We start from the raw sequence: 144,179 nt of genomic DNA on the forward strand, positions 1-144,179 counted from the left end.
GGTGATGGACAGGGAAGCCTGGCGTGCTACAGTCCATGGGGTCACAGAGAGCTGGATAGGACTGAGCAACTGAACTGAAGGCAGTGCAACTAAAATACTGAACCTGTCAGTTTAAGCTAAGCAGGAACAGACTGGGTCAGTATTTGGTGATGTCTCTGAGGAACACATTCTATAGAATAGCTGTTTTAAGAAATAATTCAACAACAAGACTACCTTTGAGTCAATTCTGAATCAGCCTTCTGGCCAGATGTTCAGGGAGTGCTCTACCAGTGGAAATGCTGGCTTAGTGATGGTTCTTACTTTTGCTCAGTTATATTTGAAACCATCATTTATCATGGGAGACTTGGCTTTCCTGTGCAGGGTGATCATCACCTGCAGTCCTGGAATGAGTAATGTTCAAACTGAAACCTGTTGGGAGAATGCTGTTTACTATTCAGTTAGTAAGGCAGCATTTACACTTCATCCTCTTCCTCTGATCTTCCAGTGTGCAAGATGTTCTGAAAAAAGAAGGAAAGAAAGAATAGGCCACTTGCCTCATGCCAGAAGGGTAGGGATATCATATAAAAAACATAAACAAATGTGAAGCAAATGATGACAGGGAAAAAAAATTCCACTAAACTGAAATTTGATATCTCAAGGGAAAAAAAATAAAGTGAAAGAAAGCTTCATTATGAAAAGGGTGAATGGAACCATTTTCAAAGAGCCACACATTTAATAATACACTGTTAATGATCTTATACAAGTTGTATGAACTACTGTGAAAATATAAATAACTATTAGATTGAAGTGAAGGTGGCAAAATATATTAATAATATGTAAGTATTTAAAACTTTCATCCTCCTCACTCAGGAAGATTCTTCTGTATTTGCCAGTTTAGATAATAGCTAAGAGGAGATAACATTATATGTGGATCAGTACTGATGAGCAAATAAGGCAGGTGACCAAGTGATCCTTTCAAGGCGATGGGGGAGGGGGAAAGGCGAGGGGGTGGAGAAATGTTGACAAAAATTCCAAGCTGCAAAAGACTCCACTGATGGATACTAAGGAGAGATTCTCTGCAAGTTGATGCAGTGGACAGGAGTGGGGTGAGAATACATGCATGGATAGGGAAGAGTGAGAATACATGCATGGCCAGAAAGTTAGGGAGAGAGCAACATAAAGAAGTGGGAGCAGCTTGTCTTATGAGTAAATACTTTGAGAAATAGATGACTAGTAGCTCTGCTGTAGATTGAAGTTAAGATAACTTAAAAAAATTTCATTGGAGTATAGTTGCTTTGAGCTTCCCTGGTTGGTTAGATGGTAAAGAATCCACCTGCAATGCAGGCACCCGGTTTGATCCCTGGGTCAGGAAGATCCCCTGGAGAAGAAAATGGCTATCCACCCTAGTATTCTTACCTGGTGAATTCCATGGGATTGCAAAGAGACAGATTTCGACTGAGCTACTAACACACATAGTTGCTTTAGAGTGTTGTGTTAGTTTGCACTGTACAGCAAAGTAATTCAGCCATATGTATACATATATCCCCTCTTTTTTGAATTTCCTTCCCATTAGGTCACCACAGAACATTGTGTAGAGTTCCCTGTGCTGTACAGTAGGTTCTCATTAATTATCTATGAATTTTTAATGCATTTTGGTTGTCAGGCTGATGGTTTAAGCTTGTTTGTCTTTCTGTGTGTCTTTCTAAACCAACACTGTGCCCAGTTTAGCTTAGAGGAAGGACAGGTATATTCAGCAGTGATATTCAAAATAATGCACATTGGGCATAGGCCAATAATATGTTAACTGACCTGTAAGAATTGAGGCCGGCCATTATGCTGAACTGGTGTGTACCCTACAAGTCACCACCAGTCTTAGATTTTAAGTTACCATTAAGAACTATTAAGGTATCAGTATTTTGTTATTTGTTGCTTTAAACAGAGTCAAATAGAATAGTGAATATTTTAATTTTATAAATCACATCATAATATTATCATTTTTCATAATCATTAGGTATTTGAGGCTACAGAATTAAATGAAATGATAGTAAGCCTCAAGTGCTATAATGCTGCATTGTGCTCTTCATATAATTGAGAAAAAAGCTTGAAGAATCTGAGAACACAGATAATCAGGCTTGGATTTTTATAACCCTGATTATTTTTCCAAACATCAATGATGTAAAATATTGAAAAGGGAGTAATGTAACTAGAGACCGTTCAACAGCAAATGTAGATTTACTAACTTTTCTTTGCCATTTTAAATAAATTCTGGTAGTCTCTAAATAAGGAAAAAGTGTTTTTACTGGGCTTGATATAAAAGTTTATGAGAAAAGAATTTTCTGATTATCAATTAATAAATCAATCTAATAATTTTTAAAGCATGAATTATTCTGAATGAAAACTTCATGTGTGGTATTGCAATCGTTTTTCTTAATACTTAAAAATGCAGCATTAATAAAAGCATTTTTGAGAGGTAATGAGTAGCATTTTTCCTGGATGAGATCTGTGAAATTAATAGAATTGGAGTGACTAATAACTTAGTAAAAAACATTTAAAAATACACGATCATTCAGAACAAAAGTTTGTGTCTTTCTTAAAGACACTTAGTTTCCTGGATTTAAGTAAAGAACGTTTGGACTCAGCCTGCATGCCTGAGCAGCTGGTTGGCCGGCCTAAGCAGGTGGGAGGTGGATGTGAGTGGGGCTGGGCCAAAATGGCAGTGCCGGTGGTGCAGGCGGTGAGAGCAGGTCATCTGGAGGCTTTCGCAGTATGTCTCAATCACACTGTCAGCACAGAGAAGGAGGAGGTGATGGGGTTGTGCGTAGGGGCGTTGACTGGTGATTTAAATAGTGACTCCAAATTTACACATACTGGAACCGAAATCTGCACTGTTGCTGAAACCGTTGACATCAACATAAGTGATCGTGTTCATTTTGTCATCATCTAGCGATGTTCTGATAAGAAGAAGGATAGAGTGGAAACCTCCAAATAGGTGTCTGTGGCCTCAACAGAGGCAGAGAGGTTGGCTGAACTAACAGGTCATCCCATGAGAGTTGCAGGCTGGTATAATTCCCATCCCCATATAACTGTTTGGCCTTCACTTGTTGATTTTCACACCAAGCCATGTACCAGATGATGGATCAAGGCGTTGTCAGGCTTATATTTTCCTGTTTCACGGAAGATAAATGTACAAAGACTGGACGGGTAATCTATACTTGCTTTCAATCCATACAGGCCTAAAAGAGCTCAGAATATGAGAGAATTGGAATCCCAATTTATATTGTACCTCATGTGACTACTGGAAAAAGGTCCATATGGACCTTTGTCAGCAAAGTAATGTCTCTATTTTTTAATATGCTAAGTTGGTCATAGCTTTTCTTCTAAGGAGCAAGCATCTTTTAATTTCATGGCTACAGTTACCATCTAAAGTGATTTTCTCAGCCAAGAAAATAAAATCTCTCACTGTTTCCATTGTTTTCCCATCTATTTGCCATGAAGTGATGGGACTGGATACCAAGATTTTCATGTTTTAAATGTTGAGTTTTAAGCCAGCGTTTTTTTTACTGTCCTCTTTCATCTAGAGGATCTTTAATTCCTCTTCACTTTCTTCCATAAGGGTGGTGTCATCTGCATATCTGAGGTTGTTGATATTTCTCCCAACAAACTTGACTCCAGCTTGTGCTTCATCTAGCCCAGCATTTTGCATGATGTACTCTGCATATAAGTTAAATAAGCAGGGTGGCAATATACAGCCTTGGTGTACTCCTTTCCCAATTTGGAACCACTCGATTTTCCCATGTTCAGTTCTAACTGTTGCTTCTTGACCTGCATACAGATATCTCAGGAGGCAGGTAAGGTGGTCTGCTATCCCCATCCCTTTAAGAATTTTCCACAGTTTGTTGTGATCCACAGAGTCAAAGGCTTTATCATAATCAATGAAGCAGAAGTAGATGTTTTTCTGGAACTCTCTTGCTTTTTTGATGATCAATGGATGTTGGAAATTTGATATCTGGTTCATCTGCCTTTTCTAAATCTAGCTTGAACATCTGAAATTTCTCAGTTCACATACTGCTGAAGCCTCACTTGGAGAATTTTGAGCATTACTTTGCTTGAGATGAGTACAACTGTGTGTTAGTTTGAACATTCTTTGGTATTGCCTTTCCTTTGGATTGGAATGAAAACTGACCTTTTCCAGTCCTGTGGCTACCGCTGAGTTTTTAAAATAGCTTGTATACTGAGAGAAGTTCTTTCACATCATCGTCTTTTTTAGAATTTGAAATATCTCAGCTGGAATTCCGTCAGCTCCACTAGCTTTGTTTAAAGTAATGTTTCTTATGGCCCACTTGACCTCCCACTCCAGGATGTCTAGCTTTAGGTGAGTGACCACACCATTGCGGTTATCTGGATCATTAAGACCTTTTTTGTATCGTTCTTGTATAGTTCTTCTGTGTATTCTTGCCACCTCTTCTTTATCTTCTGCTTCTGTTAGATCCATACCATTTCTGTGTGCCCATCTTTGCATGACATGTTCCCTTGGTGTCTCTAATATTCTTGAAGAGATCTCTAGTCTTTCCCATTCTATTGTTTTCCTCTATTTCTTTGCATTGATCACTTAGAAAGGTGTTCTTATTTCTCCTTGCTCTTCTTTGGAACTCTGCATTCAGATTGATTTATCTTTCCTTTTCTCCTTTGCTGTTTGCTTCTCTTCTTGTCTCAGCTACTTTTAAGGCCTCCTCAGACAAACATTTTGCCTTTCTGCATTTCCTTTTCTTGGGGGTGGTTTTGACTAGTGCCTCCTGTACAATTCTGTCTGTCAGATCTCATCCCTTGAATCTAGTTGTCACTTCTACTGTGTAATCAAACAGGATTTTATTTAGGTCATACCAGAATGGTCTAGTGGTTTTCCCTACTTTCTTCATTTTAAGTCTGAATCTTGCAATAAGGAGTTAATGATCTCAACTGCAGTCAGCTCCCAGTCTTGTTTGTGCTAACTGTATAGAGCTTCTCCATCTTTGGCTGCAAAGAATATAATCAATCTGATTTTGGTGTTGACCATCTGGTGATGTCCATGTGTAGAGTCTTCTTTTGTTTGTGGTAGAGGGAGTTTGCTATGACCAGTGCATTCTCTTGGCAAAACTCTGTTAGTCTTTGCCTTGCTTTATTTTGTGCTCCAAGGCCAAACTTGCCTGTTACTCCAGGTATCTCTTGACTTCCTACTTTTGCATTACAGTCCCTATGATGAAAAGGACATATTTTTTTTGGTGTTGTATATAGAAGGTCTTATAGGTCTTCATAGAACCATTCAACTTCAGCTTCTTCAGCATTAGTGTTTGGGGCATAGACTTGGATTACTGGGATATTGAGTGTGCTTTGGAAATAAACAGAGATTATTCTGTCCTTTTTGAGATTGCACACAAGTACTGCATTTTGGACTTTTGTTGACTATGAGGGCTACTTCATTTCTTCTAAGAGATTCTTGCCCAATGTAGTAGATGTAATGGGCATCTGAATTAAATTCTCCCATTCTGGTCCATTTTAGTTCCCTGATTCCTAAACTGTTGATGTTCACTCTTGCCATCTCCTGTTTGACCACTTCCAATTTACCTTAATTCAAGGATGTAACATTCCAGGTTCCTATGCAATATTATTCTTTACAGCATCTGACTTTGCTTCCATCACCAGTCATATCCACACTGGGTTTTGTTTTTGCTTTGACTCAGCCTCTTCATTCTTTCTCCACTCTTCTCCAGTAGCATACTGGGCATCTACTGACCTGGGGAGTTCATCTTTCATTGTCATATCTTTTTGTCTTTTCATACTGTTCATGGAGTTCTCAAAGCAAGAATACTGAAGTGGTTTGCCATCCACTTCTGCAGTGGGCTATGTTTTCTCAGAACTCTCCACCATGATCCGTCTGTCTTGGGTGGCCCTACATGGCATGATTCATTGTTTCACTGAGTTAGACAAGGCTCTGAGCCAAGTGATCAGTTTGGTTAGTTTTCTGTAATTGTGGTTTCCATTCTTTCTGAATGGAATGTAAAATGGTAAGCCACTCTAAAAAAAAGAGTTTAGAGAATTCTACCAAAGTTAAATATACACATAATTTATTACCCAGCAGTTATTTTCCTGTACATTTATCTCAAAGAAATGAAAACCTATTTTGGCACAAACATTTCTGTACAGAAGTTCTTAGCACTTTCACTTGTAATAGCCCCAAATGAAACAACCCAGGTCCTGCAGCTGAGTGTGTGGTTAAAGCAACTATGCACATGTGATACCAGCCTGCAGTGTAAGGGAACAGCCTATTGATACGCACAACTTGGATGGACTTCAAGCATATTAGGATGAGTGAAAAAGCCAGTCTTGAAAGGTCACCTATTGAAGAACAAGATGGTAGAGGAGTAGGTGGATGTGGAGTACATCTCCCTCTATGGATACATCAGAAATACACTTTCAGACACCGAAGTGCATGCACAACACCAGCTGAGAGCGGACAGGAGGACTTGACCAGTGGAAAAGAATATATAGAACCATGCAAAACTTGGTACGATGAAGGAACTAGGGGAAAAAATGAGTATTAATAGCACTGGACCCTCAGCGGGTGGGGGAAGTGAAACAGGGTTCCGATCCCCATAGCGGGGCAATTGTCTGAGTCAGAGGAGAAACATTTACGGCTGAGGGTGAAACAGCTGATCTGTGGCAGCCTAAATGGAATGAGAATCAGGCAGTCCTTCCCCCAACCTTACATATGCCAGGCAGAAATGCGGGTCTCTTGGAAGGTGCAATGACTGGGAGCTGGAGATTAGGGATTGTGGAGCAATCCCAATGTGAGGGCTGCTATTGATTGTGGAGAGATAGATAGAGGGGACGTGAGGGAGAAGATTGTGGTGGGAAATGCCTGTGGAGGAAAGTCAAGCAGCCATGGAAGCAAGGTGATACTGCTGGGTCATGCATAGAGGGTAGAGCCATCACCATAGCCTCTCTCTCTCCACATGCCAGCATCAGCAGCTGAACAGTAGAGAGGCTGGCCCATCAAAAGCCTGACTCACTGAACTACAGTGTAGGAGCCCACCTAGGGTGCCCCTTTAAGTGCCTGATGCACAGATCTACAGAGTAGGACCCCAGTCAGGGGGGCCGTCTATGTGCCTGATGCACCAAACAGCAGAGAAGGACCCCAGGCAAGGGATCCCTCTAAGTGCCTGAATGGGTGGAGCTACGGAGAAAGACTGGCCAAAGAGGCCTTCTGATCACCAACTACAAGAGGCTTGAAGAAAGACTGATAGGGCCGTAACTCTTGCCATAGAGGCAGTTTGTGTCCCTGAACACTTGGCGCTTCCAGGGTCCCTACAAGCCGAGCAGCTGCTCCACCTTCACACTAAACTCTCACTGGGGCAGAGCTGCCACAGGCAAAAAAAAAAAAAGAAAAAAAAAAAAGGTCTTGTGTTTATGGGCACAGTGTCACTTTGGTCCTCTCCGACTGTTTGCGACCCTGTAGACTGTGGCCTGCCAGGCTTCTCTGTCAGAGAGTGGGTTCTCCAGGCAAGAATATTGGAGCACATTGGATAATACTAGTTGTCATACCCTTCTGACAGTGAAGTTGCTCACTTGTGTCCGACTCTTCACAACCCCATGGACTATAGACTACCAGGTTCCTCCATCCATGGGATTTTCCAGGCAAGCATACTGGAGTGGGTTGCCATTCCCTTCTCCAGGGGATCTTCCCAACCCAGGGATTGAACCCAGGTCTCCCACATTGCAGGCAGACGCTTTAACCTCTGAGCCACCAGAAGCCCATAAATCTTCTTTATCTACCTCTATTTATCTTTGCACATCAATTCTTTCTTTCTTTTCTTTCTCTCCTTTCCTCTCAACATATTTGTTAGTTTTATTTTCATTGTTTTATTCCCCAGTTGGAGCCTTGCTTTAGTTTTGTTTTCCAGTTTGCGCTTTAATTAGTTTTGTCCTGGTAAGTATAATTATTATCTGGTAGATATAATTATTGGTTTCCTTTGTTCACTGTGTCAATCTTTTGTACTGAGTTTTTGTTGGACTGTTTTGATTTTGCTTATGGGCGTATATGTATATGTATATATTCAGTCATACTTTCTATTGTTGTTATAAACCTCTGCCTCTACATTGGGCTTTTGCAGTTCTGTGGAGTTTTCCCTTTTTTGCCCCGTTTTTTCTTTCTGTGTCTCTCTTTTTTTTCTCTTTTCTCTTTTTTTTAATAGTTTTAATTTTTACTTTTTAAAAACCTATTATTTTTTTTACATTTAATCCTTCGTTTGCCTTTCCTGCCCTTCTTTTCCCCTTGCAGTTAATCTTTAATGTATATAAATCTTCTTCATCTACCTCTCTTTAGCTTTGCGTATCTATTCTTTCTTTCCTTTCCTCTCAACATATTTGTTACTTTTGTTTTCAATGCTTTATTCCCCACTAGGCACCTTGCTTTAGTTTTGTTTTCCAGTTTGTGCTTAAGTTAGTTTTCTTCTTAACTGGTAAGTATAATTTTTGATTTCCTTTGTTTGCCAGATCAATCTACTGTACTATATTTTGGTTGAACTGTATTCAGTTTGCTCAGGGTATATGTATATATGTGTGTACACTTCATTAATTATTATTTGCCTAATTTTGTAACTGAACTTTATCTGGGGTTCATCTTTGGTTTCTCGTTTTTGGATATTTGTTTTACTCTCCCTTAATACCATAACAAACTGTTTGTGAAATCCTCATTACTGACCAGATATCAAACCCTGAGCCTTTGGAGTGGAAGCAGACTGCAAGACCCTAGACTACTGGAGAACTAACCCTCAGTTCAGTTCAGTTCATTCGCTCAGTTGTGTCTGACTCTTTGCTACCCCATGATTCATAGCACGCCAGGCCTCCCTGTCCATTACCAACTCCCAGAGTTTATTCAAACTCATGTCCATTGAGTCAGTGATGCCATCCACCCATCGCATCCTATGTTATCCCCTTCTCCTCCTGCCCCCAATCCCTCCCAGCTTCAGGGTCTTTTCCAACGAGTCAACTCTTCTCATCAGGTGGCCAAAGTATTGGAGTTTCAGCTTCAGCATCAGTCCTTCCAATGAACAACCAGGACTGAGCTCCTTTAGGATGGACTGGTTGGGTCTCCTTGCAGTCTAAGAGACTCTCAAGAGTCTTCTCCAACACCACAGTACAAAAGCATCAATTCTTTGGCGCTCAGCTTTCTTCACAGTCCAACTCTCACATCCATACATGACCACTGGAAAAACCATAGCCTTGACTAGACTGACATTTGTTGGCAAAGTAATGTCTCTGCTTTTTAATATGCTATCTAGGTTGGTCATAATTTTCCTTCCAAGGAGTAAGCATCTTTTAATTTCATGGCTGCAATCACCATCTGCAGTGATTTTGGAACCCAAAAAAATAAAGTCAGCTACTGTTTCAACTGTTTCCCCATCTATTACCCATAATGTGATGGGGCTAGATGCCATGATCTTAGTTTTCTGAATGTTGAGCTTTAAGCCAACTTTTTCACTCTCCTCTTTCACTTTCATCAAGAGGCTCTTTAGTTCCTCTTCACTTTCTGCAGTAAGGGTGGTGTCATCTGCATATCTGAGGTTATTGGTACTTCTCCTGGCAATCATGATTCCAGCTTATGCTTCTTCCAGCCCAGTGTTTCTCATGATGTACTCTGCATATAAGTTAAATAAGCAGGGTGACAATATACAGCCTTGAAGTACTCCTTTTCCTATTTGGAACCAGTCTATTGTTCCATGTCCAGTTCTAACTGTTGCTTCCTGACCTGTATGCAGGTTTCTCAAGGGACAGGTCAGGTGATCTGGCATTCCCATCTCTTTAAGAATTTCCACAGTTTATTGTGATCCACACAGTCAAAGGCTTTGGCATAGTCAATAAAGCAGAAATAGATGTTTTTCTGGAACTCTCTTGCTTTTACAATGATCCAGCAGATGTTGGCAATTTGATCTCTGGTTCCTCTGCCTTTTCTAAAACAAGCTTGAATGTCTGGAAGTTCACCATTCACGTATAGCTGAAGTCTGGCTTGGAGAATTTTGGGCATTACTTTTCTGGTGTGTGAGATGAGTCCAATTGTGCGGTAGTTTAAGCATTCCAAGATGTCTGGCTCTAGGTGAGTGATCACACCATCGTGATCACCTGGGTCGTGAAGATCTTTTTTGTACAGTTCTTCTGTGTATTCTTGCCACCTCTTCTTAACATCTTCTGCTTCTGTTAGGTCCATACCATTTCTGTTCTTTATCGAACTCATCTTTGCATAAAATGTTCCCTTGGTATCTCTAATTTTCTTGAAGAGATCTCTAGTTTTTCCCATTCTCTTGTTTTCCTCTATTTCTTTGCATTGACCTCTGAGGAAGGTTTTCTTATCTCTCCTTGCTATTCTTTGGAACTCTGCATTCAAACGGGAATATCTTTCCTTTCCTCCTTTGCTTTTCGCTTCTCTTCTTTTCACAGCTATTTGTAAGGCCTCCTCAGACAGCCATTTTGCTTTTCTGCATTTCTTTTCCATGGGAATGGTCTTAATCCCTGTCTCCTATACAATGTCAGGAACCTCCGTCCATAGTTCATCAGGCTCTCTGGCTATCAGATCTAGTCCCTTAAATCTATTTCTCACTTCCACTGTATAATCATAAGGGATTTGATTTAGGTCATACCTGAATTATCTAGTGGTTTTCCCTAGTTTCTTCAATTTAAGTCTGAATTTGGCAATAAGGAGTTCATGATCTGAGCCACAGTCAGCTCCCGATCTTGTTTTTGCTGACTGTATAGAGCTTCTCCATCTTTGGCTGCAAAGAATATAATCAATCTGATTTTGGCGTTGACCATCTGGTGATGTCCATGTGTAGAGTCTTCTCTTGTGTTGTTCGAAGAGGGTGTTTGCTATGACCAGTGCATTCTCTTGGCAAAACTCTATTAGCCTTTGCCCTGCTTCATTCCATTCTCCAAGGCCAAATTTGCCTGTTACTCCACGTGTTTCTTGACTTCCTACTTTTGCATTCCAGTCCCCTATAATGAGAAGGGCATCCTTTTTGGGTGTTAATTCTAAAAGGTCTTGTAGGTCTTCATAAAACCATTCAACTTCAACTTCTTCAGCATTACTGGTAGGGGCATAGGCTTGAATTAGCATGATATTGAATGGTTTGCCTTGGAAATGAACAGAGATCATTCTGTCATTTTTGAGATTGCATCCAAGTACAGCATTTTGGACTCTTTTGTTGACCATGATGGCTACTCCATTTCTTCTAAGGGATTCCTGCCCACAGTAGTAGATATAATAGTCATCTGAGTTAAATTCACCCATTCCAGTCCATCTTAGTTCGCTGATTCCTAGAATGTTGACGTTCACTCTTGCCATCTGCTGTTTGACCACCTCCAATGTGCCTTGATTCATGGACCTGACATTCCAGGTTCCTATGCAATATTGCTCTTTACAGCATCGGACCTTGCTTCTATCACCAGTCACATCCACAACCGGGCATTGTTTTTGCTTTGGCTCCATCCCTTCATTCTTTCTGGAGTTATTTCTCCACTCATCTCCAGTAGCATATTGGACACCTACCAACCTGGGGACTTCCTCTTTCAGCATCCTATCATTTTGTCTTTTGGCATTGTTTTTGCTTTGGCTCCATCCCTTCATTCTTTCTGGAGTTATTTCTCCACTCATCTCCAGTAGCATATTGGACACCTACCAACCTGGGGAGTTCCTCTTTCAGCATCCTATCATTTTGTCTTTTCATACTGTTCATGGGGTTCTCAAGGCAAGAATACTGAAGTGGTTTGCTATTCCCTTCTCCAGTGTACCACAGTCTGTCAGACCTTCCACCATGACCCATCTGTCTTGGGTGGCCCCACACGGCATGCCTTAATTTCATTGAGTTAGACAAGGCTGTGGTCTGTGTGATCAGACTGGCTAGTTTCTGTGATTATGGTTTCAGTGTGCCTGCCCTTTGATGCCCTCTCGCAACACCTACAGTCTTACTTGGGTTTCTCTTACCTTGGACGTGAGGTATCTCTTCACAGCTGCTGCTGCAAAATGCAGCCACTGCTCCTTACCTTGGATGTGGGGTATCTGCTCATGGCCGCCCCTCCTAACTAACCCTCAGTTAGTTCAGTTCAGTTCATTCGCTCAGTCTAGGGAGTAACAAATAGTAAGAACTCATAGAAATGAAACCACTTGAATACAAGCCCGCGCATCACCCAACCACCAATAGCACCCTGTGCAGGATGCCATATCAAAACAACAAACACAACAAAAATACCAACCCATCATCAGCAGATAGGAGTATCACCTCACTCATCCTTGCCCATCAGAGGAAAAACAAACAAAACTCAGCACAAATCTCACCCTATACAAAGATCACACAAACCACTGGACCAACCTTAGGAGGGCAGAAACCAAAAGGAAGAAAGAATTCAACCTTTTTCAAGGAAAGAATTCAACTTTCCTTGAAGCCTGGGAAAAGGAGACCTCAAACACAATAACTTTAAAAAATAAAGAAAAAGCAGAGAAATACTGCACAAATGAAGGAACAAACTAGAAACACAGAAGTCCAAATAAATGAAGAGGAAACAGGAAAGTTACCTGAAAGACAATTCAGGATAGTGATAGTAAAGATGATAAAAACCTTAAAAACAAAATGGAGAAAATGCAAGAATCAACTAACAGAGACCTAGAAGAATTAAAGAATAAGCATACAGAGACAAACAACACAATTACTGAAATTAAAAATACTTTAGAAGGACTCAATAGCAGAATATCTGAAACAGAAGAATGAATCAGTGAGCTGGAAGATAAAATGATGGAAATAACTTCTGAAGAGCAGAATAAAGTAAAAAGAATTAAAAGAGCTAAGGACAGTCTCAGAGACCTTTGGGATCATGTCAAGTGCACCAACATTTGAATTATAGGGGTCCCAGAAGAAGAAGAGAAAAAGAAATGGTATGATAAATTTTTTGAAGGATTATAGTTGAAAATTTCCCCAATGTGGTGAAGGAAATAGCCAATCAAGTCCAAGAGGCACAGAGAGTTCCATACAAGATAAACCCAAGCAGAAACATGCCAAAACACATACTAATCAAACTAACAAAGACCAACACAAAGAAAGAATATTAAAAGCAGCCAGGGAGGAGCAACAAGTAACATACAAGGGAAACCCCATATGCTTAACAGTTGATCTTTCAGCAGAGGCTCTGCAGACCAGAAGAGAATGACAGGATATATTTAAAGTACTGAAAGGGAATAATCTACAAGCAAGATGACTGTACTCAGCAAGGATCTCATTCAAAATTGATGAAGAAATAAAAAACTTTTCAGACAAGCAAAAGTTAAGCAAATTCAGTACCACCAAACCAGCTTTAAAACAAATGTTAAACAGACTTATATAGTTAAGAAATACAACCGAAGATAAAAGATCTACAAAATCAACCCCAAACAATTAGAAAATGACAATAGGAACAAATATATCAATAATTGTTTTAAGTGTAAATGGATTAAATGCTCCAAACAAAATACACAGACTGAATGGATACAAAAACAAGACCCATATATATATACTGTCTACAAGAAACCCACTTCAGACCTCAAGACACATACAGACTGCAAATGGGAGGATGGAAAAATATATTCCATGCAAATGAGAAGCAAAAGAGCTGGAGTAGCAACCCTTATAGCAGACAAAATAGACCTTAAAATAAAGAAGATTACAAGAGGTAAGGAAGGACAGTACGTAACGATCAAGGGATCAGTCCAAGAGGAAGACAAAACAATTGTAAATATCTACGCACCCAACATGGGGAGCGCCTCAATACATAAGACAAACACTAGCAGACATAAAAGAAGAAATTGACAGTAACACAATAATAGTAGGAGACTTTAACACTCCACTCACACCAATGGACAGATAATCAAAACAGAAAATTAAGAAGGAAACACAAGTCTTAAATGATATATTAGATGAGATGGATCTCATTGATATCTTCAGGACATTCCTTCCAAATGCAAAAGAATATACTTTCTCAAGTGCACATGGAACATTCTCCAGGATAGACCACATCTTGGGTTACAAATCAAACCTCAGTAAATTTAAGAAAATTGAAACTATATCAAGCATCTTCTTCATAACAATGCTATGAGACTAGATATCAATTACAAGAAAAAAACTGTAAGAAAAGCAAACACATAGAGATCAAAACACGTTTCTAAATAACCAGCAGGTTACTGAAGAAATCAAAAGGGAAATCAAAAAATTTCTAAAAACAAATAACAAAGTAAACATGACAACTCAAAACCTATGGGATGCTGCAAAAGCAGTTCTAAGAGTGAAGTTTATAGCAATACAATCCTGCCTCAAGAAACAAGAAAAACATGAAATAGACAACCTAACCTTACACCTAACGCAACTGGAAAAAGAAGAAGAAAAAAACCCCCAAAATTTGTAGAAGGAAAGTAATCATAAAGATCCAAGCAGAAGTAAATGAAAAAGAAATGAAAGACATAATAGTAAAGATTAATAAAACTGAAAGCTGGTTCTTTGAGAAGATAAAATTGACAAGCCCTTAGCCAGACTGATCAAGAAAAGAGAGAAAAATCAAATCAACAAAATTAGAAATGAAAAAGCAGAGTTTACAACAGACAATGCAGAAATACAAAGGATTATACGACACTATTATGAACAACTGTATGGCAATAAAATAGATAACCTGGAAGAAACGGACAGATTCTTAGAAAAGTTCAGTCTTCCAAGACTGAACCAGGAAGAAATAGAAATTATGAACAACCCAATTACAAGCACTGAAATTGAAGCTGTGATAAAATCTGCCCCCCACCCCCACCCCCACCCCCTCCCACAGAAAAAACCCAGGACCAGATGGCTCCAGATGGCTTCACAGTAGAATTGTATCAAAAATTTAGAGAAGAGCTAATGCCTATCCTTCCAAAACACTTTCAAAACATTGCAGAGGAAGGGACACTTCCAAACTCATTCTACGAGGCCTGATACCAAAACCAGAAAGACAACACAAAAAAAGAAAACTAGAGTCCAATATCACTGATGAACCTAGATGCAAAAATCCTCAACAAAATTTTAGCAAGCAGATTTCAGCAACACATCAAAAAGGTCACACACCATGATATAGTTGGGTTTATTACAGGGATGCAAAGATTCTTCGATATATGGAAATCAATCAATGTGATACACCATATTAACAAACTGAAACATAAAAATGACATGGTCATCTAATAGAAGAAGAAAAGTCTTTGACAAAATTCAGCACCTATTAAAACTCTTCAAAAAATGGGCATAGAAGGAACCTGAAGAGGCCAAATATGATAAGCCTACAGCAAACATTATTCTCAATGGAGAAAAACTGAAAGCATTCCCCCTAAGATCAGGAACAAGACAAGGGTGTCCACTTTCACCACTATTATTCAACAAGTTCTAGAAGTCCTAGCTACAGCACTCAGAGAAGGAAAAGAAATAAAAGGAATCCATATCAGAAAAGAAGCAAAGCTCTCACTGTTTGCAGATGACATGATACTGTACATAGAAAACCCCAAAGATAGTATGTGAAAATTACTAGAGCTAATCAGTGAATTTAGCAAAGTTGCAGGATACAAAATCAATACACAAAAGTTGCTTGCATTTCTATATACTAAAAATGAAAAATCAGAAAAAGCAATCAAGGAATCAATCCCATTCACCATTGCAACAAAAAGAATTAAATATCTAGGAATAAACTTACATAACGAGACAAAACAACTGTACACAGAAAATTATAAGACACTAATGAAAGAAATCAAAGAAGACATAAACAGATGGTGAGATATTCCATGTTCCTGGGTAGGAAGAATCAGTATTGTGAAAATGACTATACTACCAAATGCAATCTACAGATTTAATGCAATCCCTATAAAATTATCAATGGCATTTTTCACAGAACTAGAACAAAAAATTAATTTCACAATTCATATGGAAACACAAAAGACCTTGAATAGCCAAAGCAGTCTTGAGAAAGAAGAATGGAGCTGGAGGAGTCACCCTTCCTGACTTCAGATTATCCTACAAAGCTACAGTCATCAAGACAGTATGGTACTGGCACAAAAACAGAAATACAGACCAATGGAACAGATAGAAAGCCCAGAAATAAACCCATGCACCTGTGGATACCTTATTTTTGACAAAGGAGGCAAGAATATACAATGGGGCAAAGACAACCTCTTTAATAAATGGTTCTGGGAAAACTGGACAGCTACATGTAAAAGAATGAAATTCCTAATACCATACACAAAGATAAATCAAAATGGATTAACAACCTAAATGTAAGACCATAAACTATTAAACTCTTAGAGGAACACATAGGCAGAACACTCAATGATATAAATCAAAGCCAGATACTCTATGACCCACCTTCTAGAGTAACTGAAATAAAAACAAAAGTAAACAAGTGGGACCTGATTAAAGTTAAAAGCTTTTGCACAGCAAAGGAAACTATAAGCAAAGTGAAAAAACAACCCTCAGATTGGGAGAAAATAATAGCAAATGAAACAAATGACAAAGGATTAATTTCTAAAATATACAAGCAGCTCATACAACTCAATGCGAGAAAAACAAACAACCCAATCAAAAAGTGGAAAAAATCCCTAAAGAGACATTTCTCCAAAGATGGCTAACAAATACATGAAAAGATGCTCAACATGGCTCATTATTAGAGAAATGCAAATCAAAACTGCAATGAGATATCACCTCACACTGGTCAGAATGGCCCTCATGAAAAAATATACAAACAATAAATGCTGGAAAGGGTGTGGAGAAAAGGGAGCGATCTTGCACTGTTGGTGGGAATGTAGATTGATACAGCCACTATGGAGATTCCTTAAAAAACCAAGAATAAAACCACCATATGACCCAGCAATCCCACTCCTAGTCATATACCCTGAGGAAATCAAAATTGAAAGAGACACATGTATCCCATTGTTTATTGCTGCCCTATTTACAATAGCTAGAACATGGAAGTAACCTAGATGTCCATCAACAGATGAATGGATAAAGAAGCTGTGGTATATATGTATAATGGAATATTACTCAGCCATAAAAAGGAACACATTTGAGTCACTTCTAATGAGTTGGATGAACCTAGAATGTATTATACAGAGTGAAGTGAGTCAGAAAGAGAAAGATAAATACCATATTCCAACACATATATATGGAATCTAGAAAAATGGTAGTGAAGAATTTACTTACAGGGCAGCAGTGGAGAAACAGACATAGAGAATACACTTATGGACATGGGGAGAGGGGAGGAGAGGGTGAGATGTATGGAAAGAGTAACATGGAAACTTACATTACCATATGTAAAATAGGTAGCCAGTGGGAATTTGCTGTCTGGCTCAGGAAACTCAAACAGGGGCTGTGTATCAACCTAGAGGGGTAGGTGGGGAGGGAGACGGGAGGGAGCTTCAAAAGGGAGGGGATATGTGTATACCTGTGGCTGATTCATGTTGAGGCTTGACAGAAAACAGCAAAATTCTGTAAAGCAATTATCCTTCAATAAAAAATAAATTAGTTTTTAAAAAAGGTCGCCTACTGTATGTTATTTCTCAGTTCTTGAAATGACAAAATTATAGAGGTGAAGAAGATTAATGGTTGCCAAGGGTAGGGACTGGAGTGTTGGTCCTTCAGTTGTTTCCTGCTTTTTGCAACCCTGTGAACTGTAGCTCACCACTCTCCTCTGGTCATGACTTCTCCAGGGAAGAATGCTGGAGTGGGTTACCATTTCCTGCTCCAGGGGATCTTCCCTACCTGGATATCGAACCTTGATCACCTGCATTGCAGGCAATTCTGTACAGTCTTAGTCACGAGGGTATGAGTTTATGAAGGGTAGCACAAGGAGTTCCTTTGGGCTGATGGAACACTTCTGTATCTTGATTGTTTTGTTGATTACATGACTGTATATCTGCACTAAAACTATATGGAGCTACACACACAAATAAATGCAAGTAAAATCTGATGAAACCAAATAAGGTCTATAATCTATTTAGCATTTTTGTACCATTGTTAATATGTTGGTTTTGAAGTTGGACTAGAGTTACGTGCAAGATCTTACCACTGGGAAAAACTGAAACTCCTTGTACTATTTTTGCAACTTCATGTTAATCTGTAATTATTGCAAAATAAAAAGTTGTAAGTATTAAATAAAAATAAAAAGAACATTTGAGACTGTATATTTTACCTTAAATCTTGCTAAAGTTTAATTTAGTTAGTATAAAACAATAATGTTAAAATTTAAAACTTTTTATAGGATGGTGGAAAACATTGCTAAGGAATGTTTCATTACAAGTTACAAATGGGAATGGGGCAGTTTTTAAAAAGGAGAAATGGAATTTTGAGGTAAGTTACTTAGTATCTTGGGATCTCTACTTCACTGTCTGGGTTCTAAAATTCTGTGGATATACATAATAGTCCTAAGTGCTAATTGATTACTGTAAACAGTTGGTAAACCAGGATAGGAAAACAATTTTTGTCATTTGCTGACATTTACTTAATTTTAATTATTTCACCAAATTTCACAATTTGTCTAATTTCAAGGATTATTTAACTGGAGGTTTGAACAAGTCACCACAGGATGTGTGTACAGAGTAGTGAAGTGTTAGATACTGTAGAGAGAACAGTGTTTCCACCAGGTCTCTTTATTAGGTTAAGATAAATTCATTTGTTAAATTCATTTGTTAAACTCTGAAATTTACAAATGAAGTGGTTCTAAAAGCAGATTTCCTATAGCAAAAGAATAAAAGTCAACACAATTTGTTCATTTGATGTTTGAATTTACCTTCTCTTATTTCTATGTATATAAACAATAATGAAAGCCAGTACAAAATTCTGATTAAATTCTAGATTTTTCTAAGCCATAGTGAATTTATTACTCTGTTAAATACTCATAGTAACTCACTGACTGTAAGCTTTAGGCAATAAGTTAAAGCTCAGTGGTATTGTGCCCTTACATTTAATTGCTAATTGTTCATTTTTAAGATCAAGACCAGAAATTAGGGGTACCATAATGAAAATAAAAGATCATGAAGTCACATTTCCATGGAAGATGGGCAATTTTTAAGAATTACATTAATCTGGGCTGTAATCAAGATATTAATAAAATAGATGTCAGAAATTTCTAATGGGTGTGACTTGCTCCATAAAGTCAGATTTCCAGGAATAATAATAATAGATCTAAATTTTTAAACTCATTTCTCTTCCATCTCAAATTAAATCCTAATTTTAAACCAAACCCTATTCTTATGATTTTATGAAATGACCAAAGTAACAAGGAGATCCCTTGATCATTAGTTCAAACTTAGCTTTGTGGGGGTGTGACTTGGAGACTTTTAATGAGACAGGAGTTTGGTAAAATAGGGACAGGGTCTGGTCATCCTAGGTGGGTCATGCAGAGAGCTCTGCCTACCCTTCCTAGGATATTCTTCCAACCTGTTAAAAATTTTCTTCACTCCCTTGTTCCTCATTACATTCCATGGGAAAACTTGGTTTCACTTATCTTTGGTTATAAGCTGCATGGTTTTTGATCCCTAAATGAGACGACATGGGTCTTGTCACTCTGACTCTTTCCTGCCTCTTTCAGTAAGAAATAATCATTAGAGACAAGGGCTCTGTTCTTTCCACTACCTTTCACACCATTTCCATCTTCTGAATACAACCTATATTAGAGAAATCCATTCTCACCTAATTCTTACATGTGACTAGAAGCAATAGAAGATTATTGCAGGAGTTAATCACTGGCCTTTCTTTTATAATATAGCTTGCAGATAAAGTTTTCTTACCAGAAAATGAACTAAGCTCACTTCTTACTGAGAAAACATTTTCAGTTCTTTCTTATAACTGATACAAATATGAAAAAAAAAAATCCCTACTCTACAGTAAGCTGTAATCTTGTATAGATGATTAGTAATATTGTCACTAAACATACAAACAATATGGGAGACATGTGCATACATCCAGTAGTTTCTAAAAATGTGAAGGAATAGTGGTTTCCATTGAAAATAGAAGGGAGATTGGGATTGACGCATACACACTATTGATACTTTGTATAAAATAGATAACTAATGAGAAGATTCTGTATAGCACAGAGAACTCTACTTCATCCTCAGTGGTGTCCTGATGGGAAGGAAATACAAAAGAGAGAGGATATATGTATGTGTACGGCTGATTCGTTTTGCTGTACAGTAGAAACTAACACATTGTAAAGCAACTATACTCCAATAAAATCAAATTTAAAAAAAAAAAGGAAAATAGAACTTAGTGCACTAGAATAATGCCAGCTATATCATAAGCTGTACATCAAGCATCTAGGGAACTTGGTTAGGACAAAACATTGTTGAATATGGTGGTGGCAGTAGGGGTAGTTAGGAGAAGAGTCCAGGTCAAAAGTGAAAGAGAACAGCATGCGTGAGGATTGTACGGAGGGTAAGTGTGAAAAGAGAATCTACTGAGACTTCTGGAGCTGGAGCAAAGTATACTGTGGGCCTTCAAATATGTGAAGATGCTGTTTCTGGAAATCCTTGGATCAGTCTTTAAGTAGTTGCCATTGGAAAGAAGTGTTTTTCATATAAATGTTTTTGCCAGGGTTAGCCCTCATTATTAACATTTTCATTTAAATACACTCATTCAATATTCAAATATATTCACTTAAAATATGTAGAGAAGATAATTTCACCTTGACCAAAAGTATGTATGCAATCATTAACATCATCATTGAAACATTACTCACACCAAGCTCTTTTACTTAGTTATACAGAACTTAACCTATTATATGCATGGCTAAATTAACTTTAGAGGTTACTACTTTGGATATGTCTTAGGCGAATTTTTATTGACTAAATGGACAGTATTTCTTGAAGAACATAATATTTTAGACAACAACAATAAAAAAAGAGTATTTCTTTTTCAAAGTCCCTAAGACAACATTGGGGTTCCCTGGTGGCTCAGATGGTAAAGAATCTGCATTCAGTATGGGAGACCTAGGTTCAATCCCTGGGTTGGGACGATCCCCTGGAGAAGGGAATGGCTACCCACTCCAGTATTCTTGCCTGGAGAATTCCATGGACAGAGGAGCTGGTGGGCTACAGTCCATAGAGTTGCAAAGAGTCGGACACTACTGAGTGACTAACACACACACACACACACATACACGGCAACATTAAGAGTGAAGTGTAAGAAATAGCATGAATAAAATTGGGTATTTGGAGAAGCTGGAAGCCAGAAGTGGCCTATATGACCCTCTTAGCAGTGGTGAAACATGTAAAATTCCATAATGTTGCCTGTGAGATCCTGCAGCTTTGAGCAGGAGAGCCAGAATACGTTTGGGTAGGACTAAGGAAAAATTAAAGGTAAAAGGACAAATGAAATGACCAGGGCAGGGAATGAGGGGAAGTAGCTACACTCTGTATCTATACTGGCTAAGTAAGAATTCTGCGTGAATACTTGTCAGTTAACCCCTTTTTTCTTCCTTATTCATTGCTTACTTCGTAGTTACAGCCATAGTAACCTTGGTGATGAATAGCAATTGACACCTACTCAATACTTAGTAATGACTTATATGAGAATAGAATCTAAAAAAGAATGGATATAGGTCTGTGTATGACTGATTCACTTTGCTGTGCATCAGAAGCTAACAGAGCATTGTAAATCAACTATAGCCCAATAAAATTAATTTTATAATATTTTCTATAATATGCACCAAAGTTATTTCAGTATTATTGACTATACCCCTGTGTTATACATTGCATCCCTGTGACTTATTTATTTTATAATTGGTATTAAATAGTTTTCTTTCTTAATCTCTTTTACTTGTTTTATCCATCTTTCATCCCGCTCCCCTTTGGAAACCACTACTTTTTTTCTTGTATCTGTGAATCTGTTTTCTATTTTGTTATACTTATTCTTTTGTTGTTGTTAGATTCCACACACAGGTGAAAACATACTTTATTTATCTTTCTTTGTCTGACTTATTTCACTTAGCTCAATACCCTCTAAGTTCATTTATGTTACAAATGGCAAGATTTCATTCTTTTTATGTCTGAGTGATATTCTGTTGTATTTGTATATCACATCCTCTTCATCTATTCATCAATGGACACTTAGATTGCTTTCATATCTTGGCTATTATAAGTAATGCTGAAATGAGCATGGGGTGTAGTATCTTGTTGAATTACTGTTTTTATTGCCTTTGGATGAATATCCAGGAGTGAAATTGCTGGATTGTATAGTAGCTCTATTTTTAATTTTTTGAGAAGCCTCCATACTATTTTCCATAGTGGCTGATCCAGTTTACATTCCAGTAACAGTGCCTGAGAGTTACCTTTCCTCTACATTCTCACTGATACTTTTTGTTTGTTGTCTCTTTGGGGATAGTCATTCTCACAGGTGTAAGGTGAGATCTCATTGTTACTTATATTTGCATTTTCCCAATGATTAGTGACGTTGAGCATCTTTCCATATTCCTGTTGAATATCTGTATTTATTCTTTGGAAAACAGCCTATTCAAGTCCTCTCCCTATTTTTTAATTGGATTTTTTGTTGTTGTTGAATTGCATGAGTTGTCTGTATATTTTGGATATTAATGGTTTACCAGATGTTATCATCTGCAGATATTTTCTCCCAGTAGGTTGCTTTTTCATTTCGTTTGATGGTGTCCTTCATTGTGTGAAAGCTTTTCAGTTTGAATTTGAATATTAGTTATTGAATTTGAGCCAACTCCAGGACATAGTGGAGGACAGAGGAGCTTGGCATGCTGCAGTCCATGGGGTTGCAAAGATTTAGACATGACTTAGTGACTCAATAACAACAACTGGTCATGTATGCATGGGCTTATTTCTGGGCTGTCTATTCTGTACCACTAATCTATATGTTTTTTTGTGCCAGTACCATACTGGTGATATCCAATGTGTTGTAATTTGCCAATAGAAGCACTCTCACAAAATTTGGAAATTGGAAGAGAAGGAGCATAAATAGGGGAAAACGTACCAACATCCTGGTTTGTCCCTGTTATTTATTTTCCCTTTATTTTCAGAAGCGTGCTGGCTGCGATGGACTGTGCAGAAATGTGGCTGTGAGGAGCTACACTTCGCCCAAGGTCAGGGGCAGAGACCGAGAGCGCCAAGCTGCGAAGTTGCAGGAGCAGGTGAGAGGAGCTACCCCACACCCGAGGAGCGGTGGCTGGGCCCCACAGGAGGGCCGAGAGGAGCCTCCACGTTCAAGGTCAGGAGGGGCGGCCGTGAGGAGATACTCCTTGTCCAAGGTAAGGAGCAGTGGCTGCGTTTTGCTACAGCAGCTGTGAAGAGATACCTCATGTCCAAGGTAAGAGAAACCCAAGTAAGACTGTAGGTGTTGCGAGAGGGCATCAAAGGGCAGGCACACTGAAACCATAATCACAGAAAACTAGACAATCTGATCATAGGACCACAGCCTTGTCTAACTCAGTGAAACAAAGCCATGCCATGTGGGGCCACCCAAGATGGTAGGGTCATGGTGGAGAGGTCTGACAGAATGTGGTCCACTGGAGAAGGGAATAGCAAACCACTTCAGTATTCTTGCCTTGAGAACCCCATGAACAGTATGAAAAGGCAAAATGAAAGGATACCGAAAAAGGAACTTCCCAGGTCGGTAGGTGCCCAATATGCTACTGGAGATGAGTGGAGAAATAACTCCAGAAAGAATGAAGGGATGGAGATAAAGCAAAAACAATACCCATTTGTGGATGGGACTGGTGATAGAAGCAAGGTCTGATGCTGGAAAGAGCAATATTGCATAGGAACGTGGAATGTTAGGTCCATGAATCAAGGCAAATTGGAAGTGGTCAAACAGGAGATGGCAAGAATGAATGTTGACATTCTAGGAATCAGTTAACAAAAATGGACTGAAATGTGTGAATTTAACTCAGATGACCATTCTAATGTGGGCAGGAATCATTTAGAAGAAATGCAGTAGCCATCATGGTCAACAAAACAGTCCGAAATGCAATACTTGGATGCAATCTCAAAAATGACAGAATGATCTCTGTTCATTTCCAAGGCAAACCATTCAATATCACGGTAATTCAAGCCTATGCCCCAACCAGTAATGCTGAAGAAGCTGAAGTTGAATGGTTTTATGAAGACCTACAAGACCTTTTAGAACTAACACCCAAAAAGGATGCCCTTCTCATTATAGGGGACTGGAATGCAAAAGTAGGAAGTCAAGAAACACGTGGAGTAACAGGCAAATGTGGCCTTGGAGTACAGAATGAAGCAGGGCAAAGGCTAACAGAGTTTTGCCAAGAGAACGCACTGGTCATAGCAAACACCCTCTTCGAACAACACAAGAGAAGATTCTACACATGGACATCACCAGATGGTCAACACCGAAATTAGACTGATTATATTCTTTGCAGCCAAAGATGGAGAAGCTCTATACAGTCAGCAAAAACAAGATCGGGAGCTGACTGTGGCTCAGATCATGAACTCCTTATTGCCAAATTCAGACTTAAATTGAAGAAACTAGGGAAAACAACTAGACCATTCAGATATTACCTAAATCAAATCCCTTATGACTATACAATGGACGTGAGAAATAATAAGGACTAGATCTGATAGCCAGAGAGCCTGATGAACTACGGACGGAGGTTCGTGACATTGTACAGGAGACAGGGATTAAGACCATTCCCATGGAAAAGAAATGCAAAAAGGCAAAATCACTGTCTGAGGAGGCCTTAGAAATAGCTGTGAACAGAAGAGAAGCGAAAAGCAAAGGAGAAAAGGAAAGGTATTCCCATTGGAATGCAGAGCTCCAAACAATAGCAAGGAGAGATAAGAAAGCCTTCCTCAGTGATCAGTGCAAAGAAATAGAGGAAAACAACAGAATGGGAAAGACTAGAGATCTCTTCAAGAAAATTAGAGATACCAAGGGAACATTTCATGAAAAGATGAGTTCGATAAAGGACAGAAATGGTATGGACCTAACAGAAGCAGAAGATATTAAGAAGAGGTGGCAAGAATACACAGAAGCACTGCACAAACAGGATCTTCACAACCCAGATGATCACGATGGTGTGATCACTCACCTAGAGCCAGACATCCTGGAATGTGAAGTCAGGTGGGACCTGAAGAGCATCACTGTGAACAAAGCTAGTGGAGGTGACAGAATTCCAGTTGAACTATTTCAAATCCTGAAAGATGATGCTGTTAAAGTGCTGAACTCAATATGCCAACAAATTTGGAAAACTCAGCAGTGGCCACAGGACTGGAAAAGTTGTTTTCATTCCAATCCCAAAGAAAGGCAATGCCAAAGAATGCTCAAACTACCGCACAATTGCACTCGTCTCACATGCCAGTAAAGTAATGCTCAAAATTCTCCAAGCCAGGCTTCAGGAATACGTGAACCGCGAACTTCCAGATGTTCAAGGTGATTTTAGAAAAGGCAGAGGAACCAGAGATCAAATTGCCATTTGGATCATCGAAAAAGCAAGAGAGTTCCAGAAAAACATCTATTTCTGCTTCATTGATTATGCCAAAGCCTTCGATTGTGTGGATCACAATAAACTGCGGAAAATTCTGAAAGAGATGGGCATACCAGACCACCAGACCTGCCTCTTGAGAAATCTGTATTTAGATCAGGAAGCAACAGTTAGAACTGGACATGGAACAACAGGCTGGTTCCAAATACGAAAAGGAATACGTCAAGGCTGTATATTGTCACCCTGCTTATATCAGAGTACATCATGAGAAACACTGGGCTGGAAGAAGCACAAGCTGAAATCAAGACTGCGAGGAGAAATATCAATAATCTCAGATATGCAGATGACACCACCCTTATGGCAGAAAGTGAAGAAGAACTAAAAAGCCTCTTGATGAAAGTGAAAGAGGAGAGTGAAAAAGTTGGCTTAAAGCTCAACATTCAGAAAACTAAGATCATGGCCATCTGGTCCTGTCACTTCATGGCAAATAGATGGGGAAACAGTGGAAACAGTGTCAGACTTTATTTTTTTGGGCTCCAAAATCACTGCAGATGGTGATCGCAGCCATGAAATTAAAAGACGCTTACTCCTTGGAAGGAAAGTTATGACCAACCTAGGTAGCATATTAAAAAGCAGAGACATTACTTTGCCAACAATGGTCTGTCTAGTCAAGGCTATGGTTTTTCCAGTGGTCATGTATGGATGTGAGAGTGGACTGTGAAGAAAGCTGAGTGCAGAAGAATTGATGCTTTTGAACTGTGGTGTTGGAGAAGACTCTTGAGAGTCCCTTGGACTTCAAGGAGATCCAACCAGTCCATTCTAAAGGAGATCAGTCCTGGTTGTTCATTGGAAGGACTGATGCTGAAGCTTAAACTCCAATACTTTGGCTACCTCATGCGAATAATTGACTCATTGGAGAAGACCCTGATCATGGGGGGTATTGGGGGCAGGAGGAGAAGGGGACGACAGAGGATGAGATGGCTGGATGGCATCACTGACTCGATGGACATGAGTTTGAGTAAACTCCAGGAGTTGGTGATGGAAAGGGAGGTCTGGCGTGCTGCGATTCATGGCATCGCAAAGAGTCAGACACGACTGAGCAACTGAACTGAACTTATTTTCACAGTCCAAATTTGAACTCCTTAGTCAGTAACAGTGAATCCATGTTGGGAAATTCTCTGAAATATATAGTGTAAATGACTGTTGTTGTTGTTCAGTTGCTAAGTCATGTCCAACCCCTTGTGATCCTGTGGACTGTAGCCCACCAGGCTCCTATGTCTATGGTATTTCCCAGGCTAGAACCCTGGCATGGTTTGCCATTTCCTTCTTTAGAGGATCTTCCTGATCTAGGGAACAGATTTCATCTTCTGCATGAGCAGGTGGGTTCTTTACCATATGAAAATATCATAAAGGAAAAAAAAAAAAGTCTTGCTCACTGTATTTGTTGCATTTAAAAACCTAAAAGGAAAGGTGAATATGTTTGAATACATAGGACATTCTTATGTTCAATGGGAAATATATGGTTTTACATGAGTGTTTGAAACAAGTTCAATTTTTATTAAATGAATATTGTGCTTCAACAACTAAAAGTAATGTTAATAAGGTGGGGAATGTTAACTGTTCATGAGGATACGGATTTTAATTAGGGAGAAAGTCCCAAGTAAGAATTTTCTGCAGACCATTTTTTTGTTGTTTTTATTCCATGACGTTCAGTCATCTCTTGGATCACCTGTAGATAAGGAATTGTGGAGAAAGTCAGTGACTGTGACTAAAAAGTAAGGACCCTATTTTCAGGAAGCAACATCAAAGACAACTTTGAAAGTGTTGTCTTTTTATTTTGTTCCTTGGTCTAAGATTTTGGAGTGACCATTGGATATTTACATCCAAAAATTATTCTTAAACACTCTTAGGAGACAACTCTGCCGTATACTGTCCTCTGTAGTTTATTTAATCTTTCCCCTCTCAACATCACAGGATGCAATTAAAAACAACAACAACAACAACAACAGAACTCCAGACATATATGAGAGGTGAAAGTGTGAGAGTGTTAGTTGCTCAATGGTGTGTCCAACTCTTTGACACGCCATGGACTGTAGCCCATCGGCTCCTCTGTCCATGGGATTTCCCAGGCAAGCACACTGGAGTGGGTAGCACTCCCTTCTCCAGGAGATCTTCCCGACCCAGGGGTCGTCTCCTGCATTGTAGGCAGATTCTGAGCCACCGCGGGAGCCCACATCTCATTATCTGTTGCTGTTCAGAGCCGCAAGATTTAGAAGGATTTTGAAAAGAATGGATTAGTACATAGGATTAGCCTATATAGTTTACTACCTACCACCCAAAAGTACATTGAAGTGTTCAGGAAAGAGTTGTTTTATTTAACTTCTTGTTAAGGATCGTTTCCCCAAATCAAAGATTGTTTTAACTTGTAAGATGATGATAAATTTTATCTTCTGGGCAACTTTATTTTTTTTTAATTTAAATTTACTTATTTATTTTAATTGGAGGTTAACTACTTTACAATATTATAGTGGTTTTTGCCAGACATTGACATGAATCAGCCATGGGTGTACATGTGACCCCCATCCTGAACCCCCCTCCCACCCCCCTCCCCATCCCATCCCTCAGGGTTGTCCCAGGGAATCGGCTTTGAGTGCCCTGTTTCATGCATCGAACTTGGACTGGTGATCTGTTTCACATATAGTAATATACATGTCTCAATGCTATTCTCTGAGATCATCCCACCCTCGCCTTCTCCTACAGAGTCCAAAAGTCTGTTCTTTACTTCTGTGTCTCTTTTGCTATCTCACATATAGGGTCACTGTTACCATCTTTCTAAATTCCATATATATGTGTTAATATACTGTATTGGTGTTTTTCTTTCTGACTTACTTCACTCTATATGATGGGCAACTTTGTTTATAAAGTAGATAAATAACAAGTTTAAGAATTTGTAAATATAGATTCTCTTCAAATGTGATGAAGTTAACACTGAACTGTGATTAAACGGTTATCACAGTACAGGTATGCTACTTTTTAGATATCTAGGCATAATATTTATTTTAAACATTTGACGATTAGTAATTTTTAGCCATAAAATACTTTATTTCAGAATAATTAGCATCCTAAGCATGCATGTATCATTTTTCTTTTTTTCTGCTGTTTCTTTTTTCCTGTCCCCTATGGACAGAAACACAAGACATGAGTTGATCTATGTTTAAAAGCTTAAAGTAATACCTAAATAGGTGCTAATAAGTAGATCTTGCTTTATAAACAAGAAAGTATTTGTTTTAACTCAACCTGAATATTTTCAGACTGTTGAGTTGTTCACTAGGCTAGATCTTCATGCTCTAGTTGATCTGACATTTCAGGTGAGCCCCTCAAGGGAAGCATGCTCTCCAGAAGAGCTAGATTTATATAAGTGCACTGCAATATGAGATGTATAAATGCAGCTTAGAAGCCCACGTGTGAATGCCATTCATTTGAGTTAAATAGTTTTATGCCATAAAAATGTTTACTGTCTTTTGAATGCAAAACCAGACACGTTTGAGTCAAGTGGAATGTCATCCTTCTGCACACCATAAGCACAGTTTGAAGCCACATGGTATAACAAGTCTAAGTAAAACTGAATGGAGTTTCAGGGTGAAAGAAAGAAAGTGAAGTCGCTTAGTCTTGTACAACTCCTTGAGACCCAGTGGATTGTATAGTCCATGTAATTCTCTACACAGTCCATGGAATTCTCCAGGCCAGAATACTGGAGTGGGTAGCCTTTCCCTTCTCCAGGGGATCTTCCCAACACAGGGATCAAATCCAGGCCTCCCGCACTGCAGGCGAATTCTTTACCAGCTGAGCCACAAGGAAAGCCCAAGCATACTGGAGTGGGTAGCCTATCCCTTCTCCAGTGGATCTTCCCGACCCAGGAATCAAACTGGGGTCTCCTGCATTGCAGGCGGATTCTTTACCAACTAGAGGAGTCTAATTAACAAAACTGTTTATTTTTTAGTAAGCAATGAATATATTATTTAAAGGTAGCATTTAAGTTTATTCCATTGTTTGCTTAATAAAGTTTTAAATATTTTTACAATATAGTCTACCTCTTTCAAAGTAGTCAACTAAATTAATGCAACTGCTTCTGCTGCTAAGTCACTTCAATCATTTCTGCTTCTTTGCGACCCTGTGGACTGTAGCCCATCAGGCTCCCCAGTCCATGGGATTCTCCAGGCAAGAAAACCGGAGTGGGTTGCCATGACCTCTCCCAAGGGATCTTTCCAAACCAGGAATTGAACCCACGTCTCCTGCATTGGCAGGCTTCTCTTATGTTTCTTACATTGGCAGTTGGGTTCTTTACCACTAATGCCACCTGGGAAGAAATATATTGCAGACATTGATTTAAATAAATTTTAAAACTTAAGAATGATTTATATGTATCAATATATGCTCAAACTTGGCAGTTTAATATATTCAAATAATTAGCTAATTCAGTTATCAATCAGTCAAAGAGACTAATTAATGCCAGACACAAACTTACTCATAAGTATACTTTTAAACATGTATAAAGTTGAAATTCATCAATGAATTATGTGACACTAAATTTTCCCAGAGTTCCCATATGAATTTCTAAACCCTAAACTGATGGGTAAGAGTGTTATACCATGTTTGGGATAATTAGCAATATAAAACAGAATAGATGTTATAGTTTGATTAAAAGAGCTTAGCTATAAAGGTTATGGAAACAAGAAATGTGTGACTGCTTTTTAGTATACACGTGTCTGAGGATTCTCAGCAGGGTTTATGCCTTGGTAAAACACCATTTAAAAGTATGTCAGCAGAATAACAGAAGAGTGAATGGAATCATAATCTATATTTTAGGAATAAAGTAGCTACACCATTTCATTGCATTGTTTTACTGTGCTGCTTATCATAGAAAAAAATTTGAATTTTGACTGGTTTCATGTCCATTCTTCCCTGAAACAAAGACTCTGTATTATTTAATGGATTCTTATTACACTGGACAAACAAGCACAGGATAATCTAGAATGGTATAAACTCTGGTCACATATCAAGTCCTCAGAAGACGGTAGCCATGAGTAATATCACTAAACAATGCAGTTTTCTTTAGCATAAGTGATCATGGAACAGCTTAGGAACAGAATGAAAGGATAAAAATTAAGAACTAGAAAAATGTATGTGTGCTGCTCTGAGATACAGAGTACAGGAAAGAGCTGAATTTATTTTCCAATATCTCAGCTTCTCCTGACAAAACCATCTAACCTGGGAAGGAGAAATAGAGGGAGGAAAGGATGATTCATTGTATTATTCTCTTCACCCAGGAGCAGTCAAAGTGAATATAGCGAATTTAGCCTCATAAGTTTGAATAGTGTACTGGTAGACTTTCTTTTCCTCTGTGTGATAAATATTCTCTGCGTGTACTAGAATTTGAATAGTTTCATTAGAAAAAACATTGAAGATAGACCATATAAATTACATACTGTTATTATTCCGTATTTATGCTAATAGTGTTGTCATTTATTGTGTTTTTTTCCTTTTTTGGCCCTTGACTGTATTCGTAGATGATTTCTTTCTTTTTGACAGGAGGCCAAGGACAATTCGATGCCACCATTTCTTTTGGATCAGTTACCATTAGTGACCTATAAATATCATGAAATAAGTTACTATTACCCTGAGGCAGGAAAGATTTTATGACTCAGACTCCTTCTTTCTGCCCTTCGTCCTATCTCACCTGAGTGGAACGGAATGCCTCAGTACATTTTGTGACAACTTATATAGCTTGATGGGTTAGTTTTCTCACTGAGTACTACAGTTGCAATAACTCATACTTCATATTGTCCTACAAACGTCCTGGCCCTGGGCTCCACTACACATATACTTTTTCACATGAACTTCCAAAAGCCAAATCTATCTTCAGGTATTCAAAAGCAATCCTGACCAAAAATGATTAAACAAATATACATTTGGGATAAGAGGGTACTCAGGAATCTACCTTTTCAGAGAAAAACATTGTCTTAACTGTGATTACAGTCAAGTTGCTACCCAGTCAGTGCCAGCTGTCACAATGAAAAGATTTTGTTTTGGACCTGGATCATTTCCATTCAAATAAATAAATCAGCAAACACATTTTGGTGATTCCATTTTTTTTTTTAACTGATCATGCCATAATAGTACCAAGGTTGCTTAGCAACCATAGAATAGTGAGATAGCAGGATTGAAAAGCCCAATAGAATAAGCAGCTATATTTACAGTCTTAACAGTGAGAAGAATCGTGCTGGTTTGGACAGCCTATAGACCTATGAAATTTATAGCATTCATTGTTAAAATTGTGGACAAGTTTTACAACAGTATCCTTAGTCATCATGTCCAGTTGTATTACAGCTCTGAGGAATACCATCTGCTGACTTCCTCCATAGTCATTCATTATATTACCTCTCAGGTTTTTTAAAGATTTCAATGAGCAGTTTAATGTTAAATAGATAGCACATAAGAAAGATTCAAGTAGATTTCCCATATCCTTTTCAGACAGTTACCATTCTATGACCAGAATTTGGTTTGTAATTTTATTTTTGGTTTTTGTTTGTTTCATGAATTCTTTCTCAGTGGATTTAAGTGGAAAACAATGCATATGTTTTAACAGATACAGTTGAAGTTTGTGTTTATGTAAAATCAAGAAATAAAATATCCAAGCTCAGTTGAAGTAACAACTGTTAAACTAAGTATTAAAATAATTTAATAGATAATATGTTTAATTATTTTTGATCAGAAAATGATCCCTTATTTACATTTAGGAATACACATTTGGGGCTTTATAAGAACAGAATCTAAATGCTCTATGTGGGTTTGCATTGTGGTTAGCTAATAAATTCACTAATTTGTTCATTCATTAAATAATTATTGTATGCTATTATATACTGAACTGGATACTAGTGGAAGAAAAATAAATTAGACCTTTGCCATCCAGAAACTCACAACATATTTAGAGTTCTAATTTTAATATATTAAAGGGATACTAATGTAGAGATATACCCAAGAGTTTGAAAATACAGAGAAAGTAATAGCCTTTGGAGACATCTGGATACACCTCTTGGAGAAGCTGTCATTTGTTCTGGATGTTAGACAGAAACCAGATTTCACAGGAAGAGAAAGAAGAAAGAATCTGTCACTGAGTGTGTTTGGATAGACAGTGTGGAGGTGTACACAGAAACAGGCATTTTTAGGGATAGCCAGTGTGACCTGTAAAGAGTAAATCCATTCCAGCTGGTCTTGTAAAGAAATTTATTCTGAAAAAAATTAAATAAAATGAAATAATCAATGTCAATAATAGGTCTAAAGGGTTTGACTTTTCCCAAAGCTTTTATACAACTGGTAGGCATTCCTGACAAACCTTATTTGTCCCTCACTAACTTCACCAAATACTCGAAACACACAAAATGATTCATACAATATGCAGTTTCTGAAATTTCATTAGCAAAATTGCAGCTCTCCAATAAGGAATATTCCTAAAATCTGTCAATATCCGCATCCCACATTTCTATCTTTATGCTTATTGTGAGTAGTTCAAGAAGTATATAGTAAACAGCATGGTAGAATATGGGAAGATTTGGAAATCTTATTAATGTCATCCATATTCTATGAAGTGATGCCAGAAAACAATGTGTTTAGTTTTTTTGGATGTCAGTTATGTCTCAGCAGGAAATGATAGCACAATCAAATTGGAGAAAGCTGAAGTGAATATTATAAAGGGCTATTACAAAATTGAACATTTTGTAGGGAAATACATGTCTGAAGAAACCTTACAAATAGCTGTGAAAAGAAGAGAAGTGAAAAGCAAAGGAGAAAAGGAAAGGTATTCCCATTTGAATGCAGAGTTCCAAAGAATAGCAAGGAGAGATAAGAAAGCCTTCCTCAGCAATCAATGCAAAGAAATAGAGGAAAACAACAGAATGGGAAAGACTAGAGATCTCTTCAAGAAAATTAGAGATACCAAGGGAATATTTCATGAAAAGATGGGTTTGATAAAGGACAGAAATGGTATGGACCTAACAGAAGCAGAAGATGTTAGGAAGAGGTGGCAAGAATACACAGAAGAACTGTACAAAAAAGATCTTCATGACCCAGATAATCACAATGGTGTGATCACTCACCTAGAGCCAGACATCCTGGAATGTGAAGCAAGTGGGCCTTAGAAAGCATCACTAAGAACAAAGCTAGTGGAGGTGATGGAATTCCAGTTGAACTATTTCAAACCCTGAAAGATGATGCTGTGAAAGTGCTGAACTCAATATGCCAGCAAATTTGGAAAACTCAGCAGTGGCCACAGGACTGGAAAAAGTCAGTTTTCATTCCAATACCAAAGAAAGGCAATGCCAAAGAATGCTCAAACTACCGCACAATTACACTCATCTCACATGCTAGTAAAATAATGCTCAAAATTCTCCAAGCCAGGCTTCAGCAATACATGAACCATGAACTTCCAGATGTTCAAGCTGGTTTTAGAAAAGGCAGAGGAACCAGAGATCAAATTGCCAACATCTGCTGGATCATTGTAAAAGCAAGAGAGTTCCAGAAAAACATCTATTTCTGCTTCATTGATTATGCCAAAGCCTTCGATTGTGTGGATCACAATAAACTGTGGAAGATTCTGAAAGAGATGGGAACACCAGACCACCTGACCTGCCTCTTGAGAACCTATATGCAGGTCAGGAAACAACAGTTAGAACTGGGCATGGAACAACAGACTGGTTCTAAATAGGGAAAGGAGTACTTCAAGGCTGTATATTGTCACCCTGCTTATTTAACTTATATGCAGAGTACATCATGAGAAACGCTGGGCTGGAAGAAACACAAGCTGAAATCAAGATTGGCGGGAGAAATATCAATGACCTCAGATATGCAGATGACACCACCCTTATGGCAGAAAGTGAAGAGGAACTAAAAAGCCTCTTGATGAAAGTGAAAGAGGAGAGTGAAAAAGTTGGCTTAAAGCTCAACATTCAGAAAAATAAGATCATGGCATCTGGTCCTGTCACTTCATGGCAAATAGATGGGGAAACAGTGGAAACAGTGTCAGACTTTATTTGGGCTCCAAAATCACTGCAGATGGTGATTGCAGCCATGAAATTAAAAGACGGTTACTCCTTGGAAGGAAAGTTATGACCAACCTAGACAGCATATTAAAAAGCAGAGACATTACTTTGCCGACAAAGGTCCATCTAGTCAAGGCTATGGTTTTTCCAGTGGTCATGTATGGATGTGAGAGTTGGACTTGAAGAAAGTTGAGCACTGAAGAATTGATGCTTTTGAACTGTGGTGTTGGAGAAGACTCTCAAGAGTCCCTTGGACTGTGAGCAGATCCAACCAGTCCATCCTAAAGGAGATCAGTCCTGGATGTTCATTGGAAGGACTGATGTTGAAACTGAAACTCATACTTAGGCCACCTCATGTGAATAATTGACTCATTGGAAAATACCCTGATCCTGGGAGGGATTGGGGACAGGAGGAGAAGGAGACAACAGAGGATGAGATGGCTAGATGGAATCACCGACTCGATGGACATGAGTTTGAGTAAACTCCAGGAGTTAGTGATGGACAGGGAGGCCTGGCATGCTGCAATTTATGGGGTCTCAAAGAGTCAGACACGACTGAGTGATGGAACTGACTGACATGAATAGTTTGGTTCTCTGGAATTGGAATAGAATGTCTGCCAACCCCTCTCTGAAGTGGAGAGGTGAGAGGAACTAATAAGAAGAGAAGTCCAGGTTGGATGCATGAGACAAGTGTTCAGGGCTGGTACGCTGGGATGACCCAGAGGGATGGGATGGGGAGGGAGGTGGGAGGGGCGTTCAGGATTGGGAACACATGTAAATCCATGGCTGATTCATGTCAGTGTATGGCAAAAACTACTACAATATTGTAAAGCAATTAGCCTCCAACTAATAAAAATGAATGAAAAAAAAAAAAAGTTCCTGTCAGAAGAAGGAACACTGTTACCACTGGCCTACAGTGACCACAGTGAGGGGACTCAGGAAGTAAACTCCAGCTATATTTCCTCCTTTCTTCCCTTCTTCTGCCAACAAAAGACTAGCGTGCAAAGGAGTCAGGAATGTGGACCAGGGACAGCAGCCATCCAGGGCACAGAACGATGAAGGGAGAGTTGTTTATTTTCCCAGGAACAGATGGGAGATGTTCAGTAGAGTTTGTTTGTTTAATTAGTTTAGCTTCTATTAATTCAAATTATCATTGCAACACTAAAACGGCAATCGAAGACCATTGGAGGGGATGGGAGACGTAACTAATGACATGCTCCTCTACTGACTTCTGGAGAGCTGGACCTGAAATACTGCACAATTAAAAAAACCAAACAAACAAACAAAAAAAAAACCCACAAAAACTAAAGGTGTGTGAAGTAGGAAACAAGTTAAGACAGAAGTGGTGATTAACTGCCCTAATGGTTTTGGATTTGGAGTTTTATGTGATGAGATCCTAGCCTGCCATCAGTTCAGTTCACCTCAGTCACTCAGACTCTTTGCGACCCCATGAACTGAAGCACACCAGGTCTCCCTGTCCATCACCGACTCCCGGGGCTTGCTCAAACTCATGTCCATTGAGTCAGTGATGACATCCAACCATCTCATCCTCTGTTGTCCCCTTCTCCTCCTGCCTTCAATCTTTCCCAGCATCAGGGTGTTTCTCAATGAGTCAGTTCTTTGCATCAGGTGGCCAAAGTATTGGAGTTTCAGCTTCAGCATCAATCCTTCCAATGAATATTCAGGACTGATTCCCTTAGGATGGACTGGTTTGATCTCCTTGCAGTCCAAGGACTCTCAAGAGTCTCCTCCAACACCACAGTTCAAAATAGACCTCAAAATTTTACATTTCTGTAGTTATAGGCTTTAATCAAAATAGAAATCATAGAACTCTAGTCACTAAAGGAATTACCATTCTTACATAAATAGAGATTTAAAAAATTGCTTGTATTTTTTTTAAATTTTGTTTTTCACTAAGTCATATATAGTGATTTTATCACTCTTCATTCATACTTACTAGAATTATCTAATATCTATTATCTAGCCTCTTTTCCAGTCTGTTTAATTTTTCCTGTATAAGTGTCCAAACCTCTTTCATACTGACATTGCCAGGATTATTGTATGCATTAATTTCTTAAAACTTGTTCTGTTATAAAATGGCAACCCACTCCAGTATTCTTGCTTGGAAATCTCATGGAGAGAGGAGCCTGGCAGACTACAGTTCATAGAGTGGCCATGAGTCAGATGGAACTGAGCACTAAATGTTTGTGATGATTGTAAATATAATATAGCACATCTTGCACTGTGTACATCATTGTCACTTTGTATTGAACTCTGATACTTGTTATTCCATTAGCATGACTTACAATCACTTCCCTCCAAGATCTTTTTGCAATCCTAAATTAAACTCTAAATTTCACTATTTTTAGTGAGAATTTCATTCAGTATAATCCACCCTCATGAAACCCTTGTGTCCATTCTTTAGAAGAATAGATGGTCATTTCAAAAAAACAAAATAGTGAATAAATATGTCATTTTGACAGTGTGGGGAAACAGATCTGATTCAGTGGTTTAAATGGTCAATTATTTACAGTCATTGATGTATAGAACCTGATACCAAAATAATAGAAACTTGGAAGGCACACCGGGGTAGGGAACACACTTGAGGAGAATCCTGCCTGCAGATAATATAGTCGGGTGGGTACTATACAGTGTCAGTTGACAGATTCTATCCAGGCAAGAGATTCCTTTCAGCAAGTACCCAGGAAAGGGAGGTGGAGATCTCCCCTGGACGTTAGGTAAGCAGCCAAGCCTGAGAATGTTTAAGCATGGATAAAAAAGAGCAAGGGACTGAAGTTGTAGGGTAAGACTTTGCTTGGGGGAAATGGATGAAGACTTAACAGGAAGAAAGGAAGGTCCTGAGCTCAGAATGCTGTTCGCTGAGAAGATGCCTAAGGAAAGGGATCTAAGCTGTGGAAATATGGTTGGAAAAATAGAATCTTTGGAATTTAAACTTTCTTGGGACTATCTGCCAATTCCGTCAATACTCCAGTATTTTTTTTTTCCCAGTGGGTTTTGTCATACATTGATATGAATCAGCCATAGATTTACACGTATTCCCCATCCCGATCCCCCCTCCCACCTCCCTCTCCACCCGATTCCTCTGGGTCTCCCCAGTGCACCAGGCCCGAGCACTCGTCTCATGCATCCCACCTGGGCTGGTGATCTGTTTCACCATAGATAGTATACATGCTGTTCTTTTGAAATATCCCACCCTCACATTCTCCCACAGAGTTCAAAAGTCTGTTTTGTATTTCTGTGTCTCTTTTTCTGTTTTGCATATAGGGTTATCGTTACCATCTTTCTAAATTCCATATATATGTGTTAGTATGCTGTAATGTTCTTTATCTTTCTGGCTTACTTCACTCTGTATAAGGGGCTCCAGTTTCATCCATCTCATTAGGACTGGTTCAAATGAATTCTTTTTAGCGGCTGAGTAATATTCCATGGTGTATATGTACCACAGCTTCCTTATCCATTCATCTGCTGATGGGCATCTAGGTTGCTTCCATGTCCTGGCTATTATAAACAGTGCTGCGATGAACATTGGGTCCAGTATTTATTTATAAGTCCCATCTCTAGTCACACTCCTTCTTTAAAAATGTCTCTACTACATTTTGATATTTTTGGTTGCTGTTGTCTCAAGAGTGCTTTTCTTATTAAATATATTTTTATTTTCTCTTACATTGTTATGTGTGACTTACACATTTTCCCATGATGAGATGCATTTTTTCCAACCAAAACGCGAGCTGTTTAAAGTCAAGGGTCCCTGTCTTTGGTATTTCCAGTATCATACACATTCTGATGTTTAGAATAGCATTAGACTCATACAGTAAAGATTCCATGAAAATTTTAAAAATTATGTAAGTATGGTAATATTTGACATTTATCATTGAAAAGCTAGTTATTGATAAAATGTTTTCTAAAATTGTTAGATTAGAGATCATATTATGTATTTCTTTAATGCTAATTGATTTCCTACTTCTTGATGTCATGTGTCTCTGTCCCAATCAAGCTGGTGTCTTCCTACCAGAAGTTGCTTTGGGATTCTTTACAATGACATACATCGATGGGTACATATATAGCACTCTACAAATATTTGTTTGATTTTTATTTTTTAAAATGTGTTTGAGTGCCTTGAAAGAGCCACCATTTGGGGAGCCATTTCACCTATATATACAGTCCAGCTTGGAAAGTTATATTTAGTTATTTGAGTTTCTTGCTTGAGTATTTCACATGATCCAATAAAGTTTTGAAGCAGGATCACTGGGCACTGAAGCTGTATTCTGAGTGACTTAGCTCTACCAAGCTGAACATATGAAAAATCAAAGAGAAAAGATTCCTGTAAGATAGAAGGGTTGTCTAAAAGCTACTGACATGGCAAAGTAAAGAAAGGCAACTGTAAGTAATTGAGCAGAATAAAATCATGAAATACGTCACTACCTGTTTCTGGGTGACATTGTGATCTATTTCTTGGAAGTGACAAAAACAGTAGATCATGCGGTCCTCCAAACAAATACATTATGAAGTCAAAGAGTCAGAAAAAGAGTCCTAAACAGTAGAAGAGCAGGCCACACATGGGGTATTTTCACTTCACTCCTGTATCATGAAAGCTCTTTACCATCAGCAGTAATTCTGTAAATTTGAAAGCAAAGATCAGAAATATGAAATGGGAAGCTCCTGATGAGTTATTCTAAAAGAAGAAGTTTAGGAAGAAATCATGGATTCCCAGGTGGCTCAGTTCAGTTCAGTTCAGTCACTCAGTCATGTTTGACTCTTTGTGACCCCATGGACTGAAGCATGCCAGGCCACCCTGTCTATCACCAATTCCCAGAGTCTACTCAAACACATGTGCATTGAGTCAGTGATGCCATCCAACCATCTCATCCTCTGTCATCCCCTTCTCCTCCTGCCTTCAATCTTTCCCAGCATCAGGGTGTTTTCAAATGAGTCAGTTCTTGACATCAGGTGGCCAAAGTATTGGAGTTTCAGCTTCAGCATCAGTCCTTCCAGGTGGCTCAGTGGTAAAGAATTTGCCTGCCAGTGCAGCAGATGTGGGTTTGATCCCTGCCTCAGGAAGATCCCCTAGAGAAGAAAATGGCAACCCACTCTAGTATTCTTGCCTGGATAATCCCATAGACAGAGGAGCCTGGCGAGCTGCAGTCATGAAGTCACAAAGAGTCGGGACACAGCTGAGAGACTGAGCATGCATGCATAGGAAGAAATCAGCTGGCTCTGTAAATGAGTCTGAGTATTCATATTTCTTAGTTTGACTCAAACTAAGGTGTCTATTCCCTCATATGTTTACTTTTTTATTAAACTCTTTTATTTGAAATAATCACTAATTAACATGCAGCAGTTAGAAATAATGAAAAGGTCCCCTTACTCTTTACCCTGTTTCCCCCAGTGGTATCCTCTTGCAGAGCTGTAGTACAGTATCACAGTCAGGACATTGACATCGATAAAGTCAAGACAGAGAACACTCTGTCACCACAGGAGTCCTTCAGTTGTCTTTTTATAGCCAGATCCATTTCCCTGCTGCTCCTCTCATCACCTTAACCCTTGATAACCACTACTCTGTTTTCTATTTTCATAATTTTACCATTTCATTAATGTTATATAATTAAAAGCATGGAGTATATGTGTAATTTCCACTCAGCATAATCATCTAGAGATTCATTTAGAGGTGGTTGCACATCTAAATTGTTTTGTGATATCAGTGTGCCATAATTTGTTTAAACATTCACTTATTGAAATACATCTGGGTTGTTTCAGGTTTTGAACCACTATGAATACAGTATAAACATTCATGTACAGTTTGGTGTCTTCATTTTAAGCCTCATTTCTCTGGGATAAATCCTCAGGAGTGAAATTGCTGGGTCAGATGGTAGTTGAATGTTTAGTTTTATTAAGAAACTACCAAACGATTTTCCAGAGTGGCTGTACCATTTTACATTTTCAGCAGAAAAGTATTTGTAATGCATTTCCTCCACATTCTTATCAGCGTTTAGAGTTATCTTTATTTTTTTACTTCAGCCATTCTGACTGGTGTATAGTGATATTTTAGGAAAAGATTTTGAACATTTTTTTCATATATTTATTTGCACTTGTATATCTATCTTCTTTGGTGAAGTGTCTGTCTGTATCTTTGTGTCTATTCTCTAATGGATTATTGTTTTCTTTTTTATTTTCTTTCTTAATACTGAGTTTTGAGAGTTCTTTATCTTTCTAGATGCTAGTTGTAATTTGATGTTTTCTCTCACTGTAGCTTGTGTCTTTATCCTCTTAACATGGTCTTTCACAGAGTAAAATCTTATTTATTTTGGTGAAGTATAGTCTATCAATATCTCCTTTTATGGGTTGTAGTTTTGACGTCAAGTTTAAGAACTGTTTGCCTCATAGTTCTTGAAGATAATATGTTTTTCTATAAGGTTTTTGCTTGTTTGTTTTGTCTATGAGTGTCCAAAACCCCAATTGCTCTAGCAGCCTTATTTATAAGACTCCACTGAATTTTATATGAACTTTGTCCAAAATCACTTGGGCCTGTTTCTATGGGTTGATTCATGGGTTGTGAGTCTGATATCCATTGATCCATGTGTCTTATCTATCAATGAATTTCTTTTCTTTCATTTTATTAGAAGTTTGTCAATTTTATTTGCATTTTTGAAAAATCAGCACTTTGTCCCTGTGATTTTTATCTACTCTTCTGTTTTCAATTTCATTCATTTCTATTCTATATTATTTCCTTCCTTTCATTTGCTTGGGGTTATTTTGCTCTTCTTTTTCTAGATTCTTGAAGCAGGAAGTGAGATAACTCAGTTCAGACTTTATTTTTTCCCAATAAGTGCATTTAATGCTGTGAATTTCCTCTTGAATATGTAGTGTTAATCACTCAGTCATGTCTGACTCTGCGACCCCATGGACTGTAGCTTGCCAGCCTCCCCTATCCGTGGGAATCTCCAGGCAAGAATATTGGACTGGGTTGCCATTCCCTTCTCCAGGGGATCTTCTAACCCAGGGATTGAACCCGGGTTTCCTGAGTTGCAGGCAGATTCTTTTCTGTCTGAGCCATCAGGGAAAAATTTCCTCTTAGAACTGCTTTAATTGTATCACACACATTATGATATGTTGTATTTTTATTTTAATTCAGTTTAGTGTATAGGTCTGTGTTTAGATTATTATTAACATTATTTTTTGGCATGTGGATGTCCACTTGTTCCTGCACCATTTGTTGCAAAAAAATATGCTCCACTGTATTGCCTTTGCTCATTTGTTGAAGATCAGTTGTTTATATTTGTGTGGGTCTATTTCTGACTCTCTGTTCTGTTCCTTTGATCTCTTCGTCTATTCTTTCACCAGTTCCACACTGTCACCAATACTATATTGTACATTTATAGTAAATCTTGTTAGTCTGTTTTCATTGTTTTTTTTTTTTAATTATTTAACATTGTGTTGGCTGTTTTAGATGTTTTCCCTTTTAATACTTTAGAATTAGTTAGTCAATATCCACAAAGTTGCTAAACCTTCTTTTTTAGACTACTTTTTTCTGAACATAATTCTCTATCTTATTACATTCTGGTGGGTGTAGAAGTCCAGGCTTGTCATTAGGATTTTAACACCTGCAGTTTGTCCTCCTCGTTATTGCTATTTGTGGGTGAGAGTTTTGCTCCCCAGTTGGTCTTACCAGCATCATTATGGTATGAGGCTTTGTTATTGCTGGGTGGTGCTGAACATCCTGCCTTTCAACTTGGCCTCCTCTTAACATCATTCTGGCAAGAATGCTGAGGTGCCTTATTATAGCTTCAAATTTTGCAGTCTAATTTCTTCATTCAGCCTTTGCTGGCATGGGGGCAAAGTGGGGTCACAATTTCCCTCTGACATTTGGTGGGGGTAGTGCAGTTATTATCTAAACATTTTCTGCTTTCGTAGATTGATCTTTTGAATAAGGCTTTTCTTGGAGATATTTTTTGCTTATGATTGTAGGTGCTTTCAGGTTTCTGGGTTCTTCAGTTCTAAATCTGGTTTACATGAGGCCAAAAGAAACCCAGAGGTCTCACCACCACATTGTTCCTGAGTCCTGAGGTTGCTAGCTATTCTACTTTCTTCTTTCAATCTTTAACAGTCTTATTATATTTGTTTTATACATCATTTCCAGAGCTTTTAGTCATACTTAAAGGGAAGAATAAGGAAGTGTATATTGATTCAATGATCTCCTGTGTTTAAAACCCTACCTGTTCATTGGTTGGGAGACAAAGATGACCTAGATTAGGAAGACTTTGTATGTCAATAACTTTCATCTAAATTAATAATCAATATAATTCCATTGTAGAATTGGGAAGGGAGAACTGATGTGATCAAGTAGTATTTTATAAGTTTTTTTGCTTGATTACAGTATACAGTGAATTCTTAGTTGCTCAGTCAGGTCCAGCTCTTTGCAACTCCATGGCCTATAACCCACCAAGCTCCACTGTTCATGGGATTCTCCAGGCAAGAATACTGGAGTGGGTAGCCATTCCCTTCTCCAGGGGGTCTATATGATACTTACAAGGAGACCTACTGGGAGCTAGGAAGTCAGTGACGGAGCTGTCATAGTAACTAGCTTATGAGACCTTAGATTTAGGTAGTAAATGTAGTAAAAATAGAAGAGTGAATTAAAGTTATATTTTATCATTAAAGGCATCAACAAACATGTATTGTGCACCTGTTATAAATAAGGTAATGGCAGAGATAATGGACATAAAAAGATGGAGAAGATACGGAGTCTTTTCTTCAAAGAGTTTTTTTAAACTAGCAGAGAAAATACATACATAAGAATAATGGATAACTTGGTGATAGATCAATAGACTGACTGAATTGTGAGGTGACAGGAGAAGTGATGCCATGGTAAAATGAGAATCTTGGGGAGAGAGTAGCTTTTAAAAGGGAAATCAAGTTTGGGGGGGGTGTTGGGTTTGATGTCATGTGAAATATCAAAATGGAAGTATTCTAAAAGCAGCTCCTTGATAGAAGACTGAAATTTAAGTTAGAAGTAATTATTAGAATTAAAGTATAGTTTTAATAGAAGATTTTTTTTCTCAAAGGCCATTTTGTAGAAACTCTCGATCTTAGAATTTTAAAATAGAATAGATATGCACCCTGATTTATTGAACTTTGAACAGAAATCATCAAGGGTTAGAAAAAACATGGACTTTGGAATCAACTGATTTTAGACCCCAGCTATCTTGCTTACTAAAATTTCATCTTACAGCCTAAATTTCACGTTTCAAATAAGATCCTAATACTAATTAATGTTACTATGTGGTTTATATAACAATGTATTAATATGCCTAACACATAAAAAAAAAAACTTATAAATACTGATTCTCTCTCCATTATTCACTTTAGGTTCATAATGGAAGTAAGTACCTAACTCAAAATTTGTCATGTACTTTTGTTTTTTTTAGAACTTACCTGGCGGCTCAGATGGTAGAGCGTCTGCCTACAATGTGGGAGATCCTGGTTCAATCCCTGGGTCGGGAAGATCCTCTGGAGAAGGAAATGGCAACCACTCCAGTACTCTTGCCTGGAATATCCCATGGACAGAGGAGCGTGGTAGCCTACAGTCCATGGGGTCTCAAAGAGTTGGACACAACTGAGCAACTTCACTTTACTTCACTTCAGTTTGTTTTCTTTGATGCAGTTCCTATTTGTGTGTGTGTGTGTGTGGGGGGGGGTCCATTAATCATAAAAAGTTAGAAGGAAAAAAAAATTACTGTCCTTGTCCTATGAATGCTCATTATGTAACAGTTCCAAACTATATAATTGTATCAGGTATTTTTTGCCAGTTATTTTCAAAAATTTTATCATTGGCTCATGACAGAGCAAAAGTTTTATTAAGACTATTATTCAGATGTTGGTTGGTAATTCAAAGTGTTAAGTACAAACGAGAGCAGAGAAATGGACTGGTAGCTTGAGGAGGAGGTAGCGTCAAGGAAGGCTTTTATGAGATGGAGAGTATTTGTATTGTCCTTATTCTTTCTTTCTAATTTGTCATCTCTCATCCTGTCTTCAGTGCAGTAATTTAGGTTACTATCCCAAGTAGACACTGTGCTCACCAGATACTCATGTTCTCTTCTATATTTCCCAGTTTTCTTTGCCATGTAACTGGATTTTGGATAATGTGAATGGAAGTTATGTAAACATTTTTCAGGCCAGATTTTAAAAAAATATACCATGCTGTCTTTCTTCTGCTGCTGTGACAAACGTAAAAGCCATTTGTTTAAAGTGGCATTATACAAGATGAATGAAGACCACGAACTGGAAAGGAGGTCAGTGATTGACCTCAGGACATCGCCTGTTTGGCAAGGAATACTTTATTGAGTTTAACCACTGATATTTGAGGGTTTGTTTGTTATAAAAAATATTCTAACCTTCTTTCATTAATATTAATACATATCCTCACAAATCCACCAGTGCAGCTCTTGTCAAAATCATTGCTGCTCTGTCCTTGTCTTTCTTGATTTCTCAGTATTCAGCACAGCTATCTACTCCCTTTTTCTTGAATCATTTCCTCTTGACTCTGATAACACCATCCTTCTCCAGTGTTTCTCCTATTTCACTGGTATTCCTTCTCAGCTTGCTTTTCTCTGTCTTTTTTGTGTGTGCGTGATAGACTTGGGGATGTTGGAATATCCCTAGTCTGGTACAGCCAACTTCTTACATGTAATCTCTACTTAAATGTCTAAGAGACATCTTAATATTGACAAAGGAAATCTCTGACTTCTATTTCCAACACATTTTTTTTTTCTTCTTAGTGTTTTCCATGCCAGGCAATGGCTCACAGCCCATCCATTTACTCAGGCAAAAAACTTAGATATGGTTTATTGATTGATTTCTTTACTTCCCCACATGTCCATGTGCAGGTCTCTGTGAATTTCCATGCTTCTGACCATGTCTACTGCTATTACTCTATTATAGCAACTATCATTTCTACCTGTTTCTGTTGCTTGTCTATAATCCATTTTCCATTCTCTTGTCAAATATTCTTTTTTAAGTATAAATCAAATCAAGCCAATCCCCTGCTTTTGATTCTACAATTATGTCCCACTGGATTTAATATCTGGATTCCTTATGATCTTCAAGTCTCTGACCATTTTTATCCTACTTACCTCTCTAACCTTATCTCCTGTTTAATCTCTTTACCTTCTGAACTCCAATCATACAGAATCTGTTTTTCTCAAATACACTGACTACAGTTTCCTCTACTTGAATTTATTTCATTCACCATCTTCTTGTATCATGCTGCTTGTGAGTACTCATATTTCAGGCTCAGATATCACCTTCTCAGAAACTGCTCCTAGACTCTTCCATTCTCTCTCTCCCTCTTATTATTTTTTATAGTCGTCATAAGACTTACAACTATGTGAAATTCTCTTGCCCATTTAGTTATCAATACTTTTGTATTATCTATTTCATTATCCTTATACTCCAAGAATACAGAAGCTACTTTGGGGGTCGGAAGTTTTTTTCACTGATATATTCCAGTCCCTGGAATAATGCTGACTGCAGATAAACTACTCAGTAAATTGATGAACTAATGAATAAATTAATGAAAGTTTGAATGAATGAATGAATGTCATTGTTCTTTGCTGAAAGGGGTTAGCATATTAGCCTTTATGGTTCTGTGGGCTATATTTGGAGACTTCAGTTTTTTGAAATGTCTCAAAAGTAATTGTTTCTCATTGATGCATGGAATATTAATTGTTGTGGCAGGAACACTATATCAGGTTCCAAATAACCTGCTATCCTATGGACAAAAATAAGTACTTTGCTTCTTTATGCTTTCTTTAATTTTAGGACTGTGATATCACAAGTTTTCTGATATTAAAATCTCAGAAAATCTTTTCTCTTAGCTCCTTACCTAGCAGGAACTATCTGTCAATGTACCCCAAAGGCTGATGCTCTGTAAGAGCCATAAGAACTTAGCGTTCTCATCAGGAGACCAATTCCTGAATTAGGCATAAGAGAGTGTTAAATCATCCTAAAGTAGCATGGTTTACCTAGGAATATGTGTGCCCACAGTTACTGAAGCTTCTCTTTTAAAGGCTTCTCTATCTATGTGATTTTTATTCAGTGTTTACATATACTAAAATGAAAATCAAATGAAAACAAAAACAACTGTGCTTGGAAAGTGAAAACAAGAAATCTGAATGGTTTTCCCTTTTTCATTAAAAAAAAAAAAAAAAGGTCTTTATCATTTTGCCATGTCTTCACTGGGAACTTTTTTGCTTTGAAAATGAAATACTCAGTAAGAGATGAAAAAGCTTAATAAAAGTTGAAAAATGGAAGTAAAACACTTTCTGGGATTAGTGACTTTATTGCTTTAATGCATAACAATTTTTAGAAGAATTTATATATTCTACTTCTCTGGATGGAGAGTGCAAAAGTGTGACTCATCTTTTTTCTCTAACAAAATCTCTGTCTCTAACAAATGGCTTTGTTTGTTTGTTTGATGACCTTTGCTGAGAGCCTTTGATAATAAGGTTGCAAATTAAGACATCACCAGACACTGGTACACAGATGGGCTTCAGCTGATACTTTAGAAAAATAATATCTTCATCCTCCAGCGATTTCCCCGTAAATCCAGCCACCTTACCATTTCAGTGAAAAAGCTACTTTTAAAAACTACTATGTTTTGCCATGATTAAAAATTCCCTACCATTTCTTTCCTCCAAGTAATTGTATAAATAAAAAGCATAAAGTAGAAGTAACTGAAATCTCATAAAAAGGGCAGTACTTTTCCCACATCAAACATGCTGACTTTTTCAAGGGTCATGGTAAGTTTCTGGATGGCTTCTTTACACTCTACTGTTATAGGTCTGAAATGAATGAGTGCCTGCAGGAAATTAAGTTTCTGTGTTTATGCAATCTTTGGGATTTGAGCAATAGGTTTCATTTTAGTTAGAAGGAAACTATACTACCAAAAATGAGGTTCTCCCTCTCGTTTTTTTCCCAGAGGTATTTCAGGTGATAAAACATAAGTAATAAACCAGGAAAGAAAATACAACTACTTCAATTGCTCAAAGCTTAAAGAAATTAGAGGAATCTCAGAAAACTGGTCAGTGGGACTGAAAACAAATGTTTGAATCCTGTCCACTCCCAATTTTGTCTGTGTATGGACGTGTGTGTGTGTGTGTGTGTGTGTGGTTGTATGCATGCGTGTGCCAATCAGGGAAGCACTATGAATAACCTGTATCATATACATAAATATGGTTTCCTGAAATGGCAGAATAAACGATGATCTTTATGATTGAATTTAGAAGTCCTAGGTAAGACACTCCTAAGGCCCTTTTCCAAATTTCCTCCACCTGCTTACATTCTGAGTTCTGACACATTTTTCACATGTGGCAAGGCTTTTAATTTTACCCTTAAATTTCAAGATTAAAATGTAAAATCATATTGACTTAGGTTCAGTAAAGGGGATAAAATAGCCAATATTCAAAGAGCACCAAAAGATAATGGATTTCACATATGTTTAATGATGATTTTATAACAGACATGTTCCCATTCATTATCTCCCTTAATATGTAAAATGATTGTAAATTATATATTTTTATCTTGTTTTGTTCTGTTGATATTATGATGAGAAGATAGGTAACTTTTCTAAGATCATAGAGAGTCAGAACTAGTAGAACAGGCACTCGAAGCTGGGTCTACCTGACTACAGTGGCCTGGACACTGGACCTATTGCACTGTTGAGCATGGTTAGAAAATGTGGACCAGCTACTGGAGGGGAAAGAAAAACGATTTCTGAATTAAAAGTAAGCTTGGTATGCTTCATAATGTTAAATAAATTTTATAGTGAGTGAAGTTGTAGGCAATGTGGGGCTATTTTAAAATCTCAAAAACTGTGGGTATGTGTCATATTGAGAGATAAAGTTTATAAATTGTAATTCAACCCTCAGAATTATTGAAAAATTTTACACAAGTTGTTTGCAAACATATTTGAGTATTTATTTCTCTAAGGGTCTTTGTTGTTCAGTCACTCAATCAAGCCTGACATTTTGCAACCCCATGGACTGTAGCATGACAGACTTCCCTGTCCTCCACCATCTCCCGGAGTTTGCTTAAACTCATGTCCATATACTCCATGACACCATCCGACTATATCATCCTCTGTTACCCCTTCTTCTCTTGCCCTCAATTTTTAGTAGCATCAGGGTCTTTTCCAATGAGTTGGCTCTTTGTACCAGGAGCTTCAGCTTTAGCATTAGTCATTCCAATGAATTTTCAGGGTTGATTTCCTTTAGAACTGACTGATTTGATCTCCTTGCAATGCAAAGGGCTCTCAACAGTCTTCTCCAACATCATAATTCAAAAGCATCAATTCTTCAATGCTCAGCCTTCTTTATGGTCCAGCTCTCACAACCATACATGACTACTGCAAAAACCATAACTTTGACTATACAGACCTTTGTCAGCAAAGTAATGTCTCTCCTTTTAAATATGCTGTCTAGGTTTGGTATAACTTTTCTTCCAAGGAGCAAGCATCTGTAATTTCAGGACTGGAGTCACCTTAGAAGCCCAAGAAAATAAAATCTGTCACTGTTCCCATTCTTTCCTCATCAATTTGCCATGAAGTGATGGGACTGAATGCCATGATCTTAGCTTTTTGAATGTTGAGTTTTAAGCCAGCTTTTTCACTCTCCTCTCTCACTTTCATCAAGAGGCTCCTCAGTTCCTCTTCACTTTCTGGCAGAAGGGTGGTGTTATCTACATATCTGAGGTTATGGATATTTCTCCTAGCAGTCTCAATTCCAGCTTGTGGTTTGTCCAGCCTGGCATTTCACATGATGACCTCTGCATATATGTAAAATAAGCAGGATGACAGTGTACAGTCTTGACGTACTCCTTTCCCAATTTCGAACCAGTCCATTGTCCCATGTCTGGTTCTAACTGTTGCTTCTTGACCTGCATACAGTTTTTCAGGAGTCAGGTCACATGGTCTGGTATTCTCATCCCTTTTAGAATTTTCCACAGCTTGTTGTGATCCACACAGTCAAAGGTTTAGCATAGTCAATGAAAAAGAAGTAGATGTTTTTCTGGAACTCTCTTACTTTTTCTATGATCCAAAGTTGGCAATTTGATCTCTGGTTCCTCTGCCTTTTCTAAATCCAACTTGAACATCTGGAAGTTCTTGGTTCATGTGCTGGTGAAGCCTACCTTGGAGAATTTTGAGTGTTACTTTGCTAACGTGGGAAATGAGTGCAATTATGTGTTAGTTTGATCATTCTTTGGCATTGCCTTTCTTTGGGATTAGAATGAAAACTCACCTTTTCCAGTCCTGTGACCACTACTGAGTTTTTCAATTTTGCTGGCATATTAAGTGCAGCACTTTCACGGCATCATCTTTTAGGATTTGAAATAACTCAGCTGGAATTCCATCACCTCCACTAGTTCATAGTAATGCTTCCTAAGGCCCACTTGATATCACACTCCAGGATGTCTGGCTCCAGGTGAGTGATCATACCATTGTGGTTATCTGGGTCATTGAGATTTTTAATTTTTTTTTGTACAGTTCTGTGTTTTCTTGCCACCTCTTCTTAATATCTTCTGCTTCTGTTAGGTCTGTACCATTTCTGTCCTTAATTGTGTCCATCTTTGCATGAAATGTTCTATTGTTATCTCTAATTTTGCTGAAGAGATCTCTAGTTTATCCCATTCTATTGTTTGCCTCTGTTTCTCTGCATTGATCACTTAGGAAGGCTTTCTTATCTCTCCATGCTATTCTTTGGAACTTTGCATTCAGATGGATATAGATATATCTTTCCTTTTCTCCTTTGCCTTTAGCTTTTCTTCTTTTCTCATTTATTATTAAGGCCTCCTCAGACCAACATTTTGCCTTTTTGCATTTCATTTTCTTGGGGATAGTTTTGATCACCACCTCCTGTACAATGTTACCAAGCTCTGTCCATAGTTATACATATGCTCTATTAGATCTAATCTCTTGACTCTATTTGTCATTTCCACTGTATAGTCATAAGGGATTTGATTTAGGTCATACCTGAATGGTCTAGTGGTTTTCCCTACTTTCTTCAATTTAAGTCTGAATTTTGAAATACAGAATTTGTGATCTTAGCCACAGTCAGACTTTGGTCTTGGTTTTTCTGACTGTATAGAGCTTCTCCATCTTTGGCTGCAAAGAATATAATCAGTCTGATTTCAGTATTGACCATCTGGTGATGTCCATGTGTAGAGTCATCTCTTATGTTGTTAGAATAGGGTGTTTGATATGACCAGTATGTTCTCTTGGCAAAACTCTGTTAGCCTTTGCCTGGCTTCATTTTGTACTCCAAGGCCAAACTCGCCTATTACTCCAGGTATCTCTTGACTTCCTACTTCATACAGTCCTCTATGATGAAAAAGACATCTTTTTTTTTTTTTTTTGGTGTTAGTTCTAGATCTTGTAGGTCTTCATAGAACCATTCAACTTCAGCTTCTGTGGCATTAGTGGTTGGGGCAGAGACCTGGATTACTGTGGTATTGAATGGTTTGCCTTGGAAATGAACAGAGATCATTCTGTTGTTTTTGATATTGCACCCAAGTACTACATTTCAGACTCTTCTGTTGACTCTGAGGACTACTCCATTTCTTCTAAGGGATTCTTGCCCACAGTAGTAGATGTAATGGTCATCTGAATTAAATTCACCCATTCTGGTCCATTTTAGTTCACTGATTCCAAAAATGTCGATGTTCACTCTTGCCATCTCCTGTTTGACCACTTCCAATTTACTTTGATTCACGGACATAACATCCCAGGTTCCTATGCAATATTTTTCTTTACAGCATGGGACTTTACTTCCATCACCAGTCACATCCACAGCTTGGCATTGTTTTCACTTTGACTCAGCCTCTTCCTTCTTTATGGAGCTATTTCTCCACTCTTCTCCAGTAATACATTGGGCATGACTACTGGAAAAACCATAGCTTTGACTATCCAGATCTTTGTTAACAAAGCAATTTCTCTGCTTCTTAGTACTCTGTTTAGGTTTGTCATAGCTTTTCTTCCAAGGAGCAAGCATCTTTTAATTTCATGGCTGCAGTCACTGTCTTCAGTGATTTTGCAGCCCAGGAAAATAAATTCTGTCACTGTTTCCAATTTTTACCCATCTAGTTCCCATGAAGTTGAGAGAGTCATTTCCTAGGCAGGTTGATAAGAAGTCTAGGGGTCCCCAAGGAGAGAGAGGTCTGGGATATTCAAGGAGGAAGAAAGGACAAACTTTTTTATTTTCTTTCCTCTACATTCCTTAGGATTATAACAATAATGTATCCTGCCTGAGGACAGTCTTTGGATTAAACCCTCTGGCTAATTCTGTTGTCTTAAAACATAAATTATGGGAGTAGGTCTGGTCTTTACAAGGATGTATCCTGCCTGAGGACAATCTTTGGATTAAACCTTTTGGCCAACTCTGTTATCTTAAAATGTAAATTATGGGAGTGGGTCTGGTGAGGTCTTTGCAGCCTCCAGACATTCTTTGGATTCATTGGAGAGTATATAACTCCATTGCTAATACTAGCAAAGGGGTACTCTTTTGCCCGCTTCTGATGCCTATGTCAGAAGCTTTCTCTATCTCCTCTATACTTTAATAAAACTTTATTACACAAAAGCTCTGAGTGATCCAGCCTCGTCTCTGGCCCCGGATTGAATTCATCTCCTCTGGAGGCCTAGAATCCCGCGTCTTATTTTTCAGCAACAACCTTTCAAAGTGATGGGACCAGTTGCCTTGATCTTCATTTTTTGAATGTTGAGTTTTAATCCAGCTTTTTCACTCTTCTCTTTCACCTTCCTCTTTGCTTTGTGCCATTAGGGTGGTGTCCTCTGCATATCTGAGGTTATTGGTATTTCTCCCAGCAATCTTGATTCTAGCTTGTGCTTCATCCAGTCTGGCATTTTGCATGACGTACTCTGCATATAAATTAAATAAGCAGGGTTACAGCATATTGCCTTTCCCAATTTGGAACCAGCTCATTGTTCCATGTCCGGTTCTAACTGTTGCTTCTTGACCTTCTTACAGGTTTCTCAGGAGGCAGGTAAGATGGTCTGGTATTCCCATCTCTCTGAGAATTCTCCACAGTTTGCCATGATCCACACAATCAAAGGCTTTAGTATAGTCAATAAAGCAGAAGTAGATGTTTTTCTTGAATTCTCTTGTTTTTTCTGTGATCTAACAGATGTTGGCAATATGATCTCTGGTTCCCCTGCCTTTTCTAAGTCCAGCTTGTACAGATGGAAGTTCTCAGTTCACTTACAGTTGAAGCCTAGATTGAAGGATTTTCAGTATTGCCTTGCTAGCATGTGAAATGATTGCAATTGTGTGTTAGTTCACGGTTTTGAACATTTTAAGTGCTCAATAGTTCACTTAAGTTTTGGAGGTATGAACCACCACCCTCACACACATACATTTGCATATATTATTTTCATAATTTATTTAAATATATATATGTATATTTCTATTCTTCGAGCAGTCAAATACAACTCTGCCGTTTCTCCACTGGCATGTCCATCTCTGGTCTCAGTGGCTGGGTTACACCCCTGCGCTCTGGGCCTCGATATTCACTTACATGTGCCCTTTGTGACCATTATCACACTTGTTATTACTGATTTAAATCCTCCCTCTCTGTAAAAATGCAATTTCCATGAAAGCAAGTCCATGACTATCTTCACTGACATATCATCAACCCCTAACAAAATGTGTAGTATATAGGAATAGCTTAAGAAGCCTTCAATGAATTTAATCAAAATTGAAATTCAGTATTCTCTTTGCAAAAGGCAACTGTCCCTGAGATGAACAGCCCACTAAGCCATGTTAAATTAGACCTGTGTATTTCCAGATAGGAAATATCTTAGAAGCCATTGTTGATCAATAAATTTATATATAAATTGTATATGCTGCTGCTGCTGCTGCTGCTAAGTCACTTAGGTCGTGTCTGACTCTGTGTGATCCCATAGACCGCAGCCCACCAGGCTTCCCTGACCCCGGGATTCTCCAGGCAAGAACACTGGAGTGGGTTGCCATTTCCTTCTCCAATGTGTGAAAATGAAAAGTGAAAGTGAAGTCGCTCAGTCGTGTCTGACTCTTAGTGACCCCATGGACCGCAGCCTACCAGGCTTCTTCTCCATGCATGGGATTTTCCAGGCAAGAGAACTGGAGTGGGGTGCCACTGCCTTTTCTGATAAATTGTATATATATGCTTCAAAAAAGTAATGTGCTAAAATCTCAATTTTGCTTAGGAGTATCTCATATTTGTTATATTATTCCTTCTATTGGAAATGTTTTGGTAGACATTCTATTGGATGTTAAGGATTAAAAGATCAATAAAGTAGATTAGTTAAGTAAATTGCATCTTCAGAAAATCAGAAGGCCTTTATGAAATGCATATGCTTAGACTAGGGGTCTTCAAATTTTTGTTTATGTACTCCTAAGGATTATTTTGAAATTAAATATAGACTCCTTTGTACATTTGAAAATGAAAAAATTCATTATTTTTTTTGATTGAGGTATAGTTGATTTACAATATTATATTTGGCATACATAAAGTGATTCAGCTATATATACATATTCTTTTAAAATATTATTTTTCTTAAAAAATTCATGTGATTTTATTCATAAAATTATATAAATCTTACATAAAGTTTCCATAGAATTTAAGTACCATAACAGTTTAATGAGTTGGCTCTTTGCATCAAGTGGCCAAAGTACTGAAGCTTCAGCCTCAGCATCAATCCTTCCAGTGAATATTCAGGGTTGATTTCCTTTAGGATTGACTTTAATATCCACAACCAGCTATTTAATAATTACATTAGAAAACTTTTCTTAATTATTAAAATTTTTATCATGTTTTTTAATCTTCGACCTGATTTACATTTTATTTGCTCTGGAGAATTTTATACTAAATTAATATATTTATAGACTCATGTCTCTTATTAGTTAAATATTAAATAAGGTACTCATACTTCTCTGTGAGCAAACTGTATTTATAAATTAAACATTTTTATTTTCCATTAATTTAAGATTCTAAATATTAAAAATTTTCTCCTGGACTAGATTATGATGTAATTAGTACAGGGTTGATCAAAGCAACATATGTATATAAGATATTTGACAAGTGATTGCTAAACATAAAGAAAAGATTTTATTGTAAATGTCCCTATTAATGAAAAAAGAGACTATTTTTCACATAGTTCACATGTCCAAAATTGCTGGGAGAAATAGAAATAAACTCAGATATGCAGGTGACACCACACTTATGGCAGAAAGCAAAGAACTAAAAAGCTTCTCGATGAAAGTCAAAGAGGAGAGTGAAAAAGTTGGCTTAAAACTCAACATTCAGAAAACTAAGATCATGACATCTGGTCCCTTCACTTCATGGCAAAGAGATGGGGAAACAATGGAAAGAGTTGAGAGACTTTATTTTTTTTTGGGGGGGGGGTTCTAAAATCACTGCAAAAATGGCAACCCACTCCAGTGTTCTGGCCTGGAGAATCCCAGAGACGGGGGAGCCTGGTGGGCTGCCGTCTATGGGGGTCACACAGAGTTGGACAAGACTGAAGTGACTTAGCAGCAGCAGCAGCAGCAGCAAAATCACTGCAGATGGTGACTGCAGCCATGAAATTAAAAGACACTTGCTCCTTGGAAGAAAAGTTATGACCATCCTAGATAGCATATTACAAAGCAGAGACATTACTTTGCCAACAAAGGTCCATGTAGTCAAAGCTGTGGTTTTTACAGAAGTTATGTATGGGTGTGAGAGTTGGCCTATAAAGAAATCTAGGCACTGAAGAATTGATGCTTTTGAACTGTGGTGTTGGAGAAGACTCTTGAGAGTCCCTTGGACTGCAAGGAGATCCAACCAGTTCATCCTAAAGGAGATCAGTCCTGGGTGTTTATTGGAAGGACTGATGCTGAAGCTGAAACTCCAATACTTTGGCCACCTGATGTGAAGAGCTGACTCATTTGAAAAATTCCTGATGCTGGGAAAGATTGAAGGCGGGCGGAGAAGGGGACGACAGAGGATGAGATGGTTGGATGGCATCACCGGCTCAATGGACATGAGTTTGGGTAAACTCTGGGAGTTGGTGATGGACAGGGAGGCCTGATGTGCTTTAGTCCATGCAGTTGCAAAGAGTCAGACATGACTGAGCAACTGAACTGAACTGATATGTCCAAAAATGATTCTCTTATTGTAACACAGGGTTTAAGATCACTTCTACTATTTCTTTTGATGATAATAGTGAAAATATTTTCTAATAATACATATTGGGAATTTTATTAATGTCATGTCACACATTTTCTTAAACTTTTAAATTTAAAGCTGAGGATTATTGTACTTTATCATTACTTTTGATGCTCTATCAGTTTCTGATTCATTTATATCTTATATATTTGAAGAAAACAAAGACTAGAAGACCATCTGACTTCCAAATGACAGTCTATTAAATAAAATCATCTATTCAGTTTCTGGAGAGTATCTCAAAATAATTCACTAACATGCATCAGTCCCTTAATTAAATTATTAATATTTTAAAAATTGAAGTATATTCAACTTACAACATTGTGTTAGTTTCTGGTATACAACAAAGTAATTCAGTTATATATATATACACACACACACATATATATATACACATATTCTTTTTCATATTATTTTCAATTATGGTTTACTATAAGATATTAAATATATTTCCCTGTGCTGTACAGCAGCACCTTGTTGTTTATCTGTTTCACACGTAGTATTTTGTATTTGCTGATCCCAAACTCCTAATTTATGCCACCCCATGCGTTTTTTCCTTTGATAACTGTAAGTTCGTTGTCTGTGTCTTGTGAGTCTGTTTCTGTTTTGTCAATAAGCTTCTTTGTGTCACATGTTAGATTTCACAGACAAATGATGCCATATTGTATTTGTCTTTTTTTTCTGACTTACTTCATTTAGTATGATAATCTCTAGGTGCATCCATGTTGCTGCAAACACCATTATTACATTATCTTTTGTGGCTGAACAGTATTGCTTTGTGTTTAAGTACCACATCTTCTTTATCCATGCATCTGTCAGTGGACATCTAGATCACTTTCTCATCTTGACTATTGCAAACAGTACTGCTGTAACCATCTTAATTTAAGTTTTACTCAGAGGCACCCTATTTAACCAGATATACTCAGAAAAGTTGCACTTGCTGATTTAACTCATTCAATTTATGGGAAATATCCATAATAAAGGGGAAAACAATCCTCATTGTCAAAATAATCAAACAAATTGTAATAGAATTATTTGTTACAGGAAAACATCTGACTTCACTTTTTAATAACTTTTAAATTCTTATTCTAAGACGAATGAATAGAAAAGACCCCAAATTTGTCTTGGGTAGAAGATAAAAGCCTCTGTTGCTGTTAACATTTCCTACCAACACTCCACTTATTTCTCATACACAGGGTTGTCCCTCCGGAGAAATGCATGTGAAAGGTTGTTGGTGGTGGTTTCATCGCTAAGTCAAGTCTGACTCTTGAGACCCCATGGACTGTATCCTGCTAGGCTCCTCTGTCCATGGGATTCTCCAGGCAAGAATACTGGAGTGGGTTGCCAATTCCTTCTCCAATGTAAAAGGTTAGATAGGAGAAATTGCATGATGTCCTATTTTCTCAGGCAGATCAGTTTTAGAAAAGAAAGCATGAACTGGGCAATCTGAAGATTAATTATCCTAAACCTATTATAACCTTTTACTCCTTGGAGATATTTCTCCTTATCAACAGACAAGTGTGATATTATTTGCACACTTCTATGTTGTGTGGCTTACATGCATGTTTGTGTGTTCAGTTGTTCTGTCATGTCCATTGTTTTTTACCCAATGGACTGCAACCCACCAGGCTCCTCTGTCCATGAGATTTCCCAGGCAAGAATTTTGGAGTTGGTTGCCATTTCCTTCTCCAGGGGATCTTCCGACCCAGGGATCAAACCCACGTCTTCTGCATCTCCTGCATTGGCAGGTAGATTCTTTACCATTGAACCGCCTGGGAAGCTGTGTGACTTACATAAAGTCACCCAATTTATAAGTGAATAAGATTAGAATCTAGGTCTAACACAAAAGTTCAAGTACTTAACTGTTCTGGTATGTGTTATGTTTTGTGATATCATGGAAAGAAATGAATGGATATTTGTAGAAAAAGTTTGGATATAAGATTAGATGATACTCTCTCTCTCTCCCTGTGCTCTTTCTACCATTAGAAATGGAGGAAGGACCATTTAAAAGAGGAGTTAAAAAGTAGAAATGGCAGAAAGTCTAATTTCAGGGTTTTCTTTAGATATATTAATTTTAGGAAATATTTCTGTATTTTAATCACTTAAAATTTTTCATGGCTGTGTATAAGTCTTCATGCATTTCCAGGACTTTGCACAACTTAGACTAACTATCACTGACCTAAGACAAGAAATCATGCCTCAGACAAAGTAAGATGTCAGCCAAAGTCTTTCCTCTTTGGTTTAAGACATAATTATTTCTCAGAGAGTCCTGTTATCACTTTGGAGAGACTAATTCTGGGGCATAGTGGGGTAAATTTTGATAGAAGGAGAAGAAATAGTCATTGAGATGATGATGATTCAGTCACCTTGATGGTTGAAAGTATCAGGGGCACAGTCTGAAAAAGAAGGGATTAAATGGAATCCATAGAGGGTTTTGGAAACCAATACAGCTTTACTGAGCTAGGAAAATCTGTGCTACATCCTGCTAGGCAGTATGTGTGTAACACCAACCTCCAAATTGTCCAGCCTGTACAATACCCAGTGAAGTCTTCCTTAGTTACATTTTAATTGTAACTTTCTTGAAAATAACAAAAAGATGAAAAAAATGCAACTAAGGAAAAATGGAAATACAAGCATTATTAGTTTTACATCCGTTTTCTGCTCTTTGATCAATTTTCCACTCTTAATGCGGGCTGATTTCACCTCCCTGATTCTTGCTCATAGATTTATTCCAGGGCTCAACAGTCTGCTATAGTTACAAAGTATGTACCCTGTGTTATGTGCAGGCTACTATGCTTACTGCTGTTTGTCCTCTAAAGTGTTGAAAAAAGAAAGAACGCCCTCTTATTTCTCAGCATGTGAGTGGACCAAGATGATCATCTTGCCTTCTTATTACATAAAACCTTAACTTCACCAGAAGCAATGAATTGAGACACTATACATATGCAACTTCTCAGACATATCACATAACCTATTATTTCAGGTCTTTGCCCAGAGTTGACCCTTTTCTGAATCACCTGTGAATGAAAATAACAATTGGTAACAAAAATTCTGTTACTTTCATTTATATGCTTTAACATTCTTAGGAAGTGAAAGTGTTAGTCGCTCAGTCACGTCTGGCTCTTTGCAACCCTATGAACGATAGCCCATCAGGTTCCTCTGCCCATGGACTTCTCCAGGCAAGAATACTGGAGTAGATCGCCATTTCCTTCTCCAGGGGATCTTCCCCACCCAGGGACTGAACCTCTGACCTGTGGCTTCTGGATTCCAGGGGGATTCTTTACCATCTGAGCCACCAGGGAAGCCCTTAACATTGGTGGAGTTTTGATAAATATCTAAATGAAAAGATAGAGGCAGTGAAATTCACTCTGGTCAATATTCTGTAACAGTCTAACGGGAAATAATTTGAAAAAGTACAGATTCATGTACTAACTAACATGAAACTAACACAACATTGTTTATCAATTGTATGGTAATATATAATACAAATTTTTTAAAAAAGAAAATCTCATGCCCTTGGAACATGTGTCTTGGCCTGGCACTCTTATTTTACTTACAGATTTCTGAGCAAGGTGCAAGAATATCTTCTATTTCAGGTCTTCCTATTTGGGCAACTGGAAAAGAAGTTAACAAAAGAATCTGTCAGGACATGATTCTCAGTTTCACTTATTTAGAATTAAAGGTAAGTTGGCAGTGGATTAGGAAAACAGCCTGTAATCAGATCAGTGACCCTGTGAGACCCTGTCATTAAAACTTTAGTGTTGAGCCTGCAAACCTCTGTTCCTCTGATTAGGCAATTTACTCTATTTCCACTCTTCTGTCTGCCAAAACATTCAGTTGCAGAATGCTTTCTAATTCTCTAGACTCATAAAATGTTGTTCTGAGGAAAAGGAAAGGAGAATGAATTACCTCATTTAGTGATCCATCATGATTCAATCAGAAAACAAGGAATTCATGGGTAATATTAAAAAGAGAAAAAGACAGCATAGTTTATCCAGATGAGCAGAAGGGCATGACCCCTACTGAGTCCGAAAAGCCCAGGTTACATGCCTTTTTTCCTCAGTGTGTGGATCCCAGTGATAAAGTATGTCAGTTAGCAACATGGTGGAGGGGACAGACTGGGGCTGAGTTTTCACTAAACTGAGTATTTTGAAGGTCACAAAATGACTCTGCAGTTCCTCAGTTTCCAGATCTGTGTGGTATGAATAATTACTCTGTCCACCTTGCAAGTGTGTTTTGATGCAGTAATTAATTGGTAGGTGTTTTGAAAATTCCTACATAAAATCAAAGGATGTTATTTAACTGATAAACTCTGACTTTGAATTTAATTCAAATCTAGCCATTTTAGTGTGTTATTATTAAATATGGACATCATGTTTTTTACTGTTCTTCTTGTTTAAGGCTGATACCCATTAAGGAATTGCAGTACAACACTTCAGAGGACCATTGAGGTATTTATATTAAGATATTTTATGAAGATTCCTAGATTATTTATCCTGTTCCCATTAGAAATGATGGGAAACATCCAGTCATTGTATTTTCTAAACCAATATGGGAAATCACAAATAGAAACATCAAACTAGTATGTGCTACAGAATCTCAGATGTGTTTTCTTCTCATCTGATCTAGATGATCTAGAGGACTGACCAGAAGCTTGCTCATAGTTTGACCCCTAAGTGCAATAGATTTCCCATTCATTTGTCTTAATAATATGAGTGAAGCCCTCTAATATTGTGGTTATTAATCTGATTAGATGACAAGCCTTAGCTCCGCAGCGATGCCCCCTTGCCTGTGGAGCATGAGTAAAAGTAAAGGAGATGAGGTCAGCTTGTAGAACATACAAAACATAAGTAATGAGCAGGGGAGAAACACAGCTGAGAGATGACAAAGGTATTGTGTGAAACACAGCTTCCTTTCCTCACACTAAGGGCATTGTGAACTGTTTTATACAGGCCTTAACCTTTCCTGCAAGGGTGTCTGTAAAAATAAGTGTTTTGTGACCCTCATTCATGACAGTTCTATAAATCAAGAAAACACTTTCTGCAATAGAAATGTCACATCTGCTTATGAACCATGTTTAATGGAGTTTGTTTCCTGTGCTTTTTAAATCAAAGAATTTGTTCCTTCCTCACGTGGCTTTGGACACTATGAATATAACATTGCATTGTGAAATGTTAGGGAGATTATTAGGAGCAATTGTGTTATTTTTAGTAATATAATGAAATATTTAATGTTTCATGGCTGTCTCCTTCAGGTGAAATTTTAGCACAAAATAAAATGTAAACATATACTGTATTTTAAAACATATACTGTATTAGAACCGGCCCTTTAAAAGTGAAGTTTGTTTTAATAAAGTCATAAATTGTCCTGTCTGCCAACTGATTCACAAAAGCAATAAGGGTCAGTGGGGGTCAGAAGACACAAATGTATCCTTAACAGTTCACCTCGGGTGCTCTTGAATGCTGAGTAAGAAGAGCAGTTCCACCAGTGTCATTTTTTCTGTCTTTAAGGAGGAAACTACTTTATCTTTTGATGCATTATTTATACTATGGAAAAAGTGGTTAAGATGTGAATATAGATACCAAAATGATGACTTCCCTCTTTTATTTCCGTTTACCTTTCTCAAATACTAATTAGCCTCTGCATTAACATGAGCTCAAATGTAGGTGAGAAGAAAATTATGAAAGATATTAAAGAAGAGTAAAAATGTGTCAGGAAGCATTTAACAAGAGGCATCCTGTGTGCTGTTTTGGATCTGTCAGGAACCCTCTGGCCCTTATTGATTCCTGAATATTCAGGAATTAAGAGGAGAGGCACGCCTTTCCCAGGGCTGAGGAATCCAGGCATTTCTCATTACGGTGATAAGCACCCTCTTCCTTTTTATGAGCCATATGGTAAAAGGTGATTGTTTGCAACTCTCTCTTTGATAGCGATCATCTTATGTTTTGTAAGTCTGGAATTTTAATCTTTATCTTTGCTGAGAATAACTACAGTATGTATGCCCACACCATGTTGATTAAAACACCTTTGCTCCATCAGAGCTTTGGTCCCTGTGTCTTTCTTTCTTTCCTTCTTTCTTTCTATTCCTTCTGTCTTTCTCTCTCTCTATTTCTGGCTTATTCCTTGGAGCACGGAGTCCCGCTGAGCTCACTATCTTGCCCGGGCTTCTAAGACCCTCTCCAGAAGGCGCACTGCGCCTTCACCCACTCGAGAGGGCGCCTGGTGCCTACGTGCAGCAGATTGAGCCCTAAGAACAGGACTCTGTTGGCTTTCCGCATAAACCAGGGGATATCAGCCTCTTTCTCTCTCTTACTCTCCGGACCACCAGGTTCCGGTCCATTAAAGGACCAACAAAAATGAGATAGGGGTATGTTGATGTGGCAGCATTAAAATATATCCAGATAGATGAAGAAAAAACCAAGAGCTTTCTGAGTGAGATATATTAGCACTGGTATACATTTGACACACCCACGCCCAGTTAAGAAAAAAAAAAGCACAGGACTAGCCAAACAAAATTTTACAAACACATATTCAGTGTTCATGAAAATTATTTTATAATCCCAAGAGGCCTAAAAATTACCTGTCAGCCAACACCAAGTGCATTAAGTCACGTTTGGTGTTAATAACTGTGTGAGAGGAAGCAGTGGAAATGAAAGTAACTTTTGATGAACTTTATAACAGGAAGACCTATGCATCTAACCAATAGCATGATATGCAGTCCAGAATCCCAGTTAGCATGGGAAGTTCAGTGGGCCAAATTCAGGAAGATAGACTGAGAGGGGAGTTCCAAGGTTACCATTCAGGAACAAACATAGAAGGACTACTAAAAAGTTTGTTATTATGGGTCACACTGGACAAGTGAATTCTCAGGCTGACCAGCTGATGCTCTTTCCCAGTACCAAGGCCTACAATGTGAAAATATTGCTGAGACTGGAAACTGACCTGAGAAGGAAGAGGAGAAAAGGAAGGGAAAAGTCAGGACCAGGTAACAAAGGAGTCAGATCCCCAAAATACTCAAAGACTATATTTTCTAATCTCCTACTGTGCCATTAGGAGAGTCCAAAATCACAAATATTAGAAAGCTATTCTGTCCCACTTATCTCTACTATTAATATAGAAAATCTATCTTGATAAAATATAAGTAATGTAAAGGGATTACAGAAAAATTGCAACAATAATTTTAAGAGATAACAACCATCAGAATAAAGATTTGTACAAATAATGACATGAATAATCTTTTAATATGAATGAAATATTTTCAGAAAATGAAATCTATAAAAGAATGAATCAATCAGATTTAGATAAACACAGATGAGATAAAAGTGTTTAAAGAAAAGGAAGATTTCTAAAGTAACTTGAAATAAATCATAAAATACTTTAAAATAACATATAAAATCATTTGGGAAATAAGGTTGAAGTATAATTCAAAAAGTAGTATGTAAATACCTTGGATGATGTCTTAAGACAGATAACAATATGCAAACATTTAAAAATAACTGGGCATCTTTTCATGTGTTTATTAGCCATCTCTATGTCTTCTTTGAAGAAAGGTCTGTTTAGTTCTTTGGCCCATTCTTCGATTGGGTCATTTATTTTTCTGAAATTGAGCTGCAGGAGTTGCTTATATATTTTTGAGATTAATCCTTTGTCTGTTGCTTCATTTGCTATTATTTTCTCCCAATCTGAGGCCTGTCTTTTCACTTTGCTTATAGTTTCCTTTGTGGTGCAAAAGCTTTTAAGTTTAATTAGGTCCCATTTATTTATTTTTGCTTTTATTTCCAATATTCTGGGAGGTGGGTCATAGAGGATCCTGCTGTGATTTATGTCGGAGAGTGTTTTGCCTATGTTCTCCTCTAGGAGTTTTATAGTTTCTGGTCTTACATTTAGATCTTTAATCCATTTTGAGTTTATTTTTGTGTATGGTGTTAGAAAGTGTTCTAGTTTCATTTTTTTACAAGTGGTTGGCCAGTTTTCCCAGCACCACTTGTTAAAGATGCTCAACATCACTCATTATCAGAGAAATGCAAATCAAAACCACAATGAGGTACCATTTCATGCCAGTCAGAATGACTGCTATCCAAAAGTCTACAAGCAATAAATGCTGGAGAGGGTGTGGAGAAAAGGGAACCCTCTTACACTGTTGGTGGGAATGCAAACTAGTACAGCCACAATGGAGAACAGTGTGGAGATTCCTTAAAAAACTGGAAATAGAACTGCCATATGACCCAGCAATCCCACTTCTGGGCATACACACCAAGGAAACCAGATCTGAAAGAGACACGTGCACCCCAATGTTCATCGCAGCACTGTTTATAATAGCCAGGATATGGAAGCAACCTAGATGCCCATCAGCAGAAGAATGGATAAGGAAGCTGTGGTACATATACACCATGGAATATTACTCAGCCGCTAAAAAGAATTCATTTGAATCAGTTCTGATGAGATGGATGAAACTGGAGCCCATTATACAGAGTAAAGTAAGCCAGAAAGATAAAGACCATTACAGTATACTAACACATATATATGGAATTTAGAAAGATGGTAACGATAACCCTATATGCAAAACAGAAAAGAGACACAGATGTACAGAACAGACTTTTGGACTCTGTGGGAGAAGGTGAGGGTGGGATGTTTCGAGAGAACAGCATCAAAATGTGTATATTATCTATGGTGAAACAGATCACCAGCCCAGGTGGGATGCATGAGACAAGTGCTCGGACCTGGTGCACTGGGAAGACCCAGAGGGATTGGGTAGAGAGGGAGGTGGGAAGGGGGATCGGGATGGGGAATACATGTAAATCCATGGCTGATTCATGTCAATGTATGACAAAAACCACTACAATATTGTAAAGTAATTAGCCTCCAACTAATAAAAATAAATGGAAAAAATAAAAATAAAATAAACATAACTGGGCAAAAGATATTAATGAGTAAAAGCTATGGATAAAGAATAGAAGAACATAAGGCATATGTATAAAATGATTCCTACTATATGAACCCAAGCAATAGGACAATACTAATCCTAAAACTTAAAATTCAATAAAAAATATTGGACTATCTTCAATTTCTTTCATCAGTGTTTTATATTTTTCAGAGTATAGGTCTTTCACCTCCTTGTAAGTTTATTCATAGGTATTTTGTTCTTTTTTGATGTGATTTTAAACAAGATTGGTTTTTTGCTTTCTCTTTCTGTTAGTTCATTATTAGTGCATAGAAAAACAACAGATTTTCATGTATTAATCTTGTATCCTGCAGCTTCATTGAATTCATTTATTAATTCTAATAATTTTTTTAGTGGATCCTTTTTGGTTTTATGCATATTGTATCATGTTATCTGCAAATAGTGACAGTTTTATTTCTTCCCATCCAATTTGGATGCCTCTCTATTTTGTTATCTGGTTGTTGTTACTAGGACTTCCAGTTCAGTTCAGCTCAGTTGCTCAGTCGTGCCTGACTCTTTGCAACCTCATGAACCACAGCACGCCAGGCCTCCCTGTCCATCACCAACTCCTGGAGTTTATCCAAACTCATGTCCATTGACTCAGTGATGGCATCCAACCATCTCATCCTCTGTCGTCCCCTTCTCCTCCTGCCCTCAATCTTTCCCAGCATCAGGGTCTTTTCAAATGAGTCACTTCTTCGCATCAGGTGGCCAAAGTATTGGAGTTTCAGCTTCAATATCAGCCCTTCCAATGAACACCCAGGACTGATCTCCTTTAGAATGGACTGGTTGGATCTCCTTGCTGTTCAAGGGACTCTCAAAAGTCTTCTCCAATAACCAGGACTTCAAGTACTACCTAAATAGCAGTGGTGAAAGTGAGCATCATTGTCTTTTCCTGATTTTTAAAGGAAAAACTTTCAGCATTCACCATTGAGTATGATGTTAGCTATGGGTCTTTCATAAATGAACTTTATTGTTTGGGATGGCAGTGTACCCAGTAAATAACAACTGTAACTCACAGTTTCTCTTTCATAAATAGGGTCTGATGAGATGTAAGTAAAAGACCAATGACTTCCAGTTATAAGATAAACAAGTTTTAGTAATGTACTGTGAAGCTTGGTGACTAGTTAACAATACTGTATTGTATATTTCAAAATTGCTAAGGAGAGTAAATATTAAAAGGTTTTAACACAGGAAGAATGAACTTGTAACTATGTGAGGTGGTGGATATGGTAACTAAACATTGTGCTAGTCATTTCCCAATGTATATACATGTATCAAATCATCATGCTGTATACCTAAACTTAACTCATCGCTATACGTTTATTATATCTGAAGAAAGCTGGGAAAAAAGCCTCATGGGTCATCTCAGAAATCTCCCTTTGTTTTTCTTCCTGCTTGGGCTGTGGATGTAATGGTTGAAGTTCCAAAACCATCTTGTTGCTATGAGGTAAACTTGAGGGTAGACACCAATGACAAAGAATGGAGACTTATTTTTTGCAAAAGAAAACTAGATACTATCATGTTTATGCCATTATATTGAGAGGCATATTTTACTGTCAGTTTATTATAGTTTTTGGCAAATACACACATCATATATTTAAAGATGTAACTCAGTAGTATATTTCTTTTCTTTCTTTTTTTTTTTTTGCATGTGCCCATGATCAGCAATAGTATATTTCTAAGAATCACTACTTTTAGTTCTTTAAATCTTAACTTTATCATAAATTTAATGACAGGCAGCATTACTAGGACTGTTCTCAGAACCTAGGCAAATTTCTTTTTTGAGAACTGCTATTTGTGGCATCTAGTCAAATCACTTTGTGGCAAATAGAGAGGAAAAAGTTGAAGCAGTGACAGATTTTAATTTCTTGGGCTCCAAAATCACTGCAGATGGTGACTGCAGCCGTGAAATAAAAAGATGCTTGCTCCTTGGAAGAAAAGCTATGACAAACCTAGACAGCATATTAAAAAGCAGAGACATCACTTTTCTAGCAAAGGTCCATATAGTCAAACCTATGGTTTTTTCAGTAGTCATGTGAGAGTTGGATGTGAGAGTTAGACCATAAAGAAGGCTGTGTGCCAAAGAATTGATGTTTTCAAATTGTGGTTCTGGAGAAGGCTCTTGAGAGTCCCTTGGATTGCAAGGAGATCAAACTAGTGAATCCTGAAGGAAATCAGCCCTGAATATTCATTGGAAGGACTGATGCTGAAGCTGAAGCTCCAATATTTTGGCTACCTGATGCAAAGAGCTGACTCACTGGAAAAGACCCTGATGCTGGGAAAGATTGAAGGCAAAAGGAGAAAGGGGCAGCAGAGTTTAAAATGGTTAGATAGCATGACTTGATTCAATGGACGTGAATTTAAGCAAACTGGGAGATAGTGAAGGACAGGAAGTCTGGCATGCTGCAGTTCATGGGGTCGCAAAGAGTCAGACACGGCTTAGCAACTAGACAAAAACAACACTGTGTAGAAACATAAAAATACCAATAGTATATAGTATAGGAAGAAATAAGTAAAACTGTGTGATGAGAATTTCTTTAATTATAATGATTGGAATAGAGATGTTATTTGCAATCCAGAAATATAAGAACATTGTGTAACCCTTAAAGACTGGGAGAAAAACTAATATATTTTTAAGGTGGTGACATCAAAATTTCAGCAAACATATATTGAGTTTTGAGGACTGAATGGAAGCAGCATGAATTTGGCTAATGGTTATAAATATCTTTTTATTTCCTTTTAGTCTAAGAGATCAGAATTGTAGCCAAATGTTCCTTAATACCCCTTCTCACAGAGCATATAGAAAGATTTTTGCATGTGTAGATTTTATTATTGTTGTTGTAGTTTGAAATTAAACTAGTATAGATTTTTCTATACTGAAAAATGATAAAAGTGCACTCTGAAATTATATAATTTTGTTTTTCATTAAATGAGACTGACCAGCTCAGGGATTAGTTGGCATTTAAGAAATTTTATGAAATAATCTATTAGACTTTACACACAATATGAGAGAGAATATAAAACATAGAGAAGGGATATAGGGAAAGAAAAAATTTTCTGTGCACTTGAGATAATAAATATACTTTCAGAAAAGAATAAAGTTTATCGGAGTAATACCTGTTCAAAATTAGATTTGGTTCTTTAGGTTCAAACTATTTTCATAGGGTCATTAAGGAGTCAATGAAATCTGCTAATTATTTTCATGTTTTTAGCAAGGATGACATGATTCTATTTCTATTAGTGGTCATGCCTTTGGATTTGTATGTTAAACATATTTTAATATCCCATTCGATGTAGGTCACTTTGGCTTCATTCTTTGAATTTGCAAGGCAGTTCTCAGAATAATCCTACTACACCTGCCCCAGCAAGTAGTTTTCTGAGAACTTTTGTTCTCCGATGGGCAATATTGATGACTTCAGCATTCCAATGAATGGAAATGTCTTTTATTTATCTGGAACTGTAGGTTTAAAATCTTTGGAAGGAAATAAAAAGAGTATAAAAATGAGATTTGAGGTCGACAAGTCGGCAGGGTTCAAGACTGCCTGCAAGCTACAAGGAGAGGGGTCTTCCTAAAGAACTCATATATATAGACTTGTTTGTTTTTTTGTTTTTTGTTTTTTTTTTTTTTGCAACTTTTGTTCCGTTTGCAACTGGAAATTTTTTGTTTTTTTTCAGTTGCAAAGAACTGTCGTATAAAGTCAAAGAATTATAGGTTGAAGTACACAGTTATAGTATTCAGTATTATTTTGAATGGTTTACATTTTGTAACACAGTTTATTTACTCCAAACTTGTTTACTTAAGTTTCCTTAAGTATTGTGTCATGAATGTTTACCACACGGAAGGGCATGGAGCAGAAGCTAACTTTCCTCAGATTTTTTGCACTCATTTTTCAATAGCTGTTATCAGCAATGCAGCTTCTCAAATGCACATGAGTTTACAATTTGGGGTGAAAACAGGAAGAATTCTAAGATGTTTATCCTTAACATGATGGGTTAGTCATCCTTTGTATTCATGCTTAGTTGCTTAGTCTTGTCTGACTCTTTGTGAATGCTCCTCTGTCCATGGGATTTTTTCCAGACAAGAATACTGGAGTGGGTTGCCATTTCCTCCTCCAGGAGATCTTCCCAATGGAGGGATCAAACCCACGTCTTCTGCGTCTCCTGTACTGCAGGCAGATTCTTTACCACTGAGCCATCGGAGAAGACCTAGTTATGCTTACATAGAGTCAAATAAGGCTGAAAGTAATCACTAAGCATAAAATAATCCCTAGAATAGGCACAGTCCATCAAATAAGCTCAAATCATTTCTATCCATGTCTGTATCAATTAGTGGGAAAGTAGTGGGAAACTCTAGAAAGAATCTGTGTCATGGACTCAATTTCCAACTTTGCATCTTATTACCTCCCTAAACTTTTACTGTTGTTGTTCAGTCACTGAGTCGTGTCCAACTCTGTGACCCCATGGACTGCAGCATGCCAGGCTTCTTTGTCCTTCACTATCTCTCAGAGTTTGCTCAAACTCACATCCACTGAGTCAGTGATGTCATCCAACCATCTCATCCTGTCACCCCGTTATCCTCCTGCCCTCAATCTTTCCCAACATCAGGGTCTTTTCCAATGAATCTGCTCTCTATATCACGTGGCCAAAGTATTGGAGCTTCAGCTTCAGCATCAGCCCTAAACTTTAGAAAGCCATTTAAATTCTTCCTTGTTCATTTCTTCATTTGTGATAATTGTGAATGTGATAGCAACATCATTGAGCTGCAGTGAGAAAACTTACAATAACTTATTGCAGTTGTTGAATATTTTTTATGTGCAGGCGTTGTTTTAACTTTACATGCAGTATGTCAATTTGCTCAACAGCCCTTTGAAATATATACTGCAGTGATTTCCACTGCAAGGGAAGGAAGCTGTGACTAACAATTTAGATAACATTCCCAAGATCACAAAGATCACAAGTCCTAGAGTTGAAGTTTGTCCTTAGGAATTTGTCCATCTGTCTCCAGAACTCAGGCTTTTAACTTCAATGTCACACAGTAATCTGTCGGACTTTAAAGCCTACAGCAGGGTAAAATAGTAGCATTTTTATTATAAAACCTCGATCTGTGTAACTGCAAATCAGTTAGTTATTAAAACTGCTTGATAGAGGCAGGAATACCTTTGATTGGGAGGCCTTCTGGCTGTTCATCTCAGTTCCTGTTTTGCCCTTAGGAGGTCTGAGGCAAAAAGATTGGACTAGTACCTGTTCGACTTATTGATGATATCACCCTAAAACGTGTTCTTGAGAGTGTCTAGTGGAATGTGAAAGATATTTTTGATAAAGATGTTTGATCACAGTATGTGAGAAACTGCTTTTCTCAGCTTAGCTCCTGTCTGAAAGGGAAAGATAGAATAATTAGGTCAATAGCACACTTTCTATATCCTCCTTGTTCCAAAGACCATGAATATTTTGTCTGTATACCTCTATTAAGGATATTAAGTTGTGTAGAATACCAGCCTTAAAATTTCAAATTGCTTTCTGAGTTACACGTTAAGCTTAGGTTATGGATGCATTACCGTGGTTTGGTATCTATAAGCTAATTTTCTCATTAATTAGTATGCCCGTGGCATCTGGTACCATATGCTTCAGTGTTCCAAAAAAATTACCATAGCATAACTTTATTACTGCAAATCATAACATTGGTGACACATGATTTACTAAGCACAGTCATATTTGACAGAAGCTTCAAGCAGTTATTACAGCATATTTAGTATGCACTTCATCAAAACCTTAGAATAATCTCAGAGATGGTAACAAATACAGTTATACAAAAAACACATTAAAGCCATAACAAATGGGATCAATCATTTCAGTGAATGAGTACTCTCTATGTGATTTTTTAAAATATTTGTCAGTGTTTTCACATAGTTTTGTCAAAATGATGCCCTCTGAAGTATAAGATCACTCTCAGTCATAGAAATATTAATAAAGGACTTATACATTTCTCCAAATATTTAATTCCAATTTTGTACATATCCTTCAATTACTTAATATATATTTAAACATATTTTTTAAAACACTTTTGAATATTAAGTTCTTTTCTTCAAATACTTTTTAGACTTTTTCTACACATATGTGTTTCTATATGCCTCTAGGAGACTGCCACTTTTATCCTTATTTCTCAGGTGTGGATTTCTTCAGATTGATTGGATGTGGTTTCTATTTAGCAAGTTAAAAAGTTAAGAGGCAAGAGTAAATGGTGGCACTGTATTTCTAACCACCACCCACTGATAAATTGTTTCATTTTATTGTTTCAGTGACTTGAGCCTGTTCCCCAGCCAGAGTCACTTACCTCCTGACTGTCTGTATGTTGTAGCTTATGCACATCTTATTATTATTTTTTTTTTTGTTAGAATGGGAGCATTGTTCTTTGTATCTCTGTATCCTAGGGAAGAGTGAAACTACCTATTCAGCAGCTTCTACATGCAAAATAATTAAAACAAATTTAAAAATCCTTTTAAAAGAATAGAATTTTCTTTACAGAAGTAAGTCACCTTAGGAAATATGGAGCTGACCTTGTTATTTTATTGTTGAGAGAAATGAAATCCAGTGAGATTCAATGAGCTGTTGAGTTATATACCTCAGAATGACAAATTTGAGCCCCAAATCTGGACCTGGTGCATCGGATGTTGCTCTTTGGATTATGCTGAAGTTTTATTGTTCACTAAGGAAGGATTGGCAACAGATCAAGGTGATGAATATGAATATTTATCTTTTAACCAGAGAGTAAGGGAACCAAAGAGTCTGAAGTGATATCTCTTTTTGACACTTACTGCTTGTCATTGGGACTGGTATGGGATGGCAATATAGAGTTTAAACTTTCTGCCTCTTTTTTCAGGCCGTTCAGATGTAGTCATCTGCCTTTCCTGCTGCACATTGGGTTTGATGGAAAAGCATGTAGGTTTAGTATGATATCAACCAAAATTCTACCAAAATGCTTATGAAAATTTACCATTGACTAAAATGTATATTAAAATTTTAAAAGAATAGCTAAGACCATCCTAAAATAGAATAGATTTGTGTTTCAATATTTATTTTTCAAACTAAATTGGTACAATGAGAGACAAGTAATCTAACAGAGTCAAGAGACGGGTATACACAGGTACAATGACTGTTGCTTTATGATAAAAAAGTATAACTAAAAAATAGTGAGGAAAGGATCATTTATCTTACTGAATAGTACTGGGTCAACTGTACATATAAAAAAGAGGGGGAAATTATTAATCACTGTTTGACACAATAGACAATACCCAATTCCTGATTATATGTCTAAGTATGAATGGTAAAGTTCTCGTATCATCCTTGAAGATCATAATGGAGATTTTTAATATTATAAATAGTATATAAATATCACTAAAATAAGCTATTAGTAATATTATTTCATTAAAATTAAGAAATTCTGTTTATCAAAAGACACTACTAAGAGAGTGAAAAGTCAAGCTATTGAGTAGGTGAATACATATTCAACATAAATAATGCTCAAAAGTATTTTGTCCAGTGTATATAAAAATCTTGCACATATTAATAAAAGTGAGACAAATAATCCAACAGAAAAATTCATGAGATTGAGTAAGCTCTTCGCAAAAGAAGATATCCAAATGGCCAATAAAAATAATGGAAGGTGCTCAACCTCATTATTCATCAGGAAATGCAACCTCAATATAACATCCTGTACATTGTAATAATGACTAAATATTAAAATAATGTTAATATCAAGATCTTACAATAATGTGGAACAATTCCAATTCTGATATGACTATTAATTGTTAAATCATTTTTGAAAACTACTAAGTAGTGTCTTCTAAAGTTGATATATATATATACTATAACCTATGAATTCCATTCCTGAGTGGGTTCTCAACAGAATTTTGTGTACATGTGTACCAAAGCGACAATTTTGTGTATGTGTGCACCAGGCATGTACAAAGCTGTTCAGAGCAACATTGTCTTTAATAGCCCCAAAGTGAAAATCTCCCAAATGCCCATTATTAGTAAAATGGATAAAGTGTGGTATATTCATATCTTAGGATACTACATATAAATATAAAATAATTATTGATGGAGTTATAGTGAATTCCACAAACCTAGTTTGAGTGAAAGAAACTAGCCAAAATATACGTATTGTATGCTTCAATTTATTTGAAGTTCAAAAATTAAAAAAATTCAGGGTCATAGTTATCTCTGGGAAAACATGAAGGGTAGCAATTTTAAAATAGTATGTGATGAACTTCTGATGTGGTATCAGTGGTATTTTTATTGGTTTTAGTGGTAATCATATTTGTATCTTGGTGATAGTTCTTTGAATTCTGTACATATGATGTAAATACAATTCTGCCTAGATGCTTTTAGTTTTAAAAATTATTTGAAAAATAAGGCTTATCAAGAAGAGGACTTGGTTACTATTTTCCTATACTGCTCATAAACTCTTAGGCTTAACATTTTCTCTTGTTTTATACAATTTTAAACCCAAACCTTGATTTCTCTGTACATTTGTTATAACTACACCTTAGATAAAATCAACTCTGTTGCTAATATCTTTTACTATCATCCAGTTCTTGGCATCTATTTGTAGCATACAGAAGAAAGTAGATTTTCAAGCATCCTTAGGAAAATTGTTGTTTAAATGCATTTGTGTTGCTTGGAGAAGAATATCATTTCTGTGCTGGATCATCTGCATGAGATAATTGAGATCCTAGAATGCAATTAAACCAGCTTGCTAGTTTTTTTTTAGTCACAAGAATCCAATATACTTGGAGATTTGAGAGCCTTATTTGTAGCCTTATTTCTAAAAGCTTTATTAATTATGAAGCTCATTCTTGTGGGGATGGCTGACTAAGTTGGTATTGGAAAAGTGGCTAAAGAAAATGGCTTTTATTTACTTCTGACCCATCTATCTCTGAAATGGAATTAAGATAATATTCTTTAGGGTATTTTATATCTCCAGGCCTCTGGAAATGATTTCTGAGAAGCAACACCCAGGCAAAAATCAAATAAATGGTCTTTAATTTTCCACCTCAAATAAATGATCCAAATGCACAAAGTTTATTGAGGGACTGTAAATACAGTATTTGTCATCAATTAATACACAGATAAATTTGAATACCTGAAGCAACTATTTCTAGGCAAAGTAAGAATATTGATATACATTTCCAATGATACAATAGAGATTTCTAATTTTACTCTGATGAATTCAGGGTAAGTGATAGTTTTAAATTTCTTTTAATGCTTCTCATCTACTTCTAAGCCTGAATACAATTTTATATTTCCTATTTTGTGGCATGTATCAGAGGTAATTATGAACTCAGTATACAGTTTGTGTTGTCTCACTTTTTTGCTGCTTTATATTTCAGCCTTTAGGTCATTCCACCTGCTAATGCATAGTTTATCTTTTTCTTCACTTTCTATGTTTGTTTTTTGGCACAAAAATTGATATTTTTGAACATACAAAAACAATGACACAGTGAAATTTGTATATAACAAACACATATTTTTATAAAAGTGAGAAGCGATTTTTTTTTAATTTAAGCAGTGAAAATTGTCTAGATACATATACTGGTACATGTCTATGCCTATCTGAGGATGTGGATTGACAAATTATTGAATGTATCATGTGGAGGTTTTATTAACTAACAAGTCAGTATTGGTATGTGATACACGTTGAAATGTACTAGACATAAATTGTTGTGGAATGACTTTTGATGAGGTTTTAGGAATGTAAATGCATTGAATGATACTATATTTTTACCACCTTTCTGAAATGTTGTTGTTGTGTTAGCCACTCAGTCATGTCTGACTCTGCAACCCCGTGGATTATACCTCCAGGCTCATTTTTCCATGGAATTCTCCAGACAAGAATACTGGAGTGGGTTGACATTTCCTTCTCCAGGGATTCTTCCCAACCCAGGGATCGAACCTGGGTCTCCTGCCTTACAGGCAGATTCTTTACCATCTGAGACACCAGAAGTTGATCTGACATATAATCAAACTGTAAACCACATGAAGAATAATGACTAAGGAAGAGTAAGATGCACATGGCAGGATTCAACCATGCCACTAATTCAACCAGGATCTTCCTGTTGTAATACTGTTAATAAAGTCTTACTCCAGTGTTTGAATTTCTTAGAAAAAATCTGAATAGGTTCTGGATCTTTAGCAGAATAAGTAATATTACTCATATTACTTGGAGGAATTTTGATCATTGCATAGATTAAAGCACAATTTAAAAAGCGAAATCATGATTCTCAGGCAAATAGAAATTTTGTTGTTCAGTCACTAAGTCATGTCTGACTCTTTGCAGCCCGACGGACTGCAGCATGCCACTCTTCCCTGTCCTTCACTATCTCCCTGAGTTTGCTCAAGCTCATGTCCATTGAGTCAGTGGTGCTATCCAACCATCTCAGCCTCTGTTACCCTCTTCTCTTGCTCTCAAACTTTCCTAGCATCAGGGTCTTTTCCAATGAGTCAATGAGTCCCCTTTTCAAACAATGAGTCCCCTTTTCAAACAAGGGGAGAAGTCTCATAATGTGGCCATATCAGATTTTTATTTAACCCATTAGTTTCTGAAGGGACCAGTAAGATGTAATGACTGGTTCAAAGAGCACATAACAAGTTGATGTATTTTTAGGAAACTTATCATAAAGACTTTAGGATAAGATTGCTAAGTTGAATCTAATACTTTTTAATATCCAATAGATCACACATCTTTGGAGTTATCTATCCTAGCAGACAAAAGTGACTTTCATCTTTATCAAACAAAATCTATAAGTATTAGTAAATAACTTCATAAAATCTGGGGACTTTAATTAATAGTAAATAATAAAATGAACTAAGCACATTCTCTTAGACAATGCTTCAATTCAGTTCAATTCAGTTCAGTTGCTCAGTCATGTCTGACTCTTTTGTGACGCCATGGATTACAGCACTACAGTCTTCCCTGTCCATAACCAACTCCTGGAGTTTACTCAAACTTATGTCCATTTAATTGGTGATGCTATCCAACCATCCCTGATAGCTCAGTTGTTAAAGAATCTGCCTGCAATGCAGGAGACCCCGGTTTGATTCCTGGGTTAAGAAGATCCACTGGAGAAAGGGATAGCCTATCCAGTATTCTGGAAAGGGATACCTGCTCCAGTATTCTTGGGCTTCCCTTGTGGCTCAGCTAGTAAAGAATCTGCCTGCAATGCAGGAGACCCCGGTTTGATTCCTGGGTTAAGAAGATCCACTGGAGAAAGGGATAGCCTATCCAGTATTCTGGAAAGGGATACCTGCTCCAGTATTCTTGGGCTTCCCTTGTGGCTCAGCTAGTAAAGAATCTGCCTGCAATGCAGGGGACCTAGGTTTGAACCCTGGATTGGGAAGATCACCTGGAGAAGGGAATGACAATCCTTAGGTAACTTTTTTCAGAGTATAATATTGAAAAGATGTATATCCCAATTACTTGCCTTAGTTCCAAGTTTGGGGGAGTTTTTCTGATACAAAAAATTATCAGATACAAATAAGACATGCAGCTTATCTTTATATAATATAGAATTTGAAATTGGGAAATAAGATTTTCCCCACTTAAAGCCATATTGCCAGAAGGGGTAAAATTACCCCTTAATTCAAATTCCAGCCTACAGTTTATTAAATACCAAAAAGGAAGAAATGTGCTTTCAAGAGGTGCAAAGAACTGTGGGTGTTTATACTGCTAGTAATGTGATGAAATTGCCTGTAACTAATAGAGTGTGAAATAGTTTCCCAAGGAACATAATGAAGTCCTAAAGAAAATATAGCTTAAAACAGGAGTAGAAGGAGGTCTTGAAAGTACAAGCAAGGAAAATCACTGCTACCTTGGAAGGTGATTTTTAAGTTGTTACAAAGTGTTACTGCCTCTAATATTATTTTCATTCAAGACTGGCCATATGTCATTTTAACATTGACTTATCTAATTTATATATACTCCAGAAAACAAAATGAAATCAAAGAATCCAATGCTTATTACTGTAAATATCATTCAGTTCAGTTCAATTCAGTTCAGTCGCTCAGTCGTGTCTGACTCTTTGCGACCCCATGAATCGCAGCACACCAGGTCTCCCTGTCCATCACCAACTCCCAGAGTTTACTCAAACTCATGCCCATCAAGTCAGTGATGCCATCCAGCCATCACATCCTCTGTCGTCCCCTTCTCCTCCTGCCCCCAATCCCTCCCAGCATCAGGGTCTTTTCCAATGAGTCAACTCTTGGCATGAGGTGGCCAAAGTACTGGAGTTTCAGCTTCAGCATCTGTCCTTTCAGTGAACACCCAGGACTGATCTCCTTCAGGATGGACTGGTTAGATCTCCTTGCAGTCCAAGGGACTCTCAAGAGTCTTCTCCAACACCACAGTTCAAAAGCATCAATTTTTTGGTGCTCATCTTTCTTCACAGTCCAACTCTCACATCCATACATAACCACTGGAAAAACCATAGCCTTGACCAGACAGACCTTTGTTGGCAAAGTAATGCCTCTGCTTTTTAATATGCTATCTAGGTTGGTCGTAACTTTCCTTCCAAGGAGTAAGAGTCTTTTTTAATTTCATGGCTGCAATCACCATCTGCAGTGATTTTGGAGCCCCCCAAAATAAAGTCTGACACTGTTTCCACTGTTTCCCCATCTATTTCCCATGAGGTGATGGGACCAGATGCCATGATCTTAGTTTTCTGAGTGTTGAGCTTTAAGCCAACTTTTTCACTCTCCTCTTTCACTTTCATCAAGAGGCTTTTTAGTTCCTCTTCACTTTCTGCCATAACGGTGGTGTCATCTGCATAGCTGAGGTTATTGATATTTCTCCTGGCAATCTTCATTCCAGCTTGTGCTTCTTCCAGCCCAGCATTTCTCATGATGTACTCTGCATATAAATTAAATAAGCAGGGTGACAATATACAGCCTTGAGGTACTCCTTTTCATATTTGGAACCAGTCTGTTGTTCCATGTCCAGTTCTAACTGTTGCTTAAGATACAACAAATATTTGCTACTTAGTGTTGTCTGGAGACATGCACTATGGGAAATGTTGCTACTGGTTTTCCTAGATCTCAACAGTGAGTTTGTGCATGACTGATATTCTAGTCATGTGTTGTGTTAAATATACTAAATGGAATAATGGTTTTGTGATGTGGGTCATTACTCCTGAGGGTCTTCTCTAAGAACCTAAACTACTTCAGGACCCAGCAGAATTAGATATAAAGGAGTTTCTGTTGTAAACCAGATACATCGTATTGATGAAAATAGATAAACTTCAGTGCATTTTAGTATATATAGTGATAATTAATAGGAAGACATTCCTAGTGATTTAAATTAAAATGACAAAGTTTATATTTAGAAGTAGATTTTTTATACTTATTATCAGCACTTCACTAATATTTTCCTAAGTGATTTGTCATATATCAGTGTCTTTTAAAATTTAAGTGTTATCATCAGACCCTGCATTTCTTCATCCTAAAATCTAAGGGTTCTCTTTCATGATACTGGTATATCTCCCAAGCATGAGTTTGAATGACACTAGATATAATTTTTCTTACTTAGAACTATTTTAAACCTGAAAAAATTGAGTGCAAACGAACCTCACTAATATCAGTGGTCTTATGGTCAATGAATTTCCTCACATTTGATTGTCTACAGTTGATTCTATTTCACCACTGACACTGCAGTTTTGTAGTAATTTCAAGTAAACTGGCTTTTGTTGTTTGATTTTCCATGTTTGATTTAGTAATTAGACCTATATTAGAATGATACTGATATAAATGTATAGTCATTAAAATTTTAATGGTATTTAAGCCCCCTAAATTTTAGAGACTCTATCATGTTAAGGAAACACTTGTGCTAGAACCCTTGTCCTACATTGGAGAAGGGAACCACTACCCACTCCAGTATTCTGGCCTGGAGAATTCCATAGACTGTATGGTCCATGGGGTCGCAAAGAGTCGGACACGACTGAGCGAATTTAGCTTCACTTATCCTGTATATTCTATTACTATTAAGGTTATTCTGCTGTGCAAGATTTTGTGTTCAACACTGATAAGCAGGTGTGTGCTTGCATGCTCAGTCATGTCCAGTTCTTTGAGACCCTATGGACTGTAGCCCCCCAGGCTCTCTGTCCATGGGATTCGCCAAGCAAGAATACTGGACTAGATTGCAATGCCCTCCTCTAGGGGTCTTCCTGACCCAGGAACTGAACTGCATTTCCTGTGTCTTCTGCATTGGCAGGTGGAGTCTTTACCACTGATATTTGCATATGCAAATATAGACATTCTATATAAGTTTATCTTTATTTTGTTTATTTGTTAAGTTATAAAATCCAATGTTGTAAGTTGTGAAACATATAGGCATTTTATTCATATTGACTAATTCTTCTATGTTCAGCATATTTATAGCTTACTATAGTTAATTAATCACAAAAATATTGCTAAGAAATTTCCAAAGTTTGTATTTATCACTAGATGAAATATGACTAATTTGAGGTGACTCACCAAAAAGCTGAATAAATTGAGCCTGTCATGATATTATGCATCTGTTAAAAATGTTTTGAAAAATTGGCTGCATACACATTTTAACCAATTTTCAATTACTAATAATAACCATTACAACTTTAAGAATTTCCCTAAATCCTTAAAGAACCTCATGTGCATTATAAACTAATTATCTGTGAAAGGTTATCATAAGGAATGAATAGAATAAAAGAAGGTTCTGAATTATACTACTTTAAATAAGCCATTGGAATTATTTTCATATCCATTTGCAAATTAAAAGTGATAGCAGATTCATGATGTTGCACAGCAGAAGCTAGCATAGCACTGTAAAGCAAGTATAATCCAATAAAAAAGAAAAGTGTAAAAAGTCTATAAAATACTTATCAAACAGTTTTTTAGAGTTGTGGAGACTCTTAAAATCAGAGCAAGGTATATAGCAAACAATCTTCCCTAGCAACAATAGCCTAACTGTAGTACTTGATTGACTGAATTATGTGCTATTTCAACATGTGTTTTACATAGGTTTGGAATAATATTTTCTTGCTTAATTTTCCTGAAACTAACACATTATGACAGTTTTATCATGAGTGAAATAGTACAGAGATATTAAGAATGTATAATCTATGAAATGTTCTGTATGTAGGGTTTGGGATTAGAAATTAGCACAATTATTCCATAAGCATAGGGCTTTCCAGGTGGCGCTAGTGGGAGAAGAACCTGTCTGCCAATGTAGGATGTGAAAGACAGGGATTCAATCCCTGGGTTGGGAAGATCCCCTGGAGGAGGAAATGGCAACCCAGTCCAATGTTCTTGCCTGGAGAATTTCGTGGACAGCCGGACAGACTATAGTCCATGGGAACACAAAGAGTTGGACAGAGTGCGCACTGCATAGCACTATGTACCACAAGAACTTAAAAAGGTGACAAGTTCCTCTCTTTATATAAAATATGTTTTGCATATATGTAAATGAAACAGCTGGAAGTGCTATAACAAATGATAAAATAAGTAGATTCATGAATACATTATCAGGATATAAAATGTGTGGGTACTTTGAGAATCAGTCAGTCAGTTCAGTTCAGTCGCTCAGTCGTGTCCGACTCTTTGCGATCCCATGAATCGCAGCACACCAGGACTCCCTGTCCATCACCAACTCCCAGAGTTTACTCAAACTCATGCCCATCCAGTCGGTGATGCCATCCAGCCATCTCATCCTCTGTCGTCCCCTTCTCCTCCTGCCCCCAATCCCTCCCAGCATCAGGGTCTTTTCCAATGAGTCAGTTCTTCGCATGAAGTGGCCAAAGTATTGGAATTTCAGCTTCAGCATCAATCTTTTCAATGAACACCCAGGACTGATCTCCTTCAGGATGGACTGGTTGGATCTCCTTGCAGCCCAAGGGACTCTCAAGAGTCTTCTCCAACACCACAGTTCGAGAATAAGCAAAGCTAAATTTAGATATATTTACTTCTCTATGTTTTTAAAAGATTCATATTTAAAATATCTTGTTATTGTTTCTAGAGTAAAACAGTCTATAGTATGCAAACATCAGTTCAGTTCAGTTCAGTCGCTCAGTCGTGTCTGACTCTTTGCGACCCCATGAATCGCAGCACACCAGGTCTCCCTGTCCATCACTAACTCCCAGAGTTTACCCAAACTCATGTCCACTGAGTCAGTGATGCCATCCAACCATCTCATCCTCTGTCATCCCCTTCTCCTCCTGCCCTCAATCTTTCCCAGAATCAGGGTCTTTTCAAATGAGTCAACTCTTCACATCAGGTGGCCAAATTATTGGCATTTCAGCTTCAGCATCAGTCCTTCCAATGAACACCCCAGACTGATCTCCTTTAGGATGGACTGGTTGGATCTCCTTGTAGTCCAAGGGACTCTCAAGATTCATCTCCAACACCACAGTTCAAAAGCATCAATTCTTTGGCACTCAGCTTTCTTTATAGTCCAACTCTCACATCCATACATGGCTACTGGAAAAACCATAGCCTTGCCTAGACAGACCTTTGTTGACAAAGTAATGTCTCTGTTTTTTAATATGCTGTCTAGGTTGGTCATAACTTTCCTTCTAAGGAGTAAGCATCTTTTAATTTCATGGCTGTAATCGCCATCTGCAGTGATTTATATTAAAAAAGGTTGGTGCTGTTATAATTTTTATTAGCCTAGAAACCATATTGATGCATTCAACCTCAGGATCGTAAAAGAGTAATTCTGGGAATTAGTAACACCAGTGAATGTGTCTGAAAGCATTTATTTTTCCTTGACTTGAAAGAAATGCAGTGTCTTTTGGTTACCAAAAAAATCATGTATGTATCGACAATGGTTTCTGGCATATAAGGGGAGAGGCAAAGATCTGTAACGAAGGGTACTCGGTGCTCAGTTGCTCAGTTGTATCTGACTCTTTACAACCCACGGACTGTAGCCCTCCATGTTCCTCTGTCCATGGAATTCTCCAGCCAAGAATACTGGAGTGGATTGCCATTTCCTCCTCCAGGGTTTCTTCCTAACCCAGGGATCTAATCCATATCACTTGCATCTCATCTCCTGCATTGGCAGGTGGATTCTTTACCACTGAGGCAACAGGGGAAAATGAAGGGAGAGCAACTTAAAATTGCCCCAGACCTTTTTACTTCCTATATTAGATTGTATTGATTATGTTTAATGTACATAATATCAAGCTAGATTATTGAGTTTTGCACCAAGTACTGTAGCAGCAAACCTCTGACCTTTAGAAGCTTTTGAACTACTTGCAGAACTAATAAATGGGTACATATTCTAATTTATTTGTAACCCACTTACATGATTCACTCACTAGAAGCACTGTTTAACTTCAAGAAATTGGGAATAGGTACCAAGAGGTAGCTCAGCTGGTAAAGAATCCACCTGCAATGCAAGAGACCCTGGTTCTCTTCCTGGGTTGGGAAGATCCCCTGGAGAAGGGATAGACTACCCACTCCAGTATTCTTGAGCTTTTCTGGTGATTCAGATCCCTGGGTTGGGAAGACTTCCTGGAGAAGAAATGGCTACCCACTCCAGCATTGTGGCCTGGAGAGTTCCATGGACAGAGGAACCTGGCAAAGAGTAAGACACAACTGAGTGACTTCACAAAGATGAGGTATAAAAATTGTGCCAGTCACTCCGTGAACTGTTCTCTGATCATTGATCCTGGAAAACTCTTGGATCTTGGTGTTCTTCTCTTGGGGATGATATGGTTTCAGTGACTTCCTCTAGACTATGGCTCAGCTTCACAGGTACTTTCTTTTCCTATCCCAGGGTAAAGTGGAGTCTAGGGCAGAGGAGCAGATTGGGTCTCAAGAGAGAGTCCTCCCAGGGAGAGGCCTTGTCCCTTATACCTGTCATATGGCCCTATTTTAGTGATATGCCAGACTGGCTCACAGCAGCTCACATTGACTCATGGATGCTTGTTATGTTTTCAGGAATGTTGTGAGCTTGCTCTTAAATAAAGCCATTCCTAAGATATAAGTTAAATAAAGTTTAAATTAAAGTATACTAAAAGTGAAGGTAATAAATACTCAGATTTTATCACATTCTAATTATTTGTTGCCATGTGGCAGTATTATCTGTATGCTTGAAGTTATGTTTACTGAATCTGTGTAGTGGATATACTACATAACCGTGTGTTCTATATTCAGGGATATAATATTAATAGGTGGAAACTGTCCACATTGGGAGTATTTCAGATCAGTTCAGTGGTTCAGTCATGTCTGATTCCTTGCGAACCCATGGACTGAAGCACGCCAGGCCTCCCTGTCCATCACCAACTCCCAGAGTTTACTCAAACTCATGTCCATTGAGTTGGTGATGTCATCCAATCATCTCATCCTCTGTCGTCCCCTTCTCCTCCTGCCTTCAATCTTTCCCAGAATCAGAGTCTTTTCAGATGAGTCAGTTCTTCGCATCAGGTGTCCAAAGTATTGGAGTTTCAGCTTCAGCATCAGTCCTTCTAATGAATATTCAGGACTGATTTCCTTTAGAATGAACTGGATGGATCTCCTTGAAGTTCAAGGGACTCTCAAGAGTCTTCTCCAACACCACATTTCAAAAGCATCAATTCTTCAGCACCTAGCTTTTTTTAATACTTCAAATCTCACATCCATACATGATTACTGGAAAAACAATAACTTTGACAAGAGGGACCTTTGTTGGCAAAGCCATGTCTCTGCTTTTTAATATAATATCTAGGTTGGTCATAACTTTCCTTCCAAGGAGCAAGTGTCTTTTAATTTCATGGCTGCAGTCACCATCTGCAGTGATTTTGGAGCCCCCCAAAATAAAGTCTGTCACTGTTTCCCCATCTATTTGCCATGAAGTGATGGGACCAGATGCCGTGATCTTAGTTTTATAAATGCTGAGTTTTAAGACAACTTTTTCACTCTCCTCTTTCACTTTCATTAAGAGGCTTTTTAGTTCTTTGCTTTCTGCCATAAGTGTGGTGTCATCTGTGTATCTGAGGTTACTGATATTTCTCCTGGCAATCTTGATCTCAGCTTGTGCTTCATCCAGCCTTTCATTTCACATGATATACTCTGCATATAAGTTAAATAAGCAGGGTGATGATATACAGCTTTGATGTACTCATTCCCTGTTTGGAACCAGTCTGTTGTTCCATGTCCAGTTCTAACTGTTGTTTCTTGACCTGCCTACAGATTTCTCAGGAGGCAGGTTAGGTGGTCTGGTATTCCCATCTCTTTAAGAATTTTCCACTCTAATATGTTCAATTCTCATATTAAATGTCCCTTTTACTTTTATAATCACCTCTAGCATCTCAATATTTTTAATTATAGTTTATTTATGAAATATATTTCTTGGAGGTTCTAAAGATTTCTGCCTTTGTAAATTTTTGGTGAAGGACTGTTTTAGCCTCTGGCTTCTATTTGAAAAAAATATCACTGGAGACCACTTTAACTGCACATTTTATATGAAGTCTCCAAAAGTATGTTTTTACTAAGATTTGATAGGCCAGTTACCAGTTAAAAATGCTTCACTGCAAAAGTTCTATATTTCTAAAAGTAAATAGCTTACAGATCAAATATAACTACCCAAAATTTTCAGAAGCAATTTCTGATATTGTATTAGAATAAAATCATTAGCTTTTTGACTTCTAAGTGTAATCCTTCAAGAAGTATTTAGGTTGGCCCTATTGAGAGTTGTTTATCCTAGGGCACAATAAAGTGTAATAAGCTCTGGATATAGTCTAGGTATAGTTAACTGAGAGGTACTTAACATGTTGACAACACTCTAATGGCCAAAAATGAAAAGGAACTATAGAGCCTCTTGATGAAGGTGAAAGAAGAGAGAGAAAAGGCTGGGTTAAAATGCAACATTAAAAAAACTTAGATCATGTATCCAGCCCCTCACTTCATGGCAAATAGATAGGGAAAAATTGAAACAGTGAGAGTTTATTTTCTTGGGCTCCAAAATCACTGCAGATGGTGACTGCAGCCATGAAATTAAAAGAAGCTTGCTCCTTGGAAGAAAAACTATGAACAAACCTTGACAGTGTATTAAAAAGCAGAGACTATATGCTACAAAAGCATATAGTTAAAACTATGGTTTTTCCAGTAGTCATGTATGGATGTGAGAGATGGACCATAAAGAAGGCTGCGTGCCAAATAATTTATGCTTTCAAACTGTGGTGCTGAAGAAGACTCTTGAGATTCCCTTGGATTGCAAGGAGATCCAACCAGTCAATCCTAAAGGAAATCAGTCCTGAATATTCATTGGAAGGACTGATGCTGAAGCTGAAGCTCCAATACTTTGGCCACCTGATGTGAAGCACCTACTTATTGGAAAAGAGCCTGATGCTGGGAAAGACTGAAGGTAGGAGGAGAAGGGGCAACAGAGAATGGGATGGTTGGATGACATCACTGACTCAATGGACATGAGTTTGAATAAACTCTGGGAGATAGTGAAGGACATGGAAGCCTGATGTGCTGCAGTCCATGGGGTTGCAAAGAGTTGGACATGACTGAGCAACTGAACAATAACACATAGCATGTTGAAATGTTTTGTTTCGTTTGTGATCCAAATAGTTGCCTTAATTTAATAATTCAAGAACTGAAAGATAAATAAATTATATCATAGCCAGTACTGGGTCACGGATTGATTCAAAATCTGACTTTTTGTTCTTAGTATGTTGAGAGAATTATTTCAGTCAAAGTCTAACGAGAGCAACAAAGTAAAAATGATGGCGTGGTTCTTTTAAAATGCTGGAACAAAATTCTGACATTGGAAGATTCAACTTTAGGAAAAGAAGAATAAGCAGGGATAACCATCAAAATGTGTATGCTAATAACCAGAAGTTTGAGTAAGCTCTGGGAGTTGGTGATGGGCAGGAAAGCCTGGTGTGCTGCAGTCCAAGAGGTCACAAAGAGTCAGACATGACTGAGCGACTCAACTGAATAACAATTTATGTTGAGAGGCACAGTTACAGAATCAAAAGACTAAGCTGTTTTGAGTATAGGTTGGGAAAGACCAACCAGGATTCAGAATTTTGTGTGTGTAGACAAGATTACCAAAAATGTCTATAGGCTTTTCAGAGTTGGCAGGGATGGAGAATGACTGGATTGGTTTTACTTAGCTAGAACTAGTCTTAGGCTGGGGACCAATCTAGGATGGTCTCTGAAATTTCTGAACCAGAAAAGTCATAATGACCAAGATAAACAATGGCCCAGGAAAATAGTATCTTCCAGCACATCATCTTGTTTGACCCTGTACTCAACCAGTTACATTTGCAAGCGAGTTTTATTTGTTCAGCTTTGCAAAGACTCAAAGATGTTAAGAGACTTCCAAATTTATACAATAAAAGGGTTTCAGGCCTAAAATTCAGGCCCACAGCTTCTTAGCTCAAGTTCAGAGCTCTTCCTACTACATCAGGAGGGAGAATTACCACCCCCAGGTATTTCACAGCATATGTTTTTCATTGTTTATTAGCCAGAATAGCAAATTTACTCAGAATAATTCACTCAGTAATAATGTTGTTTAATATTGATTCTTTCTTTGTAGCTGTTCAATTTTCATTTGAGGATCACCTTATTAAGATATTATCTTTGACTATACTGAATTTTTTGATAGTGTTATATAAGTTTCCTTACAAGCCTGTCTTCTGAGGTACTGCTTACCATGTATGAAGGAGAAAGAAATTAAGAGGTGGTGGTCAAGTAGTTTAATTGTATTTAGGAAGCAGTCCTGGAACCTCTCTCTCCCCCTTTCCCTCTCATTCATATTCCCATTGCTTTAAATCTGGTCTGGTGTTTAATTAACCTAATGTGTGAGGACCTCTTGTGCATCACTCCACATCCTCTTGGATGCATCTCTTACTGCAGCTAGTGTTAGTGTGCAGTTCCTTGCAGATATCTCTCAGCCTCATACAGGGGCAATTTGATAATGTTTCACTTTCAAGAAAACCTTCCTTTGGCTTCCTATTCCATGCATTTTCGAGGACACAGCTTGAAATTATAGAAAGTATCTTATGGATGCTCATGGTTGGATTACTGGGGTTGGAGAGTCAATGTCTATGGGGGCAGAAGTTAATGGATAAACACTCCTCAATTGTCCTCTGGGCTTCAAGTTCCAATATGCATTTCATAAACCTTTTCAGAATGTCCTACAAGATCAAATACTGTCATTCCAGCCTGGTCGGTAATGAAATAATGCATCTTTTAATTTGCTTTCCTTGTTTTCCTGTTAAACTCTCCTTGCCCCCAATTTCCTGAGATCACTTTAATTGCCTTGCAAGTCTTTGTCTGTGGCTCTGCCTTTGAGGGAACTAGGCTAATGAAGCAAACATGTAGAAGTGTAGTTCAGTTTTCTCCAAACATAGTGCAGTATTTCAGCTGTTCTACTGAATAGAAACCCAAAGAACTGGGAGACTGCGACTAGTAATGAACCTTTAATGAGCCCTGGCACTCATTAGATGTGGAATTCCAAGAAGAGCTGGCTGAAGTTTCTGCCCAGTAGGATTGTAAGTTGGCATATTTCCTGGTCCAGCATTAAGCATCTAGTGGGGAATAAAATGTGGATCAGAACCCTGTATTCCCTCCTGTCCCCCAGGCACCTGCTCCCTCCCTTGCCCCAAGCCTCCTAAGATTGAATTGTCTGACTCTGGTTTTAATGGAAAACTCTGCTTTTGGAACCACATCTCAGAGCTAAAAGCAAAGCTAGTAATGAGCCCCGGGTGGTATGTCCATTTGCTATTCTGCTTCACAAGTTAACTGTGGTCAGAGAATTTATCTTGTGCTTGCATGATGCATTTTTTAAAACATGGTTTTATTATACAATCAAATTCTAAATTTATTTTTCTTCTATATATTTTCCTGTGGTGTATTTTGATGGGAAATGCCTTATTTTTCCTATAAAGAATCCTAGTACCATTCAAAACTTCCATTCTGGTGACCAAAATAATGTCCAGTTTCATTATAAGAAGCAATTACAGTACATACAATAAGGGATTATGCTCAATTAATTTTGCAGACTCACTTTAATTTTTACCTTTAAATGATGATTGTTCCCAGTGTTCAGATTACTAGTAAAATATCGAGCAGCAAATATTTGAAATAGTATCTTCAAAAGTCTCATTTCCTATTTTTCAAATCTGTACTGTAACTGTTAACTGCAAATGGAGAAGTGCATTATCAAACTAGTGTCTAATGAATCAGATGATATAGCTTAAAAATATTTTAATATTAAAGGCTTTTTCTTTTGTTCAGATGGACTTGTGTGATATGTTAAGGCTTATTGCAGAGTAAAATTGCTGATGAATCTATTTTCCATTTTTTATGAGAACTAAAGCACCTTTCATATAGACTCTGATATACACACCATTTCTAGTTGAAAACTATTTTATAAGATGGCCTTCAAATGAGAGAAATTTGCTAACTAATTTATTGATAGCTGAATGACATTTTTAATGTCATAAACTTTAAAAATATGTTTCTCTGATAATATGTGCATACTTAAATTGCATATGGATTCGTTTATTGTCATTAAGGAAAAAGAGTAAATTGAAATATTTTAATATATAAGATTATATTGTAATTTTATTTTTGCACACTACATTTTTATAATCTGTCTTAGGCTAAGTCAGCACTTTATTATCTTATCACTTTTTGACTCACAGAGTCTTACTTATCTTAAATATTTTTGACTTTCAAAATAAAACTGGTTTTTTAATTTTATTTGTATATTTTCATAATAGTGCTTTTTAGTGTTCATGTTAATCATCCTTTGATCATTTTCTGTTAAGGTTCTTATTCACTAGATAGATTTTAAGCTTGAGAGTTACATAATATTAATCTATACAATATTTAAATTCTTTTTTAAAAAATTTATCTCTTTTAATTGGAGGCTAATTACTTTACAATATTGTGGTGTTTTTTGCCATACATTGACATGAATCCGCCATGGGTGTACATGTGTTCCCCATCCTGAACCCCCCTCCCTCCTCCCTCCCCATCCCATCCCTCAGGGTCATCCCAGTGCACCAGCCCTGAGCACCCTGTCTCGTGCATCGAATCTGGACTGGTGATCTATTTCACATATGATAATATACATGCTTCAATGCTATTTTCTCAAATCATCCCACCCTCACCTTCTCCCACAGAGTCCAAAATTCTATTATTTACATCTGTGTCTCTTTAGCCATCTCACATATAGGGTCATCGTTACCATCTTTCTAAATGCCATATATATGTGTTAATATGCTAATCTATACAGTATTTAAATTCTTATGCAAATTCTTCCTCTCAATTTTACTGAACACAACAGCCCTAGATTTCATGCTTATTTTCCTAATATAATTTCAATGACACTAAAGCATATGCTTATGATACTAACCTCACATGTTCAGTTGTGGGAGATTTCTTTCCACACAAAGAAAAGCTTTAACCAAAGCAACAGACAGAGATTGCATTTTGTGATCTATTTAATTTATTGAGAAATCTAGAAAGTAATACTGACCAGAGGTGGTATGCTCATCAACCATTTCATTTATTCCTTTACATCGCCTCACCCCTGAAATTAGGCAGGCGCACTGTCAGTGGTAATGGTCAATGGGCTATGAACAGAAGTGAGGAGAGTCCTCCACAATTCCGTATGGTATAACTCAAATAATGGAACTTCTGTTACCGGTGCACAGTTTTACTGTGGAGTTGCTTAGAGAGATGCCAAGTTTTGTATGAGAGGGAAATAAGCTTTTGTTGCTGTAAGTCACTAACACTGGCGGTTGTACACTGGGCAGTTGTTGGTGTGGAATATTCAAGCCTATCCTGACACGTACTGTTAATGGAACCAAAGTTGTGGAACTTTTGAGTGTCAAAAGCCTGATGTATGGGGTAGCATTAAACTTATATCAAAGCTTAAAGAAGTTGGTGATCTGTACAGTAGTAAAATATCTGGCAAATTACATACCTGCAGGGTTTAAGGAGGTGGATCATATACCTCAAAATAAGACAAAATGAAAATATCACCAACCAGTGGGGTTCACAGTGATTAAAAAAAAAGGAAGTGTGGCTTTTAGGGAAAGAGAGGTTGAAAAATTTAGAATTTTGAATAGTTTTAAATGGTTGTGTTGGCAAGATATTACATGAAGGTGATGATTTCAGATAAAAGTTGGCTGGTTTCTAAGCAAAAATGCAGGAAAAGAAATATAATATACAAAATCTGGGTCTCTCAGGATTAGGAAAGTCCACTGTTTCTGGACTCCCAACCAGTAAAAATATGAAAGTCCAGCAAGATCTTTAAACTGATTTAATTGCTTCAGGGGAGAAAAAAATCAGACCAAGAATATGAAGACAGTAAATACTTTAAACTGAAAAAAATAACTTGAGGCAAAAATCTGATTGGAGTATAGAAAATCATGTAGCCTCTAAACACATAGAGAGGGATGGGGACAAGAGAGCAAAAATTATAGTGAGTCTGAAACTTACGTTGGAAAGACTAAGATTGTACCTATGAACTAAGTGGAATCAAATATATAAGAAGCTTAGTTTGGGGAGATATTGCATCTTACAGCAAAAAGTTTGAGTCTAAGGCTCAATATCACTTTAAATCGCTCAAACCTTTTAAGTTAAGGAAATGAATTGAAGTATCTCCTTAGCCACCAAGAGTGCATGGTACCCAAGTGTCCACTTCAGACATGGACTATAGTGTTTTTAACCACTATGTACTACTGCCTCAAGTCGATATTAATGCTCAGCTAATTGAAGTAGGTTAGTAAAGTTCTTCAAGATGGGTTAGCACACCTTTAAAAACCAATTATTTACAAATACACTTTAACAGACAAACCAAGTGGTGATTTTTTTCACATTAAAAGTATATTTTTAAAGAGAAATTTTCTTGGATCATTCAAAAGTGATTTTATTTTTAGAAATCCATGCCTGAGTTCAGAAATCCAGGTCCACCAGCTTACCTGTATGGAATATAGCGATACTACTTGTCATAGGGGGCTTCCCAGGTGGCTCAGTGGTAAAAAATCCACCTTCCAATGCAGGAGAGCCAGGAGACATAGGTTCAGTCTCTAGGGTGGGAAGATCCCCGGGAGAAGGGAATGGCAAACTACTCCAATAATCTTGCCTGGAGAATCCCAAGGACAGAGGAGTGTGGTGGGCTTCTGACCATGGGCCGCAGAGTTCAACATGATTGAGCACACACACACATTTGTCATAGGGGATCAGTGGGCTATGGTCAACAGGGGCAAGGATGAAAAGTATTATCACTGGATATCTCCTGTCCTTTTTATTGTACTGAGAATATGAGTGCAGTTGGTATATTTATGGCCCGGATGATAATTATTTGTAATGATTGGATTGTTTTGTTTTCGTCTATAAATTATTCAGCTGCTTCTGTGATCAACAGTTGTATTTAAAAATTGTGTTTTAAGGGCATTAGTTAGTTTATCACATTATTTCATTGTAGCTGTTTCTATTTATCTAATACTCTGGATTCTTTCTTTAATGTTTTTGACACATGCACCCAAGAAAAATTAGAGAAAATGTAGCTTGAGAAAACATTCTAAAAAATTGTTTGAGATAATAGTTCCTTGAGTAAATCTTTTGTTTTCAAGATAAATGTCAAAAAACAAAGCTGATTATAATAATTATAAAAAGCACTGTCAAAGCAAAAATTGTTCCCAAGTTAAGCAAAGAAGACTGTTTTAAAGGCTAATACAGTGGGTTAGAGAAGCAAAGCTTAATGTAAGCTCAAATGGAGGTTCCATTGAGTTCAGTCACTCAGTTGTGTCCGACTCTTTGTGACCCCATGGACTGCAGCACGCCAGGCCTCCCTGCCCATCACCAACTCCTGGAGTTTACTCAAACTCATATCAAACTCAGGACATCTAACCATTTCATCCTCTGTCAACCCCTTCTCCTCCCACCCTCAATCTTTCCCAGCATCAGGGTCTTTTCAAATGAGTCAGCTCTTTGAATCAGGTGGCCAAAGCATTGAAGTTTCAGCTTCAACATCAGTCTTTCCAATGAACACTCAGGACTGATCTCCTTTAGGATGGACTGGTTGGATTTCCTTGCTGTCCAAGGGACTCTCAAGAGTCTTCTCCAACATCACAGTTCGAAAGCATCAATTCTTTGATGCTCAGCTTCCTTTATAGCCCAACTCTCACATCCACACATGACCACTGGAAAAACCATAGCCTTGACTAGATGGACATTTGTTGGCAAAGTAATATCTCTGCATTTTAATATGCTGTCTAGGTTGGTCATAACTTTCCTTCCAAGGAGTAACCGTCTTTTAATTTCATGGCTACAGTGAACATCTGCAGTGATTTTAGAGCCCCCAAAAGTAAAGTCTGCCACTGTATCCACTGTTTCCTCATCTATTTGCCATGAAGTGATGGGACTAGATGCCATGATCTTAGTTTTCTGAATGGTGAGCTTTAAGGCCAACTTTTTCACTCTCCTCTTTCACTTCCATCGAGAGGCTCTTTAGTTCTTTGCCTTTTGCCATAAGGGTGGTGTCATCTGCATATCTGAGGTCATTGATATTTCTCCTGGCAATCTTGATTCTAGCTTGTGCTTCATCCAGTCCAGCATTTCTCATGATGTACTCTGCATATAAGTTAAATAAGCAGGGTGATGATATACAGCCTTGACATACTCCTTTTCCTATTTGGAACCAGTCTGTTGTTCCATGTCCAGTTCTAACTGTTGCTTCCTGACCTGCATACAGGTTTCTCAAGAGGCAGTTCAGGTGGTCTGGTATTCCCATCTCTTTAAGAATTTTCCACAGTTTGTTGTGATCCACACAGTCAAAAGCTTTGGCATAGTCAATAAAGCAGAAATAGATATTTTTCTGGAATTCTCTTGCTTTTTTAATGATCCAGCGGATGTTGGCAATTTGATCTCTGGTTCCTCTGCCTTTTCTAAAACCAGGTTAAACATCTGGAAGTTCATGGTTCACATATTGTTGAAGCCTGTCTTGGAGAGTTTTGACCATTACTTTACTAGCGTGTGTCATGAGTCCAGTTGTGCAGTAGTTTGATCATTCTTTGGCATTGCCTTTCTTTGGGATTGAGATGAGAACTGACCTTTTCCAGTCAAGTAGCTACTGCTGAGTTTTCCATATTTGCTGACATATTGAGTGAAGCACTTTTGTAGCATCATCTTTTAGGATTTGAAATAGCTCAACTGGAATTCCATCACCTCCACTAGCTTTGTTCATAGTGATGCTTTCTAAGGGCCACTTGACTTCACATTCCAGGGTGTCTGGCTCTAGGTAAGTTACCACACCATGGTGATTATCTGGGTTGTGAAGAACTTTTTTATACAGTTCTTCTGAGTATTCTTGCCACCTCTTCTTAATGTCTTCTGCTTCTATTATGTCCATACCATTTCTGCCCTTTATTGAGTTCATCTTTGCTTGAAATATTCCCTTGGTATCTCAAGTTTCTTGAAGAGATCTCTAGTCTTTCCCATTCTATTGTTTTCCTCTATTTCTTTCACTGATGACTGAGGAAGGCTTTCTTATCTCTCCTTGCTTTTCTTTGGAACTCTGCATTCAAATGGGAATATCTTTCCTTTGCTCCTTTGTTTTTCACTTCTCTTCACAGCTATTTGTAACAATTCCTCAGACAACCATTTTGCTTTTTTCCATTTCTTTTCTTGGGGATTGTCTTGATCCCTGTCTCCTGTACATTGTCACTAACCTCCGTCCATAGTTCATCAGGCACTCTATCAGATCTAGTGCCTTAATTCTATATCTCATTTCTACTGTATAATCGTAAGGGATTTGATTTAGTTCATAACTGAATTATCTAGTGGTTTTCTCTACTTTAGGATCTGGTATTGAGGGGAGGGGAAACCCAGATGTCACATGTATTTGTTTATTGGCCTCTGAGTTAGAGAATCATTTGTATTTCCAAGAATAGAATCTATACAGATCAATGACTTAATGATTGTTAGCTTTTAACATATTCTTGTGGTGGAATGAAAGTATCATAGAGGAGATGTGGATAGAGAGAATGAAATGTAAGACTGTGTAACGTAAACTTGATTTTGTCTTCTTCAAAGAAACAGTGCAAAGCTGAAATCATCATATATTCTTCTGTACTCCTATTGTGCACTCAGAACAAAAGAATGTTTGCATTGTACTCTAGCATTCTATGCTATAAGAAATAGTTTCTTTAGGGATGACAGATAATGTAGAAGTCAGATATAGATTGTTGGAGCTTGTGTAATAGAACTTTTATGATATTGATATTTAAAATCTCTTTTTATTCACTGAATAGAAATAGCTAATATGCCTAAAGTCTCCAAAATACTTAAACTATTATATGCTTTATAATGAAAATTTCATATAAAAATCTTGCTTTTTTCCTAGGAAGCCTTTCTGATTTTTAGAATGATCCCATCTAAGTCTGTTTGGGCAGTGATCTTTATAGGTTAGATTTAACAAAGTACCTGCAGTGTTAAAATATAGTCCCCCATGCCAAAAGAACTTTATAGCTTCTTTGCCTGCCTTAAGAATCATTCTTACCATTTATAAAGGAAGACTGGGTGCTTTTGCCTAAGATCAGGATCAAAACAATAATGTCTTCACTCTCCACTTTTATTTGACATTGTACTAGAGGTTCTAGCCAGAAAAATTAGGAAAAAAAAAATAAGAAAAAAGAAATAACATCCAGATTGAAAAGGAAAGGGTAAAACTGTATTCACAGATGACATGATCTTGAACACAGAAAATCCTAAGGAATCCACACCTTCCAAGATACTGTTAGAAATAATAAATGAGTTACTAAGCAAATTGTAAGATACAAGATCAATGTAAAAATCAGTTTTATTTCTATACAGAGGCAATGAACAATCAGAATATGAAATTAAGAAAATAATTCCATTTGCAAAAACTTTTTTAAAAACCTAGGAATAAATTTAAAAAAGTAGAAACTGACAACATGAAAATGTGGTTCAAAGAAATTTAAAAAGTTCTAAATAAACATAAACACATACAATGTTCATAAATCAGAAGACAATATTATCAAGAAGGAAAGAAAGTGAAGGTGAAAGTCATTCAGTCATGTCCGACTCTTTGCAACATCATGGACTACACAGTCCATGGAATTCTCAAGGCCTGAATACTGCATACTGAATACTGAATACTTTCCCTTCCCAACCCAGGGATTGAGCCCAGGTCTCGTCTCCCACATTGCAGGTAGTTTCTTTACCTGCTGAACTACCAGTGAAGCCCCTTATCAAGATGGAGTTCTCCTTAATTTGATCTACTGATTGAACACATTCCCTTCCAGAATTCTAACCTACTTTTTTCAGTAACTGGTAAGTTGATGATCAGATTTGTGTGGAAATGCAAATGATCCAGAGTAGCCAAAGTAAACTTTAAATCTGGGTAAACTTTATAGTGTGTTAATTAAGTCTCAATAAAGCTTTTTTTTTTTTTTTTTATGATGAGCAGATAGCTTTTGTTAACCATTTATTAGGCATTTTGATTTTTAGTACTTTTGAGTGACTTGACCAACTAAGTTAATTAAGCATGATATTTTTAAAAGATATATTAAGTGTGTGCTTTACTAGTAACATAGCAGTAAGAAAGGAAATGGAACCAATTAATGATTCATAGTATTATTATTTTATGTTATTCATTTTTTGGCTATTCTGGATCTTCGCGCATGGGCTTGCTGCACTAGCTTTTCTCTGGTTGCAGAGAGCAGGGACAAACCTCTGGTTGCCCGTGCACGGGCTTCTCATTGCGGTGATTTCTCTTGTGCAGCACGAACTGTAGGCACATGGGCTTCAGTAGCTGCAGCCCATGGGCTCAGTAGTTGTGCCTTGCAGGATCGAGAGCACAGGCTCAATAGCTGTGGCGCATGAGCTTAGTTGCTCTGTGGCTGGGATCTTCCGGGATCAGAAGTTGAACCCATGTATTCTACATTGCCAGGTGGATTCTTTACCACTGAGCCACCAGGGAAGCCACCAAAAGTATTGTTTTAATTTCACTGTTTATTTTATTCCTTGTGCTTAGAGGTGAACAAAGCAAGGGGCTTCTAACTAATCGTGTCTGTAGTTTGAATTTTTTTTTTAATTTTAATTTTTTGAGTAGTTATAAACCCTACCTGAGTTAGTAGTAATAAAACATACAGTTGCATACAAGATAAGGTATACCAGAAATCCATTTGATTATTAGAGTCTTTGGGGCAAAACTGGGACAAAGAGCACATGATTGACAAGTTTAGGAAGAGATCAAAGGGATATGGGTCTGTCCATCACTCAATGTTGTATTATGTGGGGCATTTAAGTGAACTTTAAGGGAAGATTATGTTCACAGCTTGATACCTAAACTGAGCAGTCATCTTACTGGGGCTTAGCACTGTTACTGCAGAGAGTGATCTGAGTACTAATGTTTTAGGGATAAGGAAGATTTTGAGTTTTTAGAGTTTCTTTGAGGTTTTTAATATTTTGGATTCTTTTTTCATCATGATCACATGAGAATTTTTAAATAGAAGAGATATCCAAACCCATGGGATTAATTTTTTATTTCACCTTTTTAAAATTTATATTTAAAAAAATACACAATTATATTCTACAACCCTTTTTATTTAAAAATATAAACTTATATTCTATAACTCTTCCTGTTTTCACTTTCCCAATGAACCTTCATTCTTGAATAAATGACTCTTCTCAAATGGAAAAGTTGTTTCTAAAGGACAGCTAGATAAACTTATCAAGTTATGCTTATTATCCAGTTAATTCATGTTAAGTCTAATCCAGAACAAGTATTTGAGCTGGTTGTCCAACTCTTGTAAAAACATCAGTGAAAACAGCTGTCTAAATGAAATGAAGGGTAATTCAAGTATACTTGCTAGACAAAATGATTATTTTAGTAGTCTTCAAGACTGTCTCATCACAGTGCATTGGTCACTAAGAAGCTGATTTACCATCAAATTTTAATTTCTATACCCTTTGTATTAGTAAAAGGATAAGCTTGAATATACCCTTTTTGGTATGTTCATATATTCACATATGATCAGATATCATTACAATAGATGTGTTTTTATGATTGTTTGTCATCATTCTAGCAAAATTCAGATTTTGCTGTTACAATAGTTCTCTGAATTCTCCTTCCCTGAGGCAGAATTAATAGACTTGTGGTATTGAATTCATAAACATTAATGCATACCCTTTAGAGGGTTAGCTCATCTTATAATAGAAACCCATTATGGAAAACACTTCTAACTACCTTCAATTGTCTCATTTTTGTTAAGCAGAAGGATATAATTAAATGCAATATTTAAAAGTGTAAATGTGCTGATTAGAGTACTTACTTGTTTTTTATTTTCATAAAGTAAAAAGACAAATTAAATAAAATAGTCTCACTTTTTGAAGCATTAGCTTAAGTGTATACAGAGACACTGTAACTAAAATGTTTCTAATCCAGTTCTCAAAAAATTGAAAGAACTGGAAAACCAGAAATAAAGCTTTATGTAGAAGCAAAAGTTGTTATATAGTCATATGCATCATTGAATTAGACATGTGAAATAAAAGGGCGATAAAATAAGAATGTTAGATTTCTGAAGTATACCTGTTCTCTATTTAATCAGCAACGATAATATAGAAATGTGCAGTGTTTATTTCTATAGCAAGTTACATTAATCTTCCAACTGATTATATCTAAGTGTCATATATCATGAATACATACTTCAAGGCCATATTGCATGGTTTTAAAAACAATTGTGTTTAATAGCAGTCAGGCAGTGAATGGGTACGATAAAAAAAAAAAAATCAGGCTGAAATCCACATTTCTTTCCATTTTTTTTTTTCTGATGAAATTATTTTGTTTGAAAAAAGATAATTTTGAATAAGATATAAGGAAGTGAGTTATAGATGAAAGGTGGATTAGACTCATGGTCACTTTGTGGGTTTAAAGGAGGAGCTAGATGAGTATGCTTTCAGGAAGATTATCAGCATGGTTTTTTAATAGTCACAAATAAACCTGCTAAGAAATAGTTTTCTCATTGTAACTGAAGAAGCATGGATCTGAAAATACACAGATCAAAACATGTTCACATGTATTTATCATTGTTTTCTGCTTACTCTGACTGTTCTCACTATTTTAGGAAGATAACAATTTAGTATATCTTTTAATGTGGCTAATTACATCCTCCATACCACATAAAGCAGTAGTGCCCATTCTTTTGGGTGTTTGGATGTTACTGTAATTTCCCATTGATGGTCTTATATTTACAGCTTTTAAAAGTATATCCTTTTTCTAAGTTGATCATTTGGATATATTAACATAGTGGATATATATTCAAACACAGGGTTAACAGATCCCTGAGGTTTGTGTTTGTATTCTTGAAGATCTTCATATTCATAATCTTCATATTCAATAATTTGTATGTTTATAAATTGATTTTATAGATGAACTAAAAATACACCATGAACCTTTTTTAGGATGTAGCAGTGACATCTTCAAGGAAATCACTGTTCCCACTGTCAGTGCCCACAGCTGATGCAGTTGATGGAGTTCATGTACATGTCTGACAGTACGGTCTCTCGTGTACTAATGGTGATCGAGCTACTTCTGCCTCTGAATAAACAATTTATAGTAATGGAACCCAACATGAATCCCCCAATATGATATTATTTCAGAGGGAGACTAACCAACCACTTATGGCAAGTTAACTCCAAAATCGCCTTCTATACTTGAAGAACCAGTGGTTTATCCTTTCAAGGACAGATACTTATTACAGTTATATGTTCAGCTTTCCTGCCAGAGCACTATCATTATCTGGAGGCATATGGAATACCTGTTATAGAGACCTGGAATGAAAACACAGTATCAGAGTAGGGGACCCATTTCTGACTAGATTAGTTAACTATTTCAAATACTTAAAATAATTCATTCTGCTAGGAATTATTTTTCCTCATTTTATAAGTGACTCCAAAGAGTTTCTGAAGTCATTTAACCAGTTGAACTGGATTTTAATCAAAGTCTATTTTATAACAAAGTTCATGATTTTATGCAATACCATTTATGAAGTTTTCTGAGAGTTACAAAACACACTCATGCTAATAAGTTCTAATGTAAAGATATATACTTAAGCAGGTTGCAATATTCAGAACTTCATTTGCCATTTTAATAGGTATACTCATAGTCTTACATCCTTTGGTTATTGAGACTTTATGGTTGGTCTACTTTCCAAATAATCTACAGAGATTCCTCTGAAACAGTTCTTGCCCAGTTTTCCAAGTCTTGGTGTGTTTTCTGGGTGAAGAATGATTTATAGCATGACTTTGAATAGTGAGAACCAAGTGAAGGACATGTTTAGGAGTGAATAGTCCTAGCCCATAGCACTCAAGTGAAAGGCAAGTTGAAACTAAATCTCACAGGGTTCCACAGCTAGGAGAAAAACACACAGAACATTTGAGTTTACACAGAAGTTTCTAGTACATGGTGGTTAATGAATGTATATGAACAGTTATGTAGCAGATGTCTAAGTAAATAAGTCTTGATGGTTAGAAGCTGCCATTGGAGAGAATTTATCAAAATTAAGCTCACAGACACTGCAAAAAGTTTAAATGATTTAAAGTCTTTTTTATTTGCCTATGAACAGTATCATAATTATACAAAATGAAGTCTGATATCCTGGAATTCTTCTCAGGTACAGATAAAGCTTTATTCGATATCTGAAGGTTACATCCTGCTGACAGGTTATCAGAAATATATTGTTCGGCTTGAAAAATTAAATTTTATTGGCTATAAGCAAGGTGAATATTCTCCAGTTTTCCACAGTTCTTACCGACTGCTATTGTATTAAATGGGACATGTTTCATTCATTCAGGAGCTGGTCCAAGAATTCACTTGAGTTTGCTTTAGTTCAGTAAACTCTAGCATTTCAATGTGACATTTGTTTCTCTGATTTCTTTACTCTTATATAGAAACAAATGTGTGCCATTGGACTGCTGCTGCTGCTGCTAAGTCGCTTCAGTCGTGTCCGACTCTGTGCAACCCCATAGACGGCAGCCCACCAGGCTCCCCCGTCCCTGGGATTCTCCAGGCAAGAACACTGGAGTGGGTTGCCATTTCCTTCTCCAGCCATTAGACTAATATATAGTATAAGCAGACTCCACTCTCTCTTAATTTGTAGTCTTTTCAGTTAACACAGCTTTGAACTGGGTAAGACAATTGCAGTAACTGCTTAACATCCTCCCAACATGGCTCTAAAGACTTTGGTACATCTATTTAATGATATGTTTTTAAATTACATGCATATGGAAAATTCACACCAAAAAAATGTTAAGCAGAACAAAAAGTAGAATACAAAATTGAAGATTATAATTAGTTTCTTTTCAGAAAATATAAACATAAAATTATTGTTCGTAAATATATGTAAATGTCAACAATGATTACGTTATTTCTTCTGCAGTTTTCTGATTATTTTTGAGACCTTGTTAGAGTTAATAAACATCATTTTGCATATACAAATACAAAAATATGTATTCCAGAAAAATATAAAATGGAGGGAATATCAGCAGAAGAATTCTTTAAAATAATAATAAGTCAGAATGAAAAAGTTAGACTTCTGGTTAATTAAACAGAGTAGAGATAAGCCATAACATACATATTATTCCTATGGCTGTTCCACTTGCAAAGAGTAAAGGTTGTTTATGTCTGTTCTGGGGAAAAGATCAACTAATGAGCTGTGAAGATTTCTTACTTATACAGAGCATGGCTTTATGAAAACTTACTCTTCAGTGGCAACATTACTTCCGATTCTGTATCCTGCTTCATCAGGGTGGCTAGAAGGTAGGCAACAAGTAGTTTCTCTGTGATCTGGCAAGGGAGGAAAAATAATTTCCCTCTCTCTTTCTAGTTTCTTGGCTCAGAAACCCCCTGAAAGAAAAAGACAGGTTAGTAGGAGAAAAATAGGAGAGACCCAGGGAAACAGAGTAACTCCCCAAAATGGACCACACCACCATGTCAATACCAATTCTAGTTAAAGACAAAAGAAGAAGTTGAGGTGAGAAGGTAGAGGGATAGACAATGACTTATTAAGTCAAAAAGAAATTAGAATATTATAATATCTTGGAAAGAGCACAATTATCAATATTTTCAGTGCTTCTCTGGTGGCTCAGTAGTGAAGAATCAGCCGCTGCCAGTGCAACAGACACAGGTTCAATCCCTGATCTGGGAAGATGCCAAATGCTAGGGAGCAGTTAAGCCCATGCATCACAACTGCTGAGCCTGTGCTCTAGAGCCTGGGAACCTCAACTGTTAAGCCCCTGTGCCGCAACTACTGAAGCCTGCCTGCCCTACAGCCCGTGCTCCACAACAGCAGAAGCCACGGCAATGAGAAGCCTGAGCACAACTATCGAGTAGCCCACAGTCTAGTACCTGCAACTAGAGAAAAGCCCATGTAGCAGTGAGGACCCAGTATAGCCAAAAGTAAATCAATACATAAAAATATACAAATGCTTTTTCTTTAAGCATATGTGGTGTATGTTATTGGAGAAGGAAATGGCAACCCACTCCAGTATTCTTGCCTGAAGAATCCCAAGGACAGAGGAGCCTGGTGGGCTGCCGTCTATGGGGTCGCACAGAGTCGGACACGACTGACGTGACTTAGCAGCAGCAGCATATATTATAAAGAAATAGAACCCTTATTATCTGATTCATTAAAATCTTTACACTTTTACTCTGAGATGCAAAAAGAAGGAAATTACTAATCTGATGACCAATTCATGCAAAGATGGGCACAATAAAGGATAGAAACTGTATGGACCTAACAGAAGCAGAAGATATTATAAAGAGGTGGAAAGAATACACAGAAGAACTATACAAAAAAGATCTTCATGACCCAGATAACCACGTGGTGTGATCACTCACCTAGAGCCAGACATCCTGGAGTGGAAAGTCAAGTGGGCCTTAGGAAGTGTTACTACAAACAAAGCTAGTGGAGGTGATGGAATTCCAGCTGAGCTATTTCAAATCCTAAAAGATGATGCTGTGAAAGTGGTGCACTCAATATGCCAGCAAATTTGGAAAACAGCTGTGGCCACGGGGCAGGAAAATGTCAATTTTCATTCCATTTCCAAAGGAGGGCAATGCCAAAGAATGTTCAAACTACTGCATGATTGTACTCATTTTACATGCTGGCAAATTGTTGCTCAAAATCTTTCAAGCCAGGCTTCAACAGTATGTGAATTGGGAACTTCCAGATGTACAAGCTGGATTTAGAAAAGACAGAAGAACCATAGATAAAATTGCCAACATCTGTTCAATCATAGAAAAAACAAGAGAATTTCAGAAAAATATCTACTTCTGCGTCATTGATGATAAAGCCTTTGACTGTGTGGATCACAACACACTGTGGTAAACTCTTAGAGAGACGGGTATACCACACCACCTTATCTGCCTCCTGAGAAACCTGTCTGAGGTCAAGAAGCCTGTATGAGGTAAGACCCAGACATGAAACAATGGACTGCTTCCAAATTAGGAAAAGAGGACGTCAAGGCTGTCCACTGTCACCCTGCTTTTTAACTCATAGAGTACATCATGGGAAATGCCAGACTAGATGAAGGCCAAGCTGGAATCAAGACTGTGGGAGAAAGATCAATAACCTCAGATATGCAGATGACGCCACCTTTATGTCAGAAATTGAAGAGGAACTAAAGAGCCTCTTGATGAAAGTGAAAGAGGAGAGTGAAAAGGCAGCTTAAAACAACATTCAAAATACAGAGATACTGGCGTCTGGTCCCATCCCTTCATGGCAAATAGATGGGGAAACAATGGAAAGAGCAGCAGAATTTATTTTCTTGGTCTCACAAATCACTGCAGATGGTGACTGCAGCCATGAAATGAAATTAAAAAATGCTTGCTCCTTGGAAAAAAGCTATGGCAAACCTAGACAGCATATTAAAAAGCACAGACTTGCTTTGCTGGCATCGCTCCACCTAGTCAAAGCTATGGTTTTTCCAGTAGTCATGTACAGATGTGAGAGTTGAACTCTAAAGAAGGCTAGCATTGAAGAACTGATGCTTTCAAACTATGGTGCTAGGGAAGACTCTTGAGAGTCCCTTGGAAAATGAGATAAAACCAGTCAATCTTAAAGGAAATCAGCCCTGAATATTTATTGGAAGGACTGGTGGTCTAAGTTGAAGCTCCAATACTTTGTGATGCAAAGAATGATTGTGGGCAGGAGGAGAAGTGGGTGACAGAGAATGAGATGGTTGAATGGCATCATTGACTCAATGGATATGAATTTGAGCAAACTCAATGAGATAGTGAAGAACAGGGAAGCCTGGTGTGCAGCAGTCCATGGGGTCACAAAGAGTTGGACATGACTGAATAGCAACCAATATAAATTCCAACTGTTATTATTAATGTTTGAATGCTAATGAAACACATACATATCTTTTTTATTTCACAGTATAGAAGAGAAATGATATACTTCATCAAAAGAAATAAAATGTACCAAAAATTCCCAATTAAATGCCTTCTGAACCATTAGTGAAAATAATTACTGAACAGGAAAATATACCATCCTTCTCTTTGGACTGGCTTTCACATCCCCAGGAAAAGATTGAAGTCATCCCAGGGTGATCAGCTTCACAGTTTGAGAACTCTGTCCTAGTTACTTAGAAAATCAGATAATTGCAAGAACAATTTGCTGCCTCCAGATAATTTAGAAAACAGAAGTGACTGTAAGCTGTATTATTATGTAAAGTAACAAAATATAATTACTGCATGGGAGGTCTTTGTGTTTTGAAGCAGCAATCTTTAGAAATAGAAGGGTGAAGTGAATCATTTTCATTTTGTTTCCTATCTCTGCTCCTTATGTCTGGATTTAGCCTCCGATCAAACTAAAGTGGAAAATAATTTTTCTTTTTATAAAGTGTCAGGGGAGTTTGTAATTTCCTTGGTTCTGTCTCGTCGCAATAAAAAATTTGTAGCGATAGATGGACCAGTGTTACAGCTCCATATTATAGCTCAGTTTTATTTTAAAAGCAAAGGAAAATACATCCTCTGAGCATGAGGATGGGCTGACCCGAAAGACAGGAAGTGAAGAGAAGCCCCAGCTCAATTTTGTATGTTTTCTTTCCTCCTCCCCCTGGGCATGCCCTATGTAAATTGGGCTAGCCAGGAGGACTGTTTGTTTTACCTGAAGTCCTCACTCCAGTCCTCAGACCTTCCTTTGTTCTACTTTTGGGGGCTTTTCCCTTCTTTGTCCTTTAGCTACCGCCATTTTGGACTCCTTTTTCCTAGTCTAACTACCTAACATAAAGTAAAACCGGAATCACATTAAAAAACAAACGAAAGAACAAAATCAAGACACTGTGGCAGTAAATCTGTATCCTAGCAGGCATTTCCTATGTTACTTGTAATGTTGGTGAAAACCCATGATCATAAATGTAAAGTGATAACAGGAATTTTTAAAAAATAGTTTTTAGCTGTTCAGTAACAAACTTGTCAATTACAATGTTTAGTATTCTAACTTCAGAGTATTTTAGAACTGGAGACTTGCAACTTGGCTGTTCTGTTACTTACTTCACTATTCTTCTCATGTAGCTTTGGCCTAGGTATTTATATATGGCAGAAGCTTGTATGGTGTAAGGAATTATGCAGTGACTTCCAAGAGGAATCTAAGGGAAACACTACTGGCATTTTATTCTCACCGTTTATGTAATTACTATATAATTACGTGGGGTTGCAAAGAGTTGGACACCGCTTAGCGACTGAACAACAGCAATATTTTGATTTCAGTTTGGAACCCCACCATTGGTGTTTCGGAGAAGGCAATGGCACCCCACTCCAGTACTCTTGCCTGGAAAATCCCATGGACTGAGGAGCCTGGTAGGCTGCAGTCCATGGGGTCGCTGAGAGTCAGACGCAACTGAGCGACTTCACTTTTCACTTTCATACAAATGCTTTTTCTTTAAGCATATGTGGCGTATGTTATTGGAGAAGGAAATGGCAACCCACTCCAGTGTTCTTGCCTGGAGAATCCCAGGGACGGCGGGGCCTGGTGGGCTGCCGTCTATGGGGCCGCACAGAGCGGGTCATGACTGATGCAACTCAGCAGCAGCAGCAGCGTTGATGTTACTTTGTAACAGTTCAAAATGGCATTGAAGGCTGTTGAAGTACATTGTTTAGGATTAGGTATGGTAATATTTTCTTCTCCTTCAACTTTTTATCTTCTTTTTCCTTTGTAGGGAAGCAGAATTTGCCACCCTAAAATTCGTCTCTTTGGCATTTTAATTATTTTTAACTGATTATTTTCTGAGAAATAGTAGACCGAGAAGGGTCCTGAAAACCAAGTAGGAGTTATCCATTTATAAGAAACATTTCTTACAGCTATTCATCCAGGACCTGGGGCTGACTGTGGCTCACATCATCAGTTTCTCATAAAAAAAAAAAAAAAAAAAAAAAATCAGGCTTAAGCTAAAGAAAGTGGGGAAAACCACTAGGCCAGCCAGTTATGACTTAAATCAAATCCCCTATGAATATGCAGTTGAGGTAATGAATAGATTCAAGGATTAGATATAGTAAGCAGTGTGCCTGAGGAACTATGGACAGAGGTCCCTAATATTGTGCAGGAGGCAGAAAACAAAAGAAAAGCAAGAAGGCAAAGTGGTTATCTGAGGAGGCTTTACAAATAGCTGAAGAAAGAAGAGAAGCAAAAAGCAGGGAGAAAGGGAAAGGTACATCCAACTATACACAGAGTTTTAAAGAATAGCTAGGAGAGACAAGAAAGGCTTCTTCAATGAACAGTGTATAAAACTAGAGGAAAACAACAGAAAGGGAAAGACTAGAGATCTCTTCAGGAAAATTGGAGATATCAAGGGAACATTTTTTCCCAAAGATGGGCACAATAAAGGACAGAAATGGTAGTGACCTAGGAGACACTGAAGAGATCAAGAAGAGATGGAAAGGATACACTGAAAAACTGTATAAAAAATATCTTAATGAACCAGATTACTACAACAGTGTGGTCAGTCACCCTGAGCCAGACATTCTGTAGTTGTGAAGTCAAGTGGGCCTTAGGAAGCACTGCTGTTAATAAAGCTAGTGGATGTAATAGAATTCCAGTAGAGCTATTCAAAACCCTAAAGGATGATACCATCAAGGTGTTTCACTCAATATGTCAGCAAATCTGGAAGACCCAGTAGTGACCACAGGACTGGAAAAGGTCAATCCTCATCCCAATTTCCAAGAAGGGTAGTACTAAAGAATGTGCTAATCATTGGACAGTTGCACTCATCTCCCACGCTAGTAAGGTCGTGCTTAAACTCTTGCATGCTAGGCTTCAGTATTATACAAATCAAGAACTTCCAGATGGCCAAGATGAATTTAGAAAAGGCAGAGTAGCCAGAGACCAAATTGAACATCTGCTGGACCATAGAGAAAGCAAGGGAATTCGAGAAAACATCTATCTCTGTTTCTGAGAATTCCAGAAAACATCTATCTCGACTATGCTATAGTCTTTGATTGTGTGGATCTTAACAAACTATGTAAAGCTCTTACAGAGATGGGAAAACAGCACCATCTTATATGTTACCTGAGAACCTGTATGCAGGTCAAGAAGCAACGGTTAGAACCTGTATGGAACAACTGATTGGTTCAAGTTTGGGAAAGGAGCACCACAAGGCTGTCTGCTGCCATCCTGTTTGTTTAACCTATATGCTGAGCACATCATGAGAAATGCCAGGCTGGCTGAGTTACAAGCTGGAATCAAGAGGAGAAACATCAACAACCTCAAAAATGTGGATGATACCACTCTAATGGTACTAAAAGAGGAACTAAAGAACCTCTTGTTGAAGGTGAAGTAGAGTGAAAGACACCAGCTTAAAACTAAATGTTAAAAAAAAAAAAAAACCATAGCATCTGGCCCCATTACTTCATGGCAAATAGAAGGAAGAACTCTGAAAGTTGTGACAGATATCCTCTTCTTGGGCTCTAAAATAACTTCAGGTGGTGACTGCAGCCATGAAATCAGAAGGTGATTGCTTCTTGGTAGGAAAGCTATAACAAACCTAGACAGTGTGTTGAAAAGAAGTGACATGACTCTGCTGACAAAGGTCCATATAGTCAAGGCTGTGGTCTTCCCAGTGGTCATGTATGCTTGTGAGAGCTAGAGTGTAAAGAAGGCAGAGCACCAAAGAATTGATGCCTTTGAACTGTGGTGCTGGAGAAGACTCCTGAGAGGTCCCTTGGACAGCAAGGAGGTCAAACCAGTCAATCTTAAGGGAAATCAATCCTGAATACTCTTTGGAAGGGCTGCTGCTGAAGCTGCAGTATTTTGATCTTCTGATGCTAACAGCCAACTCATTGGAAAAGTCCCTAATGCTGGGAAAGATTGAGGACAGAAGGAGAAGAGGGCATTAGAGGATGAAATTGCTGGATGGCATCACTGATGCAATGGACATGAACTTAGGTAAACTTCAGGAGATGGTGTGGGACAGGGAGGCCTGGCATGGTGAAGCCCATGGGGTCGCGAAGAGTCAGACATGAATGGGCAACTGAACAACAATAACAACAAGAGACAATTACATTTGTAAGAGAAGTCTCCATCTCCCTCTCTATACCTAGAGAGGAGGATAACCAAACTCAAGAAACGTGCATCAGTGAGTGAAGCAGTCATCAGCTGTGTCTGACTCTTTGGGACCTCATGGTCTGTAGCCTGCCAGGTTCCTCTGTTCATGGAATTCTCCACTCAAGAATACTGGAGATTCTTGCCACAGTGGGTAGCCATTTCCTTCTCCAGGGGATCTTTTCAACCCAGGGATTGAACCTGGGTCTCCTGTATTGCAGGCTAATGCTTTACCATCTGAGGAACCAGGGAAGCCCATGGAGTAGGCACAGGCTTAAATCTCTATCACAGTCTGCTTTTTACTATGCTGTTCTTGGTACATGAACATGAGAGGTCATGTTATGAGAGGTCATAACAGCCTCTTCCCACCCTCAGCATATTCTTTTGTCTTTAGCTGAAGATGGGATTTAAGGTGAGGGCTTCACTTTGGCCATTTTGGCAAGTTACTCAATTTCCTGGATCTTTTTCATGTGTACATGTTATATTTTGTTTGATTTTCTTTTGTTAATCAATTTCATGTCATTGTATTCTCAGACCAACCAGAAAAACCTAGAAGAGTAGAGAAAAATTTCTTGTGCCTCAACACCTTTTCTAAGTCATAGTTGATTAACAAAAACAATTCCTTTATTTGAAATTTTGATTATTTAACTGGAAAATCAAATGCATTGATTTAGACTTAACCTCCGTATGCTTAGGGCTTCCCCTTGTGGCTCAGATGGTAAAGAATCTGCCTGCAATGCAGGAGGCCTGAGTTTGATCCCTGGGTTAGGAAGATCACCTGGAGAAGGGAAAGGCTACCCACTCCAGTATTCTGGCCTGGAGAATTCCATGGACTGTATAGTCCATGGGGTCGCAAAGAATCGGACACAACTGAGCGATTTTCACTTTCACTTCTGTATGCTTATGGTAAAATAATACCTTCAGTGGGATAAATGGTGGATCTTTATTTATTTGTCTGTGTTCAGCATGACGGTTTATATGCAAATTTAACATATAAGCATTCCAGCAAAACATAGATTCTCATCTTTAATTTGAGCAAATTGACAAAATTAATGATAGGTAGGATGGGGAGATAAAATGAAATTTTTGCAGAATTAACTAATTCAAATAAAGCATTATGCTCCTAGGTAGAGTTAAGGAAGGAAAAAATAAAATAACACATTTTTAAATTTTAATTTAACTTTTATTTTACTCATTTATGTGTGCATATAATTTAGGAGTTAAAATACCCCAAAAGCCTTAGAATGACAAAACCGTATTCACTTTGTGTCTCTCCTCACCCCAGATTTATGCTCTGAGGAAACTGTCTTCAATTGCTTAACTGTATCTTCTTGGTTTTACTTCCCTATACATAAATAAAATAAGTATACTGATATGTTTTGATTTTTAAAATGTAAACATATACTGTTTTGATTGGAAGATGAGGACTTCTCTGTCTTATATCCCCACTCTCCCTACTCTCTCTCTCTCCTATGTCTCCCAACATAATTATATTATTTGTCAAGCCATGTTTCCTGCTTATGTTATGTTGACTTTATATATATATTGGTCACACAAATTCTGTAATACATTCTGACTTTCTTTTTGTATAATTCTTTGCTTTTCCTGGTGTTAATAATGACTTTTCCCCCTTTCTATATGTCTGTTTGTCCTTTAGATGCTTTTGTCAGATACTTGGTGACATTTGCTGTCCATTCATATTTAAAAGTGGGGCACTGACATGGTAATTGGAAACTGTGTACAGAACTTGGCCTTACTGATTTGCTAAGCTTTGTTATCAAACTAAGTTTGTTTGCCTGCCCTGCAGCAAGTCTGATGCTGAGATGCCAGAGGTTTTCAGCAGACATAGATTTATTCACAAGGCAGCCAAGACAGGACACCTGAGAAAAAGGCTCAGATCCACCTCCTCAAAGGTGAGGGGGTTGAGATATTTACAGGATAAAGAAGCACCCTGGTCTTAGGCATGGGGTGTGTAAGGTGATTGGAGGTAAGGGAAAGGTGAGATAATTGGTGTGTTATGCAGGTACATCTGAGTTACATGCTTCTTCATAGGATGCATGTTAATAACTGGAGGTGCTTAGTGTGATCAGAGGGAGTTTTTGGCCCTCTGACATCAAAGGGTCTTTCATCAGGCACCTGCCAAGGCCCAGTTTTGGGACTGGTGGTCTCAGCCAGTCTTAGCCAGCTTGAACTGAACAAGAGCTGACTCCAAGTTCCTGAAAAACAATTTCAGGCCCCATTATTTCTATAGTGATCCATACATCTGAGGTGTTATCTATAGGAGTGGTTAAGGAGTCTTGTAAATTACCAAGGCTACACAAGGCTCAGTGGGTATACATATAAAGAAAGGAAAAAAAAGTAATATCTAAAGTGAGCTTATTGAATGCAGCATTTTCACGGCATCATCTTTTAGGATTTGAAATAGCTCAGCTGAAATTCCATCACCTCCACTAGCTTTGTTCATAGTGATGCTTCCTAAGGTCCGCTTGACCTCCTACTCTAAGATGTCTGGCTCTAGGTAGTGGTCACACCATGATGGTTACCTGGGTTGTGAAGATCTTTTTTGTATAGTTCTTCTGTGTGTTCTTGCCACCTCTTCTTAATATCTCCTGCTTCTGTTAGGTCCCTACCATTTCTGTTCTTTATTGTGCCCATCTTTGCATGAAATGTTCCTTTGGTATCTCTAATTTCCTTGAAGAGATCTCTAGTCTTTCCTGTTCTATTGTTTTCCTCTATTTCTTTGCATTGATTACTGAGGAAGTCTTTCTTATCTTTCCTTGATAGTCTCTCTGCATTTATTTTTTTTTTTTAATTTTTTTATTAGTTGGAGGCTAATTACTTCACAACATTTCAGTGGGTTTTGTCATACATTGATATGAATCAGCCATAGATTTACACTTATTCCCCATCCCGATCCCCCCTCCCATCTCCCTCTCCACCCGATTCCTCTGGGTCTTCCCAGTGCACCAGGCCGGAGCACTTGTCTCATGCATCCCACCTGGGCTGGTGATCTGTTTCACCATAGATAGTATACATGCTGTTCTTTTGAAACATCCTACCCTCACCTTCTCCCACAGAGTTCAAAAGTCTGTTCTGTATTTCTGTGTCTCTTTTTCTGTTTTGCATATAGGGTTATCGTTACCATCTTTCTATCTCTCTGCATTTAAATGGATATATCTTTCCTTTGCCTTTCACTTCTCTTCTTTTCACAGCTATTTGTAAGGCCTCCTCAGACAACCATTTTGCCTTTTTCAATTTCTCCTTCTTGGGGATGGTTTTGATCACCACCTCCTGTACAATGTTACGAACCTCTGTCCGTAGTTCTTCAGGCACTCTGTCTATCAGATCTAATCCATTGAATCTATTTCTCACTTCCACTGTATAATCATAAGGGATTTGATTTAGGTCCTACCTGAATGGTCTAGAGATTTTCCCTAGTTTTTTCAATTTAAGTCTTAATTTTGCAATAAGGAGTTCATGATCTGAGCCACAGTCAGCCTCTGGTCTTGCTTTTGCTAAGGAAAATCAATCCTGAATATTCATTGGAAGGACTGATGCTGAAGTGGAAGCACCAATACTTTGGCCACCGGATGAGAAGAACTGACTTAGTGGAAAAGACCCTGATGCTGGTAAATATTGAAGGCAGCAGGAGAAGAGGATGACAGGGGATGGATGGCATCGGTGGATGGCATCACCAACTCAATAGACATGAGTTTGAGCATGCTCCTGAAGTTGGTGATAGACCGGGAAGCCTGGCATGCTACATTCCAATGGATGGCAAATAGTCGGACATAACTGAGCTACTGAACTGAACTGAAAAGTGAGCTCAATCAGTGAAGGCATTATACCAGTGAAAGGGCTTTTACAAGCTGTTCCCTTATCTCTTGTTTTGTAAAACAAGGTCAAGAATTTCCTCTAGTCATTCTCTGTTAATTCCAATGAGGTATAGTGTCATTATGATAAGCTGATCAGATGTACACCCAGATATTTCCTGGAGGAGGGCATGGCAACTCACTCCATTATTCTTTCCTGGAGAATCCCATGGATAACAGAGCCTAGCGGGCTACAGTCCATGGGGTCACAAAGAGTCAGACACAACTGAATCAACTTAGTATGTTCGCACACACACACCCAGATATTTGGTTGGGAATTTGTATTGGATAAATCATAGATAGCTTCTGTAACACATAGACACTAAAATAAAGACAATATAAAGGCTCAAACACAATGAAAAATTTTTGTTATTCACTTTTCGGGTTAATGGGTGATTTTACTCTCGAGAGATTTAGAAGTACAGACTCTTTTCCTTGTGATCCTTCTTGTCATAGGGTCTTATAGTACCCTCATGGCAGAAAGTGAAGATGAACTTTAGAGAGGACACATTTGCTTTTTAAATCTTTATCCTGTAAGTGACAGACATTAGAGTAGCCAGAACTAGTTCAATGAAAATTGGGCTGGGAAATGTCTCCAGCTAGGACACTGCTTCCCGGTGACAACGCTGAGCTATGGGAAAGCAAGTATTAATTTTGAAGACAACTTGCTATCTCTTCCTCTGAAAACCTCCCTCAAACATCATCATCTATAGATCTTTGCTGTGGGGCTTGCTTGGTGAGAATAAACTGGATTGCCACATTCTTTTTAGTTAACACAGTGGCATTGCTTCTTAAACTTCAATATGCCTATAAATACACAGTAAAATATGCACTGGGATTCCATAGTTCTAGTGTAGACTTTCAGTTTCTGAATTTCTAACAAGATCTCAGGTAACAAAAATTCTGCTGCTCTGTGGACCATTCTGTGAGCAACAAAGACCCAAGTTACAGCACTCTGCCTCCATCTGTTCCATTTATTTCTGAGTTCAGAGCCCTTTTGACTACACTTTTCCAGGGAATATGCATCCTCTCTAATGCTAGTGTGTGCAGGAGTAATTTCCTGGTGGAAAGAAATGGGGGAGTCCCTAGTAATCTCCCTGTTCTTTCTGCAGCTTTTCATGGTGGGTTTAACATCACTAAAAGTTAAAACGGGGTTTTTTATAAAGAGGCATAATGATTCACATATCAAATCTTTATGGAAGGGAAAAAAGTGACTTGAGTCATTTAGACTGAAGCCCTTTAGAGAGGAAGAAAAGAGGATATGCTGGAAGCGGTGATTAGTACAAGGAGAATCTCTACCACACCTCCAGGTCCAGCGGTTAGGGAGGTGAGGAGACTAACACCAGCTGAACGAGCTGTGGAAGCCTGGATGGAACGAGAAAGTGATGGGACAAATTAGAGAATCCAGTGATGAAGGAAGAAAGGTTGAAGGAGTTGTGGGAGAGGGAAAGATGGGTAGAGATGTGCTAGGATACATTCTGGGAACTGAAATCTGAGGGATAAGGTATAACCTGGAGAGCCAAGCTTCCTGCGGTGATTGATATAAAAAGATGAAGATGACCATTATTTTAGTCCTGATGATTCTGAACAGATAGCAGTAGAGCTCAGGGGAAGAGGGGATGGGATTAGAGGTTAGGGCATGTCAGAAGCAAGTTCCAGGTCTCCGGACTGACACCCATTGGTGGAGGTCTCCAAAGGGAAGGTCTGACTCTTGTGTATGTCAAGGAAGTTTACCCAGGAAAATGAAAGAAGGTACTGGCAGAAGGAGAATTTAGGTAGTAGTACAATGTAGAACCCCTTCATATTATACTCTTATTGTATTAAGTACACATCTTTCAGTTTCTGTTTGATATATTCTCTACCCAAAGGCAGACATCATCATCACTACTTTTTTTTAAATCCAGTTTTCTCAATGTGGCTAATTGTTTTATATAACATTTGTGGATGGCTGAAAATAATGTGGAACTTCTAAGGGGTATGTAATTCTGTTTAAAATAAAGGCTGCAAATCTCCTGAAATCATTGCAGATCCATCACTGTATACTGTGTGATTTGGTTATTAAACAATAAATAAATCATAAGTTCTTTGAACAAAGTTAATAACAAACAGAAAAGCTGTGGCAGGAACCAGACGAGCTTCTCTTCTTCTGATTAACTGAAAGAGACTGATTTAAAATTTATACTATCAAGCAAAAGGCAATTTCTGTATTATCCCCAGGCAGTTACACATTGGTGAGAAACACAGCCACATACCAAATCCTCACCATTATACATACTTACTTTCAATTTGTTAGTTCATTTCATCATCAATCATCTACTCTTTCATTCAGGAAATGTAAGCTAGCAGTGCAGTTCTTTATGGAACACTATTTTCATACTTAGCAATGTGTGAAACTGAATTCTTCACTTTGTTAAATTCAGCCTTATTTAGTGCAAGGAAATTGTAGACACGAGTAGGGACAGACATCAAAGTGCTGAACAGGCAGAGGGAAAACATAGAAATTGCTCTTTGGAATCTTCTCTAAGCAGAAAGCTCTGAATGATGATTTTTAACTCTTAGATGTCTTTTTGTTTTCTCATAATGTAAAGGTGACTAAGATCAGCTTCCCTCAGCTTTTAAGATAATGAAGTCGAGATATTGCCAAAGAAGCAGCATCTTGCTTCCTCTTTTTATTTGTAACTGCTTCTATATTTGATTTTTCAAGAGGGATTTCCAAAGCACACTGATAAATAAGATGAGTTTATATAAATTCTGGAACACTTAGTGTCATGGGTAAAGGTAGAATATTTTAATTATGTAAGTAGTTCCTATTACCTTGAGACTCAACTGCTTCTAGGCAGCTTCTTCATCAAATGAACCTAGGCTTTTAAAACATTCCAAATAATTTGTTTATTTGTGAATTTAATCACCAGTTTGACAGAAGTTGACAAGGAATATAGTCAAGTCAAATTTGGATGTGTCGGGGGATGTTTCCAGAGAACCAATGAAAAGGATTTTTTTTTGTTTTTTCCTTTTTAACAGTTGCTTTGTCTGAAGTTCTTTCCTGTATTGTATTTTCGTTTCTTTGCACTGCTGATCTAATTGTCTGCTGACATAGCCATTATCTTTTATAGTCATTGCAAGTAGCAAAAGGATTAGTTACCTATGATTTTTACCACTTCTCTTGGACTTGCAACCGGTTCTCCCTGAATGCTTCATTTTAATAGCCTGCATAATGCAATTAAAAAGCTCTAACACCATTTGAGTGTAAGATGGCTATGACCAGTGAAGAAGGCAAGCTAAAGACCTTGACCATGATACTGTGTATACAAGGGAAACTACTTTCTTTGGGGTAAAAACTTGAACAAACAAAACTACAGCATCTAGGACATAGGAAGTCATTGTAAGAAAAAAAACAAAACAAAACCCAAAACAGATGATTTTTATTTGTTTCTACCGAGACCTATGCAATTATTGCAAATCTTCCAAATTTCCTTTGTCAAGTGAGATTGTGAAATTTTTCAAATGCAAGAGAATGTCTCTATTGGATTATTTTTCTATTTGAATAGAGCATTGTATCAATAGCCATTCCTCCCATGATTCTAAATTGTAGAGTCTAGAGACATAGGTCAGAATAATAATCACATTTACACAATCCTACATCACTGTTTAAAAATAGAGCACTCTCAATGAAATGTGTGTTCATGAAACCAAAGCAGATGCTTTTATTTTTTCAAGACTGAAAAGAAATAAGGTTATTTGATGTTGAACAGGTATCAATAAACTGCTGTTGTTTTAATGTTTTCATATTTCTTCCTCCTTCCTTCCTTCCTTCTTTCCCTTTCCTAAAACATCTGATCCACTCAAGAGGAATGGATTAAAGGTGTCCTTTCATTAGTGAGATGTTAAATCTTTTGGGATTTAAGAGTGTCTTATAATTTTTCCTTATATGACTTGGATAGTCTGTGGGATTTAGAAGCATACATTAGTTTTCTGAATTTGCAAAATGACTTAAAACGGTTTATTCCCACCAGAAATCAAAGGCTACATTGAAATGTACATGGGGTGTTTAATTTTATGTGCCAACTTGATGGGCCATGAGTGCCCAGATTAAACACTTCTGAATGTGTCTGTGAGGGTATTTCTGGATGAGATTAGCATTTGAATCTGTGGACTCAATAAAATAGAGGGGGGGGGGGGCGTGATCCAATCCATTTAGAGGGCCTGACTAGAATGAAAAGTGTAGGAAGGGAGGATTTGCCTTATTTCTGTCTGCCTGCCCAACTGAGACATTGTCCTTGGACTGAGATTTACACACTGGCTCCCCTGACTCGCAAGACTTTGTACTTACATTGGAATTGTATCACTGGCTTATCTAGGTCTCCACCTTGCAGATAGCAGATCACGGGGACTTAGCCCCCATGATCATATGTACCAACTCAAAGATAGATAGATAAACAGACAGATGGATCCATTAGTTTTGTTTCTCTGGTGAATCCTGGTTAATACAGTACATTTTTCATTTATGAATATTTTTAGTGAAAACACAAAATCCTCTGTCTGATTACTCAAAATAAGAGGGTGGAGTATTTGATTGGGTGATCCATACTTAAGGGCTTCCCTTGTGGCTCAGCTGGTAAAGAATCCACCTGCGATGTGGGAGACCTGGGTTTGATCCCTAAGTTGGGAAAATCCCTTGAAGGAGAGAATGGCTACTCACTCCAGTATTCTGGCCTGGAGAATTCCATGGACTGTATGGTCCATATAGTAGCAAACAATCAGTCACGGCTGAGTGACTTTCACTTTCACTTTCTTTCTATACTTAAAGCCAGAGTAGAAACTTCTCAGCACTGATGGTGAGGGGAAACCCAATAATTAAATAAATAATATAAATAAAATATATAAATATAGTATAACCCAATATTATATTTTGAGGAGGAAGAGAAAAAGGAAATGGAAACAAAATCAGAGGAAAGAGTAGGAGAATAAGGAAAGGAGAAAGAGGAAATGACATTTTTAGTATCATGATGGATGGTTGACAAAAAGCATCATAATGGGACATGGAAGAGAGCCACTGACAAAACCTCATGAGTTTCTGTATGAAAGCAGCTCATTCACTCACAAACATTTATGGTAGAACCAGTATTTGGTAGACCTCTTTACATCAATGACAAGAGCTTGACTTTTAGGTTTTTCAACTACTGCTTAGGAAAACAAGTAACCATATAAACAACCAACCAAAAGTACCAAAGTAGGCAAAAACAGAGCTTAATACAGGTAAAAATACAACTGATATCAGTGCCTAAAGATCTAACTTAGGATGAGGTTTACTAGAGACACAACTAGGAGCTGTCAAAGTCAAAATTTGGAATGCAACCTGCAAATAAGATTGACTCTGAAAGTCCCAGGGAATGAGTAGGAATTCTTTAAACTATAAGACTTCTTTGAACAAAGCATACTTAGCATAGAAAGTCTGTTGTCAAAGTTGAAATTCATCATGTATGTTCCACCAGCTACTAATTCTCACAGGAAATTAGAGAACTTATATAATGGTAGGGAAGCAAAGCACTCACTGGACTCTCAGATAACATTCAGTGACCTAAGTAATGGGAAAAAGGGAACCTTCAGTTTTAAAACTGATAAAATGTTTTAATTAACACTTAAAAGGCATTTAAAATCAATTATTTAGAAATATATCTTAAAAGGACATGTAAGTCCTTTGTGGAGAAAGCTATGTAACTTTTTAAAGAGAGATTAAAGAAGATGTAAACAAATGAAGTGATAAAAAAAAACACAAAAGAAAAACTGATAAACAATGAATTAACTGATATGTTTAGGGAGGAAAAAAGGAAAATCTCTTTTAATCCCATTTAAGAAATGTTTTAATCCAAAGATTTTTAAATTACCATTAAGGATTTTTAATATGGCAGTAAACCTCTAGGCCATTCAGGTATAACCTAAATCAAATCCCTTATGATTATACAGTGGAGGTGACAAGTAGATTCAAGGGATTAGATCTGCTAGACAGAGTCCCTGAAGAGCTATGGACAGAGCTTCAAAACAGCTTATGGGAGGCAATCACCATAACCATCCCAAAGTAAAAGAAACACAGGAAGGCAAAATGGTTGTGTGAGGGGGCCTTACAAATAGCTGAGGAAGGAAAGAAGCAAAAGGCAAAGGAGGAAGGGAAAGATATACCCATCTGAATGCAGAGTTCCAGAGAATAGCAAGAAGAGATAAGAAATCCTTCCTAAATGATCAGTGCAAAGAAAGAGAGGAAAACAATAGAATGGGAAAGACAAGAGATCTCTTCAAGAAAATTGGAGATACCAAGGGAACATTTCATGCAAAGATGGGCACAATAAAGGACAGAAAGAGCAAGGACATAACCAAAACAAAAGAGATTAAGAAGAGGTGGCAAGAACACAAAGAACTAAGGTCTTAATGACCTAGGTAACCATGATGGTGTGGTCACTCACCTAGAGCCAGACATCCTGGAGTGTGAAGTTAAGTGGGCCTTAGGAAGCATTACTACAAACAAAACTAGTAGAGGTGATGGAATTCCAGTTGAGCTATTTCAAATCCTAAAAGATGATGTTGTTAAAGTACTGCACTCTTTATGCCTGCAGATTTGGAAAAGTTAGCAATGGCAACAGGACTGGATTTTTCCAGTACAGTTTTCAGTTTTCATTCAAATCCCAAAGGAAAGCAATGCCAAAGGATGTTCATATTGCCTCACAATTTTGCTCATCTCACATTCTAGCAGGGTAATGCTCAAAATCTTTCAAGCTAGGCTTCAACATTATGTGAAATGAGAACTTTCAGGTACACAAGCTGGATTTAGAAGAGACAGAGGAACAGGAGATCAAATTGCCAACATCCATTAGATCATAGAAAAATCAAGGGAATTCCAGAAAAACATCTACTTTTGCTTCATTGGCTAAAGCCTTCGTGTGGATCACAACAAACTGTGGAAAATTCTTAAAGAGTTGGTGATACCGGATGACCTTCCCTGACTCCTGAAAAATCTGTATGCAGGTCAAGAAGCGACAGTTAGACATGGAACAATGGGCTGGTTCAAAATTGGGAAAGGAGTCAAAGCTGTATATTGTCACCCTACTTATTTAACTTACATGCAGAGTGAAGTGAAAGTGAAAGTAGCTCAGTCATGTCTGACTCTTTGCGACCCCATGCACTATACAGTCCGCAGAATTCTCCAGGCCAGAATACTGGAGTACTCTTGAGTGGGTTGCTATTTCCTTCTCCAGGGGATCTTCTCAACCCAGGGATCAAACCCAGATGTTGCACATTGCAGGCGGATTCTTTACCAGCTGAGCTACAAGGAAGCCCAAGAATACTGGAGTGGGTAGCCTATCCCTTCTCCAGGAGACTTTCCCAAACCAGGAATCAAACTGGGATCTCCTGCAGCAGGAAGATTCTTTACCAACTGAGCTATCAGGAAAGCCCTGATATGCAGAGTGCATCATGTGAAATGCAGGGCTGGATAAAGCACAAGCTAGAATCAAGATTACCAGGAGAAATATCAACAACCTCTGTACGCAAATGATACTACTCTAATGGCAAAAAGTAAAGAGAAACTAAAGAGCCTTTTGATGAGGGTGAAAGAAGAGAGTGAAAACACTGGCTTAAAGCTCAATATTCAAAAAACTAAGATCATGGCATTCAGTTCCATCACTTCATGGCTAATAGACAAGGGGATGGGGGAAACAGTGGCAGATTTTATTTTCTTGGGTTCCAAAACCACTGTGGCTGGTGATTGCAGCCATGAAATTAAAAGATGCTTCCTCCTTGGAAGAAAAGCTATCACAAACCTAGACAGCATGTGAGAAAGCAAAGCTGACAAAAGTCTGTATTGTCAAAGCTATGGTTTTTCCAGTAGTCATGTATGGATGTAATAGTTGGACCATAAAAAAGACTGAGGGCTGAAGAATTTATGCTTTCAAACTGTGTTGCTGAAGAAGAGTCTTGAAAGTCCCTTGGACAGCAAGGAGATCAAACCAGTTAATCTTAAAGCAAACCAACCCTGAATATTTATTGAAAAGACTGCTGCTGAAGCTGAAGCTCTAATATTATAGCCCCTTGATGGGAAGAGCCGACTCATTGGAAAAGACCCTGATGCTGGCAAAGATTGAGGGCAGTAGAAGCGGGGTGACAGAGGATGTGATGGTTGGATGGCATCACTGACTCAACGGACAGGAGTTTGAGCAAACTCTGGGAGATAGTGGACAGGGAAGCCTGGCATGCTGCAGTCTGTGGGGTCACAAAGAGCTGGATAGGACTTAGCGACTGAACAGTAACAATAATAGCACAAATTACCAGGGGCAAAGCTTAGAAACAAGGTAAATCAATTTATCAATCCAATATTTATTAACTGTCTACTATATAACCAGCTCTTTGCTTGGAATTATGAAAATAATAGGACTATTTTTCCCAAATTCCAAGAAAGTTAATAAAAGATACATGTAAAAGTGAATCAAATATTCTGAAAGCTTATCTTTGAAGTTAAATTTTAAATCTCAAAACTTAAGATGTAACCTTAAATATTTATAAATATAAAAATCTTCATTTTAAAGAACTGATTCATATTGAGTCGTTCCAGATAAATGTTATTATAGTTAAAGCTCTTTCTTGTATTTGTAGTTTTATCGTGTGATTCGATGTTCTAAAGCACTGAGACATGATATATGTAAGAAACAAAAGTCCCCTATGTATCTTTTAAAAATGTATTATAATCAGTAAGCAATGTGATAATGCTGTCATTTAATGACAATATCAATTTTACATACCATACATTTAGGCAGTTGTCCTCCTGGAAGAATTTGAGCATGGCTCTATCCTACATTCAAAGTATCTCCCCTTTACAATACACATAAATCACAATTTACTAGGTAGAAAAGCATGGTGTTTAAATATGCAGCTGTGCTGTAATCATCTGAGGTGAGATCCTAGTTTTATTCTTTTTTTAATCTTCCCTTTTGCCTCAGCTATGGAATTGGAATCACTATAGAACTTTCCCCACAGGCTTACGGTGATGACTAAACAATTAAAGTTTATAGCTTCAATATGTGAGCCTAGAAAGTTCTCAATAAACACTTAAATAATATTATGTGAAGTAGGCATGCCAAGCCATGAGGTTTTAGGAAATTTTTCCCCCAAATTCCACCTGTCTACTATATCGCCACTTACAAATTCTATGTAACATGAAATTTAGTTTTGGACCTTCTCTGATTATCTGTCTTGAAATACCGAGACTTCTAGTGTAAATACCTTTTAGTCTTAAGGCACCCCATGACTAAAGATTATCTTTCTAATTGTCATCTGAGGTCTGAAGAATTATATTGTCATATCCTATTCTTTCTTGTTCATTTTATAATCCTGAGACAACAACGTGGTCACTCGAGAATAATTAAAATTTCAGGTTACTTAATCCCATGAGGATAAACATTTTTATCATCTTTATCTCTTAATTGCTAACAAATGTTCTTGAAAAAGCACAGTGTCACATTTAACTAATTTGCATATACTGAGAAAGTAGCGAGTTTTTCAAGAGGTCATTATTTTGAGCAAAAAAAAAAAATGATTGGCATGGGTTGTACTCATGTTGTCTACACAAATACATAACAAAGTTGTTAAGTTTTGTCAGTGAGTGTGCTCATGCCTGTGATCAAAAGCTGTAGCAACTTGTCAGACTACTTCTCTACTTCCATTCCCAAACAGTAACTTTAATATCTCATTTGAAAAGGCTATAATTAATTAACCTCATAAGTCAACCAGGATCCTTATTGCTCCATTAAAAGTTTATATGAACCCTTTATCTTATGTTTGTAACTTTAAAAAAAAAGGGGGGACTGTGAAGAAAAGGAGATTAATTACTAAATACAACAAAACTCAAAAAAGAAACTTGTAAAGAAAAAAAAACTATTAATAGAAACGCTTTGTCATGCATTGACTAGTAGTTTTGATAAGGACTACCTATAATGATAAATTTCTACATAGTCCGAAATTTAAATTTATTTGCTGTTTGCTTGCAGCTGTATGAATTCCTCCAGACCCTGCAACCCCACACCCCGCCATCCACCCCCTGCTCAGAATGTCTGTGTTCCAGTCTGAAAGAGTGTCACCGAAATTTTCTACCTTCTACTGATAGGCAAACTTAGATTGGGAGTGCGTGATTTTTTAGCACAGAAAGTGACCCTGGAAATCTATTTTCTGATTTACACATAATTAATTTGCACCTTAATGATGAGTAACACAGCATGGCATCTGCTATTTCCAGCAGTATACTGGATTAGTCTCATGACTAGCATTAAATATTTAATAATGTTACATGTTTATGTCAATAAAACTTAAAAATTTAATCCTGATTCTTAATTTTTACTTTGCAGAGTGGCTACTCACAATACTTCTGTTCTCGAAAGTCTGTGTGGGTGAACTTACCTACAAAATTCAGTTAAGCAACGAGGGGTAGGGAAAAGAAAGGGCAGAGGTTTGTCTTTTTCTAGTAATTTGAAGACTTAACACGGTTTTTGTCAAAATGTATCCTGTGGTCCAATCAACTGGGAATGCTTGTTATAAATGAACCTTGCCATATTCTTACAGTGGGGTTAAGGAGTCTGCATATTTATACGCACCCGTCTTTTGTGTAGGAGGTTCATGGTTAACACTGAAAACAGGATGATATGAAGGGTGATGTGAGCTGGGGAGGTACAAATGGTTTGTACCGTGTGCTGACAACCAAAAGCAGAAAATAGTTGTAGAGGCCTGAGACCAAGAGGGGACCGCAACTGTCCAAATTGGAGAGGATGGGAAGAGCCAGTATATACTGAACCAGAAGATGAAAACCCAGAGTAGTACCAGTAACTAACAGAAGAAGATAATGTAGGAACATGTTCCAAAAGAAGAGAGTAGATAAAAATAGCTTCTAACAAGGCAGGTATAAGAGTGATACAATAGCAGGAGCCAGCATTCCAGCACTTTTTTTTTCCCCACTTCCTAGAGTGGCTGGCCATCATGAACATTCTAATGTTCATTGCCCCTTCTGTCCAAAAGTAATATTCTATGTAGAATTATATAGTTGATTTATCTATAAATCCTAACTGAATAAGACTATTTATTGTACATATTCTAACTCAGAACAAGGACAGTCTTTATCTTCATTTTATTCCACCTTCGTCTTTTACTTTTTTTCCCTCTGGATGATCTTTTCTAATGTCCCTTCCAAATGACCCCCTGTTAGAACGGTCTGCAGCCATGTCCTTCATTAGTCGAATTTAAAGAAATGGTCTTTCACCAAGTCTTCTGTCCAGCTTCCCTCACACTAGAGACGCCTTTGTACATGACATGGCATCAGACTGTCAGTGAAGATAGAGCCTGGCCCTGGAATGCTGTGATATTTTTTAAATTAATTTTTATTGAAGTAACAGAGTCATCACTTTGCTGACAGAGATTCATATATTTAAAGCTGTGGTTTTTGCAGCAGTCATGTACAGATGTGAGAACTGGTCCATAAAGAAGACTGAGTGCCGAAGAATTGATGCTTTCAAATTGTGGTGCTGGAGACGACTCTTCAGAGTCCTTTGGACAGCAAGGAGATCAAACCAGTCAATGCTAAAGGAACTTAAACTTGAAAATTTTATTGGAAGGACTGATGTTGAAGCCGGAGTACTTTGGGCACTTGATGCAAAGAGGCGACTCATTGGAAAAGACACTGATGCCGGGCAAGCTTGAAGGCAAGAAAAGGGGGCAGCAGAGGATGAAATGGTTAGATATCATCACTACTCAATGTACATGAATCTGAGCAAACACTGGGAGACAGTGGAGGACCCAGGACCCTAGAGTGCTGTGTCCATGGGGTCACAAAGAGTCGGACATGACTGAGCGACTGAACAACAACAATAAAAATCGTTTGCAATATTGTGTTAGTTCCTGCTGTGCAGTAAAGTGAATCAGTTATATGTATACATGTATCCCCTCTTTTTTAGGTTTCCTTCTCATTTAGGCTACCACAGAGCGTTGAGTAGGGTTCCCTTTGCTATATGGTAGGGGCTCAATAGTTATCCCTTTTATACATAGCAGTGTGTATATGTCAATCCCAATTCATTGCACGTGTTTCCTTCCTTGGGAACCGCAATTTTGCTCTCTACATCTGTGACTCTATTTCTGCTTTGCAAGTGGATAAAGAAGATTAGTACATATATACACAATGGAATGTTACTCAGCCATAAAAAGGAACTAAATAGTACCATTTAGATGGACCTAGGGCCTGGCGTGCTGCGATTCATGGGGTCACGAAGAGTCGGACATGACTGAGTGACTGAACTGAACTGAGAGATTGTCATTTAGAGTGAAGTAAGTCAGAAAGAGAAAAATAAATATCATATAATGTCACTTATATGTGGAATCTAGAAAAGTGGTGCAGATGAACTTATTTGCTATACTGTTTGGGTCATCTGCCCTCAGGGAACATGAATCTCTTGCTGACTCTCACTAGAATATCAACTTCTTGTTCTGTGTTCATGGAGTAGATGTTGGCCCAGTTCTAGCTCACCGGCAAGTACAGTACCATGTCCCCTATGACACAGTGTCTCTGAAACCAAACCTGAACAAGATAAAAAGACATTTCCTCCAGAGGCACATTACTTTCACATTAGTGATTTATTCTTTAGACTAGTCTGTATCACAGTCCCTGAAAGTACAATTACCAAATGATTTATTTCCCTTTGAGTTCTTCTGAAAGGTCCCATTCAGATACCTGAATACAATGAAAACATGTTTTGAAACCCATTCTAGGGTGCAATTCCGAGTTAAGTCAGATTGATCTAGACACAAAATGAATTTAATTACTGAAATGTCAGAATAATTCTCATTATGTCTTTCTCCCTATTGTCTTCAGAACAGATTACTCAGGGTACTAGGGTGTCCACTCTTCTGCTGTAGTACAAGTTTGCTGATTGCCCTGATGGTGAGGAGCCCCAAATTATCTGTACTCATGTTTTTTGTGAAGTGATGTGAATCCAGGATATAAGCAAAGTGAAACTCAAACCTGTAATGAGGTCAAAAAGGAAAAGAATTGTTCTCAGTTTGAGTAGCTATTGTTTTTTTTCTTTGTTGAATAACTAAATTATGAATATGAGTCACATTATGAAGCATTAGCAGTGAAAATCTGTAGTTGATCTACATACATTACAAATTGATTTAGATGAGCCAGGTCTAACTCTAATGACCAGCACACATGATATGCTGAAAGTGTGTAATGACCCATGCACAGATGCCGCAGAAGAGGAATTTAACAAAATGGGTATTGGCTTTTATTAGATCTCACGTGGTCAAATAGCATTTATCTGATGTGAAGAATGGACCCAGTGAATTATCAAACAAACAGATGCTTTTATTTCCCTTTGCATGTGGTAAGTCTCTTTGGATTTATAATAACTCTTTGGAGAACACAGCAATCTCTAAAATTTTGCTGCAAGGTGAGAAAATACCAAGCAGAGACAAGTTATTAAAAAGAGAGGCTATATCACATTGAACTCTAAACACTTATTCTTAACACATGATGCCTCATACAGCAGCAAATAAGATGACAGATGTGTATGATTTATAAAACACTTTCTTGTTTAGAAAAGCAAAGTGATAAAATTGAGTTGATGGATATAGTAGCTGTGAGACAAAATCATTCTTTGTCTATGTAAGCTGTATGTAATAAAATCTCTAAAGTAATGTTCTCCATTTCTTAAATTCAGTTGCTGGTGCTATTTATATTTTTTCAGTCACCTGGCAAGTAAATCTTCTCTCAGTACTCTGAAAATCTAAATCATTGCTGTTGATGTTCAGGAAATTGAGAAGTATGATTGCTAACTCAAAGAGTTCAACTGTTTTTTTGTTTGTTTTTTTGGATGTGAAGAAAAGGGGAGTGTTGTGGTGGGTAGAAAAATGTCCCTCCAAAGATGTTCATGTTCTAATCCTGGAATCTGTTAATAGGTTATTGCCTGGCAAGAGGGACTTTACAGATATGATTAAGTTAAGGATCTTGAGATGGACATATTTTTCTGGATGGGCTCAATATAATTGCATGGGACCTTACAAAAGGATGCAGGAGAGGCAGAATCATAGAAGGAGACATGATGACAGAAGCAGAGATCAGAGTGATTTGTTTGCTGATTTTTATTGAAGATAGAAGGGGGCCATGAATCAAGGAATGGAGGCAGCCTCCAGAAACTAGAAAAGACAGGAATACTTTTTCACCCCTAGAGCCCCCAGAAGGAATTCAGCCTTGCTAACACCTTGATTTTAGACCCACAAAACCTATTTCAGACTTTTAAAATGTCAAATCATGTTTGCACTGTTTTAAGTCACTAAACTGATGGTAATTTGTTTCAACAGCAATAAGGCTAGTGTAGTCTGTTGCCTTATGGCCACTGTTGGACACTGTCTAAAAATTATCCCTTATCTTTGTCATAATTTTCCTGAAATGCCTTCAAGTGTATGAAGAATTAAACATTATATTCCATTTTTTATGTATCAAGCAAGGCAAAGCTCAGGCAGTGTTTCCATGACCCATAATGTGATGCTCAGTGGCTGATCAACATTGCTGGAAGATGCCTGTTCTGTTGTTGGATATTTTTATTTCCACAGTAAAACCGCATCCTTTGTGGTCAACAATTAGCCTTAGCGACATACTGACAGCATTCCCCAAATTCAACAATCCAGAAGCAAAATAAAATCTTGTTTTAGATGGATTCGTGTTCTCTGAAAAACAAGCAAGCAGTTTTTCCCTATATGAAAGACATTTCTACTTAAAAAGTATTTTTACAAACACAATGAAGTATTACTTTGTGTATTTTCTGTGAGTTAGCTAAACAGTAGATTGTAATTAATGAGTGGAAATAAAATATTGTTTTTCTAAATGATTTTATAAGCTTTACAACATGTGACAATAGCAATAGGATTCTTTTAAAAAGAATTAGATGAGTGTTTCCCAAAAAATATGAGAAACTAGTCCTAGGGAGTTCACTTTAAAATAAAAGATGTGGCTTTATATTTCACAATGATGCTAGCTTTACCTCTTTGATTTTTATAGCAGCATATTATGAAAGCATGTCAAAAAGAATCATATTCAAATTTAACTAAGCTTTTCCACAGTTATCTATGAGACTTTTAGATTTATTAACTGTAAAGAAAGTTGAGCTAAATAAAGATCAAATCTATTTTATAAAGATTCACATTATTCAGCCACAAAGAAAAATTTTTACATTGTTGGTAAATAATGTATTGATAGACTTTGAATTCAGGAGACCCTCTTAAAATTATTGTGATAAGTCATAATAATTTCCATCAGTTCTCCCCTTGAGATAATCTCCTTATCCCTATTTTACAGGTAAAAAAACAGGCTAGGTGGCTTATGTTACCTTCCCTTGATTGCCTTATAGGTAGAAAGAGAATCAATGGGAATAAAATTAATCTATGCTTTGTGTGCTATGGTATCTCGCTTTTTATTTGTTTATTTATTTTTTGGCATTTTTGAAATATTTACTGTCTTCCTACAATTTGAATCATATGAATGTGGGACTTTCATTTTATCTTGACATAAAGAAAGTTTCAGGGAGACCAGGGGAGAAGCATTTTGTGCTTCTGGTGGTTTATTTCCCCCCACATTTTCCTAAAATAGTACTTCCCATGCTATAGAGAATGTGATGAATGTATGGTGACACAGAAAGTAAATAGCATATTGAGTAATAATAATTCATAGACTCTTAAAAATAGACAATCTGATAACGTTCTATGTGTACTGCAGAACTGAATTATCCCCCTCTTGATACAACTTCAATGACTTTTAATTCAGTCTTTTAGAATCAAAATCAGTTCTGTCATTGTTGTTGTCAGTTGCTAGTTCAGTTCAGTTGCTCACTCATGTCCAGCTCTTTGTGACCCCATGGACTGCAGCATGCCAGGCTACCCTGTCCATTACCAACTCCTGGAGCCTGTATATGGAGTCATATCCATTGAGTTAGTGATGCCATCCAACCATCTCATCCTCTGTTGTCCCCTTCTCCTCCCGCCTTTAAACTCTTCCAGAATCAGGGTATTTTCCAGTGATCAGTTCTTTGCATCAGGTGGCCAAATTATTGGAGCTTCATCTTCAGCATCAGTCCTTCCAATGAATAATTAGGACAGATTTCCTTTATAATTGATTGGTTTGATCTCCTTGTAGTCCAAGGGACTCTTAACAGTCTTCTCCTACACCATAATCCAAAAGTCTTCAGGTATCAGTTTTCTTTATAGTCCAATTCTCACATTCATAGATGACTACTGGAAAAACCAGAGTTTTGAATAGATGGACCTTTGTTGGCAAAGTAATGTCTCTGATTGTTAGCATGCTGTCTAGGTTGGTCATAGCTTTTCTTCCAAGGAGCAAGTGTCTTAATTTCATGGCTTCAGTCACCATCTGCAGTGATTTTGGAGCCCAAGAAAATAAAGTCTGACACTGTTTCCATTGTTTCCCCATCTATTTGCCATAAAGGGATGGGACCGGATGATGCCACGATCTTAGTTATTTGAAGGTTGAATTCTAAGTCAGCTTTTTCACTCTCCTCTTTCACTTTCATCAAGAGGTTCTGCAGTTCCTCTTCACTTTCTGCCATAAGGGTGGTGTCATCTGCATAGCTGAGGTTATTGATATTTCTCCCTACAGTCTTGGTTCCAGCCTGTGCTTCATCCAGCCCAGCATTTCTCATGATGTACTCTGCATATAAGTTAAATAAGCAGGGTGAAAATATACAGCCTTGATGTACTCCTTTACCTATTTGGAACCAGTCTGTTGTTCCATCTCTGGTTTTAACTGTTGCTTCTTGACCTGCATACCGATTTCTCAGAAGTCAGGTCACGGATCTGGTATTCCCATTCTTGCAAAATTTTCCAGAGTTTGTTGTGTTCAAAGGCCTTGGCATAGTCAATAAAGTAGAAGTAGATGTTTTTTCTGGAACTCTCTTGCTTTTTCTATGATCAGCTAATGTTGGCAATTTGATCTCTGCTTCCTCTGCCTTTTCTAAATCCAGCTTGAACATCTGGAAGTTCTCGGTCCACATTCTGTTGAAGCCTAGCTTGGAGAATTTTGAGCATTACTTTGCTAGCGTGTGAGATGAGTGCAATTGTGCGGTAGTTTGAGCATTCTTTGGCATTGCCTTTCTTTGGGATTGGAATGAAAACTGACCTTTTCCAGTCCTGTGGCTACTGGTGAGTTTTCCAAACTTGCTGGCATATTGAGTGCAGCACTTTCACAGCATCATCATTTAGGACTTAAAATAGTTCAGCTGAAATTCCATCACCTCCACTAGCTTTGTTCGTAGTGATACTTCCTAAGGCCACTTGACTTTGGACTGGAGGATGTCTGGCTCTAGGTGAGTAATCATACCATCGTGGTTATCTAGGTCATGAATATCATTTTTGGATAGTTCTTCTGTGTATTCTTGTCACCTTTTCTGAGTATGTTCTGCTTCTGTTAGCTCTACACCATTTCTGTCCTTTATTGTGCCCATCTTTGCATAAAATGTTCAGTTGTTTGTGACCCTCTGGACTGTAACATGCCAGGTTTCCCTGTCCTTCACTACCTCCCGCAGTTTGCTCGTGTCATCCAACCATCTCATCCTCTGTCACTCCTTTCTCTTCCTGCCCTTTATCTTTACCAGCCTCGGGGTCTTTTCCAATGAATCGGCTCTTCCCATTAGAGCACCAAAGTATTAGAGCTTCAGCATCAGTCCTTCTATTAATAGTGAATGTTTCGGTTGATTTCCTTTCGGATTGACTGGTTTGATCTCCTTGCTGTCCAAGGGACTCTCAAGAGTCTTCTCTAGCACCACAATTTGGAAGCATCAGTTCTTTGGTGTTCAGACTTTATGGTCCAACTCTCACATCTGTATGTGACTACTGGAAAAACCTTAGCTTTGACTGTACGAACCTTTGTTGGCAAAGTTATGTCTCTGTTTTTTAACATGCTATCTAGGTGACTGAGACAGTAAAGAATTTGCCTGCAATGTGGGAGACTCAGGTTCGATTTCTGGGCCAGGAAGATTCCCTGCAAAAGGAAATGGCAACCCACTGCAGTATTCTTGCCTGGAGATTTGCATGGACAGAAGCGCCTAGTGGCCTACAGTCCATCGCATCTCAAAGAGTCAGAGACGACTGAGTAACTGACACTTTCACTTTCACACTATGTTTGTCATAATTTTTTTCCAAGGAGCAAGTGTCTTTTAATGCCATTTTTGCAGTCATTATCTTCAGTGATTTTGAAGTCCAAGAAAATAAATAAAATAGTAAAGAGAAATAAAGCCTTCCTACCTGAACAATACAGATAAATAGAGGAAATAATAGAATGGGAAAGACTAGAGATCTCTTTAAGAAAACTAGAGACACTAAGGGAGTATTTCATGCAAAGATGGGCACAATAAAGGACTGAAATGGCAAGGACCTAACAGAAGCAGAAGAGATTAAGAGGAGGTGGCAAGAATACACAGAACCACACAAAAAAGGACTTAATGACTTAGATAACCACCATGGTGTGGTCACTCACCTAGAGCCAGATATCCTGGAGTGTGATGTCTAGTGGCCTTAGAAAGCTTTACTAGAAACAAAGCTAGTGGAGGTGATGGGACTCTAGGTGAGCTATTTAAATTCCTAGAAGATGATGCTGTTAAAGTGCTGCACTCATTATGTCAGCAAATTTGGAGAACTCAGCAGTGGCCACAGGACTGGAAAAGGTCAGTTTTCATTCCAAGCCCAAAGAAAGGCAATGCCAAAGAATGTTCAAATTACCATGCACTCTTTTCACATACTTGGAAGGTAATATTCAAGATCCTTCAAGCTAGGCCTTAATAAGACATGAACAAAGAACTTCCAGATGTACAAGCTGGATTTGGAAAAGGCAGAGGAACCAGAAATAAAATTGCGAACATCCACTGGATCATACAAAAAGCAAGAGAATTTCATAAAAAGTATCTATTTCTGCTTTACGGACTATGCAGAAGCCTTAGACTGTGTTGATCACAACAAACTGTGGAAGATTCTTAAAGAGACGGGAATACCAGCCCACCTCACTGCCCCCTGAGAAACCTGTATGCAAGTTAAGAAGAAACAATTATAACTGGAAATGGAACATCGAACTGGTTCAAAATTGAGAAAGGAGTGCATCAAAACTGTGTATTGTCACCCGGCTTATTTAACTTGTGTGCAGAGTACATCACTGGAAACGCTGGGCTGGATGGCTCACAAGCTGGAATAACGATTACCAGGAGAAATATCAATGACCTCAGATATGCAGATGATACCACCCTAATGGCAGAAAGTGAAGAGGAACTAAAGAGCCTCTTGATGAAGATGAAAAAGAAGGGTGAAAAAGCTGGTTTAAAACTCAGCATTCAAAAAACAAACATTCATTGCATCCAGGTCCTCACTTCATGGCAAAGAGATGGGGAAAAAATGGAAATAGTAGTGAATTTTATATTCTTGAGCTCCAAAATCAAAAAGAAAATTCTATTATTAGCAACTTTTGATTTCACAAATGTTAATGTTTAATTACTCAGGAAGGATAGATAATAAGCCTCTGATACTGTATGTCCCAGAATTGAAAAATTATAGCTTTTTTTTTAATATAAATAATTTGTAGTTTTTGTTTGTTTTTTAAATGAATCAGATCTACATATACCATGTTTGAAAAAGGCAAGTATGAACTTTGATTCTATATTCAATTAAGTCCATCATATTAACTCCAGCAGTGGTTATGTTATGGTAGTAGGTGACTTTTTTGTTCTTATAAATATGAAGTTTAAAAACTGTACCATCTTTATATAGTTTGCCATGCATGATGTACAACTTGTTAATCTTAAATGACCATTTGTATAAGATAATATTTTCATAGTTGTGGTATGTAGATAATAAATAGAAGATAGATAGATAAATATACTTTCCACCATGAGTTTTTATAAGACTTGCGGTGCCACAAACAATTGCTGAAGCTGAGCCGGGATGCTCACTTTTTGTTGCCTGTACCTCAGTTGACTGAGACCTGAGATTCCTTTTAAAAAGGTTCTTTCCATAGGAATAGAGCTTCCTCTTCCAACAAGGGGATTCCTCAAGACTTAATCTCCAAGTGTCAAAATGCTAGTTTTTCCAGAACAACTTTATAAATAGATGGTCCCCAAGTTTAGCAGTTCATTCGTTCCCTCAATGACAAAGCTATTTTCCCACAGTTATCATATAAAAAAAGACACACAGTAGGAGGACTGAATGCTTCAACAGTCTCAAAGCTTCTGTACACATCTCTGTGGAATGATGGGCGGTCAGAGATTCCCCCCTACAGACTAAAAAGTCACCTGTTGACCTTTGCCCTGTATAAGTCTGCTCAGTAAAGTGTATCCTTAGCCATGTCATACATTATGAAATTCATCTTGAATCCTGGTGCACAGCGGGTAAAGACCAAGAGGAGATATTATCTGTGTGGCGAGACTTTTTACAGTGTTTCAGAACTTACTTAAATTATAGTTTCTATGTTGAGAAATAATTATGCACTGACTTTTATATGAAAAGAAATCAATGAGAAAAAAATGATAGTTCATCATTTTTAGCTTGAGGGAGAATGAGGGAGTTATGTGAAGACTGATATTTAACAAAAGCACTTTGTCATTTCATTCAGAGAAAAGAAACATAAAATGAAATATTGTGACAACTGTAGACTCACAGAATTCACAAGCTTTTATAAAATGCTTTATTTTATTGAATAAAAGCTTCCAATATTCCATTTTCACTATAGTTTATAATCATAGTTTTTATGCCTTGTAAAATTCTCTTCAACACTTCATGTAAATTATCCTAAACCTTTTAGATTAAGTACGTAATGTTGGCAACACATTTTACAAACTTGAATTCAGATTTTAATAGCACACTACCCCAAATGCCACCATACTGTATGTAAATGACCAAGTATAATGTGAGTTTAATATGGGTAAGTTTACTTTCTGGTTTGCCTAGAATATTTCTACTTTATTTCCTGGCATCCATCTCATTTAGCACTTGCTCCAGATTTAGCTAAGTATTTTTATAGTTTTATTTGTAAATAGTGCAGGTGTGGTAAAACTCAAAAATGTTTTATTTCCAGATTTGACACAGTCTCATAATCTACCTAAAAATTTTAGTTAAATTGTTTAAGATGACACTCAGTGCAGCAGAAGATGCATTTATGTATTTAAATAACCTTTCTGTAAAGTGTGACTTTTCCTATATGTCAAGTGACTCTTCTAAATATATCAGTTGACCTCCTGATTTAATTCCAGTTTTCTTACATACTGCAAAGAATGAATTGATAGATGTTAATGTCTTGTCTCTATGTGTACAAGAAGAGCTTTCTGTACACAAAATAGTTAAATTTTTCCAGTTAAAAAAGTTAATGTCATCAAATACTTCTTTTGTTGCCCAACAATTGAGAGCAAATACAATCCTGGAGGCTTATTTTGTTAAAACATCTGACATGTTATTGGAATTTCAGTTAAAATCCAACATGAATGATACAACTATTTTACCCAATTTTGGTGCAGCAAAGCTTTATGATGAAAACAATACTCCCACTAAAGTAAGAAATCTATGGAACAGAAATGTACTTGGACTTAATTTGGGAGCACACATAAGTTATAATTGTATATATAATAATATATACATGTATATATTGAGGATGTATGTGCCTACTGTTGGAAAAGAAGCTTGAAGTTGTCAAAATTTATAATTTTTGCCCATATAGATCTAGGGTAATTAACTAAAACTTTTATGAAAAAACCAATGTTGAATAAGCATACAGACAAAAACTCAGCGTAGCAGTACATGTAGCCTTCTCTCTTTATTTTTTTTACTTTGCATTTCAAAAATGTTTGAGCTATAAGTTTTTTTTTAAGTCAATCTAACAGCACTAAAATATTACAAAGATGTTTTGTAAATATTTCTACTATGTTTGTTGCTTTATTTTGAAAATAATTTTAAGTTGAAAGATTAGCTGCTAGAAAATATGATTTGAAGATTTTAGCAATTTGCAACACATGGAAACAAAGCTTACAAACAGGTAAACACTAAGATTTATCCTATATAAGAACAAGAAAAGAATTGAACAAGTTGAATGAGCAGTGAAGTGATTTATAATATTCAATTTAGAATAGTTTTGCTTTAGAATATCTCAAATTGTAGAGATCCTTTTGATCCCCTGCTTTTAATTGGATGAATAGATAGTCTGTGACTTCTTACTGTATCTTTAATGTCTATCTTTAATGATATTTTTAAATGAAAATTTATTGAAATATTCAAAATATGTTTAGATGAGAACAACTGATTTTATGAGTTTTTTCTTTTGAGCATATTTATTCAGTAAACAAACTCTGATTCAAGGCAAAAAAAAAACAGTACTATAATTGAAAATATCCTGTATTTAATAGAGTTTGATTTTACAAGGGACTTCATCTAGAGTGAATATTTTCATATCAACAAAATATAACGGAGAGAATTTTCAATAGAATTTATTGATAATTCAAATTTATTGACCATGAAATGCAATTTTGAGAAAAATTTTATGTAACTTTATTGAAAAATGAAAAGCAGTAAGACCATTAAAAAACCACATTTTACAGAAAAGTATGTTGGTATAGTTTTAGAAACAGATACAATTAAGAAACTGATTTTTAATGGTTCAAAAAATTAATGAGACTGAAAATTTTGCTTTTATATATATATATTTCTTAATTTTGTAAAAATAATATTAATTTAAGCTACAGTCCTTGGGGTTGCAGAGTCAGACACGACTTAGCAACTAAAACACACTTTAAAAAAACGTTTAAAAAGGGTAACTCTTTATGTCAATGTATGACAAAAACCACTACAATATTGTAAAGTAATTAGCCTCCAACTAATAAAAATAAATGAAAAAAAAAGGGTAACTCTTATAATAAAGACCTATCAGTTTAATAAAACCAAGATACTCAATAAAAATATTTTATAAAATGTGTATTTAAAAATTATTTTTAGTAATCCCTTTTACTGTCAAAAATCTCCCAGTTTGGAACAACAAATTATATGATCACCCTAGGTTGCATATTCTTGCAATTCTTTGCAATTTGTTCTCAGTCAAGTTTTGATCATTTGGTTTCAGACCACACCACACCTCTTCACATTCTACCCTTTCTCACTGGTATCAATTTCCTTTTTATTGAGGTAAAGTCTCTCTAATTCTTTAACCAAATATGTATGAGTGATAAAATTTTCCACTATTTGAAAAAAAATGCCTTTATATCGTACATATTCTTGAATGATAATTGAAGGAGTTACAAGATAGGTGACATTTATTTTCTGTTAACACTTTGAAGATTTCATTGTCTTTGAGCCTCTTTCTTTGCTATTGAAAACTGTTAGTCTAATTGTTGTTCCCTTCTTATGTAATTCATCTTTTGTTTATGGTTGCTTTGAACACTTTTTCTTTCCATTTTATGAGGAGCAATTTAATTTTTAATAAGATGTGAATTTCTTGTTCAGTTTGCTTGGAAATAAGTGGGCAATTTCAATCATGGGTTTTAATTCATGTCTTTACTAAATTCTGGATGATGTCAGGCATCATGTTTTTCAAATATTGCCTCAGTGGCATTCTCTTTGTTCTCTCCTGTTGCAACTCCTAATGAATGTGGTAGGTCTTACTGCCCGGCCAGTGCACAGAGTTCCTAGATCCCTTCCTCTTTATACACTTTCACTAAAAAGACTAGAGCTGCTAAGTACTAACTTTCAAAGTCTCTCTTGAAATTAGGGCACGCCAAGTGGCAGTTTTACCCAATGATATGCTAAATGGAATTGTGTTACTGGCATTTCTGGGAAAAATCTTTTATGATGAAAAGAGAAACTCAGCTAGTGTTTCTCCTTTTTCATCCTTCCTTACTGCCTCAAATTGAAATGCCTTGTGAGGAGCTTCAGCAGCCTTTGTTTGGATCAAGTAAAAGCCTGAGATGGAATCAGAGATGATGTCTGTGACATACCTAAGGCACAAACCTGTTGCTTATTAGCTGCCTCTCTCCACATTTGTAACTATAAATAAAATAATTTCAGTTTCTTTAAACAGATTCTATGGAAAGAATTTAGTTGCTGATAGTTTACTTGAGGCTCTTCACTGGAAAAGACCCTGATGCTGGGAAAGATTGAGGGCAGGAGGAGAAGGGGATGACAGAGGATGAGATGGTTGGGTGGCATCAGTGACTCAATGGGCATGAGTTTGAGCAAACTCTGGGAGACCGTGAAGGACAGGGAAGTCTGGTGTGCTGCAGCTTATGGAGTTGTAAAGAATCGGACATGACTTAGCAACTGAACAACAACTTTACTTGAGGAGAACATGACAAGGGTGAAGATGAGAGAAATATGGAAATGAAGTAAGAAAGAGGCTGAGCAAGGTAATGCCATGAATTATTTCCTATGTAATGCCAGTGGTAAAGAACCTGCCTGCCAATACAGGAGACTTTCAAGAGACTCAGGTTCAATTCCTGGGTCAGGAAGATCCCCTGGAGAAGGAAATGGCAACCCACTCCAGTATTCTTACTTGGAGAATCCCATGGAGCCTGATGGGCTACAGTTCATAAGGTTGTAAAGAGTTGGACACAACTGAAGTGACTTAGCACGCACACACTAACCTGAACATAGCCTGGCGGGTTACAGTCCATGGGGTTACAAAAGAATTGGACACGACTTAGCAACTAAACTGCAACAGCATGTTTATCAAGAGACACAAAGAGAAATAATGGGCACATAAAATATTTTTAAAACAGTGAAAGTAGGAACTTTACATCAAAGTAATTTACTAGAGAGATAACAAAGGGCATCCTGCTTCCTATGAGATGAGGAAAACATGATGGGGAAACTTCTTGGGGATTTCTTGAACTTCCATGTCACAGTGGCCAACACCTTGATGGCCATTCGTTAAGCCATGTCCCATCTATGGCATAGTATTTCATTCATGTTTAAAGAGGAGAAGCAATGCTGAAAGAGTGTGAACCAAAAGAGAGGAAAAGTGATATTTGAGAACATCTAAGGAAATATATAGAACTTTCCTATTTAAAATTCAAAACTTGTCCTGAGATTTCTCATTCCTCTTCCTTTCTTTATTTTCTCCTCATAGGATTCATTGCTAGCAACTACCATTCACTTATCTATTATCTTTTCACCCTCTAATAGTTCGTAAGCTCCATGAAGTCAGGATTTTTATCTATATGGTTGCTGTTTATCTGCTGTTTCCCAGCACCAAGAACATTTATTTCTTGGTACAGTAGATGAATGAATTGCAGCTATCATGTATTACCCTAAGCTCTTGGATATTAATATTTGACTGAGTCAGATTCATCTTTTGGTGATTTGGACAGCTTAGACTCACCCTTATTGGATGTTTCCCACGTGACAGGTAATGAGTTGATTTAGCCTAGTATTTCAATGTTTAGAGCATTAATTTTAGATGCAGATTGCCTGATCTTAAAAGTCTAGCACTTCTACTTACAGTTGTGTGTCCTTGTGAAAATATTTAAACCACTTTGTTTCCTTCTCTGACAAATGATACTACTAATATTATCTGTTTCTTGTGGTTATTATATGGAGTATATGCAATATCATATGTAAAGCATTTTTACAATGTCTGGTACTCAGTGAGCCCCGGATGGTGTGGTTTTTTTTTTTTTTTTTTAATCTTCAGTGTCTATCCAGAAAAAAACAAAAAAACACTCAAAATATTTAAAATAGAATTTAGTGTACATATGTTGTTATTCTAGTGATGGAAAAGCAGAGAAAATTAATAGAAGACTGTGGTGAGATAATCCAACAACAAGCAATAACAGGATGAGCAATAGCAGCTGGAGGGTGTTTGTACCATCGCTAGAAACTGGGCACAGTGTGGTAAGCTGATATTACGAGAACTCAGGGGCCAGAGTCAAGTGATTGGAAGCTGGTTCCTTGAAAGAGACACAGACACGGCCTGATGATCAGGATGAGGTGATGCCTAAGGCTGAGATAGACAACAAATTGTTTCCTCTCTTCTGTCCTCCATTTTTTGAATCCCAATATAAAGCCAACTGATAAAAGATCTTGAAAACACGGTTTATGGAATCAGATTACCAATTTTCCAGAGCCAAGAGGAGAAGAGGAAGATCTGGTGGCAAACAGGTCCAGGTTCTGCTCCACCTTAGCTTTCATCATTGCCAACGTCAGCCTTTCCTGCCTCTGTCCATCAGTGTAGTTCAAAGGACTTTTATTTCTTTACATTCTACACAATTGCATTTTAAAGCAGAAGCTATAATTATAGACTTCATATAATCCACCTTGCAAAGTGCCTTGTTCATGGAAAATAGTCAAGTATTTGGGGAATAAATGAGATTGATTCTATAAATCTCTTTTAGGACTTTACCATCAAACTTTGATCATTTCACCAACTTAAAATTTCACCTATATACTTCTAATTTCATTTTATGCTTCCCTGTTAGAATAAATCACAATTTTTATGCAAAGCAAATGGGTATTCAATTTCTATTACCTGCTCTCTATACCAGAGAAATCATATAATCAAAGGTTATTACCATGATAAAACAGTTTCTAAGAACTTTTTCAGTATGCTCTGTATCAGTTTTTATCAATGAATGTTTCATTGTGCCTAGACATTGCTCTTTGTATATGTCTCAAAAGCCAATTAGTTTCAGCATTAGTGAGTCACATTTTCTTAATCTCATTTAAAATATTGTCTGTGACTCTAAGTTCTGCCCACTTAACAAATAGTAAGTTTTATTATGCGTACTTTCCTTTAACTGTTGCTTAATTTATGAAATTTCATATTGCTTTTATGAATAGAATACCTTATTTTCTAACTTTTAAATCTTTTTCTTGAGAATTTCCTCAAACTAATGTATATTCAAATGCAATGCCACTTGTATGTAGGATAGTATACTACAAATCCTTTATTTTTCTAGCTATAAATACAAGTCAGACCTAGAAAAAGATGTTTCTTTATTATCTTAATCAGCTCTATTTATAAAATTATTCTGCTTTTCACAGTGAATGCTCCTATGTGCTTAAAATTTTTCAGGATTAAAATCTGTATAATATTTTCACCAACATAGTGCACATTTCTTCTGGCATTTAGACACTCTTTATCTTTGTACAAATACAGTGTTTAGAACTCTAAAACTTTCTTGTTATGTACAAAATACAGAATTTCAAGGATAAAGAAGTAGGAATAAATAGAAGCCCTAATCTCATGTTAAACTGAATTTAATAGGGTTGATATTTTGTTAAAACAGCCACAACCCCTATTCATTCATTTATGATAAGTAAATCTCTCTCTAAAGTACTTTGTAATACCCATGTGATAGCTACATCTTTCTTTCTACTGAAATATTTATAGAACTTGATATGCTTTTAATATTTCCTTAAAATCATCCCATGTTTCAAATGTTAATTGTAATTAGTGGTTTATAATGCATTATATTTCATTCTTTCACCACTCCAATTACTTTAGCTATAGTCATAGGGTGAAGAATCTGAAAATTGCCAAGGCCCAAAGCAAGGGCTGAGTGAGGTTGGGACTATAAATAGTAAAGCCATGGAGAAAATAAATGAATCCAAATTTAAAGGAAGGCAAAGCCATGGATATGGACTAGATTTCGTATTTATCTCCCAGCTACCTTTCCAAAAAATGATAGTAAAATTAGAAACATGGGATAAAATCTAAAGAGCAAAAGAATATGTATAGTTTAAAATCAAGAATATATTTGAGCCAGAACATGAGAATTATTAGGAGAGAATGTAAGGAATTATGTTGTAAACTGATTTGTGGCTTTGGAATATTTTGTTAACTTCCTTTAAGCATGGTTAAAATTCTCCCTGAATCATTTAGAGGAGGATAATAAGTCTGCAGAATGATGATATATTACATATCTAACTGACAGAATGTAAGTTTCTTATATTGAATGTGTTTAGAATATGTTTTTTTTCAGATCGTGGGCGAAAGAGGATCCAGATTCAGTTTATCTTATTGTTAGTTGAGGAGACTCAATTTAATGCTGCTTAAGGCTTTATTTTTCTGGGCTCCAAAATCACTGCAGATGGTGATTGCAGCCATGAAATTAAAAGACGCTTACTCCTTGGAAGGAAAGTTATAACTAACCTAGACAGCATATTAAAAAGCAGAGATATTACTTTGTCAACAAAAGTCCATCTAGTCAAGGCTATGGTTTTTCCAGTGGTTATGTATGGATGTGAGAGTTGGACTATAAAGAAAGTTGAGCGCCAAAGAATTGCTGCTTCTGAACTGTGGTGTTGGAGAAGACTCTTCAGAGTCCCTTGGACTGCAAGGAGAGCCAACCAGTCCATCCTAAAGGAGATCAGTCCTGGGTGTTCATTGGAAGGACTGATGCTGAAGCTGAGATTCCAATACTTTGACCACCTGCTGTGAAGAGCTGACTCATCTGAAAAGACCGTGATGCTGGGAAAGATTGAAGGCAGGAGGAGAAGGGGACGACAGAGGATGAGATGGTTGGATGGCATCACCGACTCAATGGACATGGGTTTGGTGGACTCCGGGAGTTGGTGATGGACAGGGAGGCCTGGAGTGCTGTGGTTCATGGGGTTGCAAAGAGTCGGACACGACTGAGAGACTGAACTGAACTGAAGGAACCAATTGCTTTGTTTCATCTTTATTCTTTTTGAATCCTGTGCTTTCAAGTGCTGTAGAACTATAAATTGCAATAGAAATACAATGTGAACCACAAAGATGATCTACAGATTCATTTTTATTTTTTCTGGTAGGATCTGTTCAAATATTTGCCAATTTTTAAGTTGAATGGTTTGCTTTCTTATTGTCTATTTTGTCATATAGAAGTATTGTATATATTTTCCTCCATTTTGTGACTTGCAATTTCATTTTCTTAACGGTATTCTTTCAACAACAACCAAAAAATGTAATTTGATACAGCCCAATTTCTAATTTTTTTAGGCTTATTTTTTTGGCATGTCTTCCCACATTTTACAAAATTTTCTGATGTATTTTATTCTAGAGGTTTTATGGCTGTGCTTTAATTTATGCTATTATTGTGCTCAGTCACTCAGTCGTGTCCAACTCTTTGTGACCCCATGGACTGTAGCCCACTAGGCTCCTCTCTCCAAGGGATTCTCCAGGCAAGAATACTGGATTGGGTTGCCATTTCCTTCTCCATATGCTATTATTATTTCTTGCATTATGTAGATAAGATTAATGTTTATTTTTTTTAATCCAAATGGATATATAGTTTTCCAGCACCACTGTTTGGAAACCCATATCTCTTGTGTCTCCTGCATTGACAGATGGGTCTTTACCACTATGCCACCTGGGAAGCAAGATTTCTATTGGTGAGGAACAAGTGAAGAGTGATTAGTATTTAGTCAATGAAATGTGTCTGTTCCAATGTATGTCACCAGATGCTAATACAGTCTAAGTGATAAACCTTGAACTATACTGGAGAATTATTTTGTATCCTTAGACAGTGCTAGATTAATGTATATTAATTTCCCAGGGTCTCATTCTCTCATTTTTCAATATTACATTTGACTATCAAAGACATCTTTAGAAAAAAAAAATTTCATGTCAGATTTATACAACTGAAACATCTTCTTATAGTTTTATGTTAGCAACATTTTAGAATTATGTTCATTGATGTTTGTGTGTTGTGTGTGTGTATTTATCTGTGTGTGTGTGTGGTATCAAAATTAGGTTAATGTCAACAAATTTTCCTTCATTTTACAAAGCTGTACAGTTCTGAAAGTGATATTTACTGAGGTTCTGAAAGTATGTGCTCTTTCAGGTTACTATACTCTTCCGTATTACATACAGATGCTTTGCAGTCCAGTAGGTTAGAAAATCCACTGCATGATTATAGTTATGACAAAGAATCATCCTTTAGCTCACATTTCAGTAGTAATAAGCTCTGCTCTATACTACTGTGTGTTAATACACCTGTTCTTCATTTCTAGAGCTGACTCTAGGAAGAAAGTTAAGTGAGTGAAGTCTGTCTTCATTCTATTTTTATTCCTTGAGTTGCATTTTCTCTCTTCCTCTCATGGAAACCTTTACTGGAGAAATACTCTGAGGAGATTATAACACGAATCACTGTAATTATTATTCTGCCAAAGGTAATTTGCATTTAACAGAGGTTAAAGGAATCAAGCCCTAGTAACAGTAGAATTTTAACACTTGAAAATTGGTTGGAGAAGAGCTCTTTGGGAAAAAAAGTAGTGCCAAAAAGAGGGAAAGAGAATGATGCCCTGAGAGTCATGCTTTTCAGGAAATTCTATTTTGACGAAGCCAATTCAGAATGGCCAGGAAACAGGACCACCCACCCCAGTTTTGTCTTTTCCTTAAAAAAATAAATAAATAAAAGCAAAGACCAAAACTGATATATACAAATTAAATGGAGTGCATGGCTATAGGCTATTTTTATTTATCTATAAAAAGTCTTGAGTTACCAGCATTCGATTAACAGTATCTAGGTCAGCATTTGCATGAGTTCCAAGATCACTGGGCCTTCCCAGGTGGTGCTAGTGGTAAAGAATCTGCCTTCCAAGCAGGTGATGCAGGTTTGGTCCCTGGGTTGGGAAGATCCCCTAGAGAAGGAAATGGCAACCTACTCCAGTGGGTTCTTGTCTGGGAAATCCCATGGACAGAGAAGCCTGGCGGGCTACAGTCCATGGGGTTGTGAAAGAGCCGGACATGACTTGGTGACTAAAGAACAAAATGATTAATTCATTCTGGATTCAGGAAAACAGGGAACTGGCTGTACATTAGAGTAGATTTACAAAGATCAGATACAAATTAGAGTTCAACTAATAGCTTACTACTTCAGTAAAATTCAACTATATATCCCCTTTGCCCAAGAAAAGCCCAATAATATCAAGTGATTATTTTATAGTCTTTAAAAAATTGAATGTATCAATTTGAAGCTTCTGAATATTGGAAGGTAAGATGAAAAATTCAATACAAAAATCAATCTTTTATATTATGTTTACCAGACAATTGAAGAAGTCACGATTTATCCACACATGCATTTCAAAATACCAGAACATGAGAATTTATAACACACCTGGGATAGATGTCACACAGATAAAAAAATAATTTACCAGGGTAGAAAATGTAGAGAAAAATAAAAATTTAAGTGAAAATGTAAGGTTCTAATATTTCATTCTTATTTCCTTTAAAATGATTAATTAATTTGGATTCATACAATTTCTTTCAAAATATATGTGATTGAATCTGGAGTAGAACAAAATGACCTAGATATACAGTATTTAGACAACATCTTATTATCCATGGTCCAGACTGCAAACTTCTTCAACAAAAGTAGAATATACTTATACCATATAAAATAATATAAGTAGCACTCACATAGCAAAATACATATGGTTATGTAAGAAATGGTAAACCAAGGAATTTACTGTTAAAAGAGTTACTGAGTAAAGTATTTTTGCTCTTTCTGTGTCAGTATATACAATTGTATAATATTTTGCTGATGGCAGAGAATATACCATTGAATTGTAAGGAAAAACTAATCTATATTAGATATTCATCATTTATTCTCTTCTTGACTAGTTCTTCCTATGAAAAGTGTAGATATCTTCAAATTTAATAGAGAAGTGCATATATGAAGAATTATTATATGTATGTTATGAAAGCATAAAAGTGAAATATCATCCTGAATTTTTTGTGACGGATATAAAAAAAGACAATGGTCTTCACTTGTTCAGCCAAGTGGTGTCCGACTCTTTACGAGCTTATGGAATGCAGCATGCCATGCTTCCCTGCCCTTCATCATCTCCTAGTTTGCTCAAACTGATCTCATTAAAAAAAGTTAGTGTCCAGAAAGGATCAATAGTGTTCAGACCTAAGTTTTAGAATTTTTTGGCAGTGATTTCAGTACTGACAAAAAGGCTATGCATAGAAAAGGAAATGACCCAAAGAACAAGGGCCCTGTCAACTACTTAATTCCTTTTAAAACTACTGTCCACACCATGGACATCAGTTTCATGTTCAGTTTGTGTACACAAAGTCTTTTTGTGCCGAGATGGTGAACTTGGCTGAGAAGGTATGTGCTACCTAGAGACACCATTTTACAATGACTTCAAAAGTGAAAACAATAAGCAATAAAGGAACATTGACTATGGGGGAGAAACTAGGATTGTCCTTGTTCCTTTCACTTAATTGACTGACTCTCAGTTCCTGTTAGATGAACAATTGTAAAGTCAATCTGCCAGGAAAGAAGAAGCATGTTGATGGCAGAATTATGCTAACCAGTATCTGGTTACATTCTAAATGGAAAGATTTCTGCAGGGCTGACCCTGCATACTTGCTACCTCCACAGAGGAAGCAAAGAGTGTGAACTGTCAAGTTGCCCAGACTAGTTATACTTTATATGTAACTTGGTTATATTTAGCTAATATAATTCACTGCACACAAGATTACCACTTGTCTGAGTATCTCTAAACTGCTATTTAGAGGCAATAGTTTTGAATTAATTACCTGATATTTCTCAAGCACCATGTGTAAAGCCATCAGAAGCCTTGAGCTGTAGTACTGGTTCTTGGATTTATTAATAGTCAGACTTGGAAAAGTCTCTATTTCTTAATGTCTCTGTTTCCTCAGCTGTCATATGTGGATATTTATATTCTCTTTCCTAAAAATAAAACATGCATGCTTAGTCTCAGTCGTGTCTGACTCTTTGTGACCCTATGGACTATAGTCCGCCAGACTCCTCTTTCTGGGGGATTCTCCAGGCAAGAATACTGGAGCAGGTAGTCATTCCCTTCTCCAAGGGATCTTCCCAACCCAGGGATCAAACTCAGGTCTCCC

The 144,179-nt window shown here is 37.3% G+C and overlaps 1 pseudogene; it reads left to right on the forward strand.

Annotated features, from left to right (window-relative positions):
* The first annotated feature begins 2,689 nt into the window (after positions 1-2,689).
* On the forward strand, positions 2,690-60,303 carry LOC122673875 (annotated as a pseudogene).
* The last annotated feature ends 83,876 nt before the right edge of the window (positions 60,304-144,179 follow it).

This window comes from Cervus elaphus, chromosome 18 (assembly GCF_910594005.1).
Source record: "Cervus elaphus chromosome 18, mCerEla1.1, whole genome shotgun sequence".
NCBI classification, from domain to species: Eukaryota; Metazoa; Chordata; class Mammalia; order Artiodactyla; family Cervidae; genus Cervus; species Cervus elaphus.